The sequence below is a fragment of the Gigantopelta aegis genome, chromosome 13, assembly GCF_016097555.1.
Source record: "Gigantopelta aegis isolate Gae_Host chromosome 13, Gae_host_genome, whole genome shotgun sequence".
Taxonomy (NCBI): domain Eukaryota; kingdom Metazoa; phylum Mollusca; class Gastropoda; order Neomphalida; family Peltospiridae; genus Gigantopelta; species Gigantopelta aegis.
Genome location: NC_054711.1, coordinates 12,045,477 through 12,189,655, shown reverse-complemented (window position 1 = coordinate 12,189,655; position 144,179 = coordinate 12,045,477). Strand labels below are relative to the sequence as shown.

The 144,179-nt window shown below is 38.4% G+C and overlaps 3 protein-coding genes across 5 annotated transcripts in view; 1 reads left to right on the top strand and 2 right to left on the bottom strand.

The window, feature by feature from the left end:
- The window catches only part of LOC121387825 (cell wall protein DAN4-like), a 38,970-nt gene extending 34,843 nt beyond the window's left edge, over nt 1-4,127 (bottom strand). The window contains exon 1 of one of the 2 annotated variants that reach the window (XM_041519044.1): nt 3,439-4,127. The gene's annotated coding sequence lies outside the window, so the exon portion shown is untranslated. The remainder of the gene's footprint in view (nt 1-3,438) is intronic. The other variant, XM_041519045.1, reaches the window with a different exon arrangement.
- Nucleotides 4,128-15,226: 11,099 nt separating this feature from the next.
- On the top strand, nt 15,227-24,252 carry LOC121387461 (sigma non-opioid intracellular receptor 1-like). Its single transcript, XM_041518582.1, has 4 exons — nt 15,227-15,407; nt 19,627-19,827; nt 21,825-21,917; nt 23,958-24,252. Exons 1-4 carry the CDS (start codon nt 15,242-15,244, stop codon nt 24,200-24,202), a joined length of 705 nt encoding a protein of 234 aa, XP_041374516.1. The 5' UTR covers nt 15,227-15,241; the 3' UTR covers nt 24,203-24,252.
- Nucleotides 24,253-36,191: 11,939 nt separating this feature from the next.
- LOC121387511 (alpha-1,6-mannosylglycoprotein 6-beta-N-acetylglucosaminyltransferase A-like) lies at nt 36,192-91,807 on the bottom strand. 2 transcript variants are annotated; one of them, XM_041518651.1, is made up of 17 exons: nt 91,677-91,807; nt 79,799-79,991; nt 76,966-77,065; nt 75,088-75,249; nt 70,784-70,866; nt 69,735-69,899; nt 63,814-63,984; nt 62,599-62,665; nt 57,659-57,761; nt 51,550-51,681; nt 48,830-48,963; nt 47,781-47,899; nt 47,124-47,276; nt 46,697-46,843; nt 44,268-44,387; nt 43,003-43,186; nt 36,192-37,702 (listed from the first exon to the last, which is right to left on the bottom strand). In XM_041518651.1, the coding sequence occupies exons 2-17, from the start codon at nt 79,952-79,954 to the stop codon at nt 37,443-37,445; spliced, it is 2,256 nt and encodes a 751-aa protein (XP_041374585.1). In that variant the 5' UTR covers nt 79,955-79,991; nt 91,677-91,807; the 3' UTR covers nt 36,192-37,442. The 2 variants fall into 2 exon arrangements, with proteins under 2 accessions (XP_041374585.1, XP_041374586.1); XM_041518652.1 differs by lacking the exon at nt 91,677-91,807 and adding an exon at nt 82,936-83,056.
- Nucleotides 91,808-144,179: the final 52,372 nt, after the last annotated feature.

The window sequence follows — 144,179 nt, the reverse complement described above, 5'->3', positions numbered from 1 at the left end:
TAATATATAGTGTTATAATTCGTGAGACGAATCTGTGAGTGTGAGTTTATTAAAACTGTAGTTGTGTTCGTATTATGCTTTAGTAAATAATATGATGAGGCGAGATTGTGAGTTTATTAAAACTGTGGTTGTGTTTCTACTTTGTATTAGTATATTTATGATAATATAATATGGTGACGCGAGATTGTGGTACTAGATGAGATAACACTGCATAATTTGTTTTGCCCAGATGAAACTATTTCTTTTTAGAACCAACACACTGACATTTAACACCTATCACGGGACTTGTGGTGTTCACTTTTCTATCAAAACTTCGGTGCACCTCTAGATATGACCCAGCCGGAAGTTATTTGGTTTAGTACTACCTATAATATGATGAAGCGAGATTGTGATTTTATTAAAACTTTAGTTGTGTTTGTAATTTGCATTAGAAAATTATTGGGGGCTGGACGTAGCCCAGTAGTAAAGCGCTCGTTTGATGCGCAGTCGGTCTGGGATCGATCCCCGTCGGTGGGCCCATTGGGCTATCTCTCCTTCCAGTCTGGTATATCAAAGGCCGTGGTATATGCTATCCTGTCTGTGGGATGGTGCATATAAAAGATCCCTTGCTACTAATGAAAACATGTAGCGGGTTTCCTCTCTAAGACTATGTCAAATTACCAATTGTTTGACATCCAAAAGCCGATGATTAATAAATCAATATGCTCTACTGGTGTCGTCAATCAAAACAAACTTTAAAGAACTTTTAGTAAATGATTGTTATACTATGGTGAAACGAGATTGTGAGTTTATTAAAACTGTAGTTGTGTTTGTATTTTGCATTAATATATAGTGTTATAATTCGTGAGACGAATCTGTGAGTGTGAGTTTATTAAAACTGTAGTTGTGTTCGTATTATGCTTTAGTAAATAATATGATGAGGCGAGATTGTGAGTTTATTAAAACTGTGGTTGTGTTTCTACTTTGTATTAGTATATTTATGATAATATAATATGGTGACGCGAGATTGTGAGTTTATTAAAACTTTAAGTGTGTTTCTATTTTGTATTAGTAAATGATATTATAATATCGTAAGGTGAGACTGGGTTTATTAAAAGTGTAGCTGAGGTGGCATTTTGCATTAATTAGTGAATGTTGTTATAATATGGTGAAGTGTGACAGTATCTTTAAAATATACACTAATGAGAAAGAATGTTTTTACTATCGATATTTTAGACACATTTGGTGACAGTTGGTCGAATATTTAATCCTGAAAAGAATTTAACATTTTAATCTAGGAAAAAAAAACCTAAACATCGACTTCCCATAGTTACAGACTATAATCCTCTTATCCATCCACGCCTGTTCTTACAGAGCTATGCATTGGCCTTTAGATACATTTTATTTGCTAAACAAAAAATATATACATTTCGTAGGCATACATACATATTTGTAAATAATATAATGTGCACATTGCGGGGAATGGCAGGTAGCAACGGATTGCAATCGATACAAGTCAATAATAAATGAGTAATACAAATAAATGAATGAATGAATGAATGAATGAATGAATGCATCAATGATTACGGTTATATGGCGTCAGACATATGGTGAAGGACCACACAGATACTGAGAGAGGAAACCCACTGTCGCTACTTCATGGGCTACTCTTTTCGATTAGCAGCAAGGGATCTTTTATATGCGCCATCCCACAGACAGGATAGTACATACTACGGCCTTTGTTACACCAGTTGTGGAGCAATGGCTGGAACTAGAAATTGCCCAATAAGTCCACTGACGGGGATCGATCCTAGACTGCCCGCGCATGAAGCGAACGCTTTACCACTGGACTACGTCCCGCCCCCGTCTATCGGATGTCAAACATTGGGTAATTTGTTTTTTTACATTTAAATCTTAGAGGAAACATGGTCGATTTTTCCATTAACAGCAAGGGATATTTTATATGTACTTTTCCACAGACAGAACAGCATATACCACGACGTTTGATATACCAGGCCTGGGGTACTGAGTCCGCTGAAGTGGTTCGATCCTATGACGCAAGCACCTCAGGCGAGCGCTCTACTACCTAATCCAACAAAGTCAACTGTAAATGGCATGGCCAATAATATAATCTTTTTTTTTCTTTTTTAAACCCAACCCCCCCCCCCCAAAAAAAAACACAAACCCAAAAACCCCCCACCCCAACCCCAACAACAAACAAACAAAAAATACAAAAGAACCCACACCCCAACAACATCAGTATTATATTCACAAATGAAATCCTGCAAAGTTACGACAATATATTAAAGAAATAATCCAGTAATATGTTAGTAATGTAATATGTTATGTATAATAAATAAACAAGCAATATATTAAAGAAATAAACAAGCAATATATTAAAGAAATAAAGAGCAATATATTGAACAAATAATCCAACACTGTATTAAAGAAATAAACAGCAATATATTGAACAAATAATCCAACACTGTATTAAAGAAATAATTAAGCAATATATTGAAGAAAAAAAACATCAAGCAATATATGAAAGAAATAATCCAACACTGTATTAAATAAATAATTGAACAGTATGTTAATACAATAATCAAACAATATATTGAAGAAGTAAGCAATATATTAAGTTAAATAATCCAGCACTATATTGAAGGAATAATCCAGCAATATATAAAAGAAATAATCAAGCAATATATTGAAGGAATAACCCAACAATATATTGAAGGAATAACCCAACAATATATAAAAGAAATAATCAAGCAATATATTGAAGGAATAACCCAACAATATATAAAAGAAATAATCAAGCAATATATTGAAGGAATAACCCAACAATATATTGAAGGAATAATCAAGCAATATATAAAAGAAATAATCTAGCAATATATTGAAGGAATAACCCAACAATATATTGAAGAATAATCCAGCAATATATAAAAGAAATAATCCAGCAATATATTGAAGGAATAATCCAGCAATATATAAAAGAAATAATCAAGCAATATATTGAAGGAATAACCCAACAATATATTGAAGGAATAACCCAACAATATATTGAAGGAATAATCCAATAATATATAAAAGAAATAATCCAACACTGTATTAAAGAAATAATTGTGCAATATGTTCAAACAATAATCCAGCAATATATTGAAGAAATAATCCATTGAAGGAATCATCCAGCAATATATTAAAGGAATAATCCAACTATATATTGAAGGAATAATCCATTGAAGGAATACTCTATTGATGGAATAATCCAACTATATATTGAAGGAATAATCAAGTAATATACTGAAGAAAGAACCCACCAATATGTTAAAAAAAAGTTGCCCAACAGTATATTAAAGACATAATCCACCCAATATATTGAAGATATAACACTTGTTAAACACTAGCTATTAACGGACAGCAAAATTTGAAATTAAAATTTAAAAAGTCGCTTACCTTTAATTACGCCTATTATCCTTTGATATATAAATATATATATACTTTTAGAAAATCCTCCAGGTATAACTCTTCTCCACGTAGACTACTTACTACACACAATAATTATCAACAAATGAGTATACGTTAGTACACACAAGGAAATGGACGTCGAATCCGCTTTGTAGATTCACTTCTGGGATGAAAATGCAAAACACCGACTCACCTTGTCGGCTGTTTGAACTCAACACAGAACCGGCACTGCGCAGGTATAGGCTGTACAGCGTGAAAGCGTTCTCCGCGAATCGACCGCTGAAGTCGGCGGTAAAATCTACTTAAAGCAGACGACACAAGATTAATGGCCGTCTGTTATCCCACTATTTCACTCTGACGCGCTGTCACAATACCGCGGGCTCGGTGCTTGTTGTCTTATAGGAGCAATCCTAACTATTATAATTATTTAGCCAACCTTTGTACGGACTAAAACAAGGTGTAACCCGATATGCCAAAATAGGTCGCTGCCTTAAATTTGTTTTATTACAAAAAAAAAAAAAAAAATGTAATCGAAAAAAAAAATGTTAACGAAAACAAAAGGGGTGGAGTTTTCCGAGAAATTAGATATTGTTGAGAAAAAGACGGACATTGCGGTTTGATTGACATGTTCTGTGTGTTGCTGCCCCGAGGGCTGACAGGATTTGAAGCTATTAATAACCCGGAATTACACGTCGGTCTTTAAACAATATAACATGCTTGCTAATGACGACGAGGTTGATGACTGTGTATGGCACATGTTAAAGGTGCAATCTCGGATATATTAAAGTTCGTTTTGTCCAACGACACCACTAGAGCACATTGATTAACTAATTACCGGCTACTGAATGTCAAACATTTGGTAATAGGCCCACTGGCTGATGGTTAAGAACAAAATCAATGTGCTTTTGTGGTGTTGTTAAACAGTTTTGGTGACATACACTCATGAATCACTTTCAAAATCAGTGATGATACCAAGTGTTCATGAAAAATAAGCATATCCTGTCTCGCTGGTGATTCCCGCCACAATCACCGCATGTATATGAAAATGGGAAAGTACTTATAACAATATGCTTTAATAGAACACCCTGGCTAACAACATTAAATAATGAAAAGTCATTACATATATATCATAAACAGAACTTGCTCTAATAGAAAACCCTGGCTAACACCATTAAATAATGAAAAGTCATTACATATATATCCTAAACAGAACTTGCTCTAATAGAAAACCCTGGCTAACACCATTAAATAATGAAAAGTCATTACATATATATCCTAAACAGAACTTGCTCTAATAGAAAACCCTGGCTAACAACATAAAATAGTGAAAAATCATTAAATATACATTACAAACAGAATTTGCCCTATTGCCCTGGCTTACACCATTAATAATAAAAAGTTATTAAATATACATCATAACAATAACAACACACACACACACACACACACACACACACACACACACACACACACACACACACACAATGAATGAAATGAATGAATGAAGGTTTAACGACACCCCATCACGAAAAATACATCGGCTATTGGGTGTCAAACTATGGTAATGCAAACAAATAAGGTGATGATCAACATCAATATAAAAATTCAAGATTTAAATAAAAACAGTGTAAAGAACTGTGCAAAAATACAAATATCACAGATAGATACTGACTTTTACTAAAAATTTCAATTTGTGCTGTATTGGCCATTCTCAAAGAGAATGTTACACCCCTGCACCACGGTGAGGTTACAGCACGCGCAGGGGTTCATACATACATACAGACAGACAGACAGACACACACACATACATATACATTCACATATACATATATGACTTCTTCTTCTTTTTAAACTAAGTAAGAAAACATTTTAAATGCTTAAATATTACCGTTAAATATATTTCTGAAGACATTTTTATTATTGATTTTAGGTTAAACCTTTCTCTGACCATTTTAGTTACCATAGTAACTACACCTTTCAAGACGTCACGAAATAACAGTGACGGTTTTACCAACACGTTCGGTATTCACCAAACTGTTATATGACAATTAATTTGTGTCCAAGATATGTCCAGGATTTCTACACTTAGACGTATACATCAAATCATACCTCTCAGCAGCGGATCCAGAAAATCCATTTGTGTGTGTGTGTGGGGGGGGGGGGGGGCAATGACATGAGGCGGAATGCCAAGGGAACTTTGGGGGAGGTTTAGAGGGGGATCGTAAAAAAAGAGAGAAAATATATAATAAAATTATAACTATAGCAAAATTTAAAATTTAAATCCGCCTCGGCCTCTGATAAGTGTTTGCAAAATAGTTTGACTGGTTCCCAAAGTGGTTATTCTGTTTAATGTGCGACGTAAAAAGAACAGTCTATATGCGTTTGCTGACAAATTTACCACACGTTTCGCAAAATAATATGCATTGGATTGTCTATAATTTCATTCTACAAACATTAGCAACAACCTACTGGCTGAATAATTTAACACAGGTTCCGCAAAATATTATGCATTGGATTGTCTATTTAATTTCTCTCCTGTCGATGGCAGGAACTACCGGGCTGTATCCACGACAGGCGTGCTTGAACAGTTTTCTGATTGTAGCACGCCAGTGATGACCAATACCCACATAATGATTTTGGCATAATTTCATAAATGACCTCGAAACTTGACAACTGATACTTTGTGTTTTTAAATGTTAAGCAAATTGCAAATATTAAAAATAACACGATAATCACAACACAATGTTCACAGCCATAGATACTGCGGAGGAGGGCTGGGAGTGTACCACCTCCCCCCCCCCCCCATAAGCGTACGAGACAGGGTGCAACGGGGGTGGGTGGGGGACAACCCCCTCCCCCAGGTCTGTAATAAATTCTCAAATTCAGGCAAAAACGATAGAGATATTCGGGCAAAGTGAACTGCCTGAAACCTTTTTACCATGTATTTCCATCATTCTATCCACAATATTAGTTCTAGTCCATGTAAAAATGCGTTTGGAAGAACTGCTAATATGAGTAAATGTGGTTAACTGGATTCAGACAATTCCAGTGGCGGAACGTATCCCAGTGGTAAATCGCTCGCTTGATGTGCAGTCGGCCGAAGATGGGCTCAATGGACTATTTCTCGTTCCAGCCAATGCACTACGACTGGTATATCAAAGGATGTGGTATGTCTGTGGGATGGTGCATAAATGATCCCATGCTGCTAATCGAAAAGAGTAGCCCATGAAGTGGCGACAGCGGGTTTCCTTCCTCAATATCTGTGTGGTCCTTAACCATATGTCTGACGCCATATAACCGTAAATAAAATGACTTGAGTGCGTCGTTAAATAAAACATTTCCTGTCCTGTTTCAGGCAATTCCGTTCAAAACAGGCAAAATTCAGTCTGCCTCCACCTATACATACCCTTCACTCTCCCTATTAAAATGCTGAAGCGCTTTTGTTTCATAGGCGGTTGACAAGGCTGGATATGAACGACAAAATCGTTATCCGTGTTCAAGACCGTATCTCGGCACAATTAAATGTAGAATCGAACTCGAATCTGACAAAATAGTGGTTGATTCCATGAATCCCTATCAAGTGCCTCGTCTATAGGAGGACAGCCACTCCTCAAGGAGATCCTTTGTTGGACAATACATCCTTCCTGAAACTCTCGTTCCAGCCAGTGCACCACGACTGGTATATAAAAGGCCGTGGTATGTACTACCCTGTCTATGGGATGGTGCATATAAAAGATCCTTTGCTGCTAATGGAAAAGAGTAGCCCATAAAGTGGCGAAAGTGGTTTCCTCTCTCTCAATATCTGTGTGGTCCTTAACCATATGTTTGACGCCATATAACCGTAAATAAAATGACTTGAGTGCGTCGTTAAATAAAACATTTCCTGTCCTGTTTCAGGCAATTCCGTTCAAAACAGGCAAAATTCAGTCTGCCTCCACCTATACATACCCTTCACTCTCCCTATTAAAATGCTGAAGCGCTTTTGTTTCATAGGCGGTTGACAAGGCTGGATATGAACGACAAAATCGTTATCCGTGTTCAAGACCGTATCTCGGCACAATTAAATGTAGAATCGAACTCGAATCTGACAAAATAGTGGTTGATTCCATGAATCCCTATCAAGTGCCTCGTCTATAGGAGGACAGCCACTCCTCAAGGAGATCCTTTGTTGGACAATACATCCTTCCTGAAACTCTCGTTCCAGCCAGTGCACCACGACTGGTATATAAAAGGCCGTGGTATGTACTACCCTGTCTATGGGATGGTGCATATAAAAGATCCTTTGCTGCTAATGGAAAAGCGTAGCCCATAAAGTGGCGAAAGTGGTTTCCTCTCTCTCAATATCTGTGTGGTCCTTAACCATATGTTTGACGCCATATAACCGTAAATAAAATGTGTTGAGTGCGTCGTTAAATAAAACATTTCCTTCCTTCCCTATCAAGTGCTTCGTCTACAGGAGGACAGTCACTGCTCAAGGACACCCTTTGCTGGACAACCCGTCCTTCCTGAAACCACCAGGCTCTGTAGTCCCTCCAGGGGGGCAGGGCGTAGCCCTGTGGTAAAGGGATCGATCCGCATATGTGGACCCATTGGGCTATTTCTCACTTCAGCCAGTGCACCACGACTGGTACATCAACAGCCATGGTATGTGCTATCCTGTATGTCGGGCTGCTGGTGCTCCCTTGCACTTGCCAGGGCGGGCGGTCTCCTCTTCCACCCCCACCCCACCCCCACCCCCACCCCAACTCTTTTCCTGTCCTGGACGGAGGAGCCGTCTGAGGCCGGCACCTGCGCCCAGGACAAGCATGCGATACAACAGCTTTTTTTCTGAATGTGCACGTAAAACCCTATGACATGACATGACATGACATGACGTGTTGTATACCACACCTTTAAACGTATGGCCGTTTGTCATATATCTCAAGAGCGGACGCACCACCAATCAATAACATTTAATTAGTTAAATAATCCGTAGCAACGGACTGTTACCAATGAAATAACAGCTGTTCGGGCGTGTAGTCAGGCGTGGGTTTATAGGAAGAGTTTCATACAATTGTTTTGCCGATTAACATACATTTTTTAACAATAAAAATTACGTATTAACTACCGTAAACCCTCGAATAGAGGCCTGCAACGATTAGAGGCCGGTGTAAACGGAAGGAAGGAAATGTTTTATTTAATGACGCACTCAACACATTTTATTTACAGTTCTATGGCGTCAGACATATGGTTAAGGACCACAAAGATATATATAGAGAGGAAACCCGCTGTTGCTACTTCATGGGCTACTCTTTTCGATTAGCAGCATCCCACGGACAGGATAGTACATACCACGGCCTTTGTTACACCAGTCGTGGTGCACTGGCTGGAACGAGAAATAGCCCAATGGGGCCACCGACGGGGATCGATCCTAAACCGACCGCGCATCAAGCGAGCGCTTTACCATTGGACTACGTCCCGTCCCGGTGTGAACAGAATGCATGTCCGTAGGAACAGTTGCCTGCCCGGACTTAATCTCCTAGGAATGCAGGTCCTAGGTCTAATATACCTAGGAATGCAAGTCCTAGACTTACATTCCTTAGGAATACTGGTCTGACTGCCAGGATATTAAGTCCGGGCCGGACTTGCATTTCTGGACAATCAAAATTTAAGTCCGGTGGTACTCATAAAAATTAAATTATAATGTAAACAAAACGAAAAGCAGTTTCCTTTCTGGTTTATTTAATTAACTTAGGATACTGGCGTCTCTCTTTATTTAAATATGTTTCTATTTATTCTAATAGTTTCCTTTTATATCATTGTTAAGAGTATGTACACATTTTGTTGACCTTATTACATGAGCAGAACCAAGATTTTTATTCATAGCGTGTTGTCCCAACTAATAAATGCTTAAACATTTAAAAGTAATGTTTAAAAACTCGAAAACATTTTTCGCAGTTCGGAGTATGTTATATGTATTAGTACTCGCAAATAAGTATAACTTGCCCATATGATATACCAACAAAATTATCTGTTAAACATTATGTATTTGATAATAATCATAATAATAATAATAATAATAACAATAATAATAATAATAATAATAATAATAATAATAATAATTCAGCTATAAAAATGTGATATTTGCGTTATATAAATTATCTTATTATTTTATATTTTAAACTTGTGCCTTTTTGTCAATAATGTTGCAGGAGCGTGTATATAGAGTGTGGGGTGGGGTAGCGTGGTCTAAACACCCTGAACTTCAAAGCAAATGTCTACTTGCCACAGTCTGGACCTCCCCCCTGCATAACTTACTGAACATGTACCTGCTTTGTCAAGTTTTCTCATTTTAAAAAATTAATTTGGTCTAACTCCCCCCCCCCCCCCACCTCCCCCCAACGCATATTGGGATCCATGATATCTTAGTCCGAATCAACCATATCATCGATTTAAAAAATGGTTTTCATTAAGGTTTATCAATTAATAGAAATATCAATGACTAAGAGTGGGTTTTAACAGCTCAATAGGTCACTACACAGACTAAAACAAAACAGTAACCCCTGAACATTTATCATACTGTCAATAATATGCACACACAATTTACAGATATACTTTTAAACAGACTAACTACTCCTGACACTTTCACACCTGAATGTTTTGGTCACAATAGGCATTCAAACTCTCTTTTTGGAGAAGGGGTGGGGGGTGGGGGGCTGATTTTTATTGCCCGAATAAAACTAAAATGTCCGAATCTGGAACACAACGCATATTTATATTCGCATTACTACCAAGAAGCTATATAGGATTTCAAACAAATCAGTCTGCATTTTTACATGGATTACAACTAATATTGTGAGCAGAATGATGGAAATATTATGGTGAAGTTTTCAGGCTAGCTCATTTGGCCCGAACGTGTCCATTGTTCCACCTTTCCCAGCACTGTGTGTGTGCGTGTGTGTGTGTGTGTGTGTGTGTGTGTGTGTGCGTGCGTGCGTGCGTGCGTGTGTGTGTCAGGTATAATAATATAGAGACCCATTCTTCCACTCGTATCTTATGCGGCAGTCAGTGATAATTAATTTCAAGTGTTTTGATGCTATTTGTAATTGTTCATCTATAAAAGTCAATTTTTCATGCTTGTTAGTTTTATATTGTAGTAACTGGTCATTATAGTACTAGTTATTAGTACTAACTACTAGAACTAAGCACAGTGTTCAAAGTTTTATTTCAGAGATTTTCATGAATCATAATATATGTAATAAGCAAAATATCGGAAATTCCAGCGGACAGGGGAATACTAGGATTGAAAGTCCCACGGACTAGGAGTACCAGGAATGAAAGTCCCACAGACTAGGATTCTGAGGAATGGAAGTCCCACAGACTAGGATTCCGAGGAATGGAAGTCCCACCGACTAGGATTTCGAGGAATGGAAGTCCCACAGACTAGGATTCAGAGGAATGGAGGTCCCACGGACTAGGATTCAGAGGAATGGAAGTCTAATCGGACAAAAATATAGAAAATCACAATTAATCAGATTGTGACTTAAAGTGAAAATATAAACTTACAAAACATATTATTAAAAATTATGTTGGTGTATATAGAAATTGGCTTTTGCTATTCGCCAAATGTTAAGGTTTTTTTAGTTACCAATTTTCATATATATATATATTTTTAAAACAATTTTGGGCTCCATATTGTTTTGTTTATTATATTTCTTCGTGTTGAACATATAGCCTACTTTATATCAGTCTGATTAAAATTAGCTCTACTGGTCTCGCTAGTAGATCTAACAGCATTGCGTGGACTCCCATGTCCAAGTGACATTCTATCTATAAATAACAATTTAAATATCAACCAATTACACTTCGCCTTGTATAACGTTATTCGGGAGCATACAAATTCTAAAAATATCGGTCGACACTATTTATGCAATAGGCGAACTTGTTGGTCTATTTCAACATTGAAAAAACACAGGAAAAAGTGTAGTAATAAACTCTGGATTGTATACTAGTATAAACAGATTTTATGGCTATATCATCACGGTTGTTTGTTTTTTTTCGTCTTGAAACGAATTTTATATAAAATTTTATATTGAAATTAGTTTCCGACATACTTTGTAATTCACCCGAATCATGTCGTATACCCTCGGCATAAACCCGAATGTTTTCAAATTCTTTTCAAATCACTGGCATGATTTTGCAAGTAAGGTTATGATTGGTCGAATGAAAGGTCAACTGGACATGAGCTCCAACTGGCTGCTGTTAGATCCACATGTAATAGTGGAGCTAATTTTAATTAGATTGACTTTATATCTGTAGTTGCATTATATACTTTTGAAAAAAGCAAGATGCTCGTCCTACTTCAATATGCTAACAAAAATGTAAGACGATTACAAAAATTCTCTCACGTGTCTGGACCCAATTTTACTATACATCGTAAGCCTAGCTTTACACGTAAATGTAAATCTACGACTAAACCGCAATTCTTATTACGGTTATAGTACAACATATATAGTTAGAAGTACACATATTTAATTTCATTTCGTCTTTAAAATGATCCATCTTCCGTAATGATGTAATTTTCTTGGTGAAATAGAAAGAAAGAAATGTTTTATTTAACGACCCACTCAACACATTTTATCTACGGTTATATGGTGTCAGACAAGGACCACACAGATTTTGAGAGGAAAGCCGCTGTCGCCACTACATGGGCTACTCTTTCTGATTAGCAGCAAGGGATCTTTTATTTGCGCTTCCCACAGGCAGGATAGCACAAACCATGGCCTTTGTTGAACCAGTTATGGATCACTGGTCGGTGCAAGTGGTTTACACCTACCCATTGAGTCTTGCGGAGCACTCGCTCAGGGTTTGGAGTCGGTATCTGGATTAAAAATCCCATGCCTCGACTGGGATCCGAACCCAGTACCTACCAGCCTGTAGACCGATGACCTAACCACGACGCCACCGAGGCCGGTTTGGTGAAATAGATGGCGAACACTTGTAAATACATGTTCGGTATAACTGCTAGTCGCAGACGTAATTAGATCAACTAGAACCAGAATCCCAGAAGGAAGGAACTGTTGTATTTTACGACGCACTCAACACATTTTATTTACGGCTATATGACGTCGAACATATGGTTAAGGACCACACAGATATTGAGAGAGGGAACCCGCTGTCGCCACTTCATGGGCTACTCTTTTTGATTAGCAGCAAGGGGTATTGTATATGCACCATCCCACAGACAGGATAGCACATACCACGACCTTTGATATACTAGTCGTGGTGCACTGGCTGGAACGAGCGAAAAAAATAGAGGCCTGCCTCGCATAGACGCCCAGGCCGGCCTCGGTGGTGTCGTGGTTAAGCTATCGGACATTTGGCTGGTAGGTAAAGGGTTCGCAGCCCAGCCCGGTACCGGCTCCCACCCAGATCGAGTTTTAACGACTCCGTGGGTAGGTGTAAGACCACTACACCCTCTTTTCTCTCACAAACCACTAATAACTAACCCACTGTCCTGGACAGACAGCCCAGATAGCTGAGGTGTGTGCCCAGGACAGCGTGCTTGAACCTTAATTGGATATAAGCACAAAAATAAGTAGGTTAGTTGTTAGTAGGTGTGTTAAATATGTGGGTGGTTGGGGGGGGGGGGGGGCTGTCCACCCCGTATCTAAAAAAAAATAGAATTTTTCATGGCAAAGACAAACTTGTTTTGATGACAGGTATTTTTGTCATATATATTTTTCTTTGTTGTAATTTCAAAGGCCATATGGACTTTCAAACTTTTAAAAGTTATATAGATGTCATTTTGTCGCCATTTGTAATATCATATGGAATTCAGTTTGTTGTAATTTCTAAGGCTATATTATCATATCTTTCGTGTCATTTCAAAAACCATATGGATTAACTTTGTGGTAATTGCAAATGCCATATGGACATCACTTTATCATAATTCAGGGCCAGCTCATTTTATTATAAATTTGGTGAAATAATTCCATGAAATAATTGATATTTTGTTAGAAAATAACTAGGTTTTTGTCGTTTTTGAAGTTTGATAAGATCATTTGGCGACATTTTCTGCGGACTCAGAGCTAGCCCTGTAATTTTTAAAGCCATATGGACATAACTTTGTTGTAATTTTTAAAGCCATATGGACATCACTTTGTTGTAATTTGTAAAGTCATATGGACATAACTTTGTTGTAATTTTTAAAGCCATATGGACATAACTTTGTTGTAATTTTTAAAGCCATATGGACATCACTTTGTTGTAATTTGTAAAGTCATATGGACATAACTTTGTTGTAATTTTTAAAGCCATATGGACATAACTTTGTTGTAATTTGTAAATATGTCATATGTCATATGGACATAACTTTGTTGTAATTTGTAAAGTCATATGGACATAACTTTGTTGTAATTTTTAAAGCCATATGGACATAACTTTGTTGTAATTTTTAAAGTCATATGGACATAACTTTGTTGTAATTTGTAAAGTCATATGGACATAACTTTGTTGTAATTTGTAAAGTCATATGGACATCACTTTGTTGTAATGTCTATGACCATATGGACATAACTTTATCTTAATTTCTAAGGTCATATGAACATAACTTTGTTGTATTTTCTAAAGTCACAAGGACATAACATGTTTGTAATTTCTGTGGCCATGACTTTATCATAATTTACCGGCCTCGGTGGCGTCATGGCAGGCCATCGGTCTACAGGCTGGTAGGTACTGGGTTCGGATCCCAGTTGAGGCATGGGATTTTTAATCCAGATACCGACTCCAAACCCTGAGTGAGTGCTCCGCAAGGCTCAATGGGTAGGTGTAAACCACTTGCACCGACCAGTGATCCATAACTGGTTCAACAAAGGCCATGGTTTGTGCTATCCTGCCTGTGGGAAGCGCAAATAAAAGATCCCTTGCTGCTAATCGGAAGAGTGGCCTATGTAGTGGCGACAGCGGGTTTCCTCTCAAAATCTGTGTGGTCCTTAACCATATGTCTGACGCCATATAACCGTAAATAAAATGTGTTGAGTGCGTCGTTAAATAAAACATTTCTTTCTTTATCATAATTTGGGGTGGGACGTAGCCCAGTAGTAAACCGCTCGCTTGATGCGCACTCGGTCTGGGATCGATCTCCGTCGGTGGGCCCATTGGGCTATTCCTCGTCACAGCCAATGCATCACGACTGGTATATCAAAGACCGTGGTATGTGCGATCCTGTCAGTAGGATGGTGTATATAAAAGATCCATTGCCACTAATGGAAAAATGTAGCAGGTTTCCTCTCTATGACTGTGTTACAATGACTATGTTTAACATCCAATAGCCGATGATTAATAAATCAATATGCTCTAGTGGTGTCGTTAAACAAAACAAACTTCTGCTCATCATAATTTCTAAGGCCATATGAAAATCACTTTGTTCTACGTAATTTCTAAGGCCATATCATATTTCCGTATTCTGGCAAATTACCAGCTGGGTATTGAGAAGTGATACGCCATTTATTAAACAATTGAACATGTATGGCCATGAAACAGTCACGGACATCAGACATTCGGAAAAGTTCGGCCGATTACGTTTTTTCCGAGTCATAAGTTGTTTTTGTTGTTGTTTTTTGTTTTGTTTTGTTGTTGTTGTTTTGTTTTGTTTTTGGGGTGTGTTTTTATTTATTACATTTGTCCCCAAAGGTGGGGAGTTCCCCCCAAATTGATCCCTATATGTAATGTTGCCTTTATTATTTTAATTCCTGGTACGAAATTACAATGGGACGAAATCGCATCGGTACAAAATCACTAATGGTACGAAATGACCGTGGTCCAATCAAATGCCGTTATCATGGGATGGTTTCGCACGATTGTAAAATGGATATTGTTTATAACATTTAGTATATTTTGTATTAAGTATTGGCTAGAAAGAAAGACATATTTATTCTGCGCTGAAGGTGTGGCGTCGATTGCAAACAGATATGTCGGTAGGTTGTTTCAACAGTCAGAATGTCCGATCACCAACTGTTTTAAAGTTCCAAGGGCCTGTTCAATGTTTATGAGTCTGTGAACCCTGACCTTCCTGGTTGCACGCCAACATTGACATTGTTTTTGTGGGAAAAACAAAGTAGAAAGTTTGTTTTGTTTAATGACACCACTAGAGCACATTGATTTATTTATCATCGGCTACTGGATGCCAAACATTTGGTAATTTTGACCTGTAGTATTAGGTAGAAAACCTGCAAAGTGTTAAAATCATTAGTAGCAAGGGATCTTTTATATGCACCATCCCACAAACAGGATAGCACATACCACAGCCTTTGATATACCAGTTGTAGTGCACTAGCTGAAACGAGATAGCCCAGAGGGCCCTCCAACGGGGATCGATCTCAAGTTTTTGTCGAAGGACATGCTAATAAATATTGCCTGAACTAAATGTTACAGTTTTGTATTTTAACTGCACATTTAGGGGATAATATTACTGTGTTTCAACAACGAAAAATAGTGATGTTATCCCTATTTTAATACTACACCTATTAGGAGTATCTGTAAGACATTTTATTGTGTTTTTATTAAAGAAATCCCACAAATATAAACCAAAAAAATTATCTATTCTCCTTACTTACGATATTCAATGAAAACGCTTGTACTAGTTGTAGTAAGCAAAATTATGATGTAATATTTTTTTCGTTCTCTTCACATGATGTCACTGACTTAGGAGTGACCCAAATTGCAAATTTATCAGCATTGTAGTCTGTCTTTTGAACATGATTTATTGTAATTACTACAGGATACATTAAAAGAAATATCTGCAATACAACCGTGTTCGGTGTATCGGCGCGTCCGGTGATTCGGCGCACTTGGTATTTTGCTCAAGTATGCTTAGGAAGTTGTCATGTTGTCGGTATTTTTAACGAATTAAAGTTTAATTCCATTTTCAATGTTCAATCAAGTATTGATCAACATATTTATTGTTAAGGGTACTATTAATGTGTTTTTTATAGAATTATCAATAATTATATATAATTTCAAAATAAATCATTCACCTGCTTTCGTGCATATAAACGCGAAGTAGGTCAGCCTTATTGATATTAAGAATGTTAAAACCAGTCTAAAAACACCTTTCCCGCATTTTTAAAATTACAGTAATTATTTGTTTTGTTTATTTTTATTTAAACTGAAAAGGAAAACACAGATAAATACAAACAAAACAAAAGTTTTACACCTTAATTGACAGTCATTCCAGTTCACAAAATTTTGTCACATTGTTACAACAAAAAAAATATATATATTTTTTAATAATAATAGCGAAATAAGATCCACGTGTGTGCACAATCTACCAGAGAAAAAAAAAATCCATGTAGGCATCTTAGCCATGCATAGTAATGAACATGTATGCATCTGCAGTAGTGTGTCACTCAAGAAAACGATTCTGAAACTGATCACGAGATGGGTAATGTGTGATCATTCGTTTTCATAGTGATATTGTTTAACAAGACAAAACAAAAAAGTAGCCTACTAAAATAATCCTGGGATAATAGTGTGGCATTTATTGGCATCAAAGTGAGATCATAGGCGGTTTATAAATAGCGAGGTCACCGATCCACATCTACTGCGCCGAATCACCGGACATGGAAATCGTTTTGGATACAAGGGGGGGTGTCTATATTTATGGAAAATTTTAAAATGTTTATTTACTACAGACATAAAACAATTTGTAGTGTATCTCAGATTATGCACTGCTTCATTGGTGAGAGACATATTTTATTAAGTATTTCACAGTGTTCACATACAAAATGGTCTTTGAATGCTTAGGTGTGCCGATACACCGGACAGCACTGTACTCTATAAAAACTGTTCACATAAAGAGTTTGATGAAAACTGGGCACCTTGGGCCTGACAAAGATGTCTAGAAAATTAAACTTAGCCTTAATAGTTAAAAATAACTCCAATATAAGACACATACTGTTGGTGTGGGGTGTGTTTTTTTGTAACCTAAAAGCCATTAACATTTGTTTTCTATATTTGGAAATGTGGATTTTTCTTTTGTTCTTTTCTCTCTGTCTATCTGTTTAATTTCTCTTTTATTATATATTTATTCTGTCATTAATTTTGTGTTCCAAATTTGACTGTTTCAATTAACTAGTAATTTTATTGAATGCACTTTATATTTATGTATCTATTGTAAGATAATTATTTCAGGGCCCCAACCCTGACATTATCAATATATAAATATCTGGGACAATAAATATATTTAAAAAAAAACCCCAGAAAACCCCCCAGAAAGAAATAATTTTTTTTAGCTGTTTAATTTCTGTTGCAAGACATACGGATATGATTGGTCTTCATTTTGTGAGTGGCGTTTCAACCTCATATTGAATTATTTCGAGGAATTCGCCTGGTTTAATTTTGTACAAAAACCACGTTGATGGGGTAGGTATACAAATTTATAACTTGCTAACATATTTTCACTTAAAGTTTATATAAATACATAAACTAATATGCATTTACTAAAGGGCAAGTATTATTTTCAAAAGTTTTTCAGTATTGTGCGATATTTTAAAGCAGTTAATTTGTTTAAAATTGCTTTTAAAAAATCAAAACATTTCCATCTTGTCTTCTTTATCAATTTTATTGTCACAAAAAGTATGTTCTAAACGAAAATAAGGTACTTCAGATTGTAATATAATTATTTTTGATGAACCTGCTTGTACCCTTTTGAGAACACAAACTAGAAGAGCAGACCACAAGACACATGCTTGTGACTGCTGCGATCGATCAGTGACCGGACCTTACTTGGGGTGGGTGGGTGCACGTTCATTGCTGCTAATGAAATGTTAAAAATTACAGTGGCACGAAATAATAACAAAATAGTAACAATAACATTATTTTCATCTGAAGTTAGTAATTTTGTTGAAAATTATTTATACCGACGTTTAAATATTTAATGTAAGACGCGTAATTAATATACTAACGAAAATACGACACGTGAGGCTAAGTGACAGCATATTGGACGAGTTCTCGGAATTTAGTCATTGTGATAAATCCTGGTTGCCCATGACAGTATAAATCCACCATCCGATTTATCACGAAAATTAACCAATGGAGAAAAGGCTTATATGAAAGTTGTATTAGGATTCATAATTAAAGGAACCATAGAAATAGGTGTAATGTAATAAGCAAATAAAAGGTGTAATGTAATAAGCAAATAAAAGGTGTAATGCAATATAAGCAAATAAAAGGTGTAAACAATTTTTTAATTTGAAGTGACAAAACCAAAAATATATAAAATAATCAAAATTTAGTTTTTAATGTAACGTGTGATATTTACTTGGCAAATTGTTTAATAAGCATTAAAAATAATAATAAAGTGCTGCATGCTTAATGGATGATCTACATAATAATGTCTGTTATATGGCTTGATAGTAGGACAACTTGCCTAGATGGCCCTGTTACATGTAGCTGAAGGCATGGAGTTCGAATCCAGGCCTTACCACTGTCATTAGTAATCTTTAATGCAACATTGTGTTAAGCATTCAGTGCTGCCACTTTGTACTTTAAAACAAATATAATACTTTTTTCTTGGAAATACAACTTTTTATACTTTTAAAATACTTTTTTCACTTTTTAATACCTTTTTCTGCAAAAAATAACTTTAAAAATCCAATTTAAAATTTGACCATCGTAACATTTGTGCTTTGCTAGTCTGTTTTTAGGAGTGGTTTGTTCTTTGTTTAGTGGAGTGTTTGTAGAACTCTCTGATCCTGCTGCTCTCAGTGACCAAGTGACAGGGAACTGAAATATGCAGAACAGTGTATTCAACAATCACAAATCCTCACAACATAGTACACACCATTCCTTGAGGTTGGTCATAAGCAGCCAACATTAGTAGGACAAAGATAACGAATGTCATATGGTTACCTATCTGGGTAAGTTGATGAAAAATGAAACATTTTAAAAAGCTTTTTTTTAGACCATTTTGATACTTTTTAAAAAAGATGCAGAATGGCAGTATTGAGCATTTTGAGAGTATCGCTAAACAATACACGTTCACTACCAGGCCCATTTAATTTTTGTATCTCCGGCGTTCAGGGGCCCTAACGCTCGCCATGAAAGTCCAACTTTATCTGTAACTGTACATGATAAGGCTATTATAAAAATTTGAACTCGGTATCTTTAAACATGTTTATTTTATAAAACTTTCAGGAGAGGATCCTACAGTTTCATTTGAGCAAATTCATAAAGAATTCCTGTTCAAATATCCTGGTCACATCCTGGATCCAAAGGACATACAATGGATCTTCATGAACGCGGGTGGATGGATGGGTGCGATGTATCTGCTGCATGCTTCTCTGTCAGAGTATGTCTTATTTTTTGGCACAGCGGTCGACACCACGGGGCATTCAGGTAAGCCTATTTCATTTTCACACAGGGCATTCAGGTAAGCCTATTTCATTTTCACACATGGCATTCAGGTACGCCTATTTAATTTTTACACAGGGCATTCAGGTACGCCTATTTAATTTTTACACAGGGCATTCAGGTAAGCCTATTTCATTTTCACACAGGGCATTCAGGTACGCCTATTTCATTTTTACACAGGGCATTCAGGTACGCCTATTTAATTTTTACACAGGGCATTCAGGTAAGCCTATTTCATTTTCACACAGGGCTTCTAGAAGTTTTACAAAATTGACTAGCCATGGGATCAGTGATTTAGAAAATTGACTAGCCACAATGAAAATTTTATTAGCCCTACTTTGCTTTTAAGTTAATACAATTTTACTAATTGTAATAATCAGATCATTATGTCACCTAAAGAGGGAGATAGAGCTTTAAAAAAAAACTAAGATTGGGGTTTGGGGGTTGGGGCAAGATATTCAAATTTACAAAAGAGACTTGAATACAGAATTTCACAACTTTTTTTCACTAGCCGTCGGGCACGGCAATAGTAGTTATTTACTAGCCCAACATTGAATATCACTAGCCATGGGAGTGGGGCTACCATAATCTAGAAGCCGTGTTTTACACCTTGCTGTGAAAAACATTGAGTGGAGTAATTAATTTCCCACCTAGGGAGCCATTTTATATGTTATACCATATTGACGGGGTTCGTAGCGGTCTTTACATTTCTTGACAGTCTTTGAATTTGAAAACAAATATTTTTAGGTCTTTGAAAGTCTTTTAATTGTAATAAGTCTTTAAAGTCTTTAAATTCTTGTATTGTATTCATTCTTTTATTTTATTGTTCATTTTTTTCAATCAACATCAATACTCTGACCTTCTTTCTGCTGGCATAGCTACATCATAATACAATACTTTTACAGCTACATGTACTTGATATTTTCCAGTTACAGGTATAACCTGTCATGATGCATATACAAAAGCCCAATTTCTTGCTATAGACAGCAACGTAAACAAACTGATTTGGTATTTGTATTGCTTTCTATTGTCTTTGACCATTGTGTAAAAGTCTTTGAATTTGTTTGGTCTTTATATGGCTATGAACCCTGATTGAGCATTATATATTTAATCCGGTTAATAGATTTTTAGGTAAGCTTTATTTTAGATCTCGCAATAAAAAAAAACGATTCAGGGAGTAATTAAAGGGACATTCCTGAGTTTGCTGCATTGTAAGATGTTTTCAACTAATAAAATATTTCTACGATTAAACTTACATATTGAATATATTTTCTTGTTTACAATATCAGTGTCTGTATATTCAATGTTTTTCTGGTCGTCTTGATATTTGTAAGAAGCCCAAACTGGATTTTGTCTTCAAATAATTTTGTATGTACGAAAAAATTATATTTTAGGAAATAAAATAAAATTTAACCTAGTACAAATATTAAAACGATCAAAAACATGTTTAATGTACAGCCACTAATGTTTTATGCAGAAAAATATATTTGATATGTAATTACAATCGTTAAAAAGTCTCTGTTAGTCGATAACATCTTAAAAATTGCAGCAAACTCGGGAATGTCCCTTTAACTGCTTTTCTAACTTAGATTATGGGGAGCTATTTAAGACATTACCACATAAATTAAGGGTAGCTAAAAAGTTCTCTCCTTGAACTAGTCCCGGGAGTGATGGGAAGCAAGCAAACCTCGACATGAACAACATTGAGGGACATAAGTAATTGTTTCAATTGTTACATAAAAATTCACATCCCAAAAGAAGCTAAAAATTACTCTTTGAACTAGCCGCAGAGGGGGGTGGAGTGGATGGTGATGGGGAGCAAAGATAACCTGATTCATTGTTACCCCTCACCCTACATATTTGTCGAATTGACATACATAAATCCGAAATAAAGTGGATAAAACTTTGTTGATGGCAAGGAATAATAACCAGTTATTGGTTTAGTGGTTTTTTAATTTAATTGTCTATATTTTTGTTTTCAGGTCGTTACTGTGCTAACATTTCCGACACCATCTTAACTGGGTCATTTCGCCAGTGGCGTGAAGGGTCGCTAAAAAGTCACATGTACGGACCAGGTAAAATTGTGAAATAAAAGGGTTAATTTTATTTAATTTTCATATTATGTTGGATTGTAGTAAGTCTAAAGCTGTATCCTAACCGGACGCGAGTGATGCAAACGATTATTTTAGAAATCATTGATTTCAGTTGCCATATCCTAATCGCACACTTACATTTAGGATGCGGCACTTGAAATCAATGATTTCTAAAATAATCGTTTGCATCACTCGCGTCCGGTTAGGATACAGCTTTAGAAGAAAAAACGCTACATTTTTCCATTAGTAACAAGGGATATGCACTATCCCACAGACAGGATAACACATACCACAGCCTTTGATATACCAGTTGTGGTGCACTGGCTGGGGCAAGAAAGCTCAAATGAATACGTATTATTACTTTAGTAGGATAATTGCAGGTTAAATAAAATAACTGGTTACTGTCTTTTATGCTGCACAGATTGAATGATGATTGCAGATTCTCGTGGCATTTGCCGTTCTTAGGGCCGCTTTCCATCAATGTGAGTTTATCGATATATATGTATATATGTACACAGTATCTTCCTTTTCCATATACGCGATTCTGCATGCGGCTATTCACTGTGTTAAAAAAAGTTGATCAATGAGTGATTTTTCTGTGCACAAGTTTTTCAGTGTGGTGATGTCATAACGCGAATTAATTACTTTCGGTTTCCAAATGATTCATCCAGGTATTCTCTAGGTCCAAATATAGGGTCCTTCCCAAAAGAAAGTGTCACTGAAAAGTCCCAATTTCGGTACGGAGGTCGGGTCATAGGTTTTAATGTGCACATTCAGAACAAGCTATTGTAGCACATGCCTGTCCTGGGCGCAGGTGTCAAACTTTCGCGGGCTCCACCACCCAGGACAGGAATTTTGGTACTAAAAATTCCCAATGTACTTCCCAATATATATATTTAATTATATTTGTTGTAATAAATTAATTTATTTGTGGTGTACTGTATCATTCTGTGGCCTGAAAACGTATCGCAGGTATGATTTAATTGTCTAGTTTCCCAATCCCATCGTACATAGGACTGGTAAAAAGAATCCTGGATAAATTCCTGGTTTAAAAGTACACTTCGACAACGCAGATATGGTAAAGCACATTTTTTCTACTCGGTATCTTAAACATGCCACTGCTTTCAAACTAATTGTAATTACTACTTCCATCCCAGTGGTAAAGCATTCACTTGATGCGTGGTTGGTCTAGGATCGATCCCCATTGGTGGACCAATTGAGCTATTTTTCATTCCAGCCAGTGCTCCACAACTGGTGTAACAAAGGCCGTGGTATGTACTATCCTGTCTGTGGAATGGTGCATATAAAAGATCCCTTGCTGCTAATCGAAAAGAGTAGCCCATGAAGTGGCGAAAGCAGGTTTCCTCTCTCAATATCTGTGTGGTCCTTAACCATATGTCTGATGCCATATAATTGTAAATAAAATGTGTTGAGTGCGTCGTTAAATAAAACATTTCCTTCCTTCTAGGATTCTGGTTTCTAACTAACATAATTACTACTTCCATTCTAAAATTGTAATTTACTTTCTAACAGGGGACAGAGTCTTCCACAAATGGGGAAAAGTGACCTCGGTCTCGTGGTCACATGGTACATGGATGGTAGAGTACGTCTGTGGTTTCATTCCTTCCACCCTGGGGTTCTAATTTCATGATTTATTTTTGAACAGGGGCCACAAGTTCTCCACATTTGGGATTCTAATTGGATAATGTTTTTCTTAACAATACCACAGATAGCCACAAGAGACAAACACCTTTCGCAGTTGGTGAGACATGGCCTGGGTTGTGGAAGTGAACAGCAAAAGTAGCTGAAAGGCAAATGGGCAAGAAATAGAATGGAATTCAAAGGAAAGGAAAGTGGTCTGTGGGATAAAATTTTTTTTTTTTTTTTAAATTCATGTTTTGTTTTTGAACAGGGTGAAGTGACCTCGGTCTCGTGGTCACATGGTACATGGATGGTAGAGTACGTCTGTGGTTTCATTCCTTCCACCCTGAGGTTTTAATTTTATGATTTATTTTTGAACAGGGGACACAGTCTTCCACGAATGGGGTGAAGTGACCTCGGTCTCGTGGTCACGTGGTACGTGGATGGTAGAGTACGGCCGCGGCTTTATTCCTTCCACCCTGGGGTTTGCTCTCGCCGACACAGTATTCAGTACACAGGACTTTTTGACGATGTTTTATATATTTAGGATTTATACAAAAGCTCTTTTACTGGAGGCTGGGTTTTATCTGTCCGAACTGAAGGAGACCTTGAAAGACTCATTATAATGGAGAACATCACCGCTTTTATATATTTTTATAATAAATTGTTAAATAGACAGATGGTGTTGTCTTGTTTAAATTTCTTTGCTTGTTTATACTTCAAGGCAATCCCTGTCCATAGCCAAATTAGCCATTTGTTCATTTTCATACAAAGTGGCTAAGACATTTGGCCAGTAACATTTTCTTTAAATTGACTGCTTTTGAATATCTTTCAAGGAAATATATATTTTGTTTTAGCTAAACCAGAACTGTTTCCAGTGAAAACCCTAATATGTATACTTACTTTCATGCTTCTATCCACTTATGGTTCCAGCACTCTCTACTGAGCACACAACTATCTAGACTATCCATTAAAGTTTAATGTTGGCTTGAAGTTTCTCTGTTAAAGCAATAAGAGAAACTTAAGCAAACATTAAACATTAAAAAAAAAGACATTATGCAAAAATAAATCTTTAAATATTCCCAAAATATACTAGACGTATGGCTGTAAACTTATGGTCAAACAGAAAGTGAAAATTTGATCATATATGAATTTTAAGCAAATGGTTTTTATTTTATTTTATTTTTGTTTATTGACCCCGGAAAACAAATATAGCAGTGCAGTTATTGGGGCCCTGGTATCGCTACCTTACAGTCGTTTCATTTACAGTCGTTTTATAGGTCAAACATTGTACATCGGTGAATAGTACTGATTTATGTACAAGTATAGTATATGAATCCAACAGTAATAATGAACATAAATACATGTATACCTGTCAACTCTCATGCTTTTGGTGCAAGTCTCACGAATTCATAACGAACATCATGCTCTCACACAAAGTTACTATAATCTCACATTTTTTCACTTTCTGTTCTCACGAATTTATAATGGTCTCACGCAAAGTTGCTATAATCTAAAAAAAAAAAAAAAAATCAAAATATTTTATAATCGTGGTTTATATTTTAGAGCTGAATGGAATTATATGCCGATTATGCAGGTCTCTGAATTCGTTACCTGTTAATAATAATACATCATATTGAACCTACCCTCGGTTCAATACCAACAATCACTCGTGGGTGCTACCGATGACAGACTTGTATGGTTTAACATTAATCGTATTAATTAGTAAAACTTGCATGCGCTCGATTTTTATTTTTAGAGATTTCCATTTGGACTTAAAACGAACGACAACAGAAAACTTCGCCCTGGACCCAACCAAGAGCATGCAGTCCCTGGACCCCGATTTCTAATTTTCTCACGCCTAAGAATTGCCACAGGTTGACAGCTCTGTAAATAAATAAACATAGTTTATAGTTTTATGGGTTTGGAAAAAATTAAAGGGAAGGAATGAAAGAAAATTTATGAATTTACAAAGAAAAAATTTGAAATAGAAAAATAGTACTTGAATCATCATCACCAAGTGCTACCATTATTGCAGTTGTTATTTTACATACACAGGGATAATGCAGGGGCATTGGCTGGGGGGTTCGGATGACCCCCCCCCCCATAAGGTAAATGGTCCCCTTTCAGAACTAAAACACAGGTTTATACATATGGAGTTTCTGGTGGTTCAAAAACAAAATAGAAAAAGGGTCCACTTGGTTCATATTCGAACCCCCCCCCCCCCCCCCCCCCCATCCCCCAGGTCCAGAACACACAACGCACCTGTAATGTGCAAGATGTAAATCAGTTTAAATTTAAAAGAGACCAAGAGAAGGTAGAGTGCTTTAAAAGGTAAGAATGAGAAGGACATGTTTTATTTAACAATGCACTCAACACATTTTATTTACGGTTATATGACATCGGAAGAAAGAATGAGGACTTTAACCAAATGTTGACAGTCGTATATAGTCATTTTGTTGACTTGTGTTAAGTGTTGAATGTGAGCCCCTCCCCCACCCCCTAATTTTTATTTTTATTTAAAAAAAAATCTTGTATAAAAACAAAACCAGTTTGGCAGTGGAATACTTTTATTTCATAAAACAATAAAATTAATACATAATGTGTTTGTCCCACAGACAAATGGAATATACAATATATTTTTATTTCATTTGTAATATCAAGATGGTAAACATAAGACCTGCATGCTTTCCATGAACATGATTTTACACACAAGTTTATTCACAAGCCCATAGACACAGTACCTTTTCCACATATGTATCCGCATGTGGGGGGAAAAAGCGATTTTTCACATGCAAGTTTTCAGCACAGTGATGTCAAAATACAATGGGTAACTTACTAGCAGCTTAAAAGTACATTTCAATAATATCAATTTAAAAAAAATATTAATCCGCTTGGCCTTTGTTGAACCAGTTATGGATCACTGGTCGGTGCAAGTGGTTTACACCTACCCATTGTGCCTTGTGGAGCACTCGCTCGGGGTTTGGAGTCAGTATCTAGATTAAAAATCCCATGCCTCGACTGGGATCCGAACCCAGTACCTACCAGCCTGTAGACCGATGGCCTAACCACTATGCCACAGAGGCCGGTCTACATAGTCTTAGAGAGCAAACCCACTATATTTTTACAATAATAGCAAGGGATCTTTCATATGCACCATAGCCAACAGACAGGATAGCACATACCACAGCCTTTGATATACCAGTCGTGGTGCAGTCTGGAATGAGAAACAGCATGATGGAGATCGATCCCTCACCAACCGTGCATCAAGCGAGTACTTTACCACTAGACTACACCCACCCCACCCCACACGGGGGGGGGGGGGCACCGTTTCTTCAACACCAAAGATTATGCACTGGCCCTCCCCTGAAAGACTAACTACTATATATAAATGTAACTTCCTCCATCCTTTTCCCCACTTTCAATCTGTTGGAATATTCCAACACCTATAATAGGCCTATACAGCAGTACATTGTAGTGAGCATGTTTGAATACTTACATGTAGGTGGACACATACTAAAGGTCACTGGTTGAGCAGGTTGAGTCTGTTTATTTCAGGCTATATACATGTATACAAACATCACAGACAGCTGTTTTGTTGAATAAATAAATCTGATTGACCTGCATTATGACAGAGCTTTTCTAAAACAAATTTTTAAATATCTATGTAGTATATGCTGTAAATAGTTGACAGGAAACAAGAATTTGGCAGATTTAAATATCTCTGCCATAAAAAACTTCAGTGCACTATGAAGAACATTAATAAGTGCAACCAAAAACCAAGTTTCACTGAACTAGGACTTGTAATTTGTGAGTAACTGATCTAAACACAAACCTTTAACATTAAACATTTAACGGAAAAGATGATGCCATTGCCACCATCAGAAAGGCAGTACAGGTCTACATCTCGATTTTTTACTTCTCATATAAAAAAAACACACATTTTGAGCAAGATGACTAGATACATTGAATTTGCCAAATCTGATAATTTAATGATGAATATGCAACAGTAAATAAGCTGTAACAGTTGAAAATATTTTACACTGCCTTAAAAAAGTAGGGTCAGTAGCTTTAAGCTCAATTACGAGAACAATGTGAAAATCTTCCCCTAATCTAAGTCTGGGAAGCAACTGATGACTCCCCTCAAATTGTTTCCATGGCGACAACATTTTATAAGATGCATGACATGAGATCCTGTGAGAGGCAAAGTTTGAAACATAAAACTAAACCAGTGTTTTTCTCAATCCAGATTGTCAGCTGTGTATTGTCATCAACTTGCATGTACATACATCGGTGGAGGATCCAGAAAATCCATTTTGGGGGGCCCCCAATGACATGAGGCGGAATGCCAAGGGAACTATGGGAGAGGTTTGGAATGGAATAAAAAAAAACGAAAATTACTATATAATAAAATTATAACTGTTGCAAAATTTAGGAGGGTGGGGGTAGGTTTGGGGGCCCCACCCCCTAGATCTGCCTCTGTACATGTACAGTAACTCACAAGTTTCTTCCAGTTTTTAAAACAAAACAGCTAAAATAATTGCAGTTACATGTACTGTATTAAAAATATATTGTGGAGATTGCATCTTTTAAATGCAGAAAATAGGCAGTTGGTAATAAAAAAAATGCTTGGCCACTTGCTTACTTTGTACATGTATGTCGATCACCAAATACAAAACATACCTGTATAGGTAGACAGCTGGTAATATACACCTGGTGCCTATTTCACTAAACATCGTAACTAGCAGTTATACCAGACATTCATTTACACGTGTTTGACATCTATTTCACGTTTGACATCTATTTCACGCTTGAAATTTACATCATTACAGAAAATGGAGCATTTTAAGGACAAAGGAACATGAAATACATGTATTTTTAACTATATTTGTTGAACTATAATTGTAATAAGAATTGTGGTTTAGTCGTAGATTTACGTTTACATGCAAAACTAGGCTTACGATGTTTAGTCGTCGATTTACGTTTACCTGCAAAAACTGACTTACGATGTTTTATGAAATTGGGCCCTGAGGACCATTCCATTAAGTGATCGTAGTCCTAAGATCACCTGAAATGCATACAGTGATCTTAGTGCCAAGATGACTTCGTGACGCGGGGCCCTAGAAATTAATTAAAGGCCACCTAGTTTTGATAATAGGACTTCTATTTCACAAGTAATTGTGACCATTAAGTGGACGTAAAACACTAAAATTAATGTTCTCTGTACACAGGCAATATTGAAAAAGATTGGCAGCAAGTGATACTTCAATATTTCATGGGGCCTATGCTAAAGAAAAAGACATACTCTAGTTTTTAAACACTGAGGCATATTTTTGCTATTATAGCCATTTTGATAACTGAAATCATACTTTACTTATATTTTATGGTTTAGATTAAGAATTTCCGTACAATCGAAGTGTTTCTGGTCTTCCTGGTGTTTTTAATATCACAACATGTATTTTATCATATCTTAAAAAATGCATGTGTGTCTGAGAAATAAACGCATGTGCTGAGAAATAAATGCATGTGCGTCTGAAAAGTAACAGTTGTGGAGTCAAGTTTTAGTCTATTTTTAGAGGGTATTTCACCATTTCAAAGTCACAGACTCATCTTTCACTCAATTGTAACTTTGTCCAAATGTGTTACAGGTTTGTAGATTGAATAAATTTAGTGTTAATTTTCACGGGTTGAAACTAGGGTCTGTCCCTTTAACTAAACTTAGTGTTAATTTTCACGGGTTGAAACTAGGGTCTGTCCCGTTAATTTTCACGGGTTGAAACTAGGGTCTGTCCCTTTAACTAAACTTAGTGTTAATATTCACAGGTTGAAACTAGGGTCTGTCCCTTTAACTAAACTTGGTGTTAATTTTCACGGGTTAAAACTGGGGTCTGTCCCTTTAACTAAACTTAGTGTTAATTTTCACGGGTTGAAACTAGGGTCTGCGCCTTTAACTAAACTTAGTGTTAATTTTCACGGGTTGAAACTGGGGTCTGTCCCTTTAACTAAACTTAGTGTTAATTTTCACGTGTTGAAACTATGGTCTGTCTCTTGAACTAAACTTAGTGTTAATTTTCACGGGTTGAAACTAGGGCATGTCCCTTTAACTAAACTTAGTGTTAATTTTCACGTGTTGAAACTGGGGTCTGTCTCTTTAACTAAACTTAGTGTTAATTTTCACGGGTTGAAACTAGGGTCTGTCCCTTTAACTAAACTTAGTGTTAATATTCACGGGTTGAAACTAGGGTCTGTCCCTTTAACTAAACTTGGTGTTAATTTTCATGGGTTGAAACTAGGGTCTGTGCCTTTAACTAAACTTAGTGTTAATTTTCACGGGTTGAAACTAGGGTCTGCCCTTTAACTTTGGAGCTGGAATCACACTGAATTGCTTATCATAAGTAATTATTTCATGCCATCTCAGTAAATACCCAGCAGATGTACAGAATACGTAAAAACTCTCCACATCAGGTTTAAACACCGTTAGCACAGACCACTACTTCTAGGTGCGTTTTTGGCTGCAATATAATTCAGGTGGTGCGTAATTAATTTACAAGTGTACCAGTAATACAATAACGTAGTGCACAGGGCACATTAAGTCAATACTTTATTTAACCACACTTTTTATGTCCCTCCGGACTAACAATAACCCTGTAATTGATATATCACGAACATGGACTGCCACATTTACAATTTTATACTCATCGTAACACTGCATATTTCATTAACTTAAAAGAGACTTACCTGTGTTTGCTACTATTGTAACAAGTTTTTGACTAATACTTAGTTTCTTTTGTTTAACAACACCACTAGAGCACATTGATTTGTTAATCATTGCCTACTGGATGTAACATTTTTCCTAATTTTGACATGTAGTCTTTGAGATGAAGCCCGCTACATTTTCCATTAGTAGTTAAGGATCTTTTATATGCATTTTCCCCACAAACAGGAAAACACATACCACGGCCTTTGACCAGTTGTAGTGCACTGGTTGGAATGAGAAAAAAAACAATTAGTTGAATGGAAAACAATTAGTTGAATGGATCCACCGAGAATGACTGCCAGTAGCACAGTGAACAAGTGTTTCTGGTTGAAGTCAATATTAGCTGTTACTACTTCCCTTATTTTTTTACATCAGTATATTCAATACGTATTTTTAGTTGTAACAAGGCTCAGGGGCCGTCTCAAAATTTCATTACTGCTCCCTAAATGAATAACCTCTGCCTCTGCAACGCTGCCTCTTGTTCTCAACTTGCAAACTTGTTTCAACAACAGTATCCTTTGAAAATCTTCCATAAAATGATAAATACTGAAAATGGGTAATGAGTAGAATATCCAACTCGGCAATACCATTTATTTTGCGCTCGTGAAATGATGTTGTCCTTCCCTCGCCAAAGACTCTGAAAGGACATCAATTCACGAGTGCAAGATAAACAGCATTGCCTCGTAGCTTGCTGAGTGTTCTCCAATTACAATTGCGTACATACAAATTTACATTCCAATTATTGCACTAATAACAATAAATCATTGTTGGTGATATAAATGAAGACTAAACAAAATTAAACAATTTGAGCCAGTTTGCGACATAAACAAGACAATACAGGTACTGACCAAAAAAATCATCAGTGTGGGGTGGGGGGAATCAGTCAAATTACTGTGAAATCACTTTTGTTTGTGATGGTATAACATTTAGTGTAATTCATGGACTACTACTTTCAAACAAATGTAAGAACACAATGAAAATATAATAATATATAGTCAAACTTCGATAACTCGAACTTACAGGGGACGACAAAATAGTTCCGAGGTTTAAGGAGTTAAGTTTGTTTTGTTTAACGACACCACTAGAGCACATTCAGGGCTGCAGAGAGTACTCGCCCGCTCGCATATTGCGAGTAAAAATTCTGATGGATGAGTTGAAAAATGCAACTACCAGTCCGACGGCAATCTATCTTTTCCTGATATTGATTTATTAATCATCACCTGTTGGATGTCAAACATATGGTAATTTTGACACAGTCTTAGAGAGGAAACCTGTTACATTTTTCCATTAGTAGCATGGGATCTTTTATATGCACCATCCCACAGACATGATAGCACATACCACAGTCTTTGATATATCAGTTGTGGTGCACTGGCTGGAACGATAAATAGCCCAATGGGCCCACCAACGGGGATCGATCCCAGACCGACCGCGCATCAAGTGAGCACTTTACCACTGGGCTACGTCCCGTCCCACATAAAATACAAATTTATGATACTACCTTTTTGATCCATGAATTTAAATCAGACTGTCCCCAATAAATTGTAGTTTTTGTTTAGTTTTTTTTTAGCAAAACCACAAAATATAAATAATTTCAATGTCTTCTTTTTACAGATCATTTCTGACTAGACAATGTTACACTGTATGTTCTGATTAGACAATGTTACACTGTATGTTCTGATTATATTGCATTGTTCATTGTAATACTCATTCTGAATAAATAATCATAGCATTGCCGAGTTTAATCTATTTTTAACGACAAATATATATATATATATAAACTCAACAAAATTAATATATAATTATACTCAACAAAATTAAATAAGTGCCAGTAATAAAAATTGGCATTTTAATTTGAATATCATTTTATATTTGCTCAAATTCAACTTTACAGGGACTGTCCTGTGTTTGCTGCCATGGTAACATGTTTACGACTTAACATATCCTTTTTGATGACAAAAATTACATTTTAAAGATATTTTTCTGTTTAGAATATCAGTGTCTGTATAAACAAGGTGTTTGTTGTTGTCCTAATGTGTGTAGTAGTCAAAATCAGATCTTAACTTCCAGAAATTTCGTACATACGGAAAAAATATACATTACGAAATCAATTAAATATGACTGTCACGAACATTAGCAAATGACCACAAACCAGGGGTGGGGAAAAGCCCCTTTTTCCTGGTCTGGGACCGATTCTTGACTTCTGAGACCGAAATTATTTTATAAAAACGTGTTTGTCGGTCCCACTTTTGTCTTTCTTGTCGGTCCAAAGCACCTGTCCGTTTCTATTATTGGAACAAATTCCTATCTGGACCGGCCTGCCCAGAGATCGTTATCTTGTGCATGATTGGCACAAACACACCGAATATAGAGACACTGATATTCTAAACAAGAAAATGTATTAACCATGTATTCATAGTCGCCGAAACACACTGAATATACAGACACTGATATTCTAAACAAGAAAATGTTATTAAATATGTAATTATAATCGCCAAAACTGAATATACAAACACTGATATTCTAAACAAGAAAATGTTATTAAATATGTAATTATAGTCACCATAAAGTCTGTGTTAGTCGAAAACATTTTACAATGGCTGCAAACTGTGGACAGTCCCTTTAATTTGTATTTTGTGAGTAACAGGTTGAGACCTGGTTACCCACAAAATAAAATATATAGGCCCCTAAGCAGTCACATGCAGACCTCTGAAAATTGCGAGAGCGATAGTTACATTCGCACGTCGCTCGTGTAAGTATAGTTTGCGTAACCCATTTTTCATTCTCGTATATGAATTTATGACATCATTTACATGTTCATGATGGGTTACCTAAAAACTAAATGGGCTACCTGAATTTTTTTTTACGTAACCCCAAAATGGTTTATGCAAATTTTCAATTCTGGGAAGCCTGACATGTATAAAATACAAATTCCACAGCCTCACTAGTCATAAAATAATAACTACAGTTTAACAAATTGAAACTGGTGTAAGGAAACGAAGAGAAAATATATTACACACAAGATCATGATGCGAGTGTAGTGCTTTAAATTGACTTAATTGTTTGTTTTTTGAACGAGACCACTAGAGCACACTGATTTATTAATCAATGGCTAAAGGATATCAAACATTTGGTAATTTTAACATATAGTCTTAGAGGAAACCTGCTACATTTTTCCTTTGATATACCAGCTGTGGTGCACTGGCTAGGACGAGAAATAGCCCAATGGGTATCAGTCCCAGATCGACTGCACCAAGCGAGCACTTTACCACTGGGTTACGTTCCATCCTACAAAAAATGACATCGTGTATACTGTATGGCATCATACTGCAAAAGCCTTGCATAGAAAAACTGGAATAAATAATGATTTTCTAACTATTCCTGTTGGGACTGTAGGATAAATAAAATAATCAGTTACTGTCTTAAGAGATCGGCTTTATCCTGCTCAGGTCGAATGACAAGAGGCCGCCAGCAGAGCCTTACAGCATTAGTCATTCTAACCTTCACGGGATAAAGCCGATCTCTTAAGACAGTAACCAGTTATCCTCTATATGCAGTGGCGTAGCGTGGGTTGTCAGAGCCCGGGGCAAGGCAAGTACTGCACCCCTTAACCAGTGGACCGTTAGCACTCTCCGAGTCCCTTCCACCAGTCCAGAATTTTGCACCCAGGGCAAGGCAAGTATTGAACCCCTTAACCAGTGGACTGTTAGCACTCCCCGAGTCCCTTCCACCAGTCCAGAATTTTGCACCCAGGGCAAGGCAAGTATTGCACCCCTTAACCAGTGGACTGTTAGCACTCTCCGAGTCCCTTCCACCAGTCCAGAATTTTGCACCCAGGGCAAGGCAAGTATTGCACCCCTTAACCAGTGGACTGTTAGCACTCCCCGAGTCCCTTCCACCAGTCCAGAATTTTGCACCCAGGGCAAGGCAAGTATTGCACCCCTTAACCAGTGGACTGTTAGCACTCCCCGAGTCCCTTCCACCAGTCCAGAATTTTGCACCCAGGGCAAGGCAAGTATTGCACCCCTTAACCAGTGGACTGTTAGCACTCCCCGAGTCCCTTCCACCAGTCCAGAATTTCGCACCCAGGGCAAGGCAAGTATTGCACCCCTTAACCAGTGGACTGTTAGCACTCCCCGAGTCCCTTCCACCAGTCCAGAATTTTGCGCCCGGGGCAAGGCAAGTACTGCACCCCTTAACCAGTGGACTGTTAGCACTCCCCGAGTCCCTTCCACCAGTCCAGAATTTTGCACCCGGGGCAAGGCCAGTATTGCATCCCTTAACCAGTGGACTGTTAGCACACCCCCGAGTCCCTTCTACCAGTCCAGAATTTTGTGCCCGGGGCAAGGCAAGTACTGCACCCCTTAACCAGTGGACTGTTAGCACTCCCCAAGTCCCTTCCACCAGTCCAGAATTTTGCGCCCGGGGCAAGGCAAGTACTGCACCCCTTAACCAGTGGACTGTTAGCACTCTCAGAGTCCCTTCCACCAGTACAGAATTTTGCGCCCGGGGCAAGGCAAGTACTGCACCCCTTAACCAGTGGACTGTTAGCACTCCCCGAGTCCCTTCCACCAGTCCAGAATTTTGCGCCCGGGGCAAGGCAAGTACTGCACCCCTTAACCAGTGGACTGTTAGCACTCTCTGAGTCCCTTCCACCAGTACAGAATTTTGCGCCCGGGGCAAGGCAAGTACTGCACCCCTTAACCAGTGGACTGTTAGCACTCCCCGAGTCCCTTCCACCAGTCCAGAATTTTGTGCCCGGGGCAAGGCAAGTACTGCACCCCTTAACCAGTGGACCGTTAGCACTCTCCGAGTCCCTTCCACCAGTCCAGAATTTTGTGCCCGGGGCAAGGCAAGTACTGCACCCCTTAACCAGTGGACAGTTAGCACTCCCCGAGTCCCTTCCACCAGTCCAGAATTTTGTGCCCGGGGAAACAGCCCCAGTGGCCCCACCCACGCTACGCCACTGTCTATATGCATTATGTTTTGGCGTGCGGTTGGGTAGTGGTGGTTAGCCACAAAATTCATTAAAAAAGTTATATTCTAAAAAACCAGCAGCAAAGATAGAATATATTACAGTTGTAGCACCACTAGAAAAATTAAATGCAATAGAATGTGCAAAAACGTCCATCAAAATAGAAATGTTAATCTTAAAATTAGTAAGTAGACTACCAGGGTTTCTGCCAGAGGGTAGAACGGGTATGGCGCCATACCCAAATGTTTTGGCAGATTATATTTTTTAAAGTTAACTTTTTGACAAAATTAATTACTCTTATCATCAATCTAATTAAAATTAGCTCCACTATTACATGTGGATCTAACAGCAGCCCGTTGGAGCTCATGTCCAGTTGACCTTTCAATCGACCAATCAAAACCGTACAAAATCATGCCAGTGATTTAAAAAGAATTTGAAAACATTCGGGATTATGCAGAGGGTATACGAAATGATTCGGGTGAATTACGAAGTATGCCGGAAACTAATTTCAATATAACATTTTATATACAATGTGTTTCAAGATGGAAAAAAACCCATGATGGTATAGCCATAAAATCTGTTTATACTAGTATACAATCCAGAGTTTATTACTGTTTTTTAATATTGAAATAGACCAACAAGTTCACCTATTACATAAATAGTCTCGCCCAATATTTTTAGAATTTGTATGCTACCGAATAACGCTATAAACGGCGAAGTGTAATTGGTCGATATTTGAATTGTTATTTATAGATGAAATGTCACCTGGACATGGGAGTCCACGCAATGCTGTTAGATCTACAAGGGTAGACCCAGTAGAGCTAATTTTAATCAGATTGTCTTATCATTACTGTATGATTTTCTTAACCCTAAGCCTATCTTAACCCATTTTCTTTCAGGGGATGCCACCCATACCCACTGTTGACTGTGGTTGCATTCAATTCTTTAGCATCATACCCAAAAATTTCTTTCTGGCAGAAACACTGACTACAATGTATGGTGGTCAGTGAGGTCATTAAGACTAAATATAACAGAATAAAATTAAATAATAGGAGGCTGTTACTATCTGCTATAAATGCCATGTGACCTAAACAAGTTGACACCGAAGCCTAAGAATGATGCAATTCATTGCTTTATCTTAAATGTTTAGTTATTTTAACCAATCAGAGACAAACTTTCTACTGCAGGTCACAAGGATATTAACATGCACAAATTATATTAAAAAAATATTAACATTCAGTCTTTGTAATTCTATACCCGGCAGACATTTATTAAATAGACAACAAAAAATTGCTGATAGCCACCTGTTAATGGTATCGCTGGTAGTGTTCAAATACTGTAAAGTTATCGCCACCTTTCAAAGCTAGGGTTGGGTAGATAGTTAAAATACTCTAAAATGACCATCACCTTTCACATCTAGATTTAATACTAAAAAGTGTTCATAAGCTTTCACACCAAGATTGGGGGTCAAAGGTCAAATACTGTAATGTATTCATCACCTATCGCACCTAAGATGGACTGAAAGGGTAAATACTTTTCACACCTAGGATGGCGTCAAAGGTCAATACTGTAATATATTCATCACCTTTCACTCTTAAGGTTGGGTCAAAGGTCAAATGCTGTTATTGTTGCTGTATCTCATGGAAATGCATTGTCGCACACTGGTTGGCACTAGCTAAGGTCAAATGCTATAAAAATAATCATCAAGTTTCAGTGTGTTTCACATCTAGCGTGGGGTCAAAGATTAAATGCCGTAAAGTGACCATCACCTTTCTCAAACTACAAAGGTCAAATACTGTAAAGTATTCATCACATTTCATTCCTAGGTCGTCAAAGGTCAAATACTGTAAAAATAATCATCACATTTCACAGAGAGTGGGATCTTTCACATCTAGGGTGAAGTCAAAGATTAAAATACTGTGAAGTGATCATTACTGGATTGGGGTCAAAGGTCAAATTCTGTAAAGTATTCACCTAGGATGGGGTCAAAAGTCAAATACTGTAAAAAATAATCATCACATTTCATACACAGAGAGTGGGGCGTTTCACATCAAGGGTGAAATCAAAGATGAAAAATATTATGAAGTGATCATGACTAGATCTGAGTCAAAGGTCAAATACTTTACAGTGACCATCACCTTTCACAACCCTGACACAGTGCTATCTGACCCACTATGTAGTTCCGACAGGGACACAGTCTTCTGAGGTAGGTTTTCTCCCCTACACAGCTGAACAAGAGTTCGTCCCCTTGCAAGGTGCACTCTTTCGTGTTTTCGTTATATGAAGGAAAGAAAATATTTGTCTGAGTTTGACGCTTGGCACACGTCACAGACTGCTTCTCAATCTGCTGGAATGAGTTGAGTTCCTTGAAGTGGGTCGGTTCACAAATGAGATCTGAAACATAGAGAGAGGACCCTGATGATACAACATGAAAAATAGACACAGGACTGGGGCCTATTTCACAAAACATCGTAAGCACATAAAACGTAAATCTATGACTAAAAGGTTTTTTTTAAAGTTTGTTTTTGTTTAACGACACCACTGGAGCACATTGATTAATTAATCATCGGCTACTGAATGTCAAACACTTGGTAATTCTGACTCATAGTCATCAGAGGAAACCTGATACATTTTTCTAATGCAGCAAGGAATCTTTTATGTGCGCTCTCCCACAGACAGGAAAGCACATACCACGGCCTTTGACCAGTTGTGATGCACTGGTTGGAACGAGAAAAAACCAATCAGCTGAATGGATCCACCGAGGTGGTTCCATTCTGCGACGCGAACACCTCAAACGAGCACTCAACCTACTGAGCTAAATCCTGTCCCTAAATCTATGACAAAACCACAATTTTTATTACTATTATAGTACAACAAATATAGTTAAAAAGTACACATATTTAATTTTCTTTTGTCCTTAAAATGCTCTATATTCTGTAATGATGTAATTTTCTTCATGAAATAGATGCCAAACACTTGTAAATGTATGCCTGGTATAACTGATAGTCACAGACGTAAACTTACGTTTTGTGAAATGGGCCCCTCACTAATGGAATAATTTTTGACAAAATCTCACACATATATTCACTTTTTTTAATATATAAATACATAAAATAAAGTTCATATTTGAATCGGTAAGTAATGTTTTCATGGGTTTTTCTCATTTCTATGATATTTTAGATCATTTAATGTTGATTAAAATTTGGCAAAAGAATCCTAAAAGTTGCGTTTGAGGCATGATGTCTAGTATTTGTGTGTATTATTCCCAATAACTGTGTTTTTTCGACCTGAATTTTTTTTTAAAAACGAACTACGAACATATTCCAATATTTGGTGATTTTTGTTGTTGAAAAACTATCAAATTTATTATCAAATTAGCTGTCACAATCAGCTATTGATTCCTCAAAATGACCGCAAAGTTTTGCCACTGTTGTCTAGCAAAAATACTTGTCGAAAACCACTTTTCCAACTCAAAATTCCCAGGTATTTTCCAATGAAAAACTAAATTAATTAATCTATTTCCTGTATTCTATTATTATTTCCGGTGAGTGCCGTGTACAAAACGGCGGGAACACTGTATACAGTATACAGTATTTCGACTCGTGTGACGTCGGACGAGATATCTCGCTTGCAGTAGTCAGAAGGTTAACCATAACCAGTCTGAACAAAGGAGATGGATCTTTTTTTTCGATTTTGTTAAAAGTGGACTTTTTGTATTAAAATGTTAGGCATATAAAGACCACTACATTTTTGTGATTTTTTTGCTACATGTGTATATGTTGTTTTGTATGAGTGGGTAGTGGGTGTTTGTTTGTGTTCAGGCATCGAAATGAGTGTTGTCTGGTAACCCATTTACAGGTTACCACAAAATATAGCCTGGTAACCTATAGGTTACCACAACTATTGGAAAGTTATAATTGAATTCCTGTTACTACTACTTTTAACACCCTTACATGTGTGCCAGATGATTATTGTAGTATGACGCACCGCCACACAATGTATTTTTGCACGTGCAGTTTTTTGCTTCTGGGATGATTTTCATTTTTGTCTTTAACTATCACTGTTCTTAAGAGCAATGCCCAGGCTAAACGAAAATGAGCCTTCACGCAATTGGCATGATCCAGGCTGGTATGCGTGTCGCTACCATTCTTTACAATTCAGGCTTTGTGGAGACGTTATCAACATGTTGTGTCAGAGACCAACAACGTGCAGGCCGTCCACGCGTGATGTCAAAACAGCAGGACAACCACATCAGACTCGTGCACCTCGGGAATCGATTCCAAACGGCAAGTCTGACAGCGCGGACCATTCCTGGATTGCGTGCCATTAATCCCAGAACTGTACGGAATCGATTACGTGAACATGGTATCCGTCCGCGACGCCCGCTGTCCGTTCAGTTTTGCTAAGACGTCATCGTGTAGCACGTTTGGCTTGGTGTAGAAGACACTTGCACTTTAATCACCGTGACTGGGCGGGTATACTGTTTACGGACGAGTCCAGGTTTCACTTGGACAGCAGTTTCAAACGTTTTAGTGACGCCTGTGTTGTGGAGCGACGTGCATTTGGCGGAGGCAGTGTCATGGTATCACGTCAACTGGACGAACACCTCTTGTGGTCATCGATGGCAATTTGAACGCTGTACGCTACCGTGACGACATTATTCAGGCTCACGTCATCCCATTGTGCAAGGACAAACGTTCACGCTTCAGCAACAATGCTGACCTCACGTCGCCCGGGTGGTAATGGATTTTCTAGCACAGCAGAACATGATTGTTGCACTACCCGATCTTGCACCAATCGAGCACGTCTGGGATGAGATGCAACGTTGTTAACACGTTAGTACAGATCTGGAACGGCATTCCCCAGGCATTCTTCAACAATTAGGCTCTATGAGGCGACGGTGCCAGGCCTGCATCAACGCAAACGGTGGCCATGTGTCTTTCATCCCCAATACCGATGATGCTGTGACATAATTGACGTTTTGCTTAATTGCCTAATAAATAATGCTATATGATCATTTTATCGTTTTATGTCTTGAAATTATTTTTTTATCAACATGATAACCATACACAGTTACTTTTTTCCACTAGTATAGTATACATGTATTTATGATTCATTCTTTAACTTATCACTGTTCTTAATGTAGTAGATGTAATTCTTTACAACTATGTGACTCATTTAATAACTGAACAATTAAATAGATAAACTGATTGAAATAAAAATATATAAATAAAAGTGTTCTGCTTTTTATTTTCTCTTATTTTATCATACAACAATGAAAGTTAATATTTTTGAAATGTGAAATTTTGAGTGCAATTGATCAAGTTCACATTACTGTTCAATCCCTTAGATGTGTACAGGATGATTAGTACAACTAGTAAATTTGTTATTCATTTATCACAACGTTTTAGGTACATGTAGGACTATCATGGTTACTCACATTTAATAATGGAGTTACTGAAGAAACTAAATTGATGACAATATGTGTTGTTATTTCTAACTCAGTGTTACTTAGTTCATAATGATAATGATTGCTAGGTAAGAAATCTGAACTGTGTTTGACTGATTACTAGTATATAGTAGTACGAAAAACTAAATCTGGAAGTAAATGGATGCAATTCCTTACGAAAAAATTAAACGCGGTAGTCCGGAATGCATTGTCTGTTTTACGTTTGGAAATATAACTACCGTTACATTGAAATTTTTATCGAGAACAAATGGATGGACGGATGGGCAACACCATACCATAATATGACCCATCATATAAATCCCCCCTAAAAAAAAACCCAACTCAGTCTGCTGGGGGAGGGTCAACCAAATCAACTTTGACTACAATCCTGGAAATAAAAAATTAGCAAGAACACAGATATACATTTCCAACACCCTCTTCTGTCGTTTTATTATTCTGTAAATAGGCACAAAAGACATGTTGTGGTGACAAGGCCTGGGATGTAGATGAAAATGAAAAGAAAGAAAGAAATGTTTTATTTAACGACACACTCAACACATTTTATTTACGGTTATATGGCGTCAAACATATGGTTAAGGACCACACAGATATGAGAGAGGAAACCCGCTGTCGCCACTTCATGGGCTACTCTTTTTGATTAGCAGCAAGGGATCTTTTATATGCACCATCCCACAGACAGGGTAGCATATACAACAACGGCCTTTGATATACCAGTCGTGGTGCACTGGCTGGAGTGAGAAATAGCCCAATGGGCCCACTGATGGGGATCGATCCCAAACCAACTGCGCAGCAGGCGGGTGCTTTACCACTGAGTTACATCCCGCCCCAAAAATGAAAAGAGACAAAATGGGGAAAGAAATGAAAACAAAAATAGAAAAACAAAACCATGGAAATTCAGTCTTTAATCATCACCCATAATTGCAATAATCAAAAATACTTCCAACCCTTCATAAAGGTCAACTACATATATCCTTTGATGATTCGTTCTCTGTGACTGTAGAATAAAACTTTTATTTATTTATTTATTTATATACCGTATATCTTCGCCTGTAAGTCGATCTCGGCTATAAGTCGAGTCCCTAATTTCAAGCCCTGAAAACATATTTTTTTATTGACCCATTTATAAGTCGACCCATGAAAAACAGCTTATAAATATTGAAGTATTTCTTATTTTCAGCACATGAGAACAATAATGTATAATATTTGAACAAAAGAAAATTATTTTACAAACTTCGGTTTTCACGTTTTGTACATCGCATCAAAACGAAATATTCCCTTAGTAGATAGTGAAAGCTGTTTGGCTGTTACCGTATGGCACTGTACAGCATGGTTTTGTGCACAGACAACAACTTTATTTATAAACACTGACAACAGATCACTACAATAAAACTGAAAGTATCAGTTAATCACATGTTTTGCCGCCATATTAATACATGTAAGGAGGATAATTCTGGAAAGTACACTGGTTTTTATGTACGGCATGTAAAAAGTTAATATGATAACTTTATTCTATGTAAACCAGTAATCACTGTCTAAGGCTTTGCTTCACCCCCAAAGACCCGGATGATCGGTAACTAGGCCGTGTGACGTCATGCCGGTTCCAAGAATTGCTCTAGTGAACTGCAGATATCAGTCTAAGCTGTTTTAAGGGAAAGCTCAGTAATATTCATGAAGTTAATCACCGACAAAACATTGTTTGAACAACCATTAATGCCAGTGACCAGATTTCAAAATAAACTCATGCAACAGGTAGTTAGTATTGTTTACATTTTTGCTATTAGTGATGACTGTTATTTTAACTAAGTGGATTGTTCTCTTGGCATGTGAGTGAGATCGCATGCCTTTTTGCATAACCAAAACCGTTCTAATGCCTAAAAAAAAAGGTTATAGAAAATAAATATGTCAAATTAACATATGTGAGTATAAATACAGGGCATACTTCAACAATAAAACTTGTAAAATAATCCCCAAAACGGTAATATTTTTGGGTGAAATTTTTTTACCCTCTTATAAGTCGACCCCCTCAAGTTATAAAATAATTTTTGGGTGAAAAAAATTCGACTTATAGGCAAAGATATACGGTATATATTTTTTCATAGTCTGAATAAAACTTTGAACCCGGTCTCATAGCTAGAACTTGACCCATTCACTTTGTGTGACCAAATTCACTTTATATGTCTGCAATATTAAAAAACAAAATCAAGTCCTGTCACTGCCTACTTACTATGATTCCAACACACATCTCGGCAAGAGATTCCTGCCGGCCCAAGGAATGTTTTTATTGCTTCTGATGGCGGCCATATTGAAATGGCGTTTTCAAACCTGCAGAAGTCTTGATGCTGTATATAAGCATTCATCCTCTGTAGCATGCCCTCCTCGGTGTACTCAAATGGCAAGTATGGACTGAACTGGAAGAAACAAAACTTAGAGTTAAAGTTTGTTTTGTTTAATGACACCACTAGAGCACATTGATTTATTAATCATCATCTATTGTCTTAGAGAGGAAACCTGCAACATTTTTCTATTGGTAGCAAGGGATCTTTTATATCCACCATCCCACAGACAGGATAGCACATAGCACAGCCTTTGATATACCAGTCGTGCTGCACTGGCTGGAACAAGATATAGCCCAAATGGCCAACCGACGGGGAATGATCCTAGACCGACCAAACTTTGATCACATTTTTCGTGGGTTCTATAATGTCAAACATTTGGTACTTTGGACTATTTTCTGAAGAAACCCGCTACATTTTTTCATTAGCAGCAAGGGTATTTTATATGGACTTTGTTGGTTGACTTAGATGTTGTGTCCTGAACTGTAATTACCAACTACCTATGGATGGGTAGTTGACTTATATGTTGCTTCACGTACTGTACAAAACCATCTATGGGCGATTGGTTGACTCTTTGTGTACTGTATTTTATCCTATATCTTACCCATGATATCCATGTCACAAACCCATGTGATAATTTTAGAGTATTAACCTGGTTAATAATGGTATGCAAATTTGCAAGGTCTCTAGGTAATGTGTTGCTGTGGATGGGTCATTTGCTCACAAGCCAACAAGACCTGTGTACCTGAGCGTAATGTTTTCAAGGCTTTATTTAAAATGCGTGACATCAAAGTAATCTGTGCTAATCATGATGGCATCATATTACTGACGGCGGCAACTTTAGTACTGTGATTTAAATTACTAAAAATCTAATTAAAATGTTATTTTAGAAGTGTTATTTGATAAATAGAATTTGCTACTCGTGTTTTTTAATGTGTAAAATATCAACCTTATCTAGTTAATTGGTATTTGTCTCAGCAGAGCCTCGACAAATACCGATTAACATAGACTCGGTTGATATTTTCCATATTAAAAAATACTTGTGACGAATCCTCTATTTAATAACCAGAATGATTAACAAGTAAGAATGATTAACAAGCCAGACAATGGAATCAATTATTTTCCCAATACATTGAAATGTGTAGAATGCAGTTACTGTATTGTTTTTTAAAATCTCCTCCACCAGCTGTCCAACTTGCTGTGTGTTGTTAATGTGGACGGTATGCACATACGGAGGACCGATAAACATTTCTGCATACGGGTGCTGACTCGTCAACTGAAAAAAAAAAAAAAAAAAAAAAGAAAGAAAAAAAGTTTGAATTATATATGTTACAGTCAATCTATGAAACCAGTCATTACGCGTAATGCCTAAACAAATCAGTCATTTCGAGAAGTGCCTGTGACCAACCAGGCAATACGCGAAATGACTGAAAATTCCAGGCATTTCGCGAAATGACTGAAAATCATGGCCAGCCATTATGCAAAATGACTAAAGTGCTATCTATAATACCACACCACTCAAGTCCTAATGTAACGCTTTATTTAAACTCGAATCAAATCATTTCAGAAGTTGTACATGAAGATGAAGTTGAATGTTACCAAGTAGTCGGTGTTAAATCATGAAAGTAACATATTGGTAAAGAAAGGTCACTTGTTTTTGCACACAAGACTACCATGACAACGGCTGGAACATTGAATTTTGGTTTTGAAACATTTTGCATCGACTGGACTCGCATCTGTTAGGACCAGCACAGTTACACCTAACATATCCCTGTCCACCACAGTCGGATTCGTGATTAACAGCTTGGTGTAAGGTCACTGACTTTGTACGGTTTACATCAGCATCAGTAAGTAAACGCTGGGGGCACAAATCAAACTGATTGCGTGTAAACCTCCCTTTTAGAATCCCTGCTTTCACACAAATTGCGTACATATCGTTCTCAACACGGTCTATAATATGCAAAAATCCATGGAAATCATATAAATCTTCAATATGCACACTTTATTTAGTTTCTAGGTGAAGATTAAGACTTTTGAAAAAAAATCCTCTCACTAAAAGGTTATTGATCAAACATAGTCATAATTTGGACATACATAGATTTATAATCAAGGAATATTTATCCTCTAAATATTTAGGTATAAAGTCTATTGTATGGAAGAACAGGCAGACTGTACAATTATTAAAACAGTACTAATCTTGATAGACACACACAATCATCGTCATCTAGAAAAGTGATTAATATAATATTTTTAAAAGATGAAAAGAAGCTCCTAGATAACAAGACGTCAGTAATATAGCAGATTCTGTGTTGTTTGTTTAAGAATAAACCAGAGAAACATTAATTACCACAACCTTTTGTTAGTAATATTCAAGTGTTATTAAGCATATTTTCTATACGATTCTTTAATCTGAAACTATAGCAAAAGGTGAATATTAAGTTATTGTATAATAATAAATAATTAATATTAAATAGTATTTTAAATCGTTTAATCAATATACTTATCCTTGTTTATTCTTAAAATGTGATTTTATCAATATTTAATACCAAAAGCCTGAATACAAGTGTCAACAATAACACTTGAATCACTTTAGTCATTTTGCGTAATGGCTGGCCATGATTTTCAGTCATTTCGTGAAATGCCTGGAATTTTCAGTCATTTCGCGTATTACCTGGTGGTCACAGGCACTTCTCGAAATGACTGATTTGTTTAGGCATTACGCGTAATGACTGGTTTCACAGACTGACTGTAACATATATACACATGAATCAAGGATTTGTTTACCAATTTTGTTTTTACTTCATTCTGCACAAAATTCTCTAGCAACAGTATTTCATTCCGTTTATATCTTTCTGCACATTTCCTTTTATTACAAAATGTTAACATTATTGGCAGTGGGAAATGATTTGGTATAAAAGAACCTGTCATATTTATGCACATTTCCTTTTATTACAAAATGTTAACATTATTGGCAGTGGGAAATGATTTGGTATAAAAGAACCTGTCATATTTATGCACATTTCCTTTGATTACAAAATGTTAACATTATTGGCAGTGAGAAATAATTTGGTATAAAAGAACCTCTCATATTTATGCACATTTACTTTTATTACAAAATGTTAATATTATTGGCCGTGGGAAATAATCTGGTATAAAAGAACCTCAAACATTTCTTCACATTTACTTTTATTACAAAATGTTAACATTATTGGCCGTGGGAAATAATTTGGTATAAAAGAACCTCAAACATTTCTTCACATTTACTTTTATTATAAAATGTTAACATTATTGGCCGTGGGAAATAATCTGGTATAAAAGAACCTCAAACATTTCTTCACATTTACTTTTATTACAAAATGTTAACATTATTGGCCGTGGGAAATAATCTGGTATAAAAGAACCTCAAACATTTCTTCACATTTACTTTTATTACAAAATGTTAACATTATTGGCCATGGGAAATAATTTGGTATAAAAGAACCTCAAACATTTCTTCACATTTACTTTTATTATAAAATGTTAACATTACTGGCAGTGGTAAATCATTTGGTAGAAAGACTCTCTCCCATTTCTTCATTCACTTACCTCCCTGTGTGTGGGCTTCCCCTTGAAGAAAGCCGTGTTCTTGCTGCTGTGTGGTGGGCTGAACTTGGGGTTGATAAACACAGCACCGTTGGCAATCGCTTCCAGAGGGGCAGGGCCCTCATAGGGGAACCCTAGACCAACAAATATCTGAAAGTGAAAGTGAAATGTTTAACATTAAAGTTAAAGTTCAAAGTGAAAGTTAAAAGTGAAAAGTTAAAAGTGAAAGTGAAAAGTAAAAGTTAAAAGTTAAAAGTAAAAGTTAAAAGTGAAAGTCTCTTTTGTTTAACACCACTACTAGAGTACACTGATTAATTAATCATCAGTAACTGAATATTCCGACATGTATTCTTAAGACAAAACCTGCTACATTTTTCCATAAGCCTTCCACCCCGCCCCACCCAAATCTCGTAAATGTATCCATGCATACCTTTGATTGACGAAGTAACCTATGAAGATCCTTCCCAATGAGCAGGCCGTGGTTGTTGACGTAACTCGGTAATCGAGGTTTCTCATCGGACGAGTAGACTGTACCGTGGACTTCAACATATTTGTGTATGGTATCCAGATAGGCCTGTTTCCCCTACAGCATATTTAAAGACACATCAAACTTTAACAAGATACAAAAAATACTCTCTACATTTCAAATGATAAAAATAACTGCACGTTCAAACAATAATTCGTATGAGTATATGTTACACTCATCCCAACTAATATGATAATTAATCTGTTATGACATTTATCTGAAAGTGAAAGTGAAAGTTAATGTTAAGTTACAGTTTAAAGTTAGTTTTGTTTAACGACACCACTAGAGCACATTGATTTATTAATAAGAGACTATTGGATGTCAAATAATGTTAATATTAATGTAAAGTTCTAGTTTAAAGTTAAAGTTAGTTTTGTTTAACGACACCACTAGAGCACATTGATTTATTAATAAGAGACTATTGGATGTCAAATATTTGGTGATTCTAAAAGGTAAAGAATTCACCTCCCACATGTAAAGTTACAGTTTAAAGTTAAAGTTTGTTTTGTTTAACTACACCACTAGAGCACATTTGGTAATTCTAAAAGATAAAGAAGTTACCTCCCACATGTACACATTTTTGCCGTAGACCAGAGCTTGATCTTTTCTTTTGATATTCTCTGTGAGGTTCACGAGTTGTTCAACAACGAAACCCATGAAAGAATTATCCGGACTGTGTGCTAGAATGAAAAGGGTTAAAGTGAACATACACAGTTGATCTTTCTTGAAGATAAAACAATAACACGCAATAGGGCCTACAAAAGCAAAGTGTTTCTGGTTTCCTGACCTACCCTAATTTTATGTAGCAACCCTAAAACATTTTAAAGCAAAAATATTAAATAAAAATAACAATATATATATTTTTTTTAAAATAATGATCCCTGATTTTTGGCAATAAGCAAACAAGATTTGGAACACCTTGGCCGATTATGGTTTCTCGGTTCAATTTGATTCAAAAGAAAACAAGTACCTACCTACCTACTGTACGTTTTTCAATGATGAAACCTGAAATACACATATTGTTTTTAGGCCTAGTGCCTGCTTTAAAATTTGTTTTGTTTAACAACACCACTAGAATACACTGATGATAAAATATCAGCTATTGGATGTAAAATATTTTGTCATTTTAAAATATATTCTTAGAAAGTAAACCTGTTATATTTTTCCATTAGTAGCAAGGGATCTTTTATATGCACCATCCCACAGGCAGGATAGCACATACCACGGCCTTTGATATACCAGTCGTGGTGCACTGGCTGAAACGAGAAATAGCGCAATGGGGCCACTGATGGGGATCGATCCCACACCGACCGAGCGCTGTACCACTGTTTTTTCAAATCTCCTCCACCAGTTGGAACGAGAAATAGCCCAATGGGCCCACTGACGGGGATCGATCATAGACTGATCGTGCATCAGGCAAGCGCTTTACCACTGGGCTAGGTTCCACCCCCATTAGTGCCAGAAAATAGTGTGAGATAAAAATAACTGCATGTTCAAACAATAACTTTTACGAGAGTATGTTAAACTCATCACAACTAATATGATAATTAATATGTGGTGACATTTATCCAGTTCCCCCTGTGATAATCTGTGGAACCGTCCTGACTTACGGAACATGGTAAAGAATTGCTTCGGCTGCAGATCTTGTCCGCCCCACGAGGAGAGGATTTTGTTCTGTTTTGCGAAACCTCGGTGGTTGTACGCAGGCTCTGTGCCGAAAGAGTCAACCACTCGAAACAGGCAACTGAAAGACAGAATTAACTTTAAAAATTAAAACTGCAAAGCTCAAAATTAACAATGGCACAGATGGCAATTGCCATATCTGGGATATGCTGTACATAGGTCATGGGTCATAAGTCATGGGCTTTATCCATGGCAGCTTTTTGCCACTAGATAAAAATTATTCAGTTAAAATGGATAATTTTTGGTCTTTAATTAATGTTTATTTGTTGCAAAAATTACTAATACCCGAACCAAATTGTTAACAACTACAAAAAATTACTGTCCTACCTTTAATTGCCGTTAGATTTCCTCCAAAGTTTGTTCCAGACACAAATCGCAAAAAACCCACTACAAATATACAGATTCCACACACGAGACTGCAACGATGTCGCCGATATCGTCTTTGCTGAGATTGCATAGGAAAAAACACACGCAGTTTTCTGCCGTCTGCCATGTTGCTTGTTTATGGAATACTCTTCAAGAGGAGTAAAAGCCTCCAAAGTATGTGACACAATTAATATGAAATCAATGATCTCTAGTGGTATCATTAAAATAATAATAATAAAAAAATAATAATAATATGACGTCATCACGTTTGCTTTTATATCATAACATGTTATGACGTTGTTAGATTAAGTCCTATCCTTTCACCCCTCTTGAAGAATATTCCAAAAAAAGTCAAAATGGCAGCTGGCACAAAATTACATGCTTTTTGCCCTATGCGCTCTCAGCGAAGTCGATATAGGTGACAGTTATCATCTGGTATGTGGAATCTGTGTCATTGTAATGGTTTTTTCAAGATTTCTGTCTGGACAAACTTTGGAGGAAATCTAACGGCAATTAAAGGTAGGAGAGTAATTTTTCGTAGTTGTTAACAATTTGGTTTGGACAATAGTTTAAAATTGCTGCAGGCAGGCTCGAAATTGCTGTACATGTAGACTGAGCATCTCATATACAGCAAAAACATTTCAAAATTACCATAGATAACAACTGTTTAAGTTCGAACCCTGGAACTGGTACGTTATATACACTGAAGCCTACCTAAACTGGATCCAACCAGTACACCACGACTGGTATATCAAAGGCCATGGTATGTGCTATCCTGTCTGTGGGATGGTGCATATAAAAGATCCCTTGTTTCTAATGGAAAAATGTAGCGGGTTTCATCTCTATGACTGTGTCAAGATGACCATATTTGACATCCAATAGCCAACGATTAATAAATCAATGTGCTCTAGTGGTGTTGTTAAACAAAATAAACTTCTGCCTAAACTTCCCCATGGAACCTCAACATAAGGGAAGGAAGGAAATGTTTCATTTAACGACACACTCAACTCATGTTATTTACGGTTATATGGTGTCGGAAATATGGTTAAAGACCACATAGATATTGAGAGAGGAACCTTCATGGACTGCTCTTTCTGATTAGCAGCAAGGGATCTTTTGTATTCATCATCCCACTGACAGGGTAGTACATACCACAGCCTTTGTTACACTAGTCGTGGTGCTCTGGCTGGAATGAGAAATAGCCCAATGGGCCCACTGACAGGAATCGATCCTAGATCAATCATGCATCAGGCGAGTGCTGTACCACTGGGCTACATCCCGCCCCTCATATAAGTGTTACTCGAGACTTCGTTTTCGGTTCGAGCGTTGCGAGTATCTGACCCTTCCGAGTTCAACCCAACGAGATTGTACTGTATATCTGGTTAATTAAAAGAATACCTGTGTCACCATACCTGAGCACACTTTAACCATTGGCTATTGAGAGTCTGAGTGTGAAACACACATATGATTATTTCAACACTTAGCCGACAGAGAAAAAAAACTAAACTTTTTCTATATAATGTCATGTCATGTCATAGGGTTTTACGTGCATATTCAGAGCAAGTTGTTGTAGTGCACGGCTGTCGTGGGCACAAGAGCCGGCCTTGGCCGGCTCCTCCGTCCATGACAGGAAAGTGGGGGGAGGGGAAGGAAGGACCGCCTGCACTGGCAGGTGCAAGGGAGCACCAGCAGCCCGAATGAATCAGTAGCAGGCGGGTGGGGTGGTGGAGGTGCTATGGAATTTGAATGGAGCCGTTAATGCCAAAGAGAAAGTGGTGCGCAATTTTGTTGAGGAAATTTTGGCGCAATTTTGAACGGTCGGTCGAAAGGTAAATGGCCGAGCTAATATAGGTTTTGATATTAGTGAATCGAGAGTAGCTCGTTATTCTACATAAAGAAGGAAAGGATCTTTTATATAAGTGTTCCCATATACAGGACAGCATCACCGTTGATGTACATCACTCCTCAATCAAGCACTCAATCACTGAGCAACATCCCGCTCAACATCCCAGCTCAACAATAAATAATACAATCAGGGCTGGATCTGCATGTGCAGAAACTTTCGCCATTTCATCTATTTAACTTCAACAATTACAGAAACCCACCATTATTTTCCAAAAAATACCAATCATTACATAAAATTATTTCGCCAAATTAAAATAAAATTTGCCAATTGAGTTTAAAATTGGCAATTGGTGAATTTGGCGAATGGCAGAGCTTGCCCTGATTTACCCACTCCCACGTACCCCTCTTAACCTGCACCTGTTAATACAACACTCACCTGAACTTTCCGAATCCTCCCCTGACTTTCTTCTTGAACTGGATGAGGCCCATGATGTCCGTGTAGATCATGTTCACTGGAAGTTCCTTTCGGCTCTGACACGGGGATTTCGCTGGCAGTTTGGCCAAAATTCTGAAATAAACAAAAAATAATATGTTCGCCAACGTTAATCTCAATGAAGGAAGGAAGGAAATGGTTTATTTAATGACACACTCAACACATTGTATTTATGGTTATATGGCGTCGGACATATCAGCGGTTGCAAAACGAAGTACTGATAGGCGTTGGAACTGACAGAGTAGGAGTTGGGGGTTTATCAAAAGCTACAGACACTCAGTAATTGGGGCACGCAGGGTGTGTGTGTGTGTGTGTGCTCTATGGGCCGGAGTCTGTTACCACAGAAGTGTGCAATGTAGTCCACTTGTAATGCATATCAGCGCTCAATATTTACGGTCGTCCGGTCGTCTGTGATGACCTAATATTCAGTCGGGCAACTTAATTCTATGATACTACGGTAGTTGCCCGTCGGACGACTGACTTTTGTTTAAACACCAAAAGGAGTTGTGTCACATAATAATGTGCAGTTTCCTTGCCCACAATCACTTTTAAACTGTCGTTATCTAAAGTAGAGGGGATGATTTTCCGCGATCACGAAAAACACGGATGGAATCGCAGAATTTAGTAACTGAAAAGGAATTCGCGATTTAAAAAAAAAAAAAACCTTCAAAAGTTGTATTTCTGGTTCAAGCACCATTATAAATCTTTTTGGTAGTTTTAAGATTCAATATTAATAATATACGCATATAGTGTTTTTGTATGCCAACTTTCGTATGCCTTAACACTACCAGAACCGTTCATTCTCGGAAGTTACGCTGTAAGCTTGTAAGAAAGCATGTTGACTGTTTACCCGTGTCACTTTACACAGTAAAATTTAATTTGAAATATAAAAATAAACATGAACTAATACAATTTTAGAATGTTGATTATACAACAAGATTTCTAGTATGTTCAATTTCAATATTTTTTAATAATACTTGTTACGATTCGTAAATATAACCGATGTACACAACGCTTTCGTTGGAAAACATAATTTCGTAAACCTTTGGGCATATTCGTTAATCTGTCTGTACGGAAGCAATTCACATTTATAGTCGCTCCCACAGGGAACACCTTTTTTCATGCTATGGAATTTACTACACATTATTTATTTCTGAGCCGATTGTTTTCTAAATTGCACACAAAAATAGCATTTTACTTTTCTTCTTACTGGTTTATTCTAGTAGCACATGTAGCACATGCTACGTTCCCGCGCTTCAGGGGGTCCCGCAGTGAGTAATTGTGTACATTTATTTTCCTCAGGTAATTTTTCCCCTCTCCCCGATGGGGTTGAAAAATATATATCTTGGGAATTGGGCCCCGCTGTTATTTGTGCTATTGACCCCGTGAATCCGTAAACTGCTTCTGAATACATAATTCTAAACAATTTTTTTTTTTATTATTAATTTTTTTTAAAAGGCTTTCATTTAAAAGTTATAAAACAATGTCGAAACTGTAAACAATCGACAGAACAGTGCTTAGTGTCGGTTCACTACTGCTGGCCTATATCCAGCTTGACCCGACCACGTTTGAATATGTAATTTGTGCACGCGGCATGCTAGTTAGGATACAGAGAAACATACATGTGTAATCAAGTGGGTACTAGTAATACTTACTTGTGCACTTTTTTTTTTTTGGTTCACGTTTTGTAATCATACTGGACCAAATAAAATGTTATCATGTATTTATTTATTTATATATTTTTGGCAACTAATGTAAGATTACAAACAATGCATTACCAAGTTCTTGTTAATATTTTCATGAAAATAGCAGGGTTTGTCAAATGTGTGTTTTGTTTATGAATCTTAACCATAATCCATTAAATGAAATGAAACTGAAAGCCACACAATCAACAATTATGTATTGTTTGAATTTAAGGGAGAATGGATCTCTTTATTATTATTAAATACAAACAATAATTAACAGTAATTAAGTTTGTAACTTTGTTTTAACTGCGGCTTATGTACGGACAAAGGTCAAAACTTTGTCTAAAACCAAGTGGTGCGGTTTATACACCAAAGCGTGTAATAGGCCAGAAAATATGGTACATCACTTTTTTAGTCTTTATTAGTGGCAAGTAAACATTACTTAACTTATTCTTTTTTTTAAGTTTGTGTCAACAAAAATGTGTACAGGTATTTAAAAAATAGCAATGGCCAACAAGCTCAGAGCTGGAACAATAAAACACAAATGGATATAGTTTATAATAATAAAACATGACACAAATTAACACACAAAAAGGAAAAAACCCTACACGGAATTTGCAAAAATCTGAAACGGAATGTGGCAAAATCTGAAACGGAAAATCATCCCCTCTACTAAAGCATCAGTCGAAATCACGTGGGTTTGTTTGCCACTCGGAACTCCTCGGCCGATTCTGTGAGACATCAGGAAAAATCGTAATCAGCTGAACATTCCAGTGCATTCAATTGGAACATAGAGTGCATTCGATTAGAAAATAGCTCATGTGTCGCCAAAACAAAAAAATCTTAAGCAATTAGGCCCTATGTGTACATGTGTGTACATGTGTATAACTACAAACATTTAAAAACATTAAAAAGTAATGTATTTTATTGTCAGACAGTACATATTACATTTTACATTGACAACATGTTAATTCCAAACCTGTTGGTTACTGTTTTATTGGAATATAAATATAACTCTAGTTTCAAAACACGGATGAAATCAGGGCAACCAAATTTTTGGAGGGGCAACCTCAATGTGAACCCATACTTGTCCTCCTGGCAAGTGACCAAAATCCTTAAAATTGAGCACTGCATATAGTTGGTGAAATTGTTGGCCAAGAATAGAACAAGTATGACTCAGTGGTTTTCCGTTTCATGTTTTTGTAAATTCCATTTAATTTCTGTTTCAGACTACAATATGTAATTAACAATTGAACTAACACAAGTTGTGACAACTTAAAGGGTCCAAGAATTGACTGGCGTCGATATTTGTCATTAAATCAAAGTAGGCCTACATATTCATATTTTTAAAAATCGCAAATTCCGTTTCAGTTACTAAATTCCGCAATTCCATCCGTTTTTTTCGTGATCGCGGAAAATCACCCCCTCTACTTTAGATATAACGACAGTTTAAAAGCGATTGTGGGCAAGGAAACTGCACATTATTATGCGACACAACTCGCCTTTTGGTGTTAAAAAAAGTCAGTCGTCCAACCAGTACCATAGAATTAAATTGCCCGACTGAATATTAGGTCGTCACAGACGACCGGACGACCGTAAAAATTGAGCGCTGATATTAGTAGCGAAAAATCACATCAGGAGCAAAGGCTACAATTATAATAACTACATAAAGCATGATTGTCCAACAATTAAGTGCACAAAACGTAAACATTTATTTTATCATCTCTTTGACAGTCTAACGGCAAATTGAAGTATGCGCATGAAACAGTGGAAATAAAGTAACATTGCAACGTTCAGCCAGCCGTTTTTTGCCGTCCCATCTGCGCAGGCGCAACAGACTAAGCAGTAAACCAGCCCCAAGTTCAGCCAGCAAACATTTCGCTAACGTTCGCGAAATATTTGATTGGTTCCCAATGTGACCATTTGGTTTACCCTGAAGTGCATAATCCAGTCTAGCGTTTGCCAGTGGTACTGCGCACGGGTCAAGCGTCAATTTTACAGCGTGTGGCAATAGTAAAACAGTAAATTAATTTTTTTAACTTCGCGGAAAATCGTAATTCCATTTCCAAATGTAAATTCCGTTTCACAATGGGAATTCCGTCCGTTTTCCGCGATCGCGTAAACTCACTGGGTCTAGTGTGCTCATGAATCAAAACAAAATATATTTTAAAAACAAAGGCGATGAGCAGTAATGGATGCTGTATTCGTGGGAAACTCAAAGTTTTCCTGAAGAAATTAACCCATAGAAGCCGAGCTATACATTCAGACAAGAACCAAGAAAATATGAACTGGAGTCTGAGCAACTGTGGCGAAAATAGACGCCGGAAATTAGGGTAGTAAACGTCGCATGTGACGCGCGACGCCTTGTTTTGCAACCACTGCATATGGTTAAGGCCCACACATATACTGAGGAAGGAAACCCACTGTCGCCACTTCATGGGTTCTTAATGAACTACGAAAAATTAAAATCCACTTCTTTTACTCTAATTTACACCAAATGCAAACAGCAGTCAGATTTTAAAAATTTCTTAAAAAAAGAGTTGAAACAACGCCAGACGTTTTGTACTTACAGGGATGATAAAAAGTTTATTAGATGTCAAACATTTGATAATTCTGACACACTGTCAGCAGCAAGGGATATTTTATGTACACCATCCAACAGACAGGGCAGCACATACCACAAAATATGGCTGGAACGAGAAATAGCCCAATCAGCCCACCAACTGGGATCAATCCTAAACCGACTGCACATCAAAACTGGGCTATATCTCGCTCTTAGATGAGTAAATACACTAATTCATTAAAATTATCAGAATTATGTTAATTTTTAAGGTTTAATGTCCTTTGAAAGGTTTTGATCCTGTGGACCAAGCACCTCAGGCTCAAACTTAATGATGGCACCAGCGGCAATTACCATCGTTGAGATATAAATTGCCGTAGGTAGAGAGCATCACCGACGGCACTTTTGTCTTGTTTAGCGACACCACTAGAGCACACTGATTTATTCATCATTGGCTATTGGATATCAAACATTTATTAATTTTAACATAATCTTAGAGAGGAAACCCGCTATATTTTTCCATCAGTAGCAAGGGATCTTTTATATGCACCATCCCACAGACAGGATAGCACATACCACGGCCTTTGGTATCCTAGTCATGGTGCACGGGCTAGAGCGATAAAATAGCCCAATGGGCCCACAGACGGGGATCAGATCAAGTGAGCGTTTTTACCACTGGTCTACGTCCAGCCCTTAGATGAGTGAATGCACTAATTCCTTAAAAGCCAAAGAAAGAAAAAAAGAAATGTTTTATTTAACGATGCACTCAACTCATTTTATTTACGGTTATATGGCGTCAGACATATGGTTAAGGACCACACAGATTTTGAGAGGAAACCCACTGTCGCCACTACATGGGCTACTCTTTCCGATTAGCAGCAAGGGATCTTTTATTTGTGCTTCCCACAGGCAGGATAGCACAAACCATGGCCTTTGTTGAACCAGTTATGGATCACTGGTCGGTGTAAGTGGTTTACACATACCCATTGAGCCTTGCGGAGCACTCACTCAGGATTTGGAGTCGGTATCTGGATTAAAAATCCCATGCCTCAACTGGGATCCAAACCCAGTACCTACCAGCCTGTAGACCACCGAGGCCGGTGCCAGTCTACCACGACTGGTACATCAAAGGCTGTGGTATCTGCTATCCTGTCTATGGGATGGTGCATATAAAAGATCCCTTGCTGCTTGTTTTGTTTAACGACACCACTAGAGCACATTGATTAATTAATCATCGGCTGTTGGATGTTAAACTTTGGGTAATTTCCGACTCATAGTCATCAGAGGAAACCCACTAGATTTTTCCATTAGTGGCAAGGTATCTTTTATATGCACCATCCGAAAGGATAACACATACCACAGACTTTGATATACTAGCCGTGGTGCACTGGATGGAGCGAGAAATAGCCCAATGGGCCCACAGACGGGAATCGATCCCAGACTGACTGTGCATCAAGCGAACACTTTACCACTGAGTTATGTTCTGCCTCTAAAAAAAATGTGTTGAGTGCGTCATTAAATACATTCATTCTATTTCAACTTATTTTCATGCTTATATCCAATTATGGTTCAAGCACGCTATCCTGAGCACACACCTCAGCTATCTGTCCAAGACAGTGAGTTAGTTGTTAGTGGTTAGTGAGAGACAAGAGGGTGTAGTGGCCTTACACCTACCCACTTAGTTGTTAAAACTCACTCTGGTACCCCCTGTACCTACTAGCCTTATGTCCGATGGCTTAACCAAGACACCACCGAGGCTAAGTACATTTTCTTGTTCAGTTCTGAGAGGCCTGTAATGGGTACTCACTCCACCAGCTGCTCCACTTCGCTGGTAATCGTCAGCTCATGGCCGAATATGTACAACGTGGAAATCAAATCAGCCCACTGCACCAGCTCCCCAAGAGGGCCTCCTGTCAATAAAACAAACAAATTATCATTTTATTTTAACTTATTTTCGTGCTTATATCCAATTACGGTTCAAACTCATGGCCGAATATGTACAACGTGGAAATCAAATCAGCCGACTGCACCAGCTCCCCAAGAGGGCCTCATGCCAATCAAACAGAAATTATCATTAGATTTCAACTTATTTTCGTGCTTATATCCAATTAAGGTTCAAGCACGATGTTCTGGTCACACACACCTCAGCTATCTAAGCTGTCTGTCCAGGACAGTGGGTTACTAGTTGTTAGTGGTTATCAAGATTTTTTAAAACATTGGAAAAGAAAATATTTTACCATCACATCATTAAACTTAAAGAGAAAGAAAGTAAGAAATGTTTGATTTAACGATGCATTCAACACATTTTATTTATTATGAGTACATGGTATCGACATACAGGTAAGGACAACAGAGATAATTGAAGTCCTTCCCACATGAAATGCCTTTTTTCAACTATGGCAGTGTTCAAGATAGATTTTAGCAGGGCAGGGCACTAATTTGTAGCACATTTTTAATTTGAAAGTCACGTTTTTAAGGCAAGTGCTGGATATGATAGAAATTTTGACATACATATAAATCATATATGTACCGGTAGTTACAGGTATGGAAGCACACATTAATTTTCTTTTTATTAATGCTTCTTTTTCATTTACTAACCTTTTTTTGGGGGGGGAGAAGGGGGACAATCACTTTCTAACAATAGAAAGAAGGAAGGAGGAAGGACATTCTATTTACGGTTATATGGCGTCAGACATATGGTTAAGGACCACACAGATACTGGGAGAGGAAACCCGCTGTCGCCACTTCATGGGCTACTATTTTCAATTAGTAGCATGGGATCTTTTAACTGTACCATCCCACAGACAGGACAGTACATACCACATCCTTTGTTACACCAGTTGTGGAGCATTGGCTAGAACGAGAAATAGCCCAAATGGAATGCCTTTTTCATACTATGGCAGTGTTCAAGATAGATTTTTGCAGGGCAGGGCACTAATTTGTAGCACATTTTTAATGTGAAAGTCATGTTTTTCAGACAAATGCTGGATATGATAAAATTTTGACAACATAAAAAGATTATATGTAGGTACAGATATGGAAGCACACATTAATTTTCTTTTTATTTATGCTTCTTTTTAATTTACCAAGTTTTTTTTTTTTGGAGAAGAGACAATCAGTTTCTAACAACAGAAAAGAAAAAACGGTACTGTTGTTGGCTTTCACACCTGTATTGTGAAGTTTCCTAGTTGGGAATTCAGACTGTAGCACAAAATGGCAGCAGGGAGCAACGCCCTTTTATTTTTAATATTAGCTAGAACACTGCTATGGAATTAATGGCTGGAATGACAAATAGCCAAATGGACCCCACCCCACCACCAACGGGAATTGATAATTCCAGACAGGATAGTACATACCACGATCATTGTTACACCAGTTGTGGAGCAATGGCTGGAATGACAAATAGCCAAATGGACCCCCCCCAATGGGAATTGATCATCCCAGACAGGATAGTACATACCACGATCATTGTTACACCAGTTGTGGAGCAATGGCTGGAATGACAAATAGCCAAATGGACCCCCCCAATGGGAATTGATCATCCCAGACAGGATAGTACATACCACGATCGTTGTTACACCAGTTGTGGAGCAATGACTGGAATGACAAATAGCCAAATGGACCCCCCCCAATGGGAATTGATCATCCCAGACAGGATAGTACATACCACGATCGTTGTTACACCAGTTGTGGAGCAATGACTGGAATGACAAATAGCCAAATGGACCCCCCCCAATGGGAATTGATCATCCCAGACAGGATAGTACATACCACGATCGTTGTTACACCAGTTGTGGAGCAATGACTGGAATGACAAATAGCCAAATGGACCCCCCCCAATGGGAATTGATCATCCCAGACAGGATAGTACATACCACGATCGTTGTTACACCAGTTGTGGAGCAATGACTGGAATGACAAATAGCCAAATGGACCCCCCCCAATGGGAATTGATCATCCCAGACAGGATAGTACATACCACGATCGTTGTTACACCAGTTGTGGAGCAATGACTGGAATGACAAATAGCCAAATGGACCCCCCCCAATGGGAATTGATCATCCCAGACAGGATAGTACATACCACGATCGTTGTTACACCAGTTGTGGAGCAATGACTGGAATGACAAATAGCCAAATGGACCCCCCCCAATGGGAATTGATCATCCCAGACAGGATAGTACATACCACGATCGTTGTTACACCAGTTGTGGAGCAATGACTGGAATGACAAATAGCCAAATGGACCCCCCCCAATGGGAATTGATCATCCCAGACAGGATAGTACATACCACGATCGTTGTTACACCAGTTGTGGAGCAATGACTGGAATGACAAATAGCCAAATGGACCCCCCCCAATGGGAATTGATCATCCCAGACAGGATAGTACATACCACGATCGTTGTTACACCAGTTGTGGAGCAATGACTGGAATGACAAATAGCCAAATGGACCCCCCCCAATGGGAATTGATCATCCCAGACAGGATAGTACATACCACGATCGTTGTTACACCAGTTGTGGAGCAATGACTGGAATGACAAATAGCCAAATGGACCCCCCCCCAATGGGAATTGATCATCCCAGACAGGATAGTACATACCACAATCGTTGTTACACCAGTTGTGGAGCAATGGCTGGAATGACAAATAGCCAAATGTACCCCCCCCAATGGGAATTGATCATCCCAGACAGGATAGTACATACCACGATCGTTGTTACACCAGTTGTGGAGCAATGACTGGAATGACAAATAGGCAAATGGACCCCCCCCAATGGGAATTGATCATCCCAGACAGGATAGTACATACCACGATCGTTGTTACACCAGTTGTGGAGCAATGGCTGGAATGACAAATAGCCAAATGTACCCCCCCCAATGGGAATTGATCATCCCAGACAGGATAGTACATACCACAATCGTTGTTACACCAGTTGTGGAGCAATGGCTGGAATGACAAATAGCCAAATGGACCCCCCCCAATGGGAATTGATCATCCCAGACAGGATAGTACATACCACAATCGTTGTTACACCAGTTGTGGAGCAATGGCTGGAATGACAAATAGCCAAATGTACCCCCCCCAATGGGAATTGATCATCCCAGACAGGATAGTACATACCACGATCGTTGTTACACCAGTTGTGGAGCAATGGCTGGAATGACAAATAGCCAAATGTACCCCCCCCAATGGGAATTGATCATCCCAGACAGGATAGTACATACCACGATCGTTGTTACACCAGTTGTGGAGCAATGGCTGGAATGACAAATAGCCAAATGGACCCCCCCCAATGGGAATTGATCATCCCAGACAGGATAGTACATACCACAATCATTGTTACACCAGTTGTGGAGCAATGACTGGAATGACAAATAGCCAAATGGACCCCCCCCAATGGGAATTGATCATCCCAGACAGGATAGTACATACCACAATCATTGTTACACCAGTTGTGGAGCAATGACTGGAATGACAAATAGCCAAATGTACCCCCCCCAATGGGAATTGATCATCCCAGACAGGATAGTACATACCACAATCATTGTTACACCAGTTGTGGAGCAATGGCTGGAATGACAAATAGCCAAATGGACCCCCCCCAATGGGAATTGATCATCCCAGACAGGATAGTACATACCACAATCGTTGTTACACCAGTTGTGGAGCAATGGCTGGAATGACAAATAGCCAAATGGGCTCATGATGGATCCTAAACTGACCACACCGTAGGCGAGTTCTTCACCACTGAGTGACATGTACGTCCAGCCCCATCATTAGGGAGACATTCCTGACTGAAACGTTTTAAAACATGTTTCCAGCTAACACATTTTTTCAACAACTGAGGAAGTAGGCCTCTAAGAATTGAAAACTGGTGTATAACAAATCCAGGTAACCCATTTTATTTTTGCATAAGCCATAATGATGGCCTAAATTTAATGCAAAAAAATACAAAATAGCTTATGCAAAACTATAGTCCGTCCCACAGGGAACGCCTTTTTATCATACTATGAAATTTACTACAAGTTATTAATTTCTGAGCCAACTAATTTGTAAATTGCATGCAAAAATAGTAAAAAAAATTGTCATTTCCAAAACACTTTTACTTTTCTTCTTATGTCAAACCAAACTGAAATTATTTACAAAATATATTTTTATAGAATGAGCAATGCATAAACAAAATTATTGTCGCAATTTTCAGAGATCTGCAGACCTTAACTGTAATGTCCCAACCAGTGCCCAACAATTGGTGTAATAAAGACTGTGGTATGTGCTGCCTTGTCTGTGGGAAAGATCCCTTGTTTATTAGCTATTAGATTAGTTATGAACAGCAGAGGAATGCTATATTGCTCAAAGTTACGTATTCTTTTATTTTCACTGGATTATTTTAATTTTTTAAAAACCATTTGCAGACAATTTTTAATGTAAAAATAAGAAATAAAATGTTGTTATTTAAGAATTATTTTGTTTTGGTGGATGGATATTGTAGGTGACAAGACATTCAACATGTATGGACATGCTTCTCTGAAAAACGGTACAGTTATGAAATAAATTGGTTCATTTAATTAAAAACAATTTGTGCATTGCAGGATAACAAAAATTACTGGTTACAGTTTTAAGATATTGGCTTTATCCGGCTCAGGTCGAATCGCAATTGTGTGACACACACACACACACACACACACACACACACACACACACACACACACACACATACACACTCACAAAACAAACAACAATTACCTTTGAATTGCATCTCTGCGAACTTCCACCCAGACTGCTTTGACAGAAGCCCGAGGTGAATCAAGATCTACAGGTAAAGATAAACTCAATAATACAGGTGTGCACAAAATACATCTACAAAACTCGAATACCATTCGTCTGTACCAGTTTCTATGACGTCACGAACTGTTACAGCCCACTTGGAGTAACGCCAAGTGGGACGTATCACTTTGATATGTACAAAAATATTTTTAACCATATGGGTAATAATTATAATTACAGCATTGTATGACTGGACTAGTGCTGAAAATTAAAATATGATCATCAGATGGCATGTTGACTCAAACGAAATGATGGAATAGTTTTTACACACATTCGTGAAACTGTCAGGTAACTAAAAGGTGTTTTTAAATGATTGGATCAGATTATCACCAAACATGCGACAGAATTTTTTATGATTATAATCAAGGTGCATGTGTTCGACTAGAATAAATGTGTGACAGATAGATTTACTTACAATACGTAAATTAATTAACCTTTAGACTACTGGATTAATTTTTGACAAAAACAATACTGAGTGGATACAAGTTTATAATTTTTACTCAACATATATTCACTTAAATGTTTTAGAAATATATAAAATAAAGTTCATATTTGAATTGGTAAGTATTATGTTCGTGGATTTTTCTAATTTTTCTATTTTAGATGAATTAAAGTTGATTAAAATTAAGCCGAAATAAAAAAAGTTGCATTTACTTACGGGCATTTATGGCCAGCTGTCCAGTACGTATATCCATTATTCCAAACACAGTGGTTTTCTGACCAGAATGGGTTTTTTAAATGCACTACAATTCATATCCCAATATTTGGTGATTTTTGTTGTTGGTAAACGATCAAATTTATTATTAAATTAGCTGTCACAATCAGCTATTGATCCCTGAAAATTACTGTGATGTGCCACCATTGTTGTCAAGCAAAAATACTTGCCGAAAACCACTTTTTCAAAACAAAATCCCAAGGTATTTTTTATTGGAAAAAAAAAATCTAAAGATACAGGAAGCCGAGTTGTCTTCTGTTTCCTGTTATCTTCCCCCCACCCCCGCTGAGTGTAAAGTACAAAACGGTGGGAAATATGAATTGGGGAATGCACTGTATACAGTGTACAGTATGTTGATTGGTGTGACGTCGGGTGAGATATCTCGCCTGCAGTAGTCAGAAGGTTAAGACCATATTTACTTTTTTAGTTTTTCTGTTTGTCAGATCCTGTTTCTTCTGCAGTCTGCCGATGGCCGCCGTCCACTTGCTCCACATTCGACTGATTCGCATTCTAATCCACGCGTAACCCTGGCGCTCGTTCGGGTCCTTCAACAGAGTCAACAAACCATCGAGGTCTGTCCGAACCTTGGCCTGAAACAAAAAACATTCAACATTCAAATCATTTTTAGCTGGAAAAAAAACCCCTATTTGTGGATTGCATATGCAGGGATTCTAGATTATGGTTGCCCCACTTCCATGGCTGGTGATATTCAATGCTGGGCTAGTAAATAACTACTATTGCCGTGCCTAATGGCTACTGAATTTTGCTGTTGTCAAATGCTGCATGTAAGTCTATTTTATAAAAAAGCATATCCTGCCCACCTACCCACTGTCCCCTTCCTACCAAATATAAATGTTTTTAAGCTCTATCTCCTTCTTTAGGTGACATATATCTGATTATTACTATTAGTAAAACTGGATTAAGTAAAGTTGGGCTAGTGAATTTTTTATCGTGGTTAGTAGATTTTTTAAATCACTCATCCCATGGCTAGTGGATTTTGTACAAATTCTAGAAGCCCAGGGGCCTAATTCACAAAGGTCTCTTAGGCTCTGCTAGACAACAAAGCATCCTCTTTGTAAGTCTTTTAGCACTGCACTGCGAGATCTGTCTTCTATAGAGATATGGGGTCTAATTCACAAAGGTCTCTTAGGCTCTGCTAGACAACAAAGCATCCTCTTTGTAAGTCTTTTAGCATTGCACTGCGAGATCTGTCTTCTATAGAGATATGGGGCCTAATTCACAAAGGTCTCTTAGGCTCTGCTAGACAACAAAGCATCCTCTTTGCAAGTCTTTTAGCATTGCACTGCGAGATCTGTCTTCTATAGAGATATGGGGCCTAATTCACAAAGGTCTCTTAGGCTCTGCTAGACAACAAAGCATCCTCTTTGTAAGTCTTTTAGCATTGCACTGCGAGATCTGTCTTCTATAGAGATATGGGGCCTAATTCACAAAGGTCTCTTAGGCTCTGCTAGACAACAAAGCATCCTCTTTGCAAGTCTTTTAGCACTGCACTGCGAGATCTGTCTTCTATAGAGATATGGGGCCTAATTCATAAAGGTCTCTTAGGCTCTGCTAGACAACAAAGCATCCTCTTTGCAAGTCTTTTAGCACTGCACTGCGAGATCTGTCTTCTATAGAGATATGGGGCCTAATTCACAAAGGTCTCTTAGGCTCTGCTAGACAACAAAGCATCCTCTTTGTAAGTCTTTTAGCACTGCACTGCGAGATCTGTCTTCTATAGAGATATGGGGCCTAATTCACAAAGGTCTCTTAGGCTCTGCTAGACAACAAAGCATCCTCTTTGTAAGTCTTTTAGCACTGCACTGCGAGATCTGTCTTCTATAGAGATATGGGGCCTAATTCACAAAGGTCTCTTAGGCTCTGCTAGACAACAAAGCATCCTCTTTGTAAGTCTTTTAGCACTGCACTGCGAGATCTGTCTTCTATAGAGATATGGGGCCTAATTCATAAAGTTCTCTTAGGCTCTGCTAGACAACAAAGCATCCTCTTTGTAAGTCTTTTAGCACTGCACTGCGAGATCGCAAAGTTGTGAGAGTTTCGTGAATTAGGCCCCAGTTATCTAGCAGAGGTCTAATTTAGGCTCTGCTAGACAACAAAGCATCCTCTTTGCAAGTCTTTTAGCATTGCACAAAGGTCTCTTAGGCTCTGCTAGACAACAAAGCATCCTCTTTGTAAGTCTTTTAGCACTGCACTGCGAGATCGCAAAGTTGTGAGAGTTTCGTGAATTAGGCCCCAGATATCTAGGATATCTAGCAGAGGTCTAATTCACAAAGGTCTCTTAGGCTCTGCTAGACAACAAAGCATCCTCTTTGTAAGTCTTTTAGCATTGCACTGCGAGATCGCAAAGTTGTGAGAGTTTAGTGAATTAGGCCCCAGATATCTAGGATATCTAGCAGAGGCAGTGTTCTACGCTCTGTTTCATAACTTACTCTTCTTTGGCTAGTGGACAAACAAATTTTATTCGCCAAGCTTAAAATGTTACTAGCCACACTACTCTTTTTGTATCATTTATGCATGTGTTGTAACCATCTAAACATTATACAAGACTTATGCTGCTGGATTAAATAAATAGTTTGAAACAGTGAAATTGTTTAGTTTTCACTCAATCATGAATTTGAAATGAGGACCATTTCAGAATTGATCGCATGAGGGAGGTGGGAGGGACTGTAATTATAATCCTACGCCTCATATGACTGCTATTTTTTTCCTACATATCCTACCGTTTAACTAAAATATTATTTTGTGGGTGGTGGGTATACAACAAAAAAACCCACCCCAATCTCCCCTCATTTGATTTGTGCCAGCAACATGCTTTCTTATTTTTCTACAATAGGTATAGCGCATTGTGTCAGTATTATTGTCATGTTGAAGCCACGGAAACTGAAAGCCAAGAGAAGTTTCATTAAATTTTCTACGTGTTTTTGGCTGGCTCGGTTTCGGTTTCAGCTGCAGATTTCTCAGACTGGCCTTCATTTGACTTTTCAGTACTTGTTTCACCTGTCTCATCTTCTTGATTAGTGTTTGAAATTTTAGATTTTTGTTTTCCTAAAGAATTGTAATATTTTAACATTTTGCCGCTTTGAAAGTTTTTGCCATGTTTCTACATGCTGGGCGCAAACAACGTATACATCTACACAGCAAGAAAAACAAAAATACCGCTAACTGGGGCTGCATTCGATTTGAAAGAGTGTAGCAACATGCGTAATGGGTTAGCAGATCAATACGTATTGGTATGGTTCGCTGTACTGTGCCTACTAAAATAGACTCGCCCGATATTTTTAGAATTTGTATGCTCCCAAATAACGTTGTAAAAGGCAAAGTGTGATTGGTCACAGGGTTCTCATTCATCCAAAAATATTGAGAGTCCATGGACTCATGACCTTATATTTTGAGAGTCCATTAGGAATGTAGGAGAGTCCACATTTGAAGATGAATTGATATATCCAATAAAATATCAAGTGAATTGTATAACTGACAACACAAAAAACATTGACATTTAAATGTTTTTATGTCGTAATAAAAAGTCCATGAACATGAATACATTTTTTTATTATTAAAATGTATGATAGAATATAAACAAATACCAGGTAACTCATATATATATTCAACTAACAGGGTTCGTACGCGCCTGGAAAACCCTTAAAAATAAACTAATGTATTCCAGTGCTTGAATACCCTTGAAAATCATCTTGCGGTCTGGAAAACCCTTGAAAATGATAATTTGATGTCAAATAAAATATAAACGCCTAAAACGGAGGCTTTATTTACTTTATTTAACATGTAATTAAATTATTTGTTTCATTTCCGCGGCACAGTCAAATGCCAATCGTCCGGCCAATCGATGTTTACCGGCTTTGTTGACGTGTGAATGTTTGTTGTTTTTTATCTTGCGATGCGAGGATCACGTGGCCACGAGATCCAAGCGACAGCGTCGCCATATTGGAAAAGAAAGTTTGTCACTTTTTGCCGCTGGGTATTTAGCAAGTTCAGGGAGCGTGTCAAGTTAATGAATCTATTGTAAACCCACAAAGATGGTTGGCACTTGCGTGTTTAACGACCTGTGAAAACTCGGTAAGGTCCTGGAATTTTGGTAAAGTTGACCTGGAAAGTGCTTGAAAAACCCTTGAATTTTGACTTCCTTTAAGTGTATGAACCCTGAACTAATGATGCGGAATTTTTTTTCTAATACTATCCAAATATTTTTGGATGAATGAGAACCCTGTGACCAATCACACTTTGCCTTTTACAACGTTATTTGGGAGCATACAAATTCTAAAAATATCGGGCGAGTCTATTTTAGTGGCCGCAGTACAGCGAACCATACCAATACGTACGGGATAGGTTATCAGTCTTCAATTTTACATTAAAAATTATTTATTTATTTATAAAAAAAAAAAAAAAATCAGTCTGCAGTTTTACATTACAAATTATTTATTTTATAAAATAAAACATGTTTTAAGGCATTCGTATTTTACACGAAACATGTCGTATACCCTCAGGATAATTCGGAATGTTTTCAAATTAATTTTAAATCACTGGCATGATTCTGCAAGTAAGGTTTTGATTGGTGGACATGAGCTCCAACTGGCTGCTGTTAGATCCACATGTAATAGTGGAGCTAATTTTAATTAGATTGCAGATCAAACGCAACACTTGTGTCCGTTCAATAATTACATAGTTGAAACTTTGGCAGTGTTTGTTTTTTTACCCTACTCCACATAACATTTTGCAACGTTAAGACCACCATCCCTTCAAAAATTATGTAATACCCTTGTCACCCCTCCACTTTTCACTGCCACATTATGCATTTTAACCAACATTATTTGGTTTGAATTTTTTTCTTTTAATTTTATTTTAAATAAATAATTGATTTAAAAAATCATCAAATAGAAAATAGGGCCATGTATGGCTGCTGATTTTTAGTTTATGCTTTTTAAAAAATCGCATTGTTTTAAAGATGTTGCTGGTAAGTAAATCTTGACAAACAACCTCTCCCCCATAACGTTTGTATCGCATCGCATGGTGCATCAAAGAGCGTTACGTAATTGTTGAAATGCTCATTTATAATGTATTGTTTAATAATCCGTCTCCATTTTACATGTTTGATAACAATGTGTATAGTTTGTACAGTGAGTGAACAAACTTTACTTGATTTTGTACTCGTGTTCTGCAATCGAATGCAACCAGCACTAATGTACCAGAGTGAATCGGTTATGTATAGCACAATACAGTATTCGGAACTTCTTTAGTCGGCCGATTACATACATGATCCGGATATCCATATCAGTTGAGATATTCCAAATGGTTTTGTGCATTAAAATAATACACCAATCGAAATATCTGGATTGTTTTCGCAAGTATCTGGATTGTCTTCGTGATGAGTTCCGAACGGTACCGAAAATTAATGCGGAATTCACAGTGATCAATCGGACAACTTCGTAAATAACGAAGTTTTCCGACTGTACAATCATGTCAACAAATTTCATTGCTTTTCGCTGTTGGAACTCTGAACGCACATGGCAAATAATTTAATACCCAGACGTTATGGATTTTGGAGTCAGTCGCCAGATGGCGACGATAATAAATTCAATCGGTCGCCACGCTAACATTTTGGTCGCAACATAGAACACTGAGAGGCCTAATTCACAAAGGTCTCTTAGGCTCTGCTAGACAACAAAGCATCCTCTTTGCAAGTCTTTTAGCATTGCACTGCGAGAGGCCCCTGGACAATATTGAAATAATTTTTAGTTGGAAAAACCCAAACATTTGTGGATTGCATATGTCAGAGTTTCTCTTGCAAAAGTGTTCTCCTTCAAAAAAAAAAAAAAAAACATGTTTTGGGCTATGTCACCCCCTACACCCCCACCACTCCGCCCTCCTAATTAAGGCAAAATGCAATGTGAAGAATTTACAGTTAATGATAGTGTTTTCCCTAGCTTGGTTTAGCATGGTGCAGGACCATGCCTCAATTGTCAAGCACCATCTTGCCGTAATCAGTGCCATGCTGCCCTGAGATTAAACAAGCCTTTTTCACTAATTAATTCTAAAATTGCCTTTATAAAACACCCCAAAAGGTATTATTAATTAATAAAATATGCCTTTTATATCTTTTGCCATTCATTTATTAAAGCAAGCACATAAATTACATTAATATTTATTTCAATTAATTTTTGTGTATTTTTAATGAAATACATGTGCCCCAAAAACAGTGAAAATTCCCCAAAAGTGTTTGGTCTACCATGCCTTGCCAAATTTCTAGGGAAGTCACTATTTGAATTACAAATGTTTTAAGGTAAAAATAACACAGCACCACACTTACAATGAGGACAGGTCCTTCCTTGAGCTCCAGTTTATGGGACCCACCCCAGGCCTTCTTCGGACAGAACCCTTCCACCTCGCTGAGGTACATGACGAACGAACAGTCAGATCCATCCACCCCGTAGGACACATAACATGGGTCTGACTTCCACATCGCCTTCATCCACTGTAAAATAATATGTTACTCAAATAGTTGTGAATTTCTATTTAACCTGCTAGGTTTAAGGTCTCACTACACAGTTCACTTCCATGAGAGAGTTCATTCATTGTGGTCTACTATGTGGTTCACATATTCACTTCTAGGAATTGGGGAAGAATTAAAACAATTTGCATGTTTTTGGTAAGCCTTCTGGCTGTATTTTGCCCATGTTATTTTGTATTATTGTGCATTGATGTTTTGGGACATGGGTGTATAGTGGAAGAGACAGCCGGAGTGAATTGGTTAATGAACCACCTGTTCAGACAGGTACTACAGCCAGATGCTGTCATATAGCAAAAACCTGAGACAAAAATGTTCTCAATTTTGGAGTGAAAATAAATGCTCATAATAATGTATGTTCGCAATGGTGTATGTTGTTAGTGCCAACAAGAACGCGTTCTGTTGGCAATCTTCATTTGAAGTTGGGCAGTTTAACATGGGTTTCAATGGAAGATGACATCTGTGCAGTGAGACCTAAACAATGGACTGCTGTTTGTTTGTCACAGGATAATCTGGATTAGCTCTGCTACTCACCAAATTTGCCAATTGCAAATTTAAGAACAATTGGCAAATTTTATTTTAATTTGGCGAAAACAAAATATGCAATAATTGATATTTTGTTGAAAAATGGCGATGTTTAGAATTTTTTAAAAATAATTTGACGAAATTTTCAACCGCTAATTCGAGTCCTGTTATCAGCATCTATACATGTTTGTGATATCCTAATGAACCCCCCCCCACCCCAAAACAAAACAAAAACAACCCCGAATTGTCTCTGTGTTATATTTTTGTGATGTCTTTAAAAAATAATAATAATAAAGAAAAATTGAAGTATAAAAAAATGTCATTACCGCCATCTTGTTGAGACAATGTGGATACCGGTTCTTGTCTTCTTCCGACAGCTGGCATTTTTCCTCCACACCTTCAATCAGATCTGACAAAATATGTGACAAAAATACAACCTGGGCTAACTCTGACACTCGCCAAATTCACCAAATTCACCAAATTTCAACAGTAGCTTATATAATGCTGTTTCTTCCCATCCCAACCAGTGCCTCATGACTGATATATGAAATGTCATGGTTTGTACTGTCTTGTCTGTGGGAATGTCTACATAAAAGTTCCCTTGCTGCTAATAGACCACTAAATAACCAAACATTTTACATCCAATAGCTGATGATTAATAAAAGAAGTGTTTTATTTAACGATGCACTCAACACATTTTATTTACGGTTATATGGCGTCAGACATATGGTTAAGGACCACACAGATTTTTAGAGGAAACCCGCTGTCGCCACATAGGCTACTCTTTTACGACAGGCAGCAAGGGATCTTTTATTAGCGCTTCCCACAGGCAGGATAGCACAAACCATGGCCTTTGTTGAACCAGTTATGGATCACTGGTCGGTGCAAGTGGTTTACACCTACCCATTGTACCTTGCGGAGCACTCATCAGGGTTTGGAGTCGGTATCTGGATTAAAAATCCCATGCCTCGACTGGGATCCGAACCCAGTGCCTACCTGCCTGTAGACCGATGGCCTAACCACAACGCCACCGAGGCCGGTGATGATGATTAATAAAACAAGGTGTTTTAGTGGTGTTGTTAAACAAAATAAATAAATTCTCTCTACTGACTAAATATCGAAATAACCATATGTTAGACATCAAATAGCTGTAGTTTAAAATGTGCTGAGGTGTCGTTAAACAAACATTCCTTTCCTCTCACTCTTGACCAAGTATCAAAATAACCCTATGTTAGACATCAAATAGCTGTAGTTTAAAATGTGCTGAGGTGTTGTTAAACAAACATTCCTTTCTTTTTCCTTATTGCTATCTTGCACGCTGTACCTTAGAGCTGGACGTAATTGAAATTTCAGGTTCAGTATCAGTATTAGTATCAGTATTTTGGGGGCGATTTAACTCGGTATCGGTACAGCATTCTGTATTGACACGATACCGATAGGTATTTTCTGTACACTTGGCTTTAAATGCATGTCCAAGTTAAGTCTGACCTGCTAATTTGATCTATATACGATATACCGGCCAGCTCTACTGTATCTTTAGCCCTGATAATGGCCCCGAGCTTTAAATGCATGGCCAAGTTAAGTCTGACCTGCTAATTTGATCTATATACGGTATACCGGCCAGCTCTACTGTATCTTTAGCCCTGATAATAGGTCTGAGCTTTAAATGCATGGCCAAGTTAAGTCTGACCTGCTAATTTGATCTATATACGATATACCGGCCAGCTCTACTGTATCTTTAGCCCTGATAATAGGTCTGAGCTTTAAATGCATGGCCAAGTTAAGTCTGACCTGCTAATTTGATCTATATACGACATACCGGCCAGCTCTACTGTACCTTTAGCCCTGATAATGGCCCCGAGCTTTAAATGCAGGTATTTTCTGTACACTTGGCTTTAAATGCATGTCTAAGTTAAGTCTGACCTGCTAATTTGTTCTATATACGGTATAGCAGCCAGCTCTACTGTATCTTTAGCCCTGATAATGGCCCCGAGCTTTAAATGCATGGCCAAGTTAAGTCTGACCTGCTAATTTGATCTATATACGGTATACCGGCCAGCTCTACTGTACCTTTAGCCCTGATAATGGCCCCGAGCTTTAAATGCATGGCCAAGTTAAGTCTGACCTGCTAATCTGATCTATATACGGTATACCGGCGAGCTCTACTGTATCTTTAGCCCTGATAATGGCCCCCGAGCTTTAAATGCATGGCCAAGTTAAGTCTGACCTGCTAATTTGATCTATATACGGTATAACGGCGAGCTCTACTGTATCTTTAGCCCTGATAATAGGTCTGAGCTTTAAATGCATGGCCAAGTTAAGTCTGACCTGCTAATTTGATCTATATACGGTATACCGGCCAGCTCTACTGTACCTTTAGCCCTGATAATGGCCCCGAGCTTTAAATGCATGGCCAAGTTAAGTCTGACCTGCTAATCTGATCTATATACGGTATACCGGCGAGCTCTACTGTATCTTTAGCCCTGATAATGGCCCCCGAGCTTTAAATGCATGGCCAAGTTAAGTCTGACCTGCTAATTTGATCTATATACGGTATAACGGCGAGCTCTACTGTATCTTTAGCCCTGATAATAGGTCTGAGCTTTAAATGCATGGCCAAGTTAAGTCTGACCTGCTAATTTGATCTATATACGGTATACCGGCCAGCTCTACTGTATCTTTAGCCCTGATAATAGGTCTGAGCTTTAAATGCATGGCCAAGTTAAGTCTGACCTGCTAATTTGATCTATATACGGTATACCGGCGAGCTCTACTGTATCTTTAGCCCTGATAATGGCCCCCGAGCTTTAAATGCATGGCCAAGTTAAGTCTGACCTGCTAATTTGATCTATATACGGTATAACGGCGAGCTCTACTGTATCTTTAGCCCTGATAATAGGTCTGAGCTTTAAATGCATGGCCAAGTTAAGTCTGACCTGCTAATTTGATCTATATACGGTATACCGGCCAGCTCTACTGTACCTTTAGCCCTGATAATGGCCCCGAGCTTTAAATGCATGGCCAAGTTAAGTCTGACCTGCTAATCTGATCTATATACGGTATACCGGCGAGCTCTACTGTATCTTTAGCCCTGATAATGGCCCCCGAGCTTTAAATGCATGGCCAAGTTAAGTCTGACCTGCTAATTTGATCTATATACGGTATAACGGCGAGCTCTACTGTATCTTTAGCCCTGATAATAGGTCTGAGCTTTAAATGCATGGCCAAGTTAAGTCTGACCTGCTAATTTGATCTATATACGGTATACCGGCCAGCTCTACTGTATCTTTAGCCCTGATAATAGGTCTGAGCTTTAAATGCATGGCCAAGTTAAGTCTGACCTGCTAATTTGATCTATATACGGTATACCGGCCAGCTCTACTGTATCTTTAGCCCTGATAATGGCCCCGAGCTTTAAATGCATGGCCAAGTTAAGTCTGACCTGCTAATTTGATCTATATACGGTATAACGGCGAGCTCTACTGTATCTTTAGCCCTGATAATAGGTCTGAGCTTTAAATGCATGGCCAAGTTAAGTCTGACCTGCTAATTTGATCTATATACGGTATACCGGCCAGCTCTACTGTATCTTTAGCCCTGATAATGGCCCCGAGCTTTAAATGCATGGCCAAGTTAAGTCTGACCTGCTAATTTGATCTATATACGGCATACCGGCCAGCTCTACTGTACCTTTAGCCCTGATAATAAGCCTGAGCTTTAAATGCATGGCCAAGTTAAGTCTGACCTGCTAATCTGATCTATATACGGTATACCGGCGAGCTCTACTGTACCTTTAGCCCTGATAATGGCCCCGAGCTTTAAATGCATGGCCAAGTTAAGTCTGACCTGCTAATTTGATCTATATACGACATACTGGCCAGCTCTACTGTACCTTTAGCCCTGATAATGGCCCCGAGCTTTAAATGCAGGTATTTTCTATACACTTGGCTTTAAATGCATGTCTAAGTTAAGTCTGACCTGCTAATTTGATCTATATACGGTATAGCGGCCAGATCTACTGTATCTTTAGCCCTGATAATGGCCCCGAGCTTTAAATGCATGGCCAAGTTAAGTCTGACCTGCTAATTTGATCTATATACGGTATACCGGCCAGCTCTACTGTACCTTTAGCCCTGATAATGGCCCCGAGCTTTAAATGCATGGCCAAGTTAAGTCTGACCTGCTAATTTGATCTATATACGGTATACCGGCGAGCTCTACTGTATCTTTAGCCCTGATAATGGCCCCGAGCTTTAAATGCATGGCCAAGTTAAGTCTGACCTGCTAATATGATCTATTTACGGTATAACGGCCAGCTCTACTGTATCTTTAGCCCTGATAATGGCCCCGAGCTTTAAATGCATGGCCAAGTTAAGTCTGACCTGCTAATTTGATCTATATACGGTATAACGGCCAGCTCTACTGTATCTTTAGCCCTGATAATGGCCCCGAGCTTTAAATGCATGGCTAAGTTAAGTCTGACCTGCTAATTTGATCTATATACGGCATACCGGCCAGCTCTACTGTACCTTTAGCCCTGATAATAAGCCTGAGCTTTAAATGCATGGCCAAGTTAAGTCTGACCTGCTAATTTGATCTATATACGGTATACCGGCCAGCTCTACTGTACCTTTAGCCCTGATAATGGGCCTGAGCTTGCTATTGTCGACAGCAGCTAGAGATGGAATCCCGATGAGTGTGGTCGAGTTGAGAAGTATGTCCACTGCTCTCTCCAGTCGCTGCACCCGTTCCAAAATATTCTCTAACAGAACGGCCATCGTTTTCTTCAGATCTGAATCCAAAGAAAGTTAAAATTAAACCCTTTTTTGTTTAACGACACCACTAGAGCACATTGGTTTATTAATCATTGGCTATTGGACGTCAAACATTTAGTAATTTTGACATATAGTCTTAAAGAGGAAACCTGTTCCATGTTTTCATCAATAGCAAGGGATCTTTTATACGCACCATCTCACAGACAGGATAGCACTGGCTGAAACAAGAAATAACCCAATTGGCCAATCGACGGGGATCGATCCTAGACTGACCATGCATCAAACGAGTGCTTTACCACTGGGCTACATCCATTTAAAGTTAAAATAAAAATTTGTTTCGTTTAAAACCTACTAATATTTTCATCATCAGCTATTGGATGTGAAACATGACACACAATACAGGTGCCTCATATGACAATAGCCAGTTCCATAGCAACCGATGAAACTGTAATGTTTATCTTGTTATAACTGTCTTTTATCGTAGGAGGCGCTCATACCGTATGATGTCACCTTTAGAGGAAACCCAATATATTTTCCTGTAGCAGCAAGTCATCTTTTTATTTGCACTTTCTCCAAGACAGACAGTATTGGATGTCTAACATGGTAACTGTGATATTTGTTATCTAAAGGAATGGAATGTTGTTCTCTGAAGGAGAGGAATGTTGTTCTCTAAAGGAGAGGAATTATGGTATCTAAAGAAAAGGAATGATGGTCTCTAAAGAAAAGGAATGATGGTCTTTAAAGGAAAGGAATGTTGGTCTCTAAAGGAAATAATAATAATAATAATAATAATAAAATTCTTTATTTTCAGAGGGTAAACACATTCAGTATAAGGTGACTGGTCTCCCATGAGGCCCTCTCTAATCTATACATGATATTATACATACATACATTAAAAAAAAAAAACCATGAACATACATGTAATATGTATAGCATGAGGAACAATAGCATGGTAACTGTGATATTTGTTATCTAAAGGAATGGAATGTTGTTCTCTATACAATGAATGATGGTATCCAAAAGAAAGGAATGATGGTGTCCAAAGGAAAGTTGGTATGCAAAGGAAAGGAATGATGGTATCTAAAGGAAAGGAATGATGGTCTCTAAAGGAAAGGAATGATGGTATCTAAAGGAAAGGAATGATGGTCTCTAAAGGAAAGGAATGATGGTCTCTAAAGGAAAGGAGTGTTGGTCTCTAAAGGAAAGGAATGATGGTCTCTAAAGGAAAGGAATGATGGTCTCTAAAGGAAAGGAGTGTTGGTCTCTAAAGGAAAGGAATTTTGGTCTCTAAAGGAAAGGAATGATGGTATCTAAAGGAAAGGAGTGTTGGTCTCTAAAGGAAAGGAATGATGGTATCTAAAGGAAAGGAATGATGGTCTCTAAAGGAAAGGAGTGATGGTCTCTAAAGGAAAGGAGTGTTGGTCTCTAAAGGAAAGGAATGATGGTCTCTAAAGGAAAGGAATGATGGTCTCTAAAGGAAAGGAATGTTGGTCTCTAAAGGAAAGGAATGATGGTCTCTAAAGGAAAGGAATGTTGGTATCTAAAGGAAAGGAATGTTGGTCTCTAAAGGAAAGGAATGATGGTATCTAAAGGAAAGGAATGATGGTCTCTACAGGAAAGGAGTGTTGGTCTCTAAAGGAAAGGAATGATGGTCTCTACAGGAAAGGAGTGTTGGTCTCTAAAGGAAAGGAATGTTTGTTCAGGAGACGAAGACAAATGTTTACTCGACCCACCATAAGCGGTGAACCTGCCTGCATACGGCCCATCCACCATATCACCATTTTCCCTGGCCAGCGAACGGATGTAGTCTTCACTTAGCCTCACGATCTCCTCCTGAAAATCAAACACTGAAAATATACTGATGGAAAGAAATAAAGGATCACACAGATAGCAACAAGAAATAATGACTGCATCAAAAATCAATTCATATTGTCAGAAGTTGACTGGGAACATATAGGCAGCACATTCAACACTACAGACATTCAATCCCACATTACAACTTGGTATGAAATACAGACATTACTATGATAGTTAAATTAAATTTGGTATACAATTTGATGTGTTCCCTTATTTCTTTCCATCAGTATATTAAATACTACACTTCACCGCTTCCCAGTTTTTAAACACTACGACATATTTTTCACTATTAAAGCTGTTTTTGATAATTTGAATCAGAAGTACAAGTTTACATTTTATTATTTAGAATATTCATGTTCGTACACCTGAAGTGGTTCTGGTCATCCAGGTTTTTGTAATATCTCAAAATGCATTTCTCATAATTAAACAAACGCACATTCATCTGAGAAGTAATGGTTATCGAGACACGCTCTAGTTATTTTTAGACAATATTTCCTTGCTTAAACATTACAGACTTTAGCTTCTCTCTGTTATAACCGTATCTAAATTTTATGTGTTGTAGGTTTGTAGAGTAGTGTCCACTTTTATGGGCTTCAACTAAGAAGTGCGCCTTTAAAATATTATTTCTAAGACTTTATCACTTCCTGCAAATCCAACATTTAAAATATGAATTCTAACACTTTCACACTTCCTGGAAACCCAGAATAGTCTCCTTAGCTATATATTAAAGTAGCGGGACATTGCCCAACAGTAAAGTAATCACTTGATGCACAGTTGGTCTGGGATCGATCCCTGTCAGTGGCCCCATTGGGCTATTTCTCGTTCCAGCCAGTGTACCATGACTGGTAGCAAGGGATCTTTTATAGGCACCATCCCACAGATGGGATAGCACATACCACGGCCTTCGATATACCAGTTGTGGTGCATTGGATGGAAGGAAAAATAGCCCAATGGGCCCACCGACAGGGACTGATCTTAAACAGACAGTGCATTTTTTTTGGCCAACGCTTTACCACTGGGTTACATCCCGCCCCATTTAACTGTGAGGGGGCGGGACGTAACCCAGGGGTAAAGCACTCGCTTGATGCGCGGTCGGTCGGGGATTGATCTCCGTCAGTGGGCTATTTCTCGATCCAGCCAGTGCTCCACAACTGGTGTAACAAAGGCCGCGGTATGTACTATCCTGTCTGTGGGATGGTGCATATAAAAGATCCCTTGCTGCTAATCCCAGCAGTAGCGCATGAAGTGGCGACAGCGGGTTTCCTCTCTATATCTGTGTGGTCCTTAACCATATGTCTGACGCCATATAACGGTAAATAAAATGTGTTGAATGCATCGTTAAATAAAACATTTCTTTCTTTTTTTGATATATACCAGTCGTGGTGCACTGGCTGGAAAGAGAAATAGCCCAATGGACCCACCGACGGGGATCGATCTTAAACAGACAGCACATCATGCCAGCACTTTACCACTGGGTTATGTCCCACCCCCTTTAACTGTGAATTCAATTTACCTTTAAAGGAAAGCTAAAGCAAGGCTTTTGGACTGGTGTGCATATTCAACGATACATAATGCACATTATTGCTTAATATCAACAAGTATAATTGTATAGTTAATTAATAAAATGGTTATATGTGACGGCTATTATATATAACGGGCGCAGCCATTTTGTACCATCCCAGTGAATATGCCCTCTGGCGAGCTGGTGGTTATGTAATACTTAACGTATCACGTCAGGAATTAGTCTTTGAACTGAAGAAACAAAACATATCTGATTTTTGCGGATGCATCGCAATGTTCTGCAATAATAATCATCCCAGTAACACAGCAATGTGTATATGTGGTTTATTTTTCAATACAAAATAAACCATCATTGTTAAAGTGTTGAAATAACTGTATTATATTTTGTATATAAATTAACCCACGTACTGAAATAATAGTCGGAGTGTTTTCTTGGTTAATTGGTCTTTTCTTTTCTTTCGGTGGCCTGTACCTGTGGTTCTTGATTGGCAGGTGTATATTTAGACGGTCCCTAGACACTGTGTCTAGACACACTAAAAAGACATGCCTCTTTTATTAAGATCACAGGGTATTGTGTGATAACCTCAAATCGTAATGGACTTTACCAGCTTTATTACTGTAAATAATTCTGTAAAACCCTTGATTAAGTAGATTTTCCCATCTAAAATCACAAAATTGACAAATTACATTGTCCCAAAGAAAAGAAAAGTATCACTTGGGTATCGTGAGTGGTCGTTTTTGCTCGAACGTATCCTACCAATAGGCCTAATAATATGCATTATTTCTTTGGATTTTTTAAAAGAAAAAAAATATTACAACTCCATTTCATTATATTGATGCAAACTGAAATATATTTAGTTAAATAGTTTATTATACTATCAAGTTATTTATGTTGTTTTACAAGTCAGGTTGATGAAAGCAAAGCGCCTTGTCATAAATTAAGAGCATTTGTTTACACTGTGCATAATAGAGAAGTTGGACCTGAGCTGACGTCACTTCGCCCCAAGCTATACCACCAGATGTCACAAAAACGAAAGAAAATGGCTGCCCCCAATTAGCAGGAATAATCATGGTTTTTTTATTAATTCTAAAATTACGCATTTTTCATTTGTTAAAGTGTCAGTATGTGTTGGTGGTCCGGGTATGCATCTTTCCAACACATAACGCTCTTGTTGGAGTTTAGTCTACCTTTAACACCTCGCTTGACTTGTGTTGTTGTACGTTCAGCGTCATAGAGAACTTCACAAGCATCAGGCACCACAGCACACCGAACAGCATGGCCAGGACGAAGATCTTCCGATACACCGAACCTCGGGTCATGATGTGCCATGGCGAGCACGCCATTGTCTTTAGGTCCTTCTCATCATGTGGTGGAAATTATCTGTAAAAATAAAATATTTTAAAATATATTAATTCCAGAGTGTGTGCAGGGGGAGGTGGGCTAGCTTTGGGGCAGCAGAACAGTTCGCCAAATTATCTACTAAACTTACACAAACCCAGTTATCTTGTAACAAAATATCAATTAATATTTAAAATTATTTCACCAAATTAAAATAAAACTCGCCAATTGTTTTTAAAATTCGCAATTGGCGAATTTGGCGAGTGCCAGAGCTAGCCCTGGGAGGGTTTTTGAGGGGTTCGAACCCTCCCCTTCCCAGGCACAGTGAACCAGGGAAAGCTGGAGGGGTATCTAGCCCCCCCACCCCACCCCCAATAATTAAAAATTGTACAAGAGAGATACCCTGACCCCCACCTAGAAACTCGGACACTTTGCATCTTTGATCTCAGTCAGCCCCTCCCACCCCCAATGTCTACTTGCTTTTGTTATGTCTGCTTCCCCATCTCCAAGCCAATTTTCTTTTTTCTTTCAATGTAGTTTTGAAAATCGCTCCAATAATAAAAAGATGTTGTAATGATTAAAAACTAGGGTCTTGTCATTTTACGGAACATTTGGTTTTTATAAATTTTTGATTAGTGACAGTTACAAATCTGTTCGACTAATTGATAAGCATCTATAATATTTAATGTGTCAGCACCGTGCAGTGGGATAGCAAGAAGGCAGGATTGCTCATACTGGCAGCATGACTAGGATCGATAGCTAGCTAGGTGGTGTTTTGGTGCTATGGAAGTTGCACTATGTTCCCGTAGAAATTAGGGGCCAATTGAAAAGATACATGCAAGTGTGAATTTTTCATGGTAATTTGACACATAATGTGGAGTGGTTTGCTGAACAGAAATGTTGAGCTATTTTATTTTGTTTTTATTATATCTAAAGAGATAGGGAGGGGGTGATTGTTATTTGTTGAAGCTGGGTGTTAAGCTAACTACTAGTGCTTAGAATGATCAATTAGTCCTGACATTCGTACAATTTTTTCTGATTGGCACTTATTTTGTCAGGTGCTATTTGAAATTTTTAGAAATACCACATTATAACCTACTGCCCAAGTACTCTTGACAGTAAGAGAGCTAGGCGGACATCTGAACAGTTATCACACTTTCTAACCGGCAGAGAACACCCCCTTTCAATAATATTCCGGTTAAATACGTAGGTGCTGCCAAGTTTCTTCCTGTAGTGTGTGTATTAGTGATTAATATGTGAACTTTAATAAGTATGAAATCAAGGAACTCAAGAATGATCGATGTAAATATATTTAACGTCAAACATAGGAGTATTGTTGTATTACAGCTGGAATCTTTGAGTACGGTACGTTTGGTAGGCGGAGATTGTCCAATATTAATATAGCTTGTTCTCTGACATGCAGTTACTAGTGAGTTAAGTTATTGTAACGTGTTAACTGTGACAGTGTCCAAATGTCCGTCTAGCTCTCTTACCGTCAAGAGTACTCAGGCTACCACCTAACATCAGTACATGTAACCTGCTGACTACAGCTTACTCAAGGGCTAAATTGTAATGGAATTACTAATTAATATTTACAAGTCTCTGAAAAATGCGAGAGCGATCGTTTAATTTGTGTGTTACTTGCGCAAACCTAATTTTGCGTTTTGCAATATTTGGGGCACCATTTACTTGGATATAATGGGTTACGCAAAATGGAAATGGGTTACCTGGAATTTTTTGCGTAACCAATACATGGATAACGTAACCAATACATGGATAACGCAGATTTTTCAATTCTCTGAGGCCTGTATTTAACAAGTGTGAATGTAGTTCATCAACATAAACGTCTCCGGCACGATATTTATTATTGTGATGTTTATTGCTGTGCCAGTAAATATCAAAATGTTAAAAAACGGACCGTAGATGTTTACCTTGGTGAACTAGTGTGAATGGTAGCACTAATTATAACCATTTAGATAGCTAAGACATAATGTTACAATTAAATTAACCATTTAGTTATAATTTAAAGCCGCACATTCTAGTTCCATCCAGTGAAAATAAATTATAATTTGGTTAATCTACAAACCTGTAACACACTTAGATCACGTTTTTATCAAATGGAGTTAAAAAGCAGGTTTTATATCGATAAATACCATGGGAATCCCCATGTCCCAATTGCTTGAAGTAATTTTGAAAGTTAGTATTCTGATGTCACCGGTAGATGTCGCTCGAAGCACAACAATGCCTACGTCACGACAAATTTCACATGCACAGACTTCGGGTGCGTTCTTTTCACCTCTCCTGGACATGTTCCAACTGTTCTGTCCTGGTTGTATCCCCTCTCCAGATATCGTAAGACTTAGCAAAATTATTGGTTTTAAGGGTTTGTAACATTTTGTATTGAGACACTTACTTGTCTGAACTTTATTGTTACTGAAAATGTTCACGAATTGTGAAGAAAAATCTCACAAATGAACAACAAGCAAACGACAACAAATCGGATGTTGATTGCACGAACCGTGCACGAGAAAACAAACTGAACCAAAAATGATAACGGTCACGTGGTATACCAACATCTGTGACGTTTACGCAGGAAGATTCGCTCTAAAAATAGATTGGACCTCGCTTGCTTAACGCTTTTTTCTCGAGTGCACGCCTGTTGTTAAGAAATACAAAAAATGCATTTCGTGGTTTTATAAACATCAGGATTACCAGGATTACCAAAAAGCACTTCAGGTGAATGGAAATGTGTATTCTAAATAATAAAATGTAAGTAAAGTGCAATTTTATTTGTGAAACAAAATGGGTTTAATAGCGAAAAACAACACCGTAATGGTTAACAAGTAGCCGTAACTAGGGCGTGTCCCTTTAAGTAAAAGTTATTTTTATGGACAAAAAACGACAAAAGGAAACGATCGAAAACACAATAACACCTTTAAGAAATGAAAAAATAAATAGGCAGCAATAAATAATAAATAACACACACCTTGTTGTTTATAACACATTTTTAAGTCAATCATTCTGTGCAAACTATATTGGTGCATAAACACGGGGACAGGCAATATATAAAAGTGTAGGCTTTACATAAAAAATGCATGACGGAAAACCATACCACAAACTACCACAGTAAAAACCTGATTCTGTGAATCGAAAGGAGAAGCAGGAATTGAAACCTACAAAATATTATATTTTTTAAATAATCCCAATTAACTATGCATTTTTTGCGCAATATTTATTTTTTGAGATACCTTAATATAACACAAACGCCATTGTTTAATGATCATTAATATCCATTACACAGCTATTAATTAAAGTAACGACGCACCTGTTCCCGTTCAAACCTCACTGAGAAAATTCTGCTAACGGCATATTTACTGTTACAGTGATGACTAGTTGTACGGAACCGTGTAAATGAGTAATCGTTGGTCAAGTCATGCTCGTAGGAACGATATCTGATTGGGGGGGGGGGGGGGAGGGGGGCACAACTTCTAGTGGTGTCGGTGGAGGGTGGGGTCACAGCCCCCAGCAGTGATGGACATAAGCCATATTTTACTTTATTTATATAGAGTAGGGGGGGGGAAATCCCGTACATTTTCGTCCTTGTGTGTGTGTGTGCGTGCATATGTGCGTGACCCCCCCCCCCCCCCCCCCCCGGCACCCCGTTCCTTGCAGTAGGTCAATTTGTGACTTTTGATTTAGGAAAAGTGAAAAGAACCTAGGTGCTGTTACATACACTATCTTTTTAATGATTAGCATTATATGACAGTGGCAGATCCAGAAAAATCCACGGGGGGGGGGGGGGGGGGGGGGTCACTAATATCCCGAAGACATTCCTCGGATTCACTAATGTAAAAATGAAAATATATGTATAAAATAAAAATATAACTATCCACCCTCTAGATTAGCCACTGAAAGAGATGGAGGTATACATTACCCGCAGTGGTATACACTTATTCAACGCGCAGGCCATCGATCTACAGGCTGGTAGGTACTGGGTTCGGATCCCAGCCGAGGCATGGGATTTTTAATCCAGATACCGACTCCAAACCCCGAGTGAGTGCTCCGCAAGGCTCAATGGGTAGGTGTAAACCACTTGCACCGACCAGTGATTCATAACTGGTTCAACAAAGGCCATGGTTTGTGCTATCCTGCCTGTGGGAAGCGCAAATAAAAGATCCTTTGCTGCTAATCGGAAAGAGTAGCCCATGTAGTGGCGACAGCGGGTTTCCTCTCAAACTCTGTATGATCCTTAACCATATGTCTGACGCCATATAACCGTAAATAAAATGTGTTGAGTGCGTCGTTAAATAAAACATTTCTTTCTTTTCTTTATTCAACGTGCTTGCCCGAGGATCGTCCTCGGTGATGTAGTGGTTAAGCCATCGGACTTAAGGCTAGTATGTACTGGGTTCGCCTCCCACCCAGAGTGAATTTAACGTGTAAGACCATCACACCAACTTCTATTTCACTAACCACTAACCCAGTCCTGGACAGACAGCCCAGATAGCTGAGGTGAATATGCCAGGGATAGCGTAATTTGAAATGAATGAATAAGTTGAAATGAATAAATGATCCATATATTGCACCTCAGACGATTTATTCATTTACACTCATTCATTCATTTCAACTTATCCAATTAAGGTTCAAACACGTTGTCATGGGCACACACCTCGGCTATCTGGGCTGTCCGTCTAGGACAGTGGGTTAGTTGTTAGTGATTAGTGAGAGAGAAGAGGGTGTATTGGGGTCTTACACCTACCCATTGAGACGTTAAAACACGCTCTAAGCTGCGAACTCAGCCAATCCAGTGCACCACTATCGAAACTCACTATCGAAACTCACTCACTCACTCTCTCTCACTCACTCTCTCACTCTGTGCTGTGCTGTGCTGGTGTGTGTGTGTGTGTGTGTGTGTGTGTGTGTGTGTGTGTGTGTGTGTGTGTGTGTGTGTGTGTGTGTGTGTGTGTGTGTGTGTGTGTGTGTGTTCTAATAGGAACCTACCGGATTTGTGAAATGCTTCTTCTGCTTCACCAACCCCCGAATATGTTAGTATGTATATATCTTAAAGGAACACACCCTAGTTACGGCTAGTTGTTAACCATTACGGCGTTGTTTTTCGCTATTAAACCCATTTTTTCACAAATAAAATTGCACTTTACTTACCGTTTATTATTTAGAATATACATTTCCATTCACCTGAAGTGTTTTTTGGTAATCCTGGTTTTTGTAATACCACAAAATGCATTTTTCGTTTTTCATAAATCGCACGCACGTCTGAGAAAAAACCGTTGAGCAGACAAGGTCTAATCTATTTTTAGAGGGGATATTTCCATTTCAATGTCACAGACGTTGGTATATCACGTGACCGTTATCATTTTGGTTCGGTTTGTTTTCTCGTACACGGTTCGCGCAATCAACATCCGATTTGTTGTTGTTCATTTGTGAGATTTTTCTTCACAGTTCGTGAACATTTTCAGTAACAATAAAGTTCAGACAAGTAAGTGTCTCAATACAAAACGTTACAAACCCTTAAAACCAATAATTTTGCTAAGTCTTACGATATCTGGAGAGGGGGATACAACCAGGACAGAACAGTTGGAACATGTCCTGGAGAGGTGAAAGAAACGCACCCCAAGTCTGTGAAATTTGTCGTGACGTAGGCATTGTTGTGCTTCGAGCGACATCTACCGGTCAAGCAATTGGGACATGGGGATCCCCATGGTATTTATCGATATAAAACCTGCTTTTTCACTCCATTTGATAAAAACGTGATCTAAGTGTGTTACAGGTTTGTAGATTAACCAAATTATAATTTATTTTTGCTGGATGGAACTAGGGTGTGCGGCTTTAATATTAGTATTAGTTTTAATGCAAAGTATAGTTTAAAAAAGCAGAAAACCCACAAAAAACCCACAACGAAATTACCCCTCATTAACTCATTTTAACATGTATTTTGATCGCAAATACAACACTTGGTATCCCTATTTACTTGTGAATGTACTTGTTTAATGACAGGTGTATATATAATGCTAACTTGTGTTCGCGTATCATGTCCGGCTTTCGTTCAAATAGCCATTGTATTGCCAGTTTATGTTGCAGCAAATTATTCCCTATGTTCATTTGTTCCAAAGCAACCGTAAATATGCTCGATATAAATTTGTAAACCAATTTTAGAAAAATTGCATGTGCATAATAATACCCTCACGAATAAGTAACTTTCTTTCAAGATCTATGTATCAGATTCACAGTTATTGAAATCAGATGTTAATACTTTATTCACAAGGAACAAATTATTTTCTCACCGGAAAAAGTGAAGCATTTTCTTAACTTTTACTTGTTGGATTACAAACATGATCATGGATTATGGTTAATAATACACACGCACAAGGAAGGAGTAAGTATAATACTTACTGTCACAATTATAGATGTAGTTAGGCTTAGTATATCCTATAGGCCGAACAATACATTATTTCACAGTCCGACATACACGAACTGACGTAGTCCGTGAACGCATGCAACTTGCAAGTAGGCTAGGCACCGATTAATAAATTAAAGTACCATTCTCACAGTTAAGTTTTGCTTGTTTCTACCCGCGTCAAAATGGCCACTTTTATATGCACAATTAAAAATGTGTAATCAAAATGACTAATTTCCTGCCAACATGACCCAGTAATTTGTTGATCAACTGCCCTCAGTTTGTGTAGTCGTTTTGCCCCTGTATGATTTTTTTGAGGGCAAATTGACTACAAAGGCTGGGGTGAGTGGATCAACTACTTCTTAGAGGAAACAATCTTTAGCTGCAATTAGGATTTCTGCCAGAGGGTAAAATGTATATGACAACATACACAATTTTTTTGCAGATTTAATTTTTAAAAATTAACCTTTTGACATAATTATGATTTTGTTTAACCCTAACCCTAACCCTAACCCATTTTCATACTCCCTGTCAACTGCTGTTGCATTCAGCACACACATTGTAAATATTCATTTCCATAGTGCCATACCCAAAAATGTCTTTCTGACAGAAACTCTGGCAAGGGATCTTTTATATACACTTTCCAACAGACAGCACATACCATACAATGTAGGTTTTAATATACTGGTTGTGGGGAACTGGTTGGGGTGGGGGGTGGGGGTGGGGGGAACCCAAGCAGAAAGTAGGTCCACTGAGGTGGTTTAATCGTACAGCTCAAGTAACTCAGGAGGGTTCTCTACCAACTATCTCACACCCTCTTCCACGTTTACCACTGGGCTAAGTCCCACACCCTGATAGATCAGTTATTAGTGCAGCTACCAGTAATCTATGCTCCTGTCCTCTCCCTGATATCTCAGTTATTAGTACAACTACCAGTAATCTATGTTCCTGTCCTCCCCCTGATAGCTCAGTTATTAGTACAACTACCAGTAATCTATGCTCCTGTCCTCTCCCTGATATCTCAGTTATTAGTGCAACTACCAGTAATCTATGCTCCTGTCCTCTCCCTGATATCTCAGTTATTAGTACAACTACCAGTAATCTATGCTCCTGTCCCGCACCTGATAGATCAGTTATTAGTACAACTACCAGTAATCTATGCTCCTGTCCTCTCCCTGATATCTCAGTTATTAGTACAACTACCAGTAATCTATGCTCCTGTCCTCTCCCTGATATCTCAGTTATTAGTACAACTACCAGTAATCTATGCTCCTGTCCTCTCCCTGATAGATCAGTTATTAGTACAACTACCAGTAATCTATGCTCCTGTCCCGCCCCTGATAGATCAGTTATTAGTACAACTACCAGTAATCTATGCTCCTGTCCCGCCCCTGATAGATCAGTTATTAGTACAACTACCAGTAATCTATGCTCCTGTCCCGCCCCTGATAGATCAGTTATTAGTACAACTACCAGTAATCTATGCTCCTGTCCCGCACCTGATAGCTCAGTTATTAGTACAACTACCAGTAATCTATGCTCCTGTCCCGCACCTGATAGCTCAGTTATTAGTACAACTACCAGTAATCTATGCTCCTGTCCCGCACCTGATAGCTCAGTTATTAGTATAACTACCAGTAATCTATGCTCCTGTCCCGCACCTGATAGCTCAGTTATTAGTACAACTACCAGTAATCTATGCTCCTGTCCCGCACCTGATAGCTCAGTTATTAGTATAACTACCAGTAATCTATGCTCCTGTCCCGCCCCTGATAGATCAGTTATTAGTACAACTACCAGTAATCTATGCTCCTGTCCTCTCCCTGATATCTCAGTTATTAGTACAACTACCAGTAATCTATGCTCCTGTCCTCCCCCTGATAGCTCAGTTATTAGTACAACTACCAGTAATCTATGCTCCTGTCCCGCCTCTGATAGATCAGTTATTAGTACAACTACCAGTAATCTATGCTCCTGTCCTCTCCCTGATATCTCAGTTATTAGTACAACTACCAGTAATCTATGCTCCTGTCCTCCCCCCGATAGCTCAGTTATTAGTACAACTACCAGTAATCTATGCTCCTGTCCTCCCCCTGATAGATCAGTTATTAGTACAACTACCAGTAATCTATGCTCCTGTCCTCCCCCTGATAGCTCAGTTATTAGTACAACTACCAGTAATCTATGCTCCTGTCCTCCCCCTGATAGCTCAGTTATTAGTACAACTACCAGTAATCTATGCTCCTGTCCCGCACCTGATAGCTCAGTTATTAGTACAACTACCAGTAATCTATGCTCCTGTCCCGCACCTGATAGATCAGTTATTAGTACAACTACCAGTAATCTATGCTCCTGTCCCGCCCCTGATAGATCAGTTATTAGTACAACTACCAGTAATCTATGCTCCTGTCCTCCCCCTGATAGCTCAGTTATTAGTACAACTACCAGTAATCTATGCTCCTGTCCCGCCCCTGATAGATCAGTTATTAGTACAACTACCAGTAATCTATGCTCCTGTCCTCTCCCTGATAGCTCAGTTATTAGTACAACTACCAGTAATCTATGCTCCTGTCCTCCCCCTGATAGCTCAGTTATTAGTACAACTACCAGTAATCTATGCTCCTGTCCTCTCCCTGATATCTCAGTTATTAGTACAACTACCAGTAATCTATGCTCCTGTCCTCTCCCTGATAGCTCAGTTATTAGTACAACTACCAGTAATCTATGCTCCTGTCCCGCACCTGATAGATCAGTTATTAGTACAACTACCAGTAATCTATGCTCCTGTCCCGCACCTGATAGCTCAGTTATTAGTACAACTACCAGTAATCTATGCTCCTGTCCCGCACCTGATAGCTCAGTTATTAGTACAACTACCAGTAATCTATGCTCCTGTCCTCCGCCCCTGATAGCTCAGTTATTAGTACAACTACCAGTAATCTATGCTCCTGTCCTCCCCCTGATAGCTCAGTTATTAGTACAACTACCAGTAATCTATGCTCCTGTCCTCTCCCTGATATCTCAGTTATTAGTACAACTACCAGTAATCTATGCTCCTGTCCTCCCCCTGATATATCAGTTATTAGTACAACTACCAGCAATCTATGCTCCTGTCCTCTCCCTGATATCTCAGTTATTAGTACAACTACCAGTAATCTATGCTCCTGTCCTCTCCCTGATATCTCAGTTATTAGTACAACTACCAGTAATCTATGCTCCTGTCCCGCACCTGATAGCTCAGTTATTAGTACAACTACCAGTAATCTATGCTCCTGTCCTCCGCACCTGATATCTCAGTTATTAGTACAACTACCAGTAATCTATGCCCCTGTTCTCCCCCTGATAGCTCAGTTATTAGTACAACTACCAGTAATCTATGCTCCTGTCCTCCGCACCTGATATCTCAGTTATTAGTACAACTACCAGTAATCTATGCCCCTGTCCTCCCCCTGATAGCTCAGTTATTAGTACAACTACCAGTAATCTATGCTCCTGTCCTCCCCCTGATATCTCAGTTATTAGTACAACTACCAGTAATCTATGCTCCTGTCCCGCACCTGATAGCTCAGTTATTAGTACAACTACCAGTAATCTATGCTCCTGTCCTCTCCCTGATATCTCAGTTATTAGTACAACTACCAGTAATCTATGCTCCTGTCCCGCACCTGATAGCTCAGTTATTAGTACAACTACCAGTAATCTATGCTCCTGTCCTCTCCCTGATATCTCAGTTATTAGTACAACTACCAGTAATCTATGCTCCTGTCCTCTCCCTGATATCTCAGTTATTAGTACAACTACCAGTAATCTATGCTCCTGTCCTCCCCCTGATATCTCAGTTATTAGTACAACTACCAGTAATCTATGCTCCTGTCCTCCCCCTGATAGCTCAGTTATTAGTACAACTACCAGTAATCTATGCTCCTGTCCTCCCCCTGATATCTCAGTTATTAGTACAACTACCAGTAATCTATGCTCCTGTCCTCTCCCTGATATCTCAGTTATTAGTGCAACTACCAGTAATCTATGCTCCTGTCCCGCACGTGATAGATCAGTTATTAGTACAACTACCAGTAATCTATGCTCCTGTCCTCTCCCTGATATCTCAGTTATTAGTACAACTACCAGTAATCTATGCTCCTGTCCTCCCCCTGATAGCTCAGTTATTAGTACAACTACCAGTAATCTATGCTCCTGTCCTCTCCCTGATATCTCAGTTATTAGTGCAACTACCAGTAATCTATGCTCCTGTCCCGCACCTGATAGCTCAGTTATTAGTACAACTACCAGTAATCTATGCTCCTGTCCCGCCCCTGATAGATCAGTTATTAGTACAACTACCAGTAATCTATGCTCCTGTCCCGCACCTGATAGCTCAGTTATTAGTACAACTACCAGTAATCTATGCTCCTGTCCCGCACCTGATAGCTCAGTTATTAGTACAACTACCAGTAATCTATGCTCCTGTCCCGCACCTGATAGCTCAGTTATTAGTACAACTACCAGTAATCTATGCTCCTGTCCCGCACCTGATAGCTCAGTTATTAGTGCAACTACCAGTAATCTATGCTCCTGTCCCGCACCTGATAGCTCAGTTATTAGTGCAACTACCAGTAATCTATGCTCCTGTCCTCCCCCTGATATCTCAGTTATTAGTACAACTACCAGTAATCTATGCTCCTGTCCTCTCCCTGATAGATCAGTTATTAGTACAACTACCAGTAATCTATGCTCCTGTCCTCTCCCTGATAGATCAGTTATTAGTACAACTACCAGTAATCTATGCTCCTGTTCTCCCCCTGATAGATCAGTTATTAGTACAACTACCAGTAATCTATGCTCCTGTCCCGCACCTGATAGCTCAGTTATTAGTACAACTACCAGTAATCTATGCTCCTGTCCCGCACCTGATATCTCAGTTATTAGTACAACTACCAGTAATCTATGCTCCTGTCCCGCCCCTGATAGATCAGTTATTAGTGCAACTACCAGTAATCTATGCTCCTGTCCCGCCCCTGATAGCTCAGTTATTAGTACAACTACCAGTAATCTATGCTCCTGTCCCGCACCTGATAGCTCAGTTATTAGTACAACTACCAGTAATCTATGCTCCTGTCCTCCGCCCCTGATAGCTCAGTTATTAGTACAACTACCAGTAATCTATGCTCCTGTCCTCCGCCCCTGATAGCTCAGTTATTAGTACAACTACCAGTAATCTATGCTCCTGTCACGTATCTCAAAAAGAACAAAAATAGAAAAGAAGAAAAAGATACTATGTAGAAATTATATGTACACAGTGAAGTAGTACCTACCCTGTTTGTTCCACTCTTCAGTAACAGTTGAACTCTTGTTTATGATAGCTTATTGATTCATGCAGCCTCATGTAATATTTACCTAAAGATATCATAAACAATTTGTGACCTGATGCTGGTAAAAGTATAACAAGTACTTCTCATTGATTTTTGTTCGTTCTTGTATGTACATGCATACAGCCGATAATACATAATTTATGACACATGTACTGATAATGTATAATTTATGACGCATGTACCGTATGTCTGTTTATAGTGAAAGTAGGTCACTTTGCTCTATGTGCATGAATACAACGTATTGCAAGATAACTAAGGTTGTGTTTCAAAAGCATTACAGAAACCTGATCCTTCCTTGTGGTTTAAAAACAGCTTACTTACTTAGTTTTCAGAGATCACTATACAATTTTAAAACATTAAATAGTAATCACTAATTAATTTTCAATTGACCAGAAATGTCGCTAATCAAAGTTTTAAAAACAAAATGTTCCCTGTATATATTGTACTTAGGGCTTCTAGCTTATGGTAGCCCCACTGACTCCCATGGCTAGTGGTATTCAATGTTTGGCTAGTAAATAACTACTATTGCCATGCCCGACGGCTAATGAACTTTTTTTGGTGAATATTGCAGTTAAGTCTATTTTGTACATGTATATGAATATCCTGCCCCCATCCCAACCCCCCAATGTTAGTGTCTTTAAGCTCTATCTCCCTCTTTAGGTGACATATCTGATTATTACTATTATTTAGTAAGCCTGTATTAACTTAAAGTAAGGTAAGGCTAGTGAATTTTTAATTGCACATGGCTAGTAAATTTTTAAAGTCACTGATCCCATGGCTAGTGAATTTTATACATTTGAGTTCTTGTCTATTACTTGGACATTGTCCATACTGAACTGGCCTCGGTGGCGTCGTGGCAGGCCATCGGTCTACAGGCTGGTAGGTACTGGGTTCGGATCCCAGTCGAGGCATGGGATTTTTAATCCAGATACCGACTCCAAACCCTGGGTGAGTGCTCCGCAAGGCTCAATGGGTAGGTGTAAACCACTTGCACCGACCAGTGATCCATAACTGGTTCAACAAAGGCCATGGTTTGTGCTATCCTGCCTTTGGGAAGTGCAAATAAAAGATCCCTTGCTGCTAATCGGAAGAGTAGCTCATGTAGTGGCAACAGCGGGTTTCCTCTCTCAAAATCTGTGTGGTCCATACTGAGTTTAGTTTAGGGAGTCACACCACCTTTTGCAATGTCCTTACTTTAGCCTATGTTCCACACAGGACAGCACTTTCATTTCATTTCAACTTATTTTCGTGCTTATAGCCAATTAAGTTTAGGAAATAGCGCATCATAAAGAAATAATTACAAATTCTGATATACCTCTTGAAATCTTTCTTTGATGATTACAGGAAGGTTGACCTCTGTAGTATTTAAATAGTTTCCCATTGGTTTAAAGTTACATGTACTTGCTATATTTAGTACCAGTTAACTGATAACAACTAGGATTTAACTGCCTGAAAGTAATTTGATATATATACAAGAACCATACTAGATCTCCACTTTGCATTTTGAGTCCGGCCTCGGTGGCGTCGTGGCAGGCCATCAGTCTACAGGCTGGTAGGTACTGGGTTCGGATCCCAGTCGAGGCATGGGATTTTTAATCGAGATACCGACTCCAAACCCTGAGTGAGTGCTCCGCAAGGCTCAATGGGTAGGTGTAACCCACTTGCACCGACCAGTGATCCATAACTGGTTCAACAAAGGCCATGGTTTGTGCTATCCTGCCTGTGGGAAGCGCAAATAAAAGATCCCTTGCTGCCTGTCGTAAAAAGAGTAGCCTATGTGGCGACAGCGGGTTTCCTCTAAAAACAGTGTCAGAATGACCATATGTTTGACGTCCAATAGCCGATGATAAGATAAAAAATCAATGTGCTCTAGCGGCGTCGTTAAATAAAACAAACTTTACTTTACTTTGCATTTTGACTGTTGTGGGGTGTTTTGTTTTACCCCTGCTGGTTAAAATCCAAACTGTGTGAGTGTTTGATGAGAAGGTGGTACAAACTTTTAGAATATTCTCAGTAGAGTTTGTGTGGTGTTTTATTACAAAACTATAAGTACCTATATACAAGAACCATACTAGACCACCACCGTGCATTTTGACTGTTATGGGGTGGTTAAAACACAAACTAGTTTTTTCCCTAGCTTGTTTTAGCATGGTACGACACCATGCCTGAGTAGTCTAGTGCCATCTTGCCTTAATCAGTGTCATGCTGCCCTGAGATTAAACTAGCCTTTTTCGATAATTAATTATAAATTTGCCTTTATAAAACACTCAGAAAATTTATTATTAATTAATAAAATATCACTGTTATATATTTTGCCATTCATTTGTTAAAGCAAATATAATTAATTACATTTATTTTTATTTCAGTTAATCTTTTGTCTTTAATGAAAAACAAAAGTGCCCTGAAAATGGTGAAAATGCCTCAAAAGTGTTTAGTCGACCATGCCGTGCCACATTTTTAGGGAAAACACTACAAACTCTGTGTGTGTTTGATGAGAAAGTGGTACAGACATTTACAGTGTTTGTGTGTTGTTTTATTACTTATGTTATAAGTACATATTTATATTACAAGAACCATACTAAACCATAGGATGGATTTTCACTGTTATGGAGGTTTTTTTTCGCACTGGTTAAAACACAAACTGAGTGAGTGATGAGAAGGTGTGGTACAAACTTTTAAAATACACTCTGTAGAGTTTGTGTTGGGGCAAGGGGGGGGGGGGGAGGACATTTTGTTTTATATTTGCCTTATAATAGAGTAAAAGTGTGGAAATATGAAAGTGTGCCCCCCCCCCCCCCCCACACACACACTTTTTGGCACCTTCCTACGCCACTGCATGTTTTATTACAAACACTATAAGTACCTATACACAAGAACCATACTAGACCACTACTGTGCATTTTGGCTGTTGTGGGGTAGTTGTTCCCCCGCTGGTTACAACACAAACTGTGTGAGTGATGAGAAGATGGTACAAACTTTTAAAATACTCAATAGAGTTTGTGTGGTGTTTTATTACAAACACTATAAGTGCCTATATATACAAGAACCATACTAGACCTCCACTGTTCATTTTGACTGTTGTGGGGTGTTCCCCCCCACCCTACCCTCCGCTGGTTAAAGGCATATTGTCACAGACCACTGACCTATTACATGGCCTAACAAAGTATTACTTAAAATATATATATATTTGATTTGTCCCTAAATGTACTTTATTCAACCATCTACGTAACCACCATACTCCACTTATTAATGATATTTTGTAAAAATAACTAAATTATGGCAGTGATCCATAATTCAAAAACTAACATTGCTGAGAGGCTTGACATGGATTTCACTTCATCATGGTCTAGTTAAAGTGATGCAATAACTAGATTTGGTCTGTAAAAATTAATGTAATGTTGATTTATTATTCATTTTTAGAGAAATAAGGTCCTTAAATCTGTGACAGTATGCCTTTAAAAGACAAACTGTGTGAGTGTTTGATGAGAAGGTGGTACAAACGTGATGCACTCTCTTCAAACACCGCTTCCACCGCAGCCTAAATTACCAAGATCATTGGGTCAGATGCAGAGTTCAGCGATAAAAACAAAACAACCTGTGAAGTCTTGAGCAATAGTCTAGGAAACAGGCTTCTCCGTTTGAAGAGAATTTCATCACTGACGTCACACACAGTATGCAGGGAAAAGGTTATATAGTATTGTTGTCTTTGGTGTTTGTGTATGTACATGAGTTGTAGTAGTGCTGTTAAGTGTGTATGTGTGTGTATAAGTGCAGTGTTCTCACGGCTCCATTTAAGTGTGGCGGCCCACCCCGCTATTGCATTTTGCTGCACTCCTTTCACGTTCTCTGCCCTCCTTTATTTTCCAGCACCTGTCTCTGCTATTTCCAAATGCACACCTTTTTCCCCCACAAAAACTAAACTTTTTATCAGCTAGTGATATATTATCAAAGCGATCGATTCATTCTATGAAGATGGAAAAAAAAAAAAATGTATCCGACATTAGGGGATCATGTTACAAACAACTTTATTGTTTTTCGTATATCTTGAAATCTTTATTAAAATAATAATATTAAAACTTTGATTGGTTCAGCAAAACCAGAACTGCCGTAGATGTCAAACCGATAACATCTTCGGTTCGATTAAAAGACGAGTCTGCTTGTATTTTGTTTAAACTTATTTGCAGACAACATAAGGAGCATGTCTTCCCACATAGTCTACCAGCACACAACAATATGGTAACCAAGCACCCACCCCTCCCCCCCTTTTTTTTTTTTTTAAAAGGGTGTGGTGCCGCGCGGCCGCCCACCTTTAATTTTCACCCAGCGAGAACACTTAGTGTGTATGTGCAGGGCTTCTAAATTATGGTAGCCCCATTCCCATGGCTAGTAATCTTCAATGTTGGGCTAGTAAATAACTACTATTGCCATGCCCAACGGCTAGTGAATTTTTAAAGTCAAATCCTGCAGTTCAGTCTATTTTGTAAATATGTATATCCTGCCCCCACCACTAACCCCCAGTGTTAGTGTTTTAATGTCTATCTCCCTCTTAAGGTGTCATATCTGATTATTACTATTAATTAGTAAAATTATATTAACTTAAAAGAAAAGTAGGGCTAATGAATTTTTAATCATGGCTAGTAAATTTTTAAAATCACTCATCCCATTGCTAGTGGATTTTATAAAAATTCTAGAAGCCCTGATGTGTGTGCATGTGTTTATATGTTAGTGTGCATGTGTTTATATGTTAGTGTGCATGTGTTTATATGTTAGTGTGCATGTGTTTATGTGTTAGTGTTTATGTGTTTATGTGTTAGTGTGCATGTACAAAGTTAAAGTTTGTTTTGTTTAACAACACCACTAAAGCACATTGATTTATTAATCATCGGCTGTTGGGATGTCAAACATTTGGAAATTTTGACATATTCTTAGAGAGGAAACCCGCTACGTTTTTCCATTAGTAGCAAGGGATCTTTGATATGCACTATCCCATAGGCATGATAGCACATACCACAGCCTTTGATGTACCAGTTGTGGTGCACGTCGTTTTGGGCCCACTGGGCTATTTCTCGTTCCAGCCAGTGCACCATGACTGGTATATCAAAGGCTGTGGTATGTACTACACTGTCTGTGGGATGGTGCATATAAAAGATCCCTTGCTGCTAATCGAAAAGATTGATCCAAATCATTGGGCTAAATGTCTTGCTCTATAACTGATATTCAAAGGCTGTGGTATTTGCTGTACTGTCTGGGATGATGCATACAAAATCACTTGCTGCTTATGGAAAAAATGTAGCAGGTTTCATCTCTTATGACTGTGTCAAGATGACCATATGTCTGATATCCAATAGCCAATGATTAATAAATAAATGTGCTCTAGTGGTGTCATTAAACAAAACAAACTAACCTTTTGTGTACAAGTACATGTACATGCTCATAAAATACTTGTTGGTCATAGGTGGTTGTCATATGAGGTGTGCTATACTGTGCTTTACTGGTGTTAATGCCAGGTGGTCTTAATATAGAGGTGTACTACATATACATACATGTATATGTGTGTGTGTGTGTGCAGGTTTTACTAATTTGCTAATGTTATTACTTCATGTACCTTTTGGTGGTCTTAAAGGGACAGACCCTAGTTTCAACCCGTGAAAATTAACACTAAGTTTAGTTAATCTACGAACCTGTAACATATTTGGATAAAGTTACAATTGAGTGAAACACGAGTCTGACTTTGAAATGGTGAAATACCCTTTAAAAATAAGACTAAAACTCGACTCCATAACTGTTACTTCTCAGATGCACATGCATTTTTAAAAGTATGACAAATGCATTTTGTAATATTAAAAACACCAGGATGACCCCCCCCACCAAAAATCCTTAGTGTTTAAAATCTAGTGTATGCCCCTTTAACATACATAAACTGTGTGTGTTTGTGTACATAAGAAATATATGTAAAGTGCCCTTTGTAGACAGGTGGTTTTGGCCTAGGATTGACTGTACATGTTTTACAACCAGTGGTTTTTGGTGCACAAGTGTGCGTGTAACTAAGCTGATTCACCAAACAGGTGCTGCCAATTCCGAGGGAGGAATTTACACCAACCTGCGTCATTATCTACACGGATTAACGGGTTCCCCCGATGTTTACACACTTTGATGAATGCAGTTTCCATGTACGTGAACTTCATGTGTACATACATACACGAACATTGGTGTTTTCACAGGGATTTTCCAAAAATACACCCTGTCGTGTTTTTCAGACATTGTGGTTAAAAAAAAACCTGCACACAACAAAGACATTTGAACTGTGGTTATACTCAACAGTTGTCAGCTTTCTTAGGGCAATGCTGTGGAGGAATGTGTTACTGCTGCCATGTAGAACTCCTGTTTGTAGTTAACTCAGGAGTTATATAACAGATGGAATTATTTGATTGTGCAAGGTTGGTATTTTCCAAAACACTGTTCCAGATTTGATTGCATGGGTGATGGAGGTGGTATAACTCGCATAAAGTAAAATAATTTATTATGGCTTCATTGATTAAGTAGTCTCTTGTCTTCATCTTCATCCACCCATCCATCATTTCATTCATATATCCAAGGATCCATCCATCCATTGATCCATACATTCATCCATTGACAGGGTTTTGCCAGAGTGTAGAATGGGTATGGCGTCATACCCAAATTTTTTGGCAGATTTTATTTTTTTAAGTTAACCTTTTTACAAAATTAATCACTCTTATCATTACTGTATGATTTTCTTAACCCTAACCCTAAACGTAACTCATTTTCTTTCTGAATGAGGCCCCTCATACCCCCTGTAGACTGTGGCTGCATTCAGTTCCATATAGCCATACCTAAAAGTTTCTTTCGGGCAGAAACACTGATTTATCCACCCATCCATCCATTCATCCATTCATCCATCTATCCATGCATCCATTCATCCATGCATTCATCCATCATTTAATTCATATATCCAAGCATCCATCCATCTATCCATCCATTCATCCATGTATCAACCATCGATTGATCCATCCATCCATCCATCCATCCATCCATCCATCCATCCATCCATCCATTCATTCATCCATCCATACATCATATATTTAATATATCCATCCATCCATTCATTCATCCATCCATACATCATATATTTCATATATCCGTCCATCCATCCATCCATCCATATGTCCATCCATCCATCCATCCTTCCATCCATCCATCCATCCATCCATCCATCCAGTTATCCCAAATTATATCCATCTACTACCAGCCTTCCCTCCATCAATCCATTCATCCATCCATCCATCCAGTTATCCCAAACTATATCCATCTACTACCAGCCCTCCCTCCATCGATCCATCCATCCATCCAGTTATCCCAAACTATATCCATCTACTACCAGCCTTCCCTCCATCGATCCATTCCAGAGTCTTCTGTGAACCCACCTGTTTGTCCATCTACATGTTGAACCACCCACAGCTCTTGGAATTCAGATCAACTTGTGACGGCAGTTTAGTACAGATAACAACAGTAAATGCTGTCCCAGATGACGATAAATGCTGTTGCCAATCAATTGTGTAACAGCATTTTACAGTGGCACTGTTGATTGCCATTATGAATTCCGAGGGCTGCAGCCATTGATCTATATATTTTTGCCTCGCTTTTACAAAATACATAGTGCATACAGATTTGAAAAGTTCTTCATTCCGAGTGGTCATAATAAAAAGCCATTGAATTTATCAAAACCATGAAAAATACTTGAATTTGAGAAAATAATATTGACGTAGCCCAGTGGTAAAGTGCTCGCATAATGCACGTTCAGTTTGGGATCGATCTCCATCGGTGGGCCCATTGGGCTATTTCTTGTTCCAGCCTGTGCACCGCGACTGGTTTATCAAAGGCCGTGGTATGTGCTATCATATCTATTGAATAGTATAAAAGATTCCTTACTACTAATAGAAACAAATAGTGGGTTTTCTCTCTAAGACTGTTTGTCAAAATTACCAAATGTTTGACATCCAATAGCCAGTGATTAATAAATCAATGTGCTCTAGTGGTGTCGTTAAACAAAACAAAACAAAACTAGCCGATGATTAATAAATCAATGTGCTCACCAAAGGGGATTGATCCTAGACCGACCGCGCATCAAGCGAGCTCTTTACCACTGGGCTACGTCCCGCACCTTGGTTTATAGCTGTACTCATGAATGTTCATCATAGTGCATGTGAAGTTTGGGGTTTTTTTCATTAAATATTTTAAAGTTTAAAGTTGAATTTTTTAATAATTTGATTTAATGTTTTATTAATTAGAAACTGTAGTTTAATTTTTTTGTTTCATTAAATTAAAAAAAAATTTAAATTTTTTTTTTTTTTTTTTTTTTTTTTTTTTTTTTTTTTATTAATTAAAAATTGTAGTTTAATTTTTTTTCATTAAATATTTTAAAGGTTTTTTTAGTTTTTTTTTAGTATGTATGGAGATGCACCTCTATGGATACAACTGTCAGGGACATCAAATATGTTTATTGTCGGACTTTCTGTCAGAAAATAATTTGAGGGTACATATAATAAAAAGATAGACCCCTACTAGTTCGTTATGGGTTTAGTGGGTGAGATTTAGCTCAGTTGTTTGAGTGCTCGCTTGAGGTGCTGTGCATCATAGGATGGAACCCAGGTCTAGGTCTGGCACTCACCAAATTTGCCAATTGCGAATTTCAAAAACAATTGGCAAATTTTATTTTCATTTGGCGAAATAATTTCATGTAATAACTGATGTTACAGAATAATTGGGTTTGTGCTATTTTTGAAGTTTAATAGATAATTTGGCAAAATTTTCTGATAACCCAGAGCTAGCCCTGGAACCACCTTGGATGCATTCAACTGATCAAAGGCCGTGGTATGTGCTATCCTGTCTGTGAAAAAGTGCATATAAAAGAACCCTTGCTGCTAATGGAAAAAATGTAGTGAGTTTCCTCTGATGACTATCAGTCACAATTACCAAATGTTTGACATCCAATAGCTGATGATTAATTAATCCAGTGTGCTCCAGTGGTGTTGTTAAACTAAACAAATATTTAAAAAAAAAAAAGTTTTGAAAGTGGACACTGCATTTCATGAACTTTGACAGGTTTTAAACAGCAGTTTTTTTACTGTCATCAATCTAAAACATTATTAAAAAAATGTATCCATTAATTTTCGGTCTATTTCTCGCTCCAGCCTGTACACCATGACTGGTACATCAGAGCTGTGGTATGTGCTATCCTGTCTGTGGGATGGTGCATATAAAAGATCCCTTGCTTCTAATCAAAAAGAGTAGCCCATGAAGTGGCGACAGCAAGTTTCCTCCCTCAATATCTGTGTGGTCCTTAACCATATGTCTGATGCCATATAACCGTAAATAAAATGTGTTGAGTGCGTTGTTAAATAAAACATTTCCTTCCTTCCTTCCATTAATTTCCAATATTTTTGGATATGTAATTTTACCGTCTGTACCCTTCTAGCAGAAACCCTGCTTATTAGTTAGCGAGACATTTAATTCTGCAGAAAGCTTGTGTTAATACAAATCTACATTATTTGTAAGTACATGTACAGTGAAACCTCTCAAAACTAGACCCTCTGCAAACCGGAATTCCCTGAAAACCAGACCCTCTGCAAACCGGAATTCCCTCAAAACTGGACCCTCTGCAAACCGGAATTCCCTCAAAACCGGACCCTCTGCAAACTGGAATTCCCTCAAAACCAGACGTTTTGCATGTCCCCCCCTCTTTAAATATCTGTACAGAAGAGAACCTCTCTAAACCAGATACCTTTTAAAACTGGACGTTGTACTTGGTCCCGAGGGTGTCTGGTTTAGAGGTTTCTTACTGTATATGTTGTTGTTTTTGTTGTACCAGTACACAACAAGTGGTAAATATGTTAAGGTTTCTTACTGTATATGTTGTTGTTTTTGTTGTACCGGTACACAACAAGTGGTAAATATGTTAAGGTTTCTTACTGTATATGTTGTTGTTTTGTTGTACCAGTACACAACAAGTGATAAATATGTTAAGGTTTCTTACTGTATATGTTGTTGTTTTTGTTGTACCAGTACACAACAAGTGGTAAATATGTTAAGGTTTCTTACTGTATATGTTGTTGTTTTTGTTGTACCGGTACACAACAAGTGGTAAATATGTTAAGGTTTCTTACTGTATATGTTGTTGTTTTGTTGTACCAGTACACAACAAGTGGTAAATATGTTAAGGTTTCTTACTGTATATGTTTTTGTTTTTGTTGTACCAGTACACAACAAGTGGTAAATATGTTAAGGTTTCTTACTGTATATGTTGTTGTTTTTGTTGTACCGGTACACAACAAGTGGTAAATATGTTAAGGTTTCTTACTGTATATGTTGTTGTTTTGTTGTACCGGTACACAACAAGTGGTAAATATGTTAAGATTTCTTACTGTATATGTTGTTGTTTTGTTGTACCGGTACACAACAAGTGGTAAATATGTTAAGATTTCTTACTGTATATGTTGTTGTTTTGTTGTACCGGTACACAACAAGTGGTAAATATGTTAAGATTTCTTACTGTATATGTTTTTGTTTTTGTTGTACCAGTACACAACAAGTGGTAAATATGTTAAGATTTCTTACTGTATATGTTGTTGTTTTGTTGTACCGGTACACAACAAGTGGTAAATATGTTAAGATTTCTTACTGTATATGTTGTTGTTTTGTTGTACCGGTACACAACAAGTGGTAAATATGTTAAGATTTCTTACTGTATATGTTGTTGTTTTGTTGTACCAGTACACAACAAGTGGTAAATGTGTTAAGATTTCTTACTGTATATGTTTTTGTTTTGTTGTACCGGTACACAACAAGTGGTAAACGTGTTAAGGTTTCTTACTGTATATGTTGTTGTTTTTGTTGTACCGGTACACAACAAGTGGTAAATATGTTAAGGTTTCTTACTGTATATGTTTTTGTTTTTGCTGTACCGGTACACAACAAGTGGTAAATATGTTAAGATTTCTTACTGTATATGTTGTTGTTTTTGTTGTACCGGTACACAACAAGTGGTAAATATGTTAAGATTTCTTACTGTATATGTTGTTGTTTTTTTGTACCGGTACACAACAAGTGGTAAATATGTTAAGATTTCTGCAACACGACTCCTACATACACCTCCATGTGCTAGTATATCACAGAGTGACAGTTTGCCTGTAACAACATTCCTGTGTTTTATTTTTATCTTCTTTGATCTGTGGTGTGAAAACCTCTCGGTCTCCCTTGCATGCACTCTCTCCATCTCCCACTGAGTAGGTCCAGATCAGTGATGGAAATAAGAAGAAATTGTCACTAGTCCACCGGACAAATACATCTAGAAATCTTCTTGTCCAACAATTTTTTTTACTTGTCCAAATAAATAGTTTGTTTTATTCAAGTAGAAGGACCATGTTTTTTCATTGCTCAAAATAAAACTTCATTGAACATTTTCACTTGTCCACTGGACAACCACTAAGTTTGTCCGAGCAGATTTTTGCTTGTCAGGACAAACGGACAGGTGCTTATTTCGAACACTGGAGATTTCAACCAGCCTCGGTGGTGCAGTGGTTAGATCATCCGTCTTTAAACACTGGAGATTTCAACCAGCCTCGGTGGTGCAGTGGTTAGATCATCTGTCTTTAAACACTGGAGCTTTCAACCAGCCTCGGTGGTGCAGTGGTTAGATTATCTGTCTTTAAACACTGGAGCTTTCAACCAGCCTCGGTGGTGCAGTGGTTAGATCATCCGTCTTTAAACATAAAGTTTGGTTTGTTTAACCACACCACTAGTACTGTAACAGGGCTCGAAATTAAAAAATAATGGCATTAGTTGCCCAAATAATATTATCTTCTTTAAAGCTGTAACATATGAGCCACTATTAATATTTGTATTCCACATTAAAATCTTGCTCGTGGTTTGCTTACCATAATTTGCCAACATGCAGTATTATTTTTAGGGCCACCATATTTTTTGGCGAGTTTCGAACCTGGACTAGCGGGCATCAAAATAAGTTGAGAACGGTCTTTCAGGTTACCGGGAGGTTACGACATGTAAGAAAAGTCGAGAACGGTGGGGACCCCCCCCCTTTTACGGCTTTGCGCCTTTGGCGCTTGCATTTGATGAGTTCCGTTTACATGAAATTTTTATCACCCCACCCACCCCCGCTAATCATGCTGGCTACGGGCCTGAAGTTATATATACACTATCATAAGTTAGACCAAACATCAAATTCAGAATGGATCGGGTTGCATGGGTCTACCACCCTGGAAAGGTTGCTGCACTTTATGTTATGTATAATCATGTACGTTATAAAAACGTGTGATACTTGCATACCATATCGATATATAGGAGTTCTCCCTATACTTGTAAATGTGTATCAAAGTGCTGATGGTATCGTTAACGATCTCGACCAATGTTCTCAGGTACAAAATACAAAATACATGTAGTAACCAAACACTATTGTACATACAGATATATGTTTACTTCAAACTGATCTTCATGTAAAGAAGAAGATGTCATCTTCTAAATTCTTCAAAACAAACAATGCAAACAGCATGTCAACTTTTACTTCCATGTTTACATGTGATGTCAAACTTTGAGCTGTGTTTACTCGGTTTCTGACGTCTTGCTAAGTTGTAGGTTTTCGCGTGTGATGGCTCATATATGTTTTAAAACTTCATAAATATCAGATATTATTTCAAGTGAAGTTGTATGTATCTGATATAAATGATAGTGAAAATCAAATAAAGTAATAAATAAAATAAGATAAATAAGTAAATAAATAAAGTAATAAATAAATAATTTGTGGATAGACATATAACATTGATTAATAGTTGTATGACTGTCTTTTTTAATGAAACGATAAGGGGAAAATAGAGCTGTGATAAAGGGTCTATGTGAGTTAGGGGTTTTGTTGTTTTTTAGGGGGAAGGGGAGGCATATTTTATTAAATTTTAAATACTGATACATGTGGAGTATTAAACATCACTGGAAATCCGTGTAAGTATTTAACTATAATTCTAATTGTTAAAAGTAGCAAACACATTCCACTAAAGTTAATTTTATTGTATGAATCTTTTAATTTTGCGTTGTTAAAATACCCTTGACAGGCAACACCAGAGACTTCGTCTAAGTTAATGTTTCATTGCTTTTGGTCTTAAACCATTTCGATGTAAACTTTAGTAGACCGTTTTCGCAGCCATTTTAACATCTTATACAAAATATGTATGTTAGTCGCTAGAGATTCACAGCTTCTACGAAGCTACTTACGACACTCATGACAGCTGTTGATCATGCCCTCCAATTTGTATATAGCCTCGATACCATCCAATTTGGCAAGGGATGGTACTCTTCGTGCACATGCGCAATGAGAATGTGAAAGAGGTCTATTATAGTCATTCCACGTTAAAGCAGCGTCCTCTAGATGAATTTACTTCTGCGTTTCGTTTTCTTGTACGAAATTGCACCGATGTTCATGTGCACTTGTGCAATTGCAAGCAATTTCGGCAATCCGCGTTTAAGCAGCGCCCACTACATAAATAAGTAGTAGTAACAGGAATTCAATTCTAACTTTCATATAGTTGTGGTAACCTATAGATTACCAGGCTATATTTTGTGGTAACCTGTAAATGGGTTACCAGACACAATGCTCATTTCGATGCCTGGACTAGAGCACATTGATTGTTATTAATTATCGGCTATTGGATGTCAAACATTTGGCCATTTTTGACATATATAGTTTTAGAAAGGAAAACCGCTGCATTTTTCCATTAGTAGCAAGGGATATTTTATATGCACCACCTCACAGACAAGATATCACATACGACAGTCTTTAATATATGCCAGCTGTGGTGCTATTGGCCCACTGACTGAGATTGACCCTATAGTAATTGCACCCCTCGTCCACCCCTAATCCATCAGACTTTTTTTTGTCCCCCCCCCCCCCCCCCACTGCCCCCCATTCCTTTTTACTCCCTTTGAATTCCATCTCATTTCTTCCCGATCTGGCAACTCCTCCTATCTTTCAACTTCTTTCACTGTCCACCTCCACATCCCAGTCCTTGTCTCTCCATCTCCATTCCTTTCTCTCCTTTGAATTCCATCTCATTTCTTCCCGATCTAGCAACTCCTCCTATCTTTCAACTTCTTTCACTGTCCACCTCCACATCCCAGTCCTTGTCTCTCCATCTCCATTCCTTTCTCTCCTTTGAATTCCATCTCGTTTCTTCCGATCTAGCAACTCCTCCTATCTTTCAACTTATTTCACTGTCCACCTCCACATCCAGTCCTTGTCTCTCCATCTCCTTTCCTTTCTCTCCTTTGAATTCCATCTCATTTCTTCCCGATCTGGCAACTCCTCCTATCTTTCAACTTCTTTCACTGTCCACCTCCACATCCCAGTCCTTGTCTCTCCATCTCCATTCCTTTCTCTCCTTTGAATTCCATCTCATTTCTTCCCGATCTAGCAACTCCTCCTATCTTTCAACTTCTTTCACTGTCCACCTCCACATCCCAGTCCTTGTCTCTCCATCTCCATTCCTTTCTCTCCTTTGAATTCCATCTCGTTTCTTCCGATCTAGCAACTCCTCCTATCTTTCAACTTATTTCACTGTCCACCTCCACATCCAGTCCTTGTCTCTCCATCTCCTTTCCTTTCTCTCCTTTGAATTCCATCTCATTTCTTCCCGATCTGGCAACTCCTATCTTTCAACTTCTTTCACTGTCCACCTCCACATCCCAGTCCTTGTCTCTCCATCTCCATTCCTTTCTCTCCTTTGAATTCCATCTCGTTTCTTCCCGATCTAGCAACTCCTCCTATCTTTCAACTTCTTTCGCTGTCCACCTCCACATCCCAGTCCTTGTCTCTCCATCTCCATTCCTTTCTCTCCTTTGAATTCCATCTCGTTTCTTCCCGATCTGGCAACTCCTCCCATCTTTCAACTTATTTCGCTGTCCACCTCCACATCCCAGTCCTTGTCTCTCCATCTCCATTCCTTTCTCTCCTTTGAATTCCATCTCGTTTCTTCCCGATCTAGCAACTCCTCCTATCTTTCAACTTCTTTCGCTGTCCACCTCCACATCCCAGTCCTTGTCTCTCCATCTCCATTCCTTTCTCTCCTTTGAATTCCATCTCGTTTCTTCCCGATCTAGCAACTCCTCCCATCTTTCAACTTATTTCGCTGTCCACCTCCACATCCCAGTCCTTGTCTCTCCATCTCCATTCCTTTCTCTCCTTTGAATTCCATCTCATTTCTTCCCGATCTGGCAACTCCTCCTATCTTTCAACTTATTTCGCTGTCCACCTCCACATCCCAGTCCTTGTCTCTCCATCTCCATTCCTTTCTCTCTCCTTTGAATCCTCCATCTCCACATCCCAGTCCTCTCTCCATCTCCATTCCTTTCTCTCCTTTGATTCCATCTCATTTCTTCCCGATCTGGCAACTCCTCCTATCTTCTTTCGCTGTCCACGTCCACATCCCAGTCCTTGTCTCTCCATCTCCATTCCTTTCTCTCCTTTGAATTCCATCTCATTTCTTCCCGATCTGGCAACTCCTCCTATCTTTCAACTTATTTCGTTGTCCACCTCCACATCCCAGTCCTTGTCTCTCCATCTCCATTCCTTTCTCTCCTTTGAATTCCATCTCATTTCTTCCCGATCTAGCAACTCCTCCTATCTTTCAACTTCTTTCGCTGTCCACCTCCACATCCCAGTCCTTGTCTCTCCAACTCCGTTCCTTTCTCTCCTTTGAATTCCATCTCATTTCTTCCCAATCTGTCAACTCCTCCTATCTTTCAACTTCTTTCACTGTCCACCTCCACATCCCAGTCCTTGTCTCTCCATCTCCATTCCTTTCTCTCCTTTGAATTCCATCTCATTTCTTCCCGATCTAGCTACTCCTCCTATCTTTCAACTTCTTTCGCTGTCCACCTCCACATCCCAGTCCTTGTCTCTCCAACCGTGACAGGTGATTGTCTCTTGTGTCACACACATGTCATTTTCCCATCAGCTTTTAGCTGTGGGCTTAGTCCGACCACTTCGGAGAGTGTTCAGTAGTTACTTCTGGCATTGTTAAGAGGCACTTGTAACTACCTACTATGCTCCCCTACTACTGGCGGTATTTAATCCATCAGACAGGGCTGGTAGGTACAGTTTTCGCACTCGGGTAACAGCTTCGACCCAGAGCGAGTTTTAACAACTCAATGTGTAGGTGTAAGACCACTACACCGACTTCCCTCTCACAAACCACTAACAACTATATACTAACCCACTGTCCTAGCTAGACAGACAACTGAGTTTATGTGCCCAGGACAGTGTGCTTGAATGGATATGGAAGGAAGGAAATGTTTTATTTAACGATGCACTCAACACATTTTATTTACGGTTATATGGTTAGAACATATGGTTGGGACCACACAGATATATAGAGAAGAAACCCGCTGTCGCCACTTCATGGGCTACTCTTCGATTAACAGCAAGGTGTCTTTTATATGCACCATCCCATAGACAGGATAGCACATACCACGACTTTTGATATACCAGTCGTGGTGCACTGGCTGTAGCGAGAAATAGCCCAATGGGCCCACTGACAGGGATCCAAACCAACTGTGCATCAAGCGAGTGCTCTACCACTGGACTACGTCTCACCCCCTTAATGGATATAAGCACAGAAATAAGTATAAATGAAATTTCGATTTCAACTCAAACACTCATTCACTGTTTTATGAAGTAAGCAAAGATACATCTTGGTAATTAACAAAGTGTTTTTCTTTTTATTACCTAAACTAGAACATGCACCTTTACGTCAAAATTATAATTTATATGTATCTTTAAGGCTTCCAGTAAATATTTTGTAAAGTAAGCACATGCACAAATATAATTAACAAAGTATATGGTGTTGAAAAATAACTTGACAAATACATGTACATCTGGGTTTTTTTTCCCCCTATTACCTAAACCAGAACAGGCGCCTTTAAGTCTGCTCATTTTGTCATGCATGTAGATTGTAATAAAGTGTAGCATGCTGGGATACATGGTGATGATTAATAAAGTGCAGGGTGTTGATAAACAGTGTACATCTGTTTTCCTTTTCGGTGACTCACTCATTGTTTAAAAGTAAGCTGTGTGAATCATAGGAAACCAGTACACATAGGTTCCATGTGTTTTATAAAAAAGTTTATTTTATTTAATGACACCACTAGAGCACATTGATTTATTAAAAAATCATCGGCTGTTTGAAAGAAATGTTTTATTTAACGATGCACTCAACACATTTTATTTACGGTTATATGGTGTCAGACATATGGTTACGGACTACACAGATATTGAGAGAGGAAACCCGCTGTCACCACTTCATGGGCTATTCTTTTCGATTAGCAGCAAGGGATCTTTTATATGCACCATCCCACAGACAGGGTAGTACATACCATGACCTTTGATATACCAGTCGTGGTGCACTGGCTCGGCTGCTTGATGTCAAACATTTGGTAATTTTGAAAAAGTTTGTTTTGTTTAATGACACTACTAGAGTACATTGATTTATTAAAAAATCATTGGCCATTTGGTAATTTAGACATATAGTCTTAGAGAGGAAACCCGCTACATTGTTCCATTTATTGCAAGACATGTTTTATATGTACCATCCCACAGACAGGATAGCACATACCACAGCCTTTGATATACCAGACGTTGTGCACTGGCTGGAACAAGAAATAGCTCAGTGGGCCCACTGACTGGGATCGATACCAAACTGACCGTGCATCAAGCGAGCACATTACCACTGGGTCCCACCCACAGTGTTTTATGAAAAATACATTCGGTTAACAGTAATGATAAGTGGGGGTGGTAGGTTAAATCAAATACTTCTTTTGTTATATATAAATACATATATATATATATCTTCAGTATGTATGTAATAACTAGTGGAGAGTAGACATGGAGGATATAGCTCAGTGGTAGAATGCTCGTCTGAGGTGCGATGAGATCCAATTTTCATAGCACGACAATATTTTAACATATTGCCCTGGGTGAAGCATCTGACCGACAGTAGCCTGTCTACTGCAAAACATTTTTAAAAATGACTTGCAGCAACTAACTTTGACAGAAAGGGGTGGGTGGTGGGATTTAGCTCAGTCGGTTGAGTGCTCGCGTGATCCATTCAACTGATTGAGGTTTTTTCTCATTCCAACCAATGTACCACATCCATTATCTGCTTGGGGGATGAAAATGTGGGATTTATTTTATAAACAGTGTGCTGAGTTGTCATTAACCAAACATTCCTTTTCTTTATTTTTCAGATCTACCTACCAAGCCACTAATTTATAAATGTGCTGGGGTGTTGTTTACATTTCTTTCCTTTATTTTTTTATCATTGTAAGCTGAATGTTACATCTGCCCACCTAGCCATTGATTAAACAATGTGCTGGGGTGTTGTTAACATTCCTTTCCTTGATTTTTTAACACTGTAAACTGAATGCTACAGATCTGCCCACCTAGCCACTGATTAAACAATGTGCTGGGGTGTTGTTAACATTGCTTTCCTTTATGTTTTAACACTAAGCTGAATGTGACATCTGCCCACCTAGCCATTGATTAAACAATGTGCTGGGGTATTGTTTATATTCCTTTCCTTGATTTTTTAACACTGTAAGCTGAATGCTACAGATCTGCCCACCTAGCCACTGATTAAACAATGTGCTGGGGTGTTGTTAACATTCCTTTCCTATATGTTTTAACACTAAGCTGAATGCTAGTGATCTGCCTACGGGTACCTAGCCATTGATTAAACAATGTGCAGGGGTGTCATTTACATTCCTTTTCTTGATTTTTTAACACTGTATGCTGAATGTTACATCAGCCTACAGGTACCTAGCCATTGATAAAACAATGTGCAGGGGTGTCATTTACATTCCTTTCCTTTATTTTTTAACACTGTATGCTGAATGTTAATCAGCCTATGGGTGCCTAGCCATTGATTAAACAATGTGCAGGGGTGTCATTTACATTCCTTTTCTTGATTTTTTAACACTGTATGCTGAATGTTACATCAGCCTACGGGTACCTAGCCATTGATTAAACAATGTGCAGGGGTGTCATTTACATTCCTTTCCTTTATTTTTTTAACACTGTATGCTGAATGTTACATCAGCCTATGGGTACCTAGCCATTGATAAAACAATGTGCAGGGGTGTCATTTACATCCCTTTCCTTATTTTTTAACACTGTATGCTGAATGTTACATCAGCCTATGGGTACCTAGCCATTGATAAAACAATGTGCAGGGGTGTCATTTACATCCCTTTCCTTATTTTTTAACACTGTATGCTGAATGTTACATCAGCCTATGGGTGCCTAGCCATTCATTAAACAATGTGCAGGGGTGTCATTTACATTCCTTTCCTTTATTTTTAACACTGTAAGCTGATTAAACAGTATGCTGGGGTTAAGTACTTAATTGTATCTTTGTTTGTTTTAGGTTGAGTGTGAATACAATGGACAAGAAATCACCAAGTAAAGATAGTTTACCACTCCACAAGGTGGCGGAGAAAGAGAAGAGCAAGAAAAAGAAGAAGAAGAAGGAATTAATAGCTGAGAAGGTAAGAGAACAATTTTACGAAAGTGTGTACAGTACGCAAACCAACAGTTAAATCAACTAGGCATAGTTGGTTGGTTTGAAGGTTTCCAGCCCGTTTTCATTGATACTTTGGGTGTAATCAGAGAGAAGTGTATAAGTAGTTTTATGAACCAGTTAAATTTAGAAACCTAGGTCCATCCGCCGGGGACTATAAGTTTCATGTCTGTCTGTCCTGTCTATCTGTCCATCTGTCTGTCCCACATACAGTATTCAGGAGGGTTTTTTTTAGAATTCCTTGAGATATTGAGCTGAAATTTTGTGTATGGCTTTATCAATATCATGTACTGTTACATATCAAGTTTGCAATTTACCCATTTTTGATGGAGTTATGGCCCTTCATACTTTTGTTTTGATATGCCTGAAGATATTGAGATGAAAATTTGTATGTATAGCTTTATCACGTTCTGTTACAGATCAAATTTAACTTTCATGGTGAGTTATCCACATTTCACAGAGGTATGGCCTTTGAATTTAGGAGATACGAAAAATTACTGGGCACTGTCAAAGACATGTAGTGTTTTAACAGCACTCCCATAATACTTACAGTGTTGATTTGCTCACTGTCAAAGACATGTAGTGTTTTAACAGCACTCCCATAATACTTACAGTGTTGATTTGCTCAATCTAGCCCAGACCTAATAATAGTAACAGCTAAATGCTGACATCCTGATCTAAGGTCCGTCTTCCGTTTTTAAAGGGGGCGGGATATAGCCCAGTGGTAAAGTGCTCGCTCTATGCAGGGTCAGTCTGGGATCGATGGGCCCGTTGGGCTGTTTCTAGCTCCAGCCAGTGCACCACACCTAGCATATCGAAGGCCGTGGTATGTACAACCCTGTCTGCGGGATGGTGCATATAAAATATCCCTTGCTGCTAATTGAAAAGAGTAGCCCATGAAGTGGCGACAGCGGGTTTCCTCTCTCAATATCTGTGTGGTCCTTAACCATTTGTTTGATGCCATATATAACCATTAATAAAAATGTGTTGAGTGCGTCGTTAAATAAAACATTTCCTTCCTTCCTTTCTTTTTTTAAAATGGAACATCATCTGTTTTCTTCAAACATACATCATTGAAATGTTTTTTCTATATTTTAGGATGCATTTAGTATAAAGTTTGACTTAATAACCATCAAAATTATATACATGTGCATTTGTTTAATTTATTGGCTATTCTTTAAAAAAAATTATTATCCTTTGAATTCCATCTCATTTATTCCTGATCTGGCAGCTCTTCCAATCTTTGAACTTCTTTTGCTGTCCCCTCCACATCCCAGTCCTTGTCTCTCCAACCGCGACAGGCACTTAACTCTTGTGGCTATCAATGCCACACACCTGTCATTCCCCATCAGCTTTTAGCTGTGGGCTTAGTGTGACCACTTCGTACAGTGTTCAATAGTTACTTCTGGCCTTGTTAAGAAGCACTTGTAAACCACCTACTATGCTCCCCAACTACCGGGGGTTGTTAGTTAGTGCCATGGATCAGACCAGCTTTATTAGCGGCAAAGCACGAGGACTAACAGACTTCAACTGACTTTGATATGAATGTACAATCTTTAAATGAGGTTTAATTATTCGATATACTAGTTTTGCTTTCATAAAATATTATAAATACTGAAATTGCATTCAGATACAATGCCCCCACATATTATTGTTGTGTGAATTTCAATCACTTTATAGCGGACGTCAAAAACTACAGAGCAACAATTGGAAAAATCTGTCTATTCACTGCTATATATTGAGTACTTGGATGTTCTCATCTTTACAAAAATCACAGTAGACTGAGCCTTCACATTTTTACTGTTATGTGGTGATTTGTATCAATAGACTATACAGACTGAGTGTCAGGCTTTTAGCCAGAAAATACTTTGACAGTATGTGATAAAAACAAAACAGATCATAAGTGCTCCTATTAGATGCATGGTTATGGGTTTGAAATTGGACACTTCATTTCATGTACCTTCACAAAATGTTGCTTTAAGATTGTCTCTTTAGCAATAATATTTGTGTTATGTTACATTGTACTGTATGAACCTTGGTTTTATATAAAACAATACCTTGTCGCCCGTTCTCATTTTTAGTGAATCTTGATCTCCATTATTTTGGCCTACTTTTATTAGTTTAATAATATTGTAGAGAGAGAGAGAGGGAGAGAGGGAGGGAGGGAGAGAAAGAATAAGCACAGAGAGAGAGGGGGGGAGGGAGAGAGAGGAGGGGAGGGAGAGAGTGAAAGAATAAGCATAGAGAGAGAGAGAGAGAGAGAGAGAGGGGGGGGGGGGAGGGAGAGTGAAAGAATAAGCACATATTAAAAAAGAAAAGGAGGAGAGAGGGTAGAGACAGGAAGAGGGAGACAGAGATGGGTTGAGAGAGGGAGAAAGAGAGAGAGAAAAAATATGGGCAGATGGATAGACAGATTATTGCAGAGAAAGAATATTTTAGAGAAAGTGACAGACATTGGGAGAATAAATTGGCAAAACATAATTCGTGAAAAGCTTCACACAGCTTACACCCCATTCCTTTTCTCCCTGCCCCCCCCCCCCCCAATCCTATGGATCTGTCCCTGTATTACCTGGCATTTGCAGTGATAAGCCTTATTATGCAGACACAGTGTCACCAGACAGGTAGTGGTAACCAGTGTGACAGAAACCAACCTGTGACCCAACATCATAAAACAGGATTATGCAGTGTAGGTCATAAAACTGTCACCAGCAATGAAAGTGCATGTTAGTTGTGGTGTACCACACATACAGCTAGCTGTCAACCAATGTTGTCTACTTATTCGGTTTAAGTATTTAGTAAGCACAGGTGAGGAAAAAAGAGGGTAGGGAGAGAGGGAGGGAGAGAGGGAAGGAGAGATAGATATAGAGAAAGAGAGAGCACATAAATAAAAAAGAGGAGAGAGAGAAAGAGAGAGAGAGAGAGAGAGAGAGAGAGAGAGAGAGAGAGAGAGAGAGAGAGACACAGCTAAAAAAGAAAAGTAAAGAGAAGATAGTAAGCACAGATTAGAAAAGGAGAGCGAGAGAGAGAGGGAGAGGGAGGGAGAGAGAGAGAGCGAGAGAGAGAGAGGGAGGGAGGGAGAGGGAGGGAGGGAGAGACAGGGAGGGAGGGAGAGAAAGAGAGAGAAAGAGAGAGAGAGAGAGGGAGGGAGGGAGAAAGCACAGCTCAAAAAAGAAAAGGAGAGAGGAGATAATAAGCACATTAAAAAAGTAAGAGTGAGAGAGAGAGAGAGAGAGAGAGAGGGAGGGAGGGAAGTTGAGAGAGAGAGAGAGAGAGAGAGAGAGAGAGAGAGAGAGAGAGAGAGAGAGAGAGAGAGAGAGAGAGAGAGAGAGAGAGAGAGAGACAGACAGACAGACAGACAGACAGACAGACAGACAGACAGAGGACAGAGAGGGAGGGAGGGAGAGAAAGCGCACAGCTCAATAAAAGAAAAGGAGAGAGGAGATAATAAGCACAGATTAAAAAAGGAGAGAGAGAGAGAGATTGTGTGAGTGTGTGTGCTGATTGAAAATGAAAAGAGAGGCATGGAAGAGACACCCAATAGCCAATGTATTTTGATGCTGGGGTGTCATTGTTGAACATGCATTTATTCATTCATTGTCAATATTTTCCACTCAAATCTCGACGACCTCTGATGACAGTCTTACCGTTTTGTATGTAGTATCTCCTAGTCATAAGTATATATATATATATATATATATATATATATATATATATATATATATATATACTTGCCGCAGTACCTTCGGACACCCAGCGTGAAAACTGGCTTTGTCTGCCAAGTAAATATATAGATTTCGGATGTGAGACCTGGTGGTTTGACACTGTGTGACTCGGTAAACACTGATCTGTGGCGTGGTGACAGTTTTATATACATGTCGGCTCCTATTTATCTTGTGTGGTTTCTTCTGTGTGTGTGTTCACAAACAGACATGTACATGTGTGTATTTACTAACACTTACCGTGGCTGTGTTACGGCACCAGACAGTTATTAATGGGGAGTGGGTGTGTATAAGAAATATATTGTTTACCAGCATAGGTGTACGGGCTTCCATTTTTATAAGGGCTGGCTTTAATTGTCCGAATTAAACAAAAATGCACAAATCTGAGTAAGAACATTTATTCATATTAGCATTAATTACTACTAAACAGATACGTGTATATATATATATATATATATATATATATATATATATAGGGTTGCAAACGAATCGCTACGCATTTTTACTTGGATATATAACTAATTTAACTAAAGTCTTTGAAAGTGTTTGAAAATGGCACAGGGGAGGGACGTAGCCCAGTGGTACAGCCCTCACTCGATGCGCGGTCGGTGTGGGATCGATCCCCGTTGGTGGACCCATTGGGCTATTTCTCGTTCCGGCCAGTGCACCACGACTGGTATATCAAAGGCCGTAGTATGTACTACTCTGTCTGTGGGATGGTACATATAAAAGATCCGTTGCTGCTAATCAGAAGAGTAGCCCATGAGGTGGCAACAGCAGGTTTCCTCTCTCAATATCTGTGTGGTCCTTAACCATATATCTGACGCCATATAACCGTAAATAAAATGTATTGAGTGTGTCGTTAAATAAAACATTTCTTTCTTTCTTTGTTTAGTCTTTAAGGCTGTGAACCCTGTTAAAGCTAGTAAGTACTGGGCGTACAAATGTATATCCCTGTACCAGAGATAATCATAGTTTAAAATGTGCCTAGGTGTTAGCACATTCCTTTCTTTTCCCCAAGACTGTTGGTTTCCTAATACAGGGGTCAGACTGTACAGGAGCACCATCACTGAAGTCGTGTGGCTAATGAACATCAATTATTGCCCCCACCAACGTAGAGGTGTGTGAATATTCATGCAGATTAAGTCATAAACCTGATCTTACGACGTCTGCGAGGTTAAACGTCTGACCATGTTACGTAAATTCTGTTTGATATTGTGTGCAAATAAAACCAGGGGAACTGAAGTCGTGTGGCTAATGCACATTAGCTGTTCCCCCCCCCCCCCCCCCCCCCTCCACCAACCTGGATGTGTGTGAATATTCATGCAGATTAAGGAAGGAAGGAAATGTTTTATTTAACTACGAACTCAACACATTTTATTTATGGCATTAGACATATAGTTATGGACCACACTGATATTGAGAGAGGAAACCCGCTGTTGCCACTTCATGGGCTACTCTTTTTGATTAACAGCAAGGGATCTTTTATATGCACCATTCCACAGACAGGATAGCACATTTCACATCCTTTGATATACCAGTCATGGTGAATTAGCTGGAATGAGAAGTAGCCCAATGGACCCACCAATGGGGATCGATCCCAGACTGACCGCGCATCAAGCAAGCATAACCATATAACTGATGCCGTATAACCGTAAATAAAACGTGTTGAGTGCGTTGTTAAATAAACCATTTCCTTCCTTCTTTCAAGACTAGTTAGCCGATGATTAATAAATCAATGTGTTCTAGTGGTGGTGTTGTTTAAACAGAGTTTAACTTGGAAACAGTTTGACTGGTACTGTCATCTTCTATGACATCACATTCATCTTAGGTTAGTAACAAAAACCAGTTTACCCAGTGATTACATTCACTCACTGTTCTGGAGGCAAGAAATAAAGTGCTTGCTTGATGCATGGTAGGTCTGAGATCGATTCCTGTTGCTGGACCCATTGAGCTATTTTCATTCCAGCCAGTGCACCATGAATGGTATATCAAAGGCTGTGATATGTGCTGTCCTGTCTGTGGCATGGTGCATATAAAAGATCCCTTGCTACTAATGGAAAAATGTTGCGGGTTTCCTCTCTAAGACTTAATGTCAAAAATACCAAATGTTTGACATTCAACAGCGGATGATTAATAAATCAATGTGCTCTAGTGGTGTCATTAAACAAAACAAACTTCTTTCACTTACTGTTCTGGAAATGCCTACATTATACATTTACTGGTGGGGGGGGGGTGGGGTGGAAGAGGTGAGGTGTTGGGGCCATTGATTGAGGAGATGTGGTGGGGTGTAAACATCCATCAGACATTGTTTCTGTTATAAAACAGATTTCCGCTTTTTAAATACTCTGGTTACCGATTTTTATTTTCCACTTGTTATAATTTTTAACGGGTGGTCAATTGGAGCAGTGCCAGAGAAAACAAAATTCGCTGGGATATACCGAAAATAGCCAAATATTACAATCTGAACGTCTTGACCATCCTGTATTGTGATTGACCTACAGTTTCCAATAGACCAATAGATCAATGATTAGCTGCGTAACAAGTTGGCAAACAGTTTTTCCTTTTAAAAATGGCGTTCCATGTTGTTAGTGCCCACGCACCCCCCCCCCCCCCCCCCCAAACCCCCAACTGGAAAGCCACGTCTCAGTCTGCATTAACATCGCTATGTTTGAGTAAAATCAGTTTTTTTTGGTATGGTGCACAATCATATCTGATGCATATACATGTACATGTAAACCTGCACGTATACAATCATATACATTAAAAAAAAAATTATATTAAAGTTACTCATATCATGTCCATTTTAAAATATATTTAAAAAAATTTTGGAGGTTGGGGGTAATACATGTACATACACCGATTATACACTAATTATAAAAGCCTACAGTACTTATTAACTCGTTTGTTTGTTCACGTCATCATTTTTTGTAAGATGATCACAGCCCTAATTATCCGACATGAAAAAACGCGCACATTCACTGAACCGCAATTTATTTATCGTCTTACCTCGAGTTTTTATCCTCTGGATAACAATAGTCCATCAACTTACTAACTTGTAAAGTTGGCTTTTTAATTCCCTTTCTTGTCGCCAGACGGTTACAAGATTTTTATGCCTCATTAAATACCAATAGCGTCTCTGACATGGTGTACATGTAAGTAGATTTTTGCTATTTCTTTCATGTGAATATATAGTGTGGGAAAAAAACATATAGGATTGGCTGTATTATTATATAATGTACACTGTTCATGTAGGTAGGTGTGCTAAAAAACATAGGTGTCTGCCTCATTAATCTGACAATGTTTGATCTGTGACACATAAATCCTGTTTCCAGGGCTTCTAGATTATATATATGGTAGCCTCACTCCCACAGCTAGTGATATACAATGTTGGGCTAGTAAATAAATAGTATTGCCATGCCCGACGGGTAAAATATTGCAGTTGAGTCTATTTTGTAAATATGAATATCCTTTCCCCACCCCAACCCCCCAATGTTAGTGTTTTTAAGCTCCATCTCTTCTTTAGGTGACATATTTGATTATTACTATTACTTAGTAAAATTTTTATTAACTTAAAGCAATGTAGGGCTAGTGAATTTATAATCATGGCTAGTAAATGTTTAATATCACTGATCCCATGGCTAGTGGATTTTATAAAAATTCTAGAAGTCCTGCTGTTTTCCATATTTAGATTATAGTACTGTACGCTAAGCAGTTGTAAAGTCTACAACAGTAAGCAAAGCAACACTAACCAATGATTAATAAAACAATGTGCTCTAGTGGTGTCATTAAACAAAACAAACAGACTAATGGAAAAATGTAGCGGGTTTTCTCTCTAAGACTCATGTCAAAATTACCAAATGTTTGATATCAAATAGCCAATGATTAATAAATCAGTGTGCTCTAGTGGTGTTGTTAAAAAAACACCCCTTTTTTTTGCTCTATCAAAAGTTGGTTGAACTTTGACCCAGCCAGATGATATTTGGTTTAGTACTACCTTGTTTTGTTAATATATCCATAGACAACATGGAGACTCTCAGATCATACACATGAAAAAAGTTTGTTTTGTTTAACAACACCACTAGAGCACTTTGATTTATTAATCATCAGTTATTGGATGTCAAACTTTTGGTAATTTTGACAGGGTCTTAGCGAGGAAATCCGCTACATTTTTCCATTAGTAGCAAGGGATTTTTTTTATATGCACCATCCCATAGACAGGATAGCACATACCATGACTTTTGATATGCCAGTCGTGGTGCACTGGCTGGAATGAGCAATAGCCCAATGAGCCCTTGATGAGAACTGATTCCCGACCGACTGCGCAAAAGGCAAATACGCTACAACTGGGCTACGTCCCGACCCACTCCAGACACAAAAGTCCTCCTGCTTTGCTAAAAAATTGATGGACAACATGAAAGAAAAAGAAAGAAATGTTTTATTTAACAACGCACTCAACACATTTTATTTACGGTTATATGGCGTCGGACATATGGTTAAGGACCACACAGATATTGAGAGAGGAAAGCCGCTGTCGCCACTACATGGGTTACTCTTTTTGATTAGCAGCATGGGTTACTCTTTTTGATTAGCAGCAAGGGTTCTTTTATATGCACCATCCCACAGACAGGGTAGTACATACCACTGGCTGGAACGAGAAATAGCTCAATGGGCCCTCGATGGGGATTGATCCCACACAGACTGTGCAGAAGGCGAGCATGTTACAAGTGGGCTACGTCCCGCCTGACTCCAAACCCAAAAGATTTCCTTTTTTGCTAAAACATCTATGGACAACATGACGCCTCTAAGATCACACACATGACTGCCGTCCCGTGGTGATGATAGTTACCTTCCTAGATTAGATTTTACTTCACTTAGTTTATGTCAATTAGTTGAGTGTGTTCACAGCATGGGTCAGTCCGATCCTGTTTCGCATTCCTCTGTAGTAAACATTCAGGTGATCTCAGAGAAATTTATCATCACTGGTCTCCTCTCCAGCAGGTTATCTACACTTTTTATCTAGTCACTATTGAGTTGTCAATAACTAGTGTAGCCTCAGCTTGAAAGAGAAAGAGTTTGTCAATGATTGGGTTAGCTTGTCATACCTGCCTACATACATGTATTTTGTATGTATGTATGTATGTATGTATGTATGTATGTATGTATGTATATATATATATATATATATATATATATATATATATATATATATATATATATATATATATATATATATATATGCATGGGCTTAAGTTGTGAGGGTGGGACATAACCCAGAGGTATTTACAAAGCATTCGCCTGATTTGTGGTTGATCTAGGATCAATCCCTGTTGGTGGGCCCATTGGACTATTTTTTCATTCCAGCCAGTGAATCACAACTGGTTAATCAAAGGCCATGGAATGTGCTGTCCTGTCTGCAGAATGGTGCATATAAAAGATCCCTAGCTACTAATGGAAAAATGTAGCGGGCTTCTTTTCTAGTAGCCCAGTGGGAAAACGCTTGCTTGATGCGAGGTCAGTCTAGGATTGATCCCCATCGGTGGGCCCATTGGGCTATTTCTCGCTGTAGCCAGTGCACCATGGATCGGTGCGCCACGTCTGGTATATCAAAGGCCATGGAATGTGCTGTCCTGTCTCTGGAATGGTGCATATAAAAGATCCCTAGCTACTAATAGGAAAATGTAGTGGGTTTCTTTTCTAAAAATATATGTTGACATCCAGTAGGTGATGATTAATAAATCAGTGTGCTCTAGTGGTGTCGTCAGTGACCAGAGTCGTGCCTGCTTGAAAGACGATGATTGTCATACCTGTAGTGATACGGGATTTATTCAGGTATTCTGTGGGTCCAAACATAGGCCCCTTCTCAAAAGAAGGTTACACTGTCGATTCTCAATACCAGTACTACAAATTCCCAATATATAGATTTATATAATTATACTTTATAATTATAATTTAACACTATTGTACTGCATTATTCAGTAGGCTAAAATGATATATGCTAATTATTTACAAAAAATATTTTTGTAGTAGACTATAAACATATGTAAAAAAAGAAAAAAGTGCTGAGGTGTCGTTAAATATTGCTTTCCTTTCCTCTCTTACTCTCGACCAAGTGTCAAAAATAACCATATTTTAGATACCAAATAGCCGTAGTTTAATATGTGCTGAGGTGTTGTTAAACAAACATTCCTTTCCTTTCTCACTCTCGTCTCTTGAAATAACCATATGTTAGACACCAAATAACCATAGTTTAAAATGTGCTGAGGTGCAGTTAAGCCAAAATTCCTTTCCTTTCCTCTCTCACTTTCAATCAAGTGTTAAAATAACCATATGTTAGACACCAAATAGCCGTTGTTTAAAATGTGCTGAGCTGTCGTTAAACAAACATTCCTTTCCTCTCTCACTCACTCTCGAGTTTAAAATGTGCTGATGTGTTGTTAAACAAACATTCCTTTCGTCTCTCACTCTCGTCTCTTGAAATAACCATATGCTAGACACCAAATAGCCGTTGTTTAAAATGTGCTGATGTGTTGTTAAACAGACATTCCTTTCCTTTCCTCTCTCTCACTCTCGACCATGTGTCAAAATAACCATATGTTAGACACCAAATAGCCATAGTGTAAAATGTGCTGAGGTGTCGTTAAACAAACATTCCTTTCCTTTCCTCTCACTCTCGACCAAGTGTGAAAATAACCAAATGTTAGACACCAAATAGCCGTCGTTTAAAATGTGCTGGGGTACCGTTAAACAAACAATTCTTTAAGCGTGTGAAACACACAATACCCACTAGCTAACAATAAGCCGAAGAGCTGTTCAATATACCTTTTATTTTCTTACAGACCGGCTAAGATTTCACCAACTTTCTGCTTCCAGAAATATTTACGGAATCTCCATGGAAACAAAAAAAAATGTGAAACCCATAACAGCAGTACCATACATGTGATTCACAATTTTTTTTTTTTTTTTTACTCTCAGTCACAATTAGAACTCTCTTATCTAGTTAACAGAGTTTAAGACATTATCAACATCTAAGAAAACATTTGTCAGATATCAAATATACTCATTCTACCCCCCTCCCCCTTTCCATGTGATTCACAAAAACTTTTTTTTTTTCTCTCAGTCACAGAACTCCATCTCATCTAGTTAACACAGTTCAGACATTATCAACATCTAAGAAAATATGTCTCAGATATAAAATACACGCCTCCCTCCCCCCTCCCTGCACTGTCCACCATGAAGAGTCAGATCTCTGTTAATAATCAGACAGCTTTCTATACCTTTGGCTTCCAGCTGTGTTTCCCAGCCAGAAGGCTTGTTTTAAATTCCTCCCTCTGTCTCAGCAGCACTGCGGTGCACATGTTTGTATTAAACATTAATTTTCTGGCTCAGAGGAGGGCCACAAGTCTTGTACATGTAACCATAAGCCAGGCTGGTGCTGGCTGGCACCGTGGAATTTCCTGGGAAGTGGCAAGACTGTTTTTCATTTCGTTATGTAGCTGGTCACAGGGACAACAAGGGGGATTTGTGTGTGTTCTGGAGGGTGTGCGTTTCATTGGCGGTGCTGGCTGTTGCATAACCGGGTGTGGCCGGGGTATGTGGCTGAAAGGTTCGAGGGTCACTGGGTGCGAAGCTCATCAAGGCTGACTAGGTAGGTAATCGGCTGTGTTGGCGGGATTTGTAATCTTTGTATTGTTGTTGTATGTTGTCTGATTCTGGGTATACATAATGGGTGAGGTAGTGCGCGGTTAAAGGGGCGTGGTGGTGGTTTCTCATTGTAAAGTGATTTGGCATGGTTGATCATGTTATAACAATTAAAGGTGCAATATTGAGGGTTTTAGGTAGTACTAAAACAAATAACTTCCGGCTGGGTCAAAGTTCAAGGTGCACCCAACTTTTGTTAGAGAAGTTAACACCACAAGTCTTGTGATTGGTGATAAAAGTGAATGTGTTGGTTGTAAAAAACATTAGTACCACTGTGTCAAGTAGACTTGTGCTTGAAAAAATATGTTACTTGTATGGTGTACTTGTTAAAAAAAAAGTACTCAAATTTTGTGTGGAACTGGGGTAGTCATAGACGCTACCCATTATCACTGAAATGAGCAGCTTGACCCCTCATTTTTTCTGATTCACTTTAAGGGTGAAGAGTAGTTGTATTTATATCCGTGGAGTTTTAACCACATATGTTACTATTGTCATCTATGGGATTTGATTTGGTAGTATAGACCCTATATTATTTATTGGCATGGTTCATCATGTTATAAGGTTCAATTAAAGGTGTAGTATGGAGGGTTTTACAAATTATTTCATCATTTAGAATAGAACATTCGCATCAACTTTCTCACCTTGTTCCCACCAGTGCATGGCAACTGGTCAAAGGCTGTGGTATGTGCTATTCTGTCTGTGGGAAAGTGCATATATAAAAGATCCCTTGCTGCATTAGGACAAATGTAGAAGGTTTCCTTTCCAAGAATATATGTCAGAATTATCAAACGTTTGACATCCAATAGCTGATGATTAATTAATCAATGTGCTCTAGTGGTGTCGTTAAACAAAACAAAAACCAAAAAACCATAAACTTTCTTACCATCACATGTTATTCAGTATCCTTAATTCGGCCATAGTTGCTAATCATCATGACTTCAAAATATATTTTAACATTCTGCACATTCCACTATTTTGTGTTATGTAATATAAAAACAAAGATAAGTTAAAGTTGGTTTTGTTTAACAACACCACTAGAGCACATTGTTTTATTAATCAATTTATTAATCAATTTATTATTAGGATGTCAAACACTTGGTAATTTTTGACATAAAGTTGTAAAGACAAAAACCTGCTACATTTTAGTAGCAAGAGATCTTTTATATGCACCAATCCACAGACAGGATAACACATACCATGGCCTTTGGTATACCAGTAATGGTGTACTGACTGGAACGAGAAACAGCCCAATGGGCTCACCAACAGGTATCAATCCTAGACTGACCATGCATTAGGCTAGCACTTTAACCATCTCACAGACAGGACAGCACATACCACTGCCTTTGATATACCAGTCGTGGTGCATAAGCTGATGCAAGAAACAGCCCAATGGGTCTACTGACAGGGATCGATCCTAGACTGACTGTGCATCAGGCGAGCGCTATACCACGAGTCTATGTCCTGCCCCTGAAGTGCTGTGAGGTACAGTAAAGATATTTTTAAATATAAGGCAGACTGGGGAAAATGTCTGAGTTAATTATGTGAGAACATCTGTGAGAAAACAAATTCGTGCCATGTGTTCTGCATTGTTTTCTAATTTTCTCCTCCGTCTTTGTAAATTAGTGGGCAACTCTGGGAATCTCTACACAGGTCTAACGCAACATAAACAATTCCTTCCTCCTCTCCCCACTCACCCTGTGTGAAACTGGAACCGCACTGTCATTAGTCTTGTCTGTTATGTGTGCATCTCTGTGTGTTTGGAACTACTGTATTTTATCTAATTAGTGTAGGTTCATAAGGTGTGTTACAATTACCATAGTTTATCTAATTCATGTAGGTGTGTTACAATCCATGTGAAACTAGAACCACACTGTCATTAGTCTTGTCTATTATATGTGCATCTCTGTGTGTTTAGAACTACCGTATTTTATCTAATTAGTGTAGGTTCCTTAGGTTTGTTCCTGTTACAACCCGTGTGAAACTAAAACCTCACTGTTATTTGTATGTTATATGTGTATTTCAATGTGTCAGATTTTAAATTTTTGGAGGAATGTGTAGTATATTTCAGACTTTTCAAGTAATCTACTCCATTCATTATGTCCTTTATTGACCCATCCAACCATCCACCCATCCATCCATCCATCCATCCATCCATCCATCCATCCATCCATCCATCTTCTATTCTTTCATTAATTGATCCATCCATCCATCCATCCATCCATCCATCCATCCATCTTCTATTCTTTCATTAATTGATCGATCGATCCATCCAAATATCCATCCATCCATCCATCCATCCATCCATCCATCCATCCATCCATCCATCTATCTATATTAGAATATATAAGCCACATATTTCCACCTAGCATTTGAATACCGTATCAGCTGATCTACCCCACACACCCAACCCCCCAATAACCCCCCAAAAACCAACAAAAAAACCTCAAGAACCAACAACAACAAAGAAATCTAATACCCCCAAAACCAGCAACAAAACCCCCCAACTAACACCTCCCTCCAAAAATAAGGAACCCCCACAGAAATACCCCAAATAAAACGACAAGAAGAAATACTCCAAAAGAAAAGTATAACAACATCAATAAACAAACATTAACAATGTTTTAACAACAACAACAACAACACTAACAATGTTTTAACTTCAGCAACAACAACAACATTAACAATGTTTTAACTTCAGCAACAACAACAACACTAACAATGTTTTAACAACAACAACAACAACATTAACAATGTTTTGACTCCAGTCTAATTGGACGTCACTGTAAGTCAGTGTCCATTACAGAACTAACCTGCATGCCTGTAAGAAACATACATCCCAAAATAAACATTCTCAGAATTCCACGAGGCAGCATAACCAAGGCAGCACTGTCCTTATACTTACACACAGAGACGATGAGAACAGAGATTATCAGTCTTTGTGGGATATATACATCTCACCGTGTGGAGGATTGTTTAGCTGTCTGCAGGAACTGTTACAGATATACTGTTGGAAAAAATATGGGAATTTGTAGTATTTGAGATGGAAAGGAATGAATGAATGAATGTTTAACGACACCCCAGCACGAAAAATACATCGGCTACTGGGTGTCAAACTATGGTAAATTAAAAACTAAAGTGATGAGCAACATCAATATAAATATTCAAGATTGAGATGGAAAGAGGTGGGATGTAGCCTAGTGGTAAAGTGCTCACTTGATGCGTGGTCTGTCTAGGATCGATCCCTGTTGGTGGGCCCATTGGGCTATTTCTCATTCCAGCCAGTGCACCACGACTGATATATCAAAGGCCATGGTATGTACTATCCTGTCTGTTGGATTGTGCATATAAATGATCCCTTGCGGGTTTCCTCTCTTAAGACTAAATGTAAAAGTTACCAAATATTTGACATTCAGTAGCCGATGATTAATAAATCAATGTTTTTTAATGGTGTTGTTAAACAAAACAAACTTTTAACTCACCTTGTGGAGGGTATTTTTAGCTGCCTACAAGAACTGTTATAGATATACTGTTGGGGAAAAAAAGAGAAGGGAATTCTTGGTACATGTATTCAGAATTTGAGACAGAATTTATTTCTGTACAGAGCTCAGGGCTTTAGACAGCACCAAAGCTGAGGCAAAAGGATGTGCGGGTGTGCCTAAGATAAGCAAGCCCAAATTAAGTACTAACATGCTAACCTCAAAACATTTCACCTCAAAATCAATGGAATGTTAACTAAGTAGATTAAATTAACTTGAAATGCATTTCTGAATATGTATTTCTGAATATAAGAAGGAAGGAAATATTTCATTTAACGATGCACTCAACACATTTTATTTACGGTTATATGGCGTCAGACATGGTTAAGGACCACACAGATATTGAGAGAGGAAACCCGCTGTCGCCACTTCATGGGCTACTCTTTTCGATTAGCAGCAAGGGATATTTTATATGCACCATCCCACAGACAGGGTAGTACATACCACGGCCTTTGATATACCAGTCGTGGTGTACTTGCTGGAATGAAAAATAGCCCAATGGGCCCACCGACTGGGATTGATCCCAGACCGACCGCATATCAAGTTGGTGCTTTACCACTGGACTATGTCCCACTCACTTTTGTGAATATGTACAACTCTTTACAAGCTATTATTAACATTAGGTCCTTGATGTGCACAAAACAGACACAAAAACCCAACAACATGTTGTGCCCAAATTAGTGAGATCTAAAACCCTAGCTAGCTGAGAGCTGTACGTCGCTGATTATTAAAGGGACATTCCTGAGTTTGCTGCAATTTTTAAGATGTTATCGACTGACAGAGACTTTTTAACGATTGTAATTACATATCAAATATATTTTTGTGCATAAAATATTAGTGGCTGTATATTAAATGTGTTTCTGATCGTTCTAATATTTGTACTAAGTTAAATCTCATTTTATGTCCTAAAAATTATTTTTTCGTACGTATGAAATTATTTGAAGACAAAATCCAGTTTGGGCTTCTTACAAATACTGAGATGACCAGAAACGCATTGAATATACAGACACTGATATTCTAAACAAGAAAATATATTTAATATGTATGTTTAATCGTAGAAATATTTTATTAGTCGAAAACATCTTACAATGTGCTCTAGTAGTGTTGTTAACTTTTTCATTGTTTGCTGTTAGGAGCAGAACACAGCCCAGTGATAAAACTCTCGCTTATAGTGCAGTCAGTCTGGGATCGATGCCCGTTGGTGCGCTCATTGGGCTATTTCTCATTCTAACCAATGCACCATGATTGGTATATCAAAGGCCATGGTATGTAGCCCCTACTACCCTGTCTGTGGGATGGTGCATATATAGATCCCTTGTTTCTAATCGAAAGAGTAGCCTATGAAGTGGCGACAGCGGGTTTCCTCTTTCAATATCTGTATGGTCCTTAACCATGTGTTTGATGGCATATAACCGTACATACTAGTAAAACATGTTTAAAAATGATGAATGGACCATTAAATGACTGAACAATTCTTGTTCCGTGTGACGGAGATAAACGACAGCACAATGGATGATTATTTAACAGGATTCTCTTGAGCCCCACTTTGATCGACAGCTCAAAGATGGTGGATGTATTAATTTATATTTGAGAATAAAGATATTACAAAATAAATGAGTAGAAATTAATACTTACTTCCTGGCCCAAGGCTAGTAGAAATTACTGGGGAGACGAGTACAATTTAAATGACGTCTGGGGAGACTAGTTAGTTACTTATGTTACATTGTCACTGTTATGTACACCATATTTCTTCTATAATTAGGGGCAGGGCCCATTGGTAAATCGCACGCCTGATGCATGGTCGGTCTAGGATCGATCCATGTCGGTGGGCCCATTGGACTATGTCTCGTTCCAGCCAGTGCACCATGACTGGTATATCAAAGGCCGTGGTATGTACTACCCTGTGTGGGATGGTGCATATAAAAGATCCCTTGCTACTAATCGAAAAAAGTAGTCCATGAAGTGGCGACAGCGGGTTTCCTCTTTCAATATCTGTGTGGTTCCTTAACCATATGTCTGACACCATATAACCGTAAATAAAATGTGTTGAGTGCATTGTTAAATAAAACATTTCTTTCTTTTTATAACCATAAATAAAATGTGTTGAGTGCATTGTTAAATAAAACATTTCCTTCCTCCCAATGTGGTCTAGTGGTGTCGTTAAAACAAAAATGTTAACTTAACCTTCCACTCTTTGCCATTGATGTTGATGTTATATTAGACATCTAGGTAATGATTAACAAATCAATGTGCTCTAGTGGTGTCGTTAATAATGTTTTATCTTGCAACCAGTGTTTCTATTGACAGATTATGATGACAGATTAAAGCAAAGTCATAAACGTATACTAGCATACTAGCATAGCTACATTACAAAATTGCTCATTTGACCTCTAGGTCATCATACAATGTTGCAGAAATAACAGAAATAATAGCTTTTTCCCTTAATTTTTATGGTCTGCAGGATAACTAGTTACTGATGTTGGATATCTGCTTTATCCTGTTCAGGCCGAATGAGAAATTCTGCTCAGCAAAGCCTCATGGAATTTCCCATTCTTACCTTCACAGGATAAAGCAGATATCCGACGTCATTAACTAGTTAGCTAGTTATTGCCATTAGTGTTGGTGTGATCCCTAATTTCTTTCTATCAGTGTATATATATATATATATATATATAGGTGGTTAAAAACTGAAAACTGTATCAATATCACACCTCTGGGTATAGCATATCGCACCTCTGCGTGGAGTTTTGTCTGCTGGCGAATTGCAGGAATCTTCTGAATGTGTGATGGATATCATGGTTCTTTTCAAAGAGGAGAAAGAAAAGAAAAAAATCTGGTTAACAACACTTCATCACGTTTTCAACTACACTATGGCTGTTTAGTCATAACATGCAGACATTTTAAACATTCTTGTCGAGGTGCTGTTAAAAAGTTTGTTTTGTTGAACAACACCACTAGAGCACATTGATTTTATTAATCATCGGCTGTTGAATGTCAAATATTTGGTGATTTTGACATGAAGTCTTAGAGAAGAAACCAGCTTCATTTTTCCATTAGTAGCAAAGGATCTTTTATATGCACCATCCCACAGAGAGGATAGCACATACCACAGCCTTTGATACACCAGTCGTGGTGCACTGGATGGAACGAGAAATAGCCCAATGGGCCCACCGACGGGAATCGATCCGAGACCGACTGTGCATCAAACGAGCGCTCTAACACTGGGCTGTGTCCCGCCCCTCACCGGGTATTAGAGGACGCTCGCTACATTTTTCCATTAGTGTCAACCTTGGTGTTTTTATGCACTTTCCCAGGACAGCATATACCACAGCATTTGATATACCAGTTGTGGGGCACTGACTGGGTCTGTCGATGGGATTTGATCCTACGATGTAAGCATGTCAGGTGATCGGTCTACTGACTAAGCTAGATCCCGTCCCCATGGGAGGCCCCTCACAGTGTTTCTGCCAGACAGAAATTTTGGGATATGTGCTATGAAATTGAATATTTACAATGTGTATGCTGAATTTAGCCGCAGTTGATAGGAGCTGGGGGGGGGGGGGGGGGGGGGGGGGGGGGGGGGGGGGGGGGGGGTATCCACAAAGAAAGTGGGTTAGGTTTAGGTGTAGGGTTAAAAAATCATACAATAATTATAAGAGTCATTAATTTTGTCAAACGATCAACGTAAAAAAAAAAATCTGCAAAACAATCGGGGTATGGCACCATACCCATTTTACCCTCTAGCAAAAACCCTGACTAACGTGAATATTTCATCCAAATGTTTCTTTCTTTTTTTTTGGCACAAGCACGAAACATGTAGATACAAAAACAACATTTGGTGGGGTTTTTTAACAAATAAATATGGTAATATACTCAAGGTGGTCTGGTTTTAACTTTTATTTATAAATAGACATTTTTTGCACCACCAAGATATCTGGAACAAATATAGAGCGTATATCACATTCATTGGCATACACAGATTTCTCTTAATACTTTCTGCCCTATTAACTAAACACACAACCAAAACAGTACCAGGAAACGGCTGGGTTCAGACTTTGTTTAAATACATCTAGGGGGAATTCAACAAATGTACACAAACGTGGGATGTCCAATTGTCCTCATCTCTGCGGCTACCTTTGATATACTTTAATTCTCTGAATGCTTGGAGAAGCACGTTCCTCGTAAACATGATCATCGTAAACATGACTGCTGGGGAAATTCTTTAATCAGACCTGATGTCTTGAACCTTTTTTGTTTCTCCGTTCTGTTGTTTGCTCTTGTTTTTGTTTTTTGTTTTTTTGTTTTTTTATATTATATGATATTCAGCGATAAAGAATTTGAATTGTCTTTGTATTGTTTGTCGAGATGTTTGAGGTGTAAAGTAGACACGTCTCGGATTGTAGGGTATATTTGTCATGTATATCTGGTGAATTGTAGATGTTACTCAGTGTTAAACATAAATATGGTCATTGTAAGCATTGTGAATGTAAGCATTGTAAATGTAAATATGGCCATTGTAAGCATTGTGAATGTAAGTATTGTAAACGTAAATATGGCCATTGTAAGCATGATTGGTTTAAAATTAGACATGATTTCTTGGACTTTTGGAGGTTTTATATATATACATGTGGTATTTTATATATACATTTTCAGTGCAATCAGATCACATCACATACTTTGATAACTTAATTTGCAAATTAGATGTAAATTAATCGAGATCACTGCACTAGATTTATTGACATTTAAGCAAACGTACTAGGGTGACACTCCATAATTGACTTAACATTCATAGTTATCAAATAAAAACATTTCATTAGCATTTTTAACACTTTCTTTCTTTTACATTGAAAGCTGTCCAGAGTTCAGAAAACAGAAAAACATTATGCATTAGTTTATTTTGATGTAAAATATGATATTGACGATATTATAAAGGGAAAGCTATCTAAACCTGATCACTGCAGGCTTGGTGCTTATAAACTATTTAGAGTCTAGACTCAAGATTCTAATAGTCTTGAGACTTGAATGTCATGACAATGCCATACAAATGGTATATATATATGCACGTGACGTCATTAAAGAGTGAATCTGGACTCTAAACATGGGGCCCATGCAGGCACCTAATATTTATCCAATTTAGAAAATTCAGGACTGTGAAACTTGGCTTAAAAATGAATATATATATCTAAAAATTCCATAATTTGTTTCCACTGATGCTCCACTCAAATAATTCACAGGACCACCCCCCCCCCCCTCCCCACACACACACACACACACACTTCAAGATCAACACTACAGGCATTGGTCTTAAGTGATTTTTCCTGCAGCCAGAGACGGAGATTAATTTAATGGTAATAGTTAACAGTACTGCTGTATTACTTCCAGACAGACCGGTCAACACATCACTGTGGCTTGCTTGACCTGTCCAGCCTAATGGACAGTTTGGTGTTTGTGTTAGGAAGTCGTCAGCCCCGGGGCTGTTTGATCTTTCTGTGGGTCAAGGTTGGGTCGGGGCTTCCTTTGATGTGCTGAGTTTGCTAAAGTGTTTAGCCTGGGCGGCACTAATCACTGGCTGTGTAGTTTGACAACATCAGTCTCCATCTTGTGGTAATTATGGAAAATACAGTGAAACCCTACAAAACCAGACCCCCCCCCCCCCCCCCCCCCCCCCCCCCAGTTAGGCTATTTCTCCTTCCTGTCAGTGCACCAGGACTGGTATATTCAAAGGTTGTGGTATGTGCTATCCTGTCTATGATATGGTATATGCACAGTTGGGTAAGTTTCCGTTCCCTTGCTGTTTTAAACATTTATTTTTAGCATGGAAAATACAGTGAGACCTTTCAAAACCAGACCCCAATTGGGCTATTTCTCATTCCAGCCAGTGCACCACCACAATTGGTATATCAAAGGCCGTGGTATGCGCTCTCCTGACTGTGGGATGATGCATGTAACAGAACCCTTGCTACTAATGGAAAAATGTAGCTGGTTTCCTCGACTATATATGTCACTATTTCTTACTGTAGCCAGTGCAGCACTACGGATATATCAAAAGCTGTGGTATGTGCTCTCGTCTATGGAATGGCATATATAAAAGATCCCTTGCTGCTAATGGAAAAATGTTGTTGGTTTCCTCTACTACATTTCTCACTCAGACCATTGGAGCACAATTGGTATATCAAAGCCGGTGGTATGTGTTATCCTGTCTGTGGGTTGGTGCATATAAAAGATACCTTGCTGCTAATCGCAAAGAGTAGCCCATGAAGTGGCGACAGCGGGTTTCCTCTCAATATCTGTGTGGTCCTTAACCATATGTCTGATACCATATAACCATAAATAAAATGTGTTGAGTTTGTCGTTAAATAAAAACATTTCCTTCCTTCCAAATAATCTAAATTAGGGGAGCAGTTAAATAGTCTCATCAGTTGTTCTAATCACAGCAAGGTCTGGTCCTTTTTTAAATATCAGATACCCCTTAAAGGGACAGAACCCAATTTTTAAATACTACAACATATTTTTTCACTGTTAAAGCCGTTTTTGATATTTTAAATTAGAAGTACTTGCATGTTAATTATTATTTAGAATATTAAGTTTTGTACACCTGAAGTGGCCCTGGTCATCCAGGTTTTTGTAATACCCCCAAATGCATTTTTCTTAATTCTAAAAGCGCACTTTCATCTAAGAAGTAATCCTTATCTATACAAGCTCTAGTTATTTTATTCTCACTGTTATAACCTTATCCAAATGTGTGTTGCAGGTTTGTATATTAACTAAAAATAGTGTCCATTTTCACGGGCTGGAACTAGAGTTTGCGCCTTTAAAACCAAGTTTTTTACTTGACCCAATGTGTGTCTGTTTTAGAGGGGTTGCACTCTAGTATTGATGACTGGGAAGTAGGCCAGAGGTAGAGTCCAGTTTGAGGTCAAACAGATAGGTCAAAAGATCAATAACAACAACAACAAAAAGTTTTATTATTTGTGACATCTCAGCAAATTTTAAACTACACCTATTTGTTTCAGTCCTGACAAATTCCTCATGGAAATCTGCATTGTTGCCATAGAAAGCATTTAACAAAATAAATATCAGGTATTGACATCACACGATGATCTGAAGTTTGAAGGTTGGGGTTTTTTGTTTTGTTTGTTCGTTTGTTTGTTGGGGTTTTTTTTGTGTTTTTTTATCCCACTGTCCCCTTTCCTTTCACTCCTTTGAATTCCATCTCATTTCTTCCTGATCTGGCAACTCCTATCTTTCAACTTCTTTTGCTGTCCACCCCCACATTCCAGTCCTTGTCTCCAACTGCGACATGTGGCTATCCGTGCCACACACCTGCCATTCCCCATCAGCGTTTTAGCTGTGGGTTTAGTCTGACCACTTCAGAGTGTTCAGTAGTTACTTCTGGCATTGTTAAGAGGCACTTGCAATCACCTACTATGCCCCCCCCTCCCCCCCATTACTGTTGTTTTGGTTATTTCAATATTGGTTTATGTTCAGTTTTTTATTATATGTAATGTAATGCCATAAGTCCAAATGCATGTATACAAGAACCCATGTATTAATTGATATTTTGGGACCAGTTACAAGTTCAAATGTTTAGCCAGCTGATTGGACGGAAATGTTTTATTTAATGATGCACTCAACACATTTTATTTACGGTTATATGGCGTCAGACATATGGTTAAGGACCACACAAATATTGAGAGAGGAAACCCGCTGTCGCCACTTCATGGGCTATTCTTTTCGATAAGCAGCAAGGGATCTTTTATATGCACCATCCCACAGACAGGGTAGCACATACCACAGCCTTTGAAATACCAGTCATGGTGCACTGGCTGGAACGAGAAATAGCCCAATGGGCCCACCGACGGGCCAGCTGATTGGAAAACAGACAAAACAGAAACATTTATTATTGCACATTACGTTTCCAAAAATATCCATTGGTTTATGAATATTATAGGTTTTTGAGAAAACAAGGGATCTCATAAACAGGACAAATATCTCTTCTTTTTCTTTCTTCTAAAAGCCACTGATTAAACAATGTGCTGAGGTGTCATTACACAAACATTCCTTTCCTTTCCTAATAGCCAATGATTAAACAATGTGCTGAGGTGTCATTAAACAAACATTCCTTTCGTTTCCTAATAGCCACTGATTAAACAATGTGCTGGGGTGTCATTAAACAAACGTTCCTTTCCTAATAGCCACTGATTAAACAATGTGCTGGGGTGTCATTAAACAAACATTCCTTTCATTTCCTAATAGCCACTGATTAAACAATGTGCTGGGGTGTCATTAAGTAAAAGTTCCTTTCCTTTCCTAATAGCCACTGATTAAACAATGTGCTGGGGTGTCATTAAACAAACATTCCTTTCCTTTCCTAATAGCCACTGATTAAACAATGTGCTGGGGTGTCATTAAATAAACATTCCTTTCCTTTCCAAATAACCACTGATTAAACAATGTGCTGGGGTGTCATTAAACACACATTCCTTTCATTTCCTAATAGCCACTGATTAAACAATGTGCTGGGGTGAATACTATCCTAATATACTAATATGTAGAGTCATGCATTCCTTTCTTAGTAAAATAATCTGATTAAACAATGTGCTGGGGTGTTGCTGGGCTACTATCTGATTAAACAATGTGCTGGGGTGTTGCTGGGCTACTATCTGATTAAACAATGTGCTGGGGTGTTGCTGGGCTACTATCTGATTAAACAATGTGCTGGGGTGTTGCTGGGCTACTATCTGATTAAACAATGTGCTGGGGTGTTGCTGGGCTACTATCTGATTAAACAATGTGCTGGGGTGTTGCTGGGCTACTATCTGATTAAACAATGTGCTGGGGTGTTGCTGGGCTACTATCTGATTAAATTATCAATAATTTGTTCTAATAGCCATTACTTTTTTAAATAATGTGCTGGGGTGTCACAACAGAAGAATTAATTTTCATTTAGTAACATCCATTTAAACGATGTGCTGGGGTGTCATTAGGCAAACATTCCTTTCTTTTCATTTACTAATCTCTGATAGAACGATCAATAAATTACTTTCTAATAGCCAATGCTTAAATAATGTGCTGGGGTGTCATAAAAGACGAATTCCTTTTCATTTAATAATCTCTAATTAAACAATGTGCTGGGGTGTCATTAGGCAAACATTCCTTTCTTTACATTTGCTAATCTCTGATTGAATGATCAATAAATTCCTTTCTAATAGCCAATGCTTAAATAATGTGCTGGGGTGTCATAAAAGACGAATTCCTTTTCATTTAATAATCTCTAATTACACAATGTGCTGGGGTGTCATTAGGCAAACATTCCTTTCTTTACATTTGCTAATCTCTGATTGAATGATCTGCTGAGGGGATCTGCTGAGGGTGTTGTCGTACATTCTTTTCCTCTCCATCGGGCAGGTAACAGACACAGGTAGATTTGTATCTTGTCTGACCTCAAAGGGACTTAACCCCTGAGGTCTCCAGTTCAAAAGGCCAAATATTTACATTACATATTCAGTTCCATCCTCTTATCTCCCGAGTGTTTGAAATTTGATTAAGTCCAATGTTTTTCTTCTATTTAAAATCAGCCTAAGACAGGAGTTATCAGGTGTCTCTGGTATTCAGGGAGAATGGGAGATCTGTATGATGATGGGATTAACTTTGTTTTCTGTTGTTAGTGCGTACCTGTATGTACACCAGGGTTGTTGTACAGAGATGTATTGAGTGAAAGAGAGTCAAAGAATTTGTTCATAATGAGCCTTACAGACTTTCATTTTTGAGTGGATGGAATGTGACTGTGCCCCTACAATGACTGCAAAATACCTCAAATATTCCTCTTTGTCCCTCTTCTCCCCTTCTCTGTGTATGTCTGTTAGTCTTCTTTCTGTCTCACTCCCTCCCTTCAGGGCCGGGACGTAGCGAAGTGGTAAAGTGTTTGCTTGATGCACGGTCGGTCTGGGATCGATCCCCATCGGTGGGCTCATTTTGCTCTCCAGCCAGTGCACCACGACTGGTATATCAAAGGCTGTGGTATGTGTTATCCTCTCTGTGGGATGATGCATATAAAAGATCCCTTGCTGCTAATCGAAAAGAGTAGCCCATGAAGTGGTGACAGCGGGTTTCCTCTCTCAATATCTATGTGGTCTTTAACAATATGTCCGACGCCATATAACCATAAATAAAATGTGTTTAGTGCGTCGTTAAATAAAACATTTCCTTCCTTCCTTTTCTCCCTCCCTCCCTCCCCACTATTCTCTTTCTCTGTCTCTCTGTCTGTCTGCAGGACTCGCCCTGTCCATTGCCAAATTAGCTAATTGCTAAAACATTTTTATACAAAGTTGCTGCAGTATGTAGTCTTTGGCTAATAAATTGATCCTTAACCACATTTTCATAATTTTAAAGGAAGTACTCTATATATCTGAAAAATAGCTAAAGCAAAATAGTGTGAGCCCTGTTTCTGTCTGTCTGTCTGTCTGTCTGTCTGTCTGTCTGTCTCCCTCCCTCCCTCCCTCCCTCCCTCCCTCCCTCCCTCTCTCTCTCTCTCTCTCTCTCTCTCTCCCCCTCTCCCTCTCCCTCTCCCTGTCTCTTGTCTCTGTCTCTCTCTCTCTCTCTCTCTCTCTCTCTCTCTCTCTCTCTCTCTCTCTCTCTCTCTCTCTCTCTCTCTCTCTCTCTCTCTCTCTCTCTCTCTCTCTCTCTCTCTCTCTCTCTCTCTCTCTCTCTCTCTCTCTCTCTCTCTCCCTCTCTCCTTTCTCTCCCCTTTCACTGTTTGTCTCTTTCACTCTTTCATTCTCTCTATCTTTCACTCTCTCATTTTTCCTTAATGTGAATATATCTGCAAATTTTTCTCACTCTCTCCGTCTTCTGTAATTAAAATTAACATTTCAGTGGGTTTTAGGTAAGATATTTTGAGGTCAGCATGTTTGTACATAATTTGGGCACAGTGCTTATCTCGATACTATCTAACTTTGATGCAATCTAATTATACTATATAGTCTTTCTGGGATTTTCACAGTCGATACACAACTTTTACAAAAACCCAAACAGCATAGATAGCATTTTTTTATGGCTCAATACACAACATTTAACACACAAACAAAGTAGCTGGCATTTTTTTTTTTATGGCTCCACCATGAAGCGCACCTAATGTTAATACACCACTCAAAATCGTCTTCTGTGACGTGTCATCCAGCAGAAGATCCGTGCAACGCTTTGACAAAAGATTTGTTTTAAAACTTGATATATTACCGCGACAGATAACCCGCATATACCACACCCAACAGAGCACCACCCCGCGACACCCATTGAAATACTACCTACAGGAAGACAATAGCTGACGAGTGGGTTCGCATGCAGAACCGTCCCCCGGTAGGAGGGAGGGAGGATCCATTACCGGGGTGTGTAACCAAAGATGACGTAAATCTGTGAGGTGTGTGCCGTCTTTATTCTGCTCCGTTGAACACTGTTTACACACACGAGCTGTCAAATATAACATCGTCTTCACATATGAGGTGATCATATATACAAGTTGATGAATTTTAATAAAATTCTTTTTTTTTTTTTTTTCTTTTTTTAATGTGTTCAAGTTTGCATAAATATTGGAGGTTGGGGGAATAACAAAAGTTTGTTTTGTTTGATGACACCACTAGAGCACATTGATTTATTAATCATCAGCTATTGGATGTCAAACATTTGGTAATTTTGACATATAGTCTTAGAGAGGAAACCCGCTAAATGTTTTCATTAGTAGCAAGGGATCTTTTATATGCACTATCCCAGTGACAGGATATCACATACCACAGCCTTTGATATACCAGTAGTAGTGCACTGGCTGGAATGAGAAATAGCTCAATGCATGGACCCACCGATGGGGATCGATCCTAGACCGACCGTACATCAAGCGTGTGCCTTTACCACTGGGCTACGTCCCACCTCTTTGGGGAATAGTGCTCATGCTATAGTATGTTTTCATCCCTATAGGGGGCGGGACGTAGTCCAGTGGTAAAGCACTCGCTTGATGCGCAGTCCATCTGGGATCGATCCCCGTCGGTGGACACATTGGGCTATTTCTCATTCCAGCCAGTGCACTACGACTGGTATATCAAAGGCCGTGGTATGTACTACCCTGTCTGTGGGATGATGCATATAAAAGATTCCTTGCTGCTAATCGAAAAGAGTGGCCCATGAAGTGGCAACAGCGGGTTTCCTCTCTCAGTGTGTGTGTGGTCCTTAACCATATGTCTGACACCATATAACTGTAAATAAAATGTATTGAGTGCATCGTTAAATAAAACATTTCTTTCTTTCATCCATATAACATCTAAAGTATAAACCTGGCCCCATGCTAACAAAACTGTCAAAAGTTTTGTTTAACAACACCACTAGAGCTCATTGATTAGTTAATTATTGACTACTGAATGTCAAACATTTGGTGATTGTTATATATACATGTATAAATAAAATCTGAAAAAACCCATGAGTATGGCACCATACCCGTTTTACCCTCTGGCAGAAACCTTGGCAAGATCTAAAGTTTGAAGGTTGGCCTTGATGGTTTGACCACTGTGACACTAACACTGGTCAGCTTGTGGCTATTTACAAAAACTTACATAGATCTATGTATACAGGTGAACGGGTACATCAGTAGTAAACACCTGTGTTGGATTTACGGGCAGTATAAAACTAATGCCCTGCTCCCATGAGAGGGTCGGATTGTTGGTGGACAGAATCCCGCTCCAACGAGGTGTGCGGGAATTAGAGTCGACTCACCAAGTCCATTGACAGGGCGTCAATGTCAAGGTTCACCATCGTGCCGATCGAGTCGTCTCACAAACGGCTCATTTCGCTGGACAATCGGTGTATGCGTAATTACGCAGACGTGTACGGTAAAAGACATTTGCGGCTAATTTAAGACAAGCTTTTATATAAGAGAACGTACTGTGTAACCTGAGATCTACATCGACATGTATGTGGTGAAAAAAAACAATGGAAGTGCGATGGTGTTGTTAGTGTGATTGTGTTGTTAGTGCAATTGTGTTGTTAGTGTGATTGTCCATCAAAAACCTAACCATTCAAAGATGAAAAAAAGAAGTTTTTGTGTGTAATGATCCCACTAGAGCACATTGATTACAGTGTGCAACATTGATTAGAGAGTCCGGGAGCCCGAGGCTCGTAAAAATCATATAAGACTCTCTAGCTTGGCTAGCATACTAGCCCGTATGGCTCACAAAAATTATATAGGACTCTCTAGCTTGGCTAGCATACTAGCCTGTATGGCTCACAGAAATCATATAGGACTCTAGCTTGGCTAGCATACTAGCCTGTATGGCTCACAGAAATCATATAGGACTCTAGCTTGGCTAGCATACTAGCCCGTATGGCTCACAGAAATCATATAGGACTCTCTAGCTTGGTTAGCATACTAGCCCGTATGGCTCACGAAAATCATATAGGACTCTCTAGCTTGGCTAGCATACGAGCCGGTATGGCTCACGAAAATCATATAGGACTCTCTAGTTTGGCTAGCATACGAGCCGGTATGGCTCACGAAAATCATATAGGACTCTCTAGCTTGGCTAGCATACGAGCCGGTATGGCTCACGAAAATCATATAGGACTCTCTAGCTTGGCTAGCATACGAGCCGGTATGACTCACGAAAATCATATAGGACTCTCTAGCTTGGCTAGCATACGAGCCGGTATGGCTCACGAAAATCATATAGGACTCTCTAGCTTGGCTAGCATACGAGCCGGTATGGCTCACGAAAATCATATAGGACTCTCTAGCTTGGCTAGCATACGAGCCCGTATGGCTCACGAAAATCATATAGGACTCTCTAGCTTGGCTAGCATACGAGCCGGTATGGCTCACGAAAATCATATAGGACTCTCTAGCTTGGCTAGCATACGAGCCGGTATGGCTCACAAAAATCATATAGGACTCTCTAGCTTGGCTAACATACGAGCCCGTATGGCTCACAAAAATCATATAAGACTCTCTAGCTTGGCTAGCATACGAACCCATATGTACAAATAATTTTTACAAATTACATTGATTCTTCGAAATGACGAGTCAACATATACCTCAAAATCCTGGGAAACCACACAGTGTTGAATAGCGATCTTTTCCATGGTTTCATGCAAAACATTTAGTGTATCTTCTGTTCTACTGGAGACACACAGCAGGGCTCGCTGGGGTGGTGGCGGGCTCTAAAGATTTGTAAACAGTAAGTCCTTATGACACTTAAATGTTTTAACCAAAATCTCATACTGGATTAATTAATCATCGGCTATTGCATGTCAAACATTTGGTAATTCTGACATCACAGACATTACAAGTACATATAGCTAGAAATCTAAAAAAAAAGAGTAAAAGTTTTATTTTGTTTAACTACACCACTAGAGTGTTTAGCTATATGTACTTGTGATGTCCCTGCAGCATTATCCTGGCACATTATGATTCAAAAGGTAAATAACAGGTATTATTAGGTCTGCAGAAAGTACTGAAATTAAAAAGTTAACATTTGTTTTGTTTAACAACACAACTAGAGCACATTGATTTATTGACCATTGGCTATTGATGTCAAACATTTGCTAATTCTGACACATACATGTAGTCTTAGAGAGAAAATCTGCTATAGTTTTCCATCAGTAACAAGGGATCTTTTATATGCACCATCCCACAGACAGGACAGCACACACCATGGCCTAAGACTTTGTGTAAAAAAAACTGCCAAATGTTAATCAAAACAAACTTCAGTTGTTTCATATAATCAGGATGAATGGGGAATTCTGCTTTTCAAGCCTTGTGAAATTCCCCATTCTTGTCTTCATATTTCATTTCAACTTATTCTCGTGCTTATATTAAATTAATATTCAAGCACGCTGTTCTGGGCACACACCTCAGCTATCTGTGCTGTCTGTCCAGGACAGTGAGTTAGTTGTTAGTTGTTAGTTGGTTAGTGAGAGAGAAGAGGATGTAGTGGTCTTACACCTACCCATTGAGTCGTTAAAACTTGCTCTGGGTGGGAGCAGGTACCGGGCTGCGAACCCAGTACCTATACCAGCCGTATGTCCGATGGCTTAACCATAACGCCACCGAGGCGGGTTGGAATAGAATAGAATAGAAATGTTTTATTTAACGACACACTCAACACATTTTATTTACGTTTATAAGGCGTCAGACATATGGTTAAGGACAACACAGATATTGAGAGAGGGAACCAGCTGTGGCCACTTCATGGGCTACTCTTTTCGATTAGCAAGGGATCATTTATATACACCATCCCACAGACAAGGTAGTACATACCACGGTCTTTGATATACCAGTTATGGTGCACTGGCTGGAATGAGAAATATCCCAATAGGTCCACCGATGGGGATTGATCTCAGACTGACCGTGCATCAAGTGAGCGCTGCATGTACCGAGGCCAGTTGGAATCTAGTGGCTTCCGGATGAATGTGAAATTCTGTTCTTCTAGCCTTACGAACTTCCCCATTTTTGCCTTCACAGGTTAAAAAGCCAATAACCAATGCCATTAACCTGTTAGTCTCTGAGTAGTCTTTAGTGAATACACCTGGCTTTCAAAAGTATAATCAAAAGAAAAAAAAAAAACCCTTTGTGTATAGAGATGTATGTGGGTACTTTAACACAATTCGTTAACTTTCACCTCGCAGGTAATTGGCTGATTACCTGACAATCGGGGGAATCTTCCAGCAGTGAATGGGTGAGCACTCCCACATTATAGAGACAGGTAGGTGGGGGAGCGCTTCTCCGTATCACTGCACAGGTGTCTGGGCTCGTTATCTCGCTATTGGCGTAAGTGCGAGGGTCAGTGAATTTGAAAAGGTGAAAATTACACTGATTTGAATCCTTTTAACTGAAATGGTTTTGTAGAGATGTACGCATAAATACGTTCGTTTTCATAATAGATCAATCATGAATATATATATATATATATATATATATATATATATATATATATATATATATATATATATATATATATATATATAGGTGTGTAGCAGGTGAGGATCCTGGATTTTTGCGGGGGTGGGAGGGAGGGAGGACTCTGTATGCATCCACTCAAATGGAAGATGTATATTACTTTAAAATAAGTAGAGTTGTTTTCTGGTCCCAACCATTGCCCCATGACTGGTATGTATGTATATCAAAGCCCGTGGTATGTGCGGTTAGTTCAGGATTGATCCCTGTCAGGATTGATCCCCATCAGGATTGATCCCCGTCAGTGGGCCCATTAGTCTATTGCTCATTCCACCCAGTTTTCCATAACTTGGTGACATAACAAATGCATGCAATAGTGTGTACTATCAGGCCAGTAGGAACGACTTTGGGAGTATGTATATGTGTGTGTGTGTGATGGGGTGGGGGGTGGGGGGGGAGGACACTGACAGATCAGGTACAAACTATATCAGATTTTGGTTACAATGTTAAAGTGTTTGCTTGATGCGCGGTCGGTCTAGGATCGATCCCCGTTGGTGGACCCATTGGACTATTTCTCGTTCCAGCCAGTGATCCACAACTGGTGTAACAAAGGCTGTGGTATGTACTATCCTGTCTGTGAGATGGTGCATATAAAAGATCTCTTTCTGCTAATCGAAAAGAGTAGCCCATGAAGTGGCGATAGCGGGTTTCCTCTCAATATCTGTGTGATCCATAACCGTATGTGTGATGCCATATAACTAAATAAAATGTTTGGAGTGCATCGTTAAATAAAACATTTCCTTCCTTCCTTTTAACTTTCCATACTGTTTCACCATGCATCTACCCACCCACCCATCCGGGACAAACTGTTGAGTGACCGGTAATCCAGACAGCAGTGTACACTTGTAAATAAACACGTAACATTATTTACTGTTAGAATAATAGGACTAAACCATAAAGTCCACAGTCATGTCACCATGTTTGTTTGCTGTGGTTTATCAGACTTGTGTATTCACTTGACTTCACAAACAACACACCTACTGCTTTATCTCGGTAATGGTTATAATTGAAGGCTTACAGACTTGACAGTTGTAGCTGTGCTTATGACAGAAAGAAGGAAGGAAGGATAGAAGGAAGAAATGTGTTTTTTTAAAATAATTTAATGATGCCCTTATTAGAGATTTCTTTTTAAGGTGCGCGAGTGCGATCGCGCTCGTACAGCGCACATAATTTCAATCTGACGAGTGTGAAAAACAGCGCACGTTACACTCAACAAACGGCGCACATAAAATAGATGGGTATATTTATTTCCACTGTTTATACAAAAATCAACAGTTTTCATAGCTCATTTAGCTGATAGGAAGGTCCTTTTATTAAAACAATAAAAATTAAAAACATGGCAGTGGCTTCCATGCAGTCGTTAAACTGGTATTTATCTTTGGTGAACAAATCGGGAAATACTGGTTTAATAGATCATTTTGTAGACATACCAGTCAAAATCCAATCCGAGCTATGCTGCCTATTTTATTTATTTTGGAGAGTGATTTTTCACTCCCCTTAGCATATTGAGGTGTGCGATTTTCCACTCGCCTATAATTTAAATAAACCAAGGACTGCCTTATAGTTTTAATTATGGTTACATGGTGTTGAACATATGTTCAAGGACTGCACAATTAATAAGATAGAAAATCCACTGCTATCACACCATTTCAGTTAGTAGCAAGGAATATTTTATATGTACCATCCCACAGACAGGACAGTACATGCGATGGCTTTTGTTACCAGTTAAGGAGCACTGGCTGGAACGAGAAATAGCTCAGTGGGTCCACTGACGGTGATCAATCCTAAATGGACCATTCTTCAAGCGAGCACTTTACCACTGGGCTGCGTCCCACCTATCATGCAAG

What these genes read in the sequence shown, in the direction of transcription:
- LOC121387461 (XM_041518582.1), top strand. Translation starts at nt 15,242, where the DNA reads ATGACCGTGGTCCAATCAAATGCCGTTATCATGGGATGGTTTCGCACG. An exon ending in CGACACCACGGGGCATTCAG is followed by an intron (nt 19,828 to 21,824) that starts GTAAGCCTATTT and finishes TTTTGTTTTCAG; the next exon opens with GTCGTTACTGTGCTAACATT. An exon ending in AAGTCACATGTACGGACCAG is followed by an intron (nt 21,918 to 23,957) that starts GTAAAATTGTGA and finishes ATTTTTGAACAG; the next exon opens with GGGACACAGTCTTCCACGAA.
- LOC121387511 (XM_041518651.1), bottom strand. Translation starts at nt 79,954, where the DNA reads ATGGCGTGCTCGCCATGGCACATCATGACCCGAGGTTCGGTGTATCGG. An exon ending in AGGCAGGTTCACCGCTTATG is followed by an intron (nt 75,250 to 76,965) that starts GTGGGTCGAGTA and finishes CTTTGGATTCAG; the next exon opens with ATCTGAAGAAAACGATGGCC. An exon ending in CGCAGAGATGCAATTCAAAG is followed by an intron (nt 57,762 to 62,598) that starts GTAATTGTTGTT and finishes TTTTATTGACAG; the next exon opens with GAGGCCCTCTTGGGGAGCTG.